The 137,390-nt window shown below is 42.6% G+C and overlaps 14 protein-coding genes across 21 annotated transcripts; 5 read left to right on the plus strand and 9 right to left on the minus strand.

The window, feature by feature from the left end:
* The first annotated feature begins 2,997 nt into the window (after nt 1-2,997).
* On the plus strand, nt 2,998-9,269 carry csgalnact2 (chondroitin sulfate N-acetylgalactosaminyltransferase 2). Of its 2 annotated transcripts, none has more exons than XM_068726238.1 (8): nt 2,998-3,101; nt 4,979-5,821; nt 5,913-6,129; nt 6,288-6,389; nt 6,470-6,648; nt 6,744-6,838; nt 7,385-7,466; nt 7,548-9,269. In XM_068726238.1, the coding sequence occupies exons 2-8, from the start codon at nt 5,170-5,172 to the stop codon at nt 7,838-7,840; spliced, it is 1,620 nt and encodes a 539-aa protein (XP_068582339.1). In that variant the 5' UTR covers nt 2,998-3,101; nt 4,979-5,169; the 3' UTR covers nt 7,841-9,269. The 2 variants fall into 2 exon arrangements, with proteins under 2 accessions (XP_068582339.1, XP_068582346.1); XM_068726245.1 differs by lacking the exon at nt 2,998-3,101 and adding an exon at nt 4,182-4,792.
* On the minus strand, nt 8,332-16,859 carry sec23ip (SEC23 interacting protein). Its single transcript, XM_068726225.1, has 18 exons — nt 16,550-16,859; nt 15,332-15,840; nt 14,963-15,170; nt 14,641-14,834; nt 14,417-14,506; nt 14,222-14,342; nt 13,696-13,785; nt 13,472-13,613; nt 12,663-12,871; nt 12,468-12,565; nt 12,195-12,353; nt 11,849-11,944; nt 11,591-11,758; nt 11,350-11,505; nt 10,874-10,976; nt 10,569-10,751; nt 10,323-10,485; nt 8,332-9,669 (listed from the first exon to the last, which is right to left on the minus strand). Exons 1-18 carry the CDS (start codon nt 16,680-16,682, stop codon nt 9,585-9,587), a joined length of 2,907 nt encoding a protein of 968 aa, XP_068582326.1. The 5' UTR covers nt 16,683-16,859; the 3' UTR covers nt 8,332-9,584.
* A 310-nt stretch (nt 16,860-17,169) lies between these two features.
* Nucleotides 17,170-24,003, plus strand: mcmbp (minichromosome maintenance complex binding protein). The gene is made up of 16 exons (XM_068726249.1): nt 17,170-17,342; nt 18,288-18,379; nt 18,494-18,634; nt 18,771-18,812; nt 18,902-18,991; nt 19,134-19,263; nt 19,676-19,821; nt 19,971-20,068; nt 20,148-20,320; nt 21,394-21,517; nt 21,624-21,741; nt 21,850-22,015; nt 22,160-22,293; nt 23,033-23,197; nt 23,431-23,519; nt 23,801-24,003. Exons 1-16 carry the CDS (start codon nt 17,282-17,284, stop codon nt 23,925-23,927), a joined length of 1,896 nt encoding a protein of 631 aa, XP_068582350.1. The 5' UTR covers nt 17,170-17,281; the 3' UTR covers nt 23,928-24,003.
* Nucleotides 24,004-24,341: 338 nt separating this feature from the next.
* On the minus strand, nt 24,342-36,407 carry inpp5f (inositol polyphosphate-5-phosphatase F). Of its 2 annotated transcripts, none has more exons than XM_068726257.1 (20): nt 36,001-36,407; nt 34,362-34,442; nt 33,734-33,870; nt 32,973-33,101; nt 32,631-32,798; nt 32,461-32,517; nt 32,024-32,222; nt 31,617-31,796; nt 31,162-31,229; nt 30,865-30,989; nt 30,680-30,757; nt 30,333-30,453; nt 29,835-29,963; nt 29,448-29,565; nt 29,168-29,366; nt 29,010-29,081; nt 28,855-28,928; nt 28,548-28,676; nt 28,359-28,446; nt 24,342-28,190 (listed from the first exon to the last, which is right to left on the minus strand). In XM_068726257.1, the coding sequence occupies exons 1-20, from the start codon at nt 36,095-36,097 to the stop codon at nt 27,029-27,031; spliced, it is 3,411 nt and encodes a 1,136-aa protein (XP_068582358.1). In that variant the 5' UTR covers nt 36,098-36,407; the 3' UTR covers nt 24,342-27,028. The 2 variants fall into 2 exon arrangements, with proteins under 2 accessions (XP_068582358.1, XP_068582351.1); XM_068726250.1 differs by having other exon boundaries at nt 32,631-32,816.
* An 883-nt stretch (nt 36,408-37,290) lies between these two features.
* Nucleotides 37,291-42,197, minus strand: bag3 (BCL2 associated athanogene 3). The gene is made up of 4 exons (XM_068726269.1): nt 41,889-42,197; nt 39,847-40,182; nt 39,396-39,746; nt 37,291-39,280 (listed from the first exon to the last, which is right to left on the minus strand). Exons 1-4 carry the CDS (start codon nt 42,090-42,092, stop codon nt 38,375-38,377), a joined length of 1,797 nt encoding a protein of 598 aa, XP_068582370.1. The 5' UTR covers nt 42,093-42,197; the 3' UTR covers nt 37,291-38,374.
* A 1,639-nt stretch (nt 42,198-43,836) lies between these two features.
* Nucleotides 43,837-51,958, plus strand: tial1 (TIA1 cytotoxic granule-associated RNA binding protein-like 1). 4 transcript variants are annotated; one of them, XM_068726279.1, is made up of 12 exons: nt 43,837-44,000; nt 44,437-44,533; nt 44,786-44,884; nt 45,031-45,085; nt 45,192-45,279; nt 47,011-47,086; nt 47,338-47,446; nt 48,097-48,192; nt 48,292-48,376; nt 48,601-48,724; nt 49,116-49,321; nt 49,433-51,958. In XM_068726279.1, the coding sequence occupies exons 1-12, from the start codon at nt 43,972-43,974 to the stop codon at nt 49,554-49,556; spliced, it is 1,188 nt and encodes a 395-aa protein (XP_068582380.1). In that variant the 5' UTR covers nt 43,837-43,971; the 3' UTR covers nt 49,557-51,958. The 4 variants fall into 4 exon arrangements, with proteins under 4 accessions (XP_068582380.1, XP_068582406.1, XP_068582397.1 ...); XM_068726296.1 differs by lacking the exons at nt 43,837-44,000; nt 44,437-44,533; nt 44,786-44,884; nt 45,031-45,085; nt 45,192-45,279 and adding exons at nt 46,280-46,300; nt 46,519-46,593; XM_068726287.1 differs by lacking the exons at nt 43,837-44,000; nt 44,437-44,533; nt 44,786-44,884; nt 45,031-45,085; nt 45,192-45,279 and adding an exon at nt 46,286-46,593.
* A 281-nt stretch (nt 51,959-52,239) lies between these two features.
* pkd2l1 (polycystic kidney disease 2-like 1) lies at nt 52,240-57,940 on the minus strand. The gene is made up of 15 exons (XM_068718131.1): nt 57,670-57,940; nt 57,064-57,177; nt 56,134-56,261; nt 55,780-56,033; nt 55,466-55,690; nt 55,152-55,380; nt 54,896-55,066; nt 54,629-54,810; nt 54,413-54,533; nt 54,225-54,323; nt 54,016-54,137; nt 53,689-53,806; nt 53,456-53,586; nt 53,209-53,350; nt 52,240-52,991 (listed from the first exon to the last, which is right to left on the minus strand). The coding sequence occupies exons 1-15, from the start codon at nt 57,938-57,940 to the stop codon at nt 52,872-52,874; spliced, it is 2,427 nt and encodes an 808-aa protein (XP_068574232.1). The 3' UTR covers nt 52,240-52,871.
* Nucleotides 57,941-60,341: 2,401 nt separating this feature from the next.
* On the minus strand, nt 60,342-60,773 carry atoh7 (atonal bHLH transcription factor 7). Its single transcript, XM_068718139.1, has one exon. The coding sequence runs from the start codon at nt 60,771-60,773 to the stop codon at nt 60,342-60,344; it is 432 nt and encodes a 143-aa protein (XP_068574240.1).
* Nucleotides 60,774-64,629: 3,856 nt separating this feature from the next.
* Nucleotides 64,630-81,338, minus strand: mypn (myopalladin). Of its 3 annotated transcripts, XM_068726318.1 has the most exons (20): nt 81,240-81,338; nt 78,761-79,840; nt 74,822-74,997; nt 74,674-74,725; nt 74,131-74,569; nt 73,959-74,033; nt 73,737-73,878; nt 72,352-72,468; nt 71,504-72,263; nt 69,807-70,898; nt 69,594-69,726; nt 68,946-69,023; nt 67,609-67,830; nt 67,365-67,514; nt 67,201-67,280; nt 66,851-66,977; nt 66,562-66,769; nt 66,277-66,442; nt 66,025-66,158; nt 64,630-65,933 (listed from the first exon to the last, which is right to left on the minus strand). In XM_068726318.1, the coding sequence occupies exons 2-20, from the start codon at nt 79,837-79,839 to the stop codon at nt 65,755-65,757; spliced, it is 5,409 nt and encodes a 1,802-aa protein (XP_068582419.1). In that variant the 5' UTR covers nt 79,840; nt 81,240-81,338; the 3' UTR covers nt 64,630-65,754. The 3 variants fall into 3 exon arrangements, with proteins under 3 accessions (XP_068582419.1, XP_068582427.1, XP_068582435.1); XM_068726326.1 differs by lacking the exon at nt 68,946-69,023; XM_068726334.1 differs by lacking the exons at nt 71,504-72,263; nt 72,352-72,468; nt 73,737-73,878; ... (4 more) ...; nt 78,761-79,840; nt 81,240-81,338 and adding an exon at nt 71,328-71,379.
* Nucleotides 81,339-81,671: 333 nt separating this feature from the next.
* Nucleotides 81,672-85,394, minus strand: cacul1 (CDK2 associated cullin domain 1). Its single transcript, XM_068726347.1, has 8 exons — nt 84,960-85,394; nt 84,649-84,775; nt 84,378-84,480; nt 84,202-84,297; nt 83,960-84,062; nt 83,697-83,786; nt 83,381-83,519; nt 81,672-83,269 (listed from the first exon to the last, which is right to left on the minus strand). The coding sequence occupies exons 1-8, from the start codon at nt 85,294-85,296 to the stop codon at nt 83,230-83,232; spliced, it is 1,035 nt and encodes a 344-aa protein (XP_068582448.1). The 5' UTR covers nt 85,297-85,394; the 3' UTR covers nt 81,672-83,229.
* A 604-nt stretch (nt 85,395-85,998) lies between these two features.
* On the minus strand, nt 85,999-92,011 carry sirt1 (sirtuin 1). The gene is made up of 9 exons (XM_068726361.1): nt 91,635-92,011; nt 91,013-91,135; nt 90,626-90,861; nt 90,351-90,503; nt 89,884-90,031; nt 89,717-89,796; nt 88,351-88,534; nt 87,696-88,217; nt 85,999-87,480 (listed from the first exon to the last, which is right to left on the minus strand). Exons 1-9 carry the CDS (start codon nt 91,978-91,980, stop codon nt 87,161-87,163), a joined length of 2,112 nt encoding a protein of 703 aa, XP_068582462.1. The 5' UTR covers nt 91,981-92,011; the 3' UTR covers nt 85,999-87,160.
* Nucleotides 92,012-92,527: 516 nt separating this feature from the next.
* dnajc12 (DnaJ (Hsp40) homolog, subfamily C, member 12) lies at nt 92,528-95,266 on the plus strand. Its single transcript, XM_068726373.1, has 5 exons — nt 92,528-92,866; nt 93,610-93,688; nt 93,946-94,085; nt 94,204-94,348; nt 94,828-95,266. Exons 1-5 carry the CDS (start codon nt 92,789-92,791, stop codon nt 94,908-94,910), a joined length of 525 nt encoding a protein of 174 aa, XP_068582474.1. The 5' UTR covers nt 92,528-92,788; the 3' UTR covers nt 94,911-95,266.
* Nucleotides 95,267-99,898: 4,632 nt separating this feature from the next.
* Nucleotides 99,899-107,032, plus strand: polr1b (RNA polymerase I subunit B). The gene is made up of 15 exons (XM_068726385.1): nt 99,899-100,108; nt 100,584-100,754; nt 100,861-101,007; nt 101,103-101,235; nt 101,347-101,483; nt 101,653-101,876; nt 101,980-102,151; nt 102,241-102,412; nt 103,557-103,838; nt 103,973-104,106; nt 104,199-104,369; nt 104,512-104,668; nt 104,810-105,006; nt 105,165-105,415; nt 105,575-107,032. Exons 1-15 carry the CDS (start codon nt 99,932-99,934, stop codon nt 106,455-106,457), a joined length of 3,408 nt encoding a protein of 1,135 aa, XP_068582486.1. The 5' UTR covers nt 99,899-99,931; the 3' UTR covers nt 106,458-107,032.
* Nucleotides 107,033-107,485: 453 nt separating this feature from the next.
* Nucleotides 107,486-109,641, minus strand: nanp (N-acetylneuraminic acid phosphatase). Its single transcript, XM_068718146.1, has 2 exons — nt 109,508-109,641; nt 107,486-108,449 (listed from the first exon to the last, which is right to left on the minus strand). The coding sequence occupies exons 1-2, from the start codon at nt 109,595-109,597 to the stop codon at nt 107,808-107,810; spliced, it is 732 nt and encodes a 243-aa protein (XP_068574247.1). The 5' UTR covers nt 109,598-109,641; the 3' UTR covers nt 107,486-107,807.
* Nucleotides 109,642-137,390: the final 27,749 nt, after the last annotated feature.

Below are 137,390 nucleotides of genomic sequence, written 5' to 3' on the forward strand. Positions count from 1 at the left end.
GTGGAAGATTTCTTTTTGGCATGATAACTGTCACACAAACAAACACCAGCATTGCTAGCAAACGTCTGTACACTTGGCACATTTGTTTGGGGCAAATGAACAAATTATTCAGCGATCAAATCCGCTGAATGATGCAAAGCGAAAACTAGAGTTTATTGTGAGAAGGAGGTGGTTTATAATGATGTTGTTATAGTTTGCCTACAGAGGAAATCAACGCCACCTGTGGATGAGCACTTAGCGAAACCACAAGCATACAGGCTCTCAAACAACATCAGGAGGAAAGAAAAAGATTGTGGTGGAGGGCAGGAGGGTCCATGGGGCCCAGCAATGCGGTCTAGGTCTCCAGCAGCGTGGTGTTGGTGTTGACTGCCAGTGGGGACTGGGAGAGCAGCGACGGGAAGCTCTGCTCCTGGCTGTGGGAGGAGCCGATGCAGCTGGGAGCAGAGCTCTCGACCTCACGCCGGAGTGACTGCAGGTCGATGGCAGCAGCGAAGTCGGATCTGAGTCCATCTGCAGCCCGCTGGTCGTTGCCGGAGGCCCCGCTGGATTCTGAGCTGAAGGAGTTTCTGGTGAACCTGCATGATTTCATCTGATTTCACACTGGGAATCAGACCGGGTGGCACCCGATGACGAGCATTAAGAATAACTGCATAGAAATATACAATCTTGTCGCTGATTGTCTTGTTTTCTTATTTAGGTCATAGAGAATCATCAGTAGTAAATTGAGACTGTTCCATAACCAGTTAAAAGTTCATCACAGTAACTTAAATGCAACTCAACATTCTGACAACTTTATTTACTTTGTTTCTTGTGCGGTTGCAGGTGGATTGGTGGTTACATGGTTTGTGAGAACTATGGAAAAGTCTTCAGGTTTGTCCAGATATATGCAAGATATATCTTGCATATCTTGGTCATTTTATTCTTGAACATTATGCAATTTGTTGCTTTCAAATGTCATGCATATTTATGTTATGTAAGATTTTTAATTTAAGACTTTTAATTTAAATTTTCAGTTGTGTTGTTAATGTTAATGAAGGTGCTTTCATTTGTCACACTTTTTTAGATATGCGGCCTCAATGGATGACATCTGTGAAGAAGAGGAACGTCATGCCGACCATCTGAGAGAACATTCTCTCTGTGCAGAAGCTCTGAGGCAGGATGTTGTTTGTCATCACCAGCTGCATTTTGTTCAATGTTGTTGAATATTGAAAGCGTACAAAATATTTAATTTTCAGTGGCCTCTTTAGCTTTGTTATGGCATTAAGGCATCATTCAATCATTCAGTGTGATTTAATATTATATCTCTGATGAAATATTGTCTTAATACTTTGATTATTATTTCAGTAAGTATATTACTCCATAAAACTATCATAGTATATTACTATGTAATGACATAAAAATGTTATGACATAATGTTTTAGTTTTGTTTTTTTACTGTGATAATGTCACTTATCTGCTTTGCTTATATTGTTGCTTTTACTGTTTTATAAAGTGCTTTTGAGTACCTTTTAAAGCTCTATACAAATAAAATGTAATATTATTATTGTAAAAAAAGTCTACAAAAATGTCATAGAAAAAAGTCTATTGTATGCCATAAAAATGTAATAGTATAGCATGTCAGACTAAGTCATCAAAAAGCAGTTTTGAGGCATGTCGAACAGTCAGAAAAAAGTCATAATATAGCATGTTGAAAAAAGTCATAAATGAGTCACACTGTAGAATGACGAAAAAAAATCATAAAGAAGTCATAGTATTACATGTTATAAAAAAGTCATAGTATAGCATCAGGAATGTAAACAGCAGCAAAACATGTATTCTCTGGGCAGATAATATGGCCAACACCATAACATCAGGATCACATTGTCCATCAACTTTGACTGTGTTTGAGCACCGAGCGTCATGGTTGAACACAGAGTCCAGCTCCTCTCGTCCCACTGGAGTCCTGCGCTCTGTCCTGGTCAGCCTGTCAGGTCAGCTTGATCTGTGATGCGACGATGGAGACAGGTCTCTGTCAAGAAGTTGGACACAACAGTCACCCAGTCGTTGCTGGGTTCGCCTAAAATACACACAATCTGATGATATAATGATATAAAAAAATATATCAACACAATCATGTTTGAAGCCTGTTGATTATTATCTGTTTCCCTCTTGCCCCCCCCCCCCCCCCCCCCCACACACACACACACACACACACTCTCTTTTTGTATCCTCCAGATGTAGATGAGCCTGTGTGCTTGTGGCTTTTGCCAAGTGTTTATCCACAGCTGGCATTGATTTTTTCGGCCAACAACAGAAGGGAAAGTATGACACAAGCGATGTAAAATGCCATGTCAATAATGTCACAATAATCTTTGATGTTCGTCTCACATCCTCCGAGTGAATTTGACCACTTTGTATATTTGCCCCAAACAGCAGAAAGAGAATAAGTTAACTGTAGCTTCTGAAAAAGGCAGGATTGGACATTTATTAAAGATATGTGACAGACTGGTCATCCGTGGTGTCTCAGTGATTTCCACATAATGTGTGCTGGGATAGGCTCCAGACTGTCATTGTTAATGGGAATTAATGAAGGCAATGACTAAAAATAGAACCTAATGGGAACTTTTCCTGGTTTACTCTATGCACCATAATGATAACAGATGTCATGTTTGCATATTAAACAAGTAATCTGTCTCCACTTAAGTTGTAATTCAATTCAGAGTTGTCAGTGAGTGTAACATCACAGATAAGAGGTTTGTTTTAACAGTTTGCTCAGAGAAATACAAAAAGACATTAACTAATATCTATAAGAAATATGTTATTTCTGTTCACGGTGTATGTGTTGATAAAAAGAAGTGTCATAAAATGTAATTATTTAATATTCTATAATGACTTTACGGATAACAAAAACGTTTTTATTATGAACAAGGAGCTTCAGCGTGTGAGATGACGACACTCGTTAGCAAAGCTCCCATTGGTTGGTTGTTGACCGGAAGTAGACTACGGTCCACTCTCTTCTCTCGGCTCCGTGGCATTTTGCAGGACAGACTGTCTGCTGCTGCTGCTTTTACACTAAACTCACAGCTGTAAGCACAGGCAGGAATGGACAAAGACGGAATTATGTGAGTAGTTGTTTGAACACTATTATAACTGCTTAGCAGGCTCGCTAACAGATATAAAATAACCCAAAAGCGAAGTGAAAGCTCCGAACATCGCTAAGCTAGCTACATAACCGTGTCAATATCCGGTTTGTATTTTCAAAGTAAGTTTCTAGATTGACAGAAGGTGCAGAAATGTGGTCAAAGACTTCTGTGCTGAGTAGCTACCACACGACTTTGTATCCCAAAATATGCATGACATAGATTGAATGCAAATGTAAATCATAATTCACTGTAAAGTTGTACTTTACTTTTTTTCCCCCATTAAAACGCCGACCAAATCAGATATTCAATGACATGCTGAGAAACATCCGATCGAATGTCTTGTTTTTAACACAACTCACTTTTGCCTTCAAATTCACTAGAATTTACAAAACCCTGTTAATGTATGGATGTGTAGTCTTTATGAGTTAATTAATTAAGACATGTGATGTATTCATACCAAGACAATGATATAAATGTCAAACCTGTACTTTAGGTTTCAGCCAATCCTGTGTTGCATTTATCTCGTATTCTGGTCCCTGGCAGCTAGAAAGAAGACAAAGCTCATTTATAGGACACAGTGGTCTATAAAGCATAGACTAATATGTCAAAGTAATGACCAGCAGGAGTTTAATGTGTTTTTTCTTCTTCTTGCATGTGAGAAGGGTGTGTCTTGAAAAAGTTCCTTGTGACATTGAAACACTGACTCTTTTTAATAAAACTATGCAGATGAATCTCACTGACATTATTAAACAGAAATGTTCCAAACTTTCAGTGGGAACAGCACATTTTGCGAGCTTTACACTCCATGAGCTTAGTGTCCGTCTCTGTTTGCAAGACTGCACTTTGGGGCAAACGTCTTGCAAAATACAACTTCTTTTTTGGAGTTGTGGAGGAGCTCTGTTAAGATCCTGCATTTAAAAATACCCAACAAGCAGTTCTCAGTGTAGAGTTTGTGTTATTGTTTCCTCTTTTCTGACCGGTTGAAACCTTGAGACTTCGCCTGATCAGCAGAAGGGCCCCTCTGTGGGTATTCAGAACCCTGCTGGTTTTCATTATAACCGTCTCAAGCCTTGATTTACACCTTTGAGGCCAGGTGAAGACTGTGACTGTCAGGGTGAATAAAATAAAAACAGCATTACTTTGTGTGCTGAGGGCTTGAGCTGTAGGTGTGACCTTCAAGAAACAATGGTGCGTGGTATGTGGTGGAGGAGATGTGGTTTTAAAGCCTCCATAAGGCTAAATACTGAGGACTTAGAGATGCTGGCCTTGTATGAGATCACTTTAGCATATCAGTCACTCAATAATCAGGAAAACGTCTTCCAATACTGGGGTTGTTTTATATATCTTGTCCCTCATTGTATGTGGGTATATGGCTGTTCTGCAGAGTGTCATGCTGTTATTTTGAAAGTAAGCCGCTCAACCGGAAGTTACTATTGAGTCGCTTGCTGTGGAGCTCGCCCACCAGTTTTCCTCTGTGCTGTTGTTTAGCTTACACAGCTAGTCGCCGTGTGTTAGCTTTCCAGGTGAAGCTCGTTTCTTCCTGTCCCCGGTTGATCAGGTTGAAATTAAATCTGTAGAATGTAAAATATTGATAACATTTGGACACGTAGTGAACACGTTGCTACAGAAACATGTTTTATTCATTACCTGAATGACATTTTCACTGGCAGGTTGGTCAATTACACAATGTTTGTATTATTAAATGTTATTGTCTGATTATCTGGTAATAATCCACAACGTTTTAATCCGAACTAGTTCTCTAAAAGTCTTCACAAATGGCTCCCTCCCTGTGTAGTAAAATATTTGTTGTCTTATTGTTGATTTCTGTGATATTTTTTTTAATTTTTTGTACCTAGGTGATCATCGCATGGATTTACCCAGGACAAATGTATGAAGACAGTTATAGGTTGGAGCCAAGAAACAAGACCGTCACAGTAAAATGACACTTCCAAACCTCTGAGATGATGTGCAGACGCACATTGTAAGTAATGTGATCAGAGGGGAAAGGGAATGCAGACTTGCCAGCTATAGCTTGTATGCAAGCGTGATGCCCAGGCGGGGGTTGACGCTCCAGGGCCGGGTCCGCTGGCTCTTTCTGGGCCTCTTCCTGCTGCTGGTGCTGCTGCTGTTCGCATACCTGCTGGAGTGCACCCCTCCAGCGGACGTCAGCCTGGCCCTGCCCGGCCTAGCAGGGGAGACCTACGGGAAGGACTACTACCAGGCCCTGATGCAGGAACAGGAGGAGCGCCACCTAAGCCGCGCCACCAGTCTCAAGCGCCAGATCGCCCAGCTCAAGCAGGAGCTGCAGGAGATGGGTGAGAAGCTCAAGCTCCTGCAGGACAAGAAGGAGCCGCCCGGGGTGCAGGGCCTGGCCGAGACTAAAGACCAAGAGCCGGGAGATCTGCTGGAGTACCTGCATTCTCAGATCGACAAGGCTGAGGTGAACACAGGCGCACGCCTCCCCAGCGAGTACGCCCTGGTGCCCTTTGAGAGTTTCACTACGTCCAAGGTGTACCAGCTGGAGATGGGGCTGACGCGGCACCCAGAGGAGAAACCTGTGCGCAAAGACCGCAGGGACGAGCTGGTGGAGGTCATGGAGGCGGCGCTGGACATCATCAACAACCCCGACGAGGAGGACGGTGTAGAGGAAGACATGCCGATGCAGAGACAAACCTACACAGAGGGTCACTTTACCGAAGGTAAGGTCCACACCGCCGGTCTACGGACGAATACGTGATCACTGTAACTGATGCGTTTTCTCAGAGAGCCATTGTTTTTCATATTTCACAGGACTGTACAGGACAGAGCGAGACAAAGGGACTCTTTACGAGCTCTTCTTTGCCAAAGAGGATTCCAGCAGCTTCCGCCATGTCACACTCTTCAGGCCTTTTGGTCCCTTAATGAAAGTCAGGAGCACATCTGTAGAAACATCAGGAATGATTATTAACATCATTGTGCCGCTGGCAGGCAGAGTAGAAACGTTCTCACAGTTCTTACACAACTTCAGGTGAGAATGAAGCAGAACCTGTCCCCGTCTGTTCGACATGACCCAGCATGTTCTCTTCAAATGTGTTTTCCGGAGTTTCCGGATTTAGCCATTGTTTTTCAATAAGATACAACCTTTGTGTTCCTGTAATTCATTTCAAAATGCCCATGTGTTTTTAGGGAGGTGTGCATACAGCAGGACAGACGAGTACATCTCACAGTGGTTTATTTTGGGCCGGAAGGCCTGCCGGAGGTGAAGTCGTTTTTGGAAAAAATGTCGAGGTTTGTCCTTTCACTGAGAAAGAGCTTTTCGGATGTTTGTGGTACTCGTGTGCTGATAATGTGTTGTGTGTCGTTTTCAGGGAGGAGAGCTTCTCCAACTACACTCTGATCCCAGTGGACGAGGAGTTTTCACGAGGCCGTGGTCTGGACATCGGAGCCCACGCCTGGAAGAAAGGCGACGTCTTAATGTTCTTCTGTGATGTTGACATCCACTTTACACTTGAGTTCCTGAACACCTGTCGCCTCCACGCTGCTCCCAGTAGGTTTTTAACACATTATTGTTTATATTCATTGTTTTAATAGTCCTTTTGTTTACAGGTAGACTTTTACTAAATTGTTCTCAACTGTTTGTAGATAAGAAAGTCTTCTATCCGGTGGTGTTCAGTCTGTACAATCCTGCCATAGTCTACGGGAATTTGGAGCTGGCTCCACCGACTGAACTCCAGCTGGTAAGGACGTCACATTTCTCTCTTAATGATATTTGTACAAAGATTATTTAAATCTGTGTTCTTTAAAGATCCCCATCACACATGTTTTAAGACATTCTGTCTGCTTGGAATGGTAATTTGCATCCGATGTGGATCTGATTTTCCACCAAAAGATTCCAGCTACCGTGTTAAACGTTCTTACTACTACAACTACTTCTTTTCCCACATTTAAAACTGCAATATCTATCAGTTTACAAATTTCTGGAGGTTTAAGTTTCCACGTCACACTTTGTGTAAGTTGCGTACTGGACCGTGATTGGCTTCCAAACTGGTTGTGATGTCATAAAATCATCTTGTAGGTTGACGTTTCAAACTCAGATTTAAGGTGATCACAGAGGAATGTGAAAACAGCCCTCTAGTGTTGAACTCTGCACAGTGAAGCTCAAACATCCGAATGAAGTAAACAATAAGGAAGTGGAAAAGGACTAACTAAAGTGTTTACATAAAGTTCAACCAAATATGTGGTGTTCCCTCATTTATTCTAAGTACGAATCTCTTTCCATATAGATCCACAAAAAAGATGCTGGATTCTGGAGAGATTTTGGCTTCGGAATGACGTGTCAGTATCGCTCAGATTTCCTAAATATTGGTAAGAAATGACGCAATTAATAATGAACTAAGTTTACTCATAAACAACTGATAACGCTGACTTCAAATTGTACTCCTCCAGGTGGGTTTGACCTGGAAGTCAAAGGCTGGGGTGTGGAAGACGTCCACTTGTACAGGAAGTATCTCCGGAGCGACCTCATAGTGATTCGGACGCCGGTTTCCGGTCTTTTCCACCTGTGGCACGAGAAGCAGTGTGCCGACGAGCTGACGCCGGAGCAGTACCGCATGTGCATCCAGTCCAAAGCCATGAACGAGGCCTCCCACTCGCACCTGGGCATGCTGGTGTTCCGGGACGAGATCGAGGCTCACCTACGCAAGCAGGCCTTCAAGACCCAGACCAAAACGGAGGACTGAACCAAGCCTCTTCATTCCCATCAGCATTCCAGCATTAGGACTGCGAGGCGCCGGCAATACTAATCGCACTACAGCCAAGACCTGTTTACGTGGATCCTTCTGCATTTCACCGCACAGCTGTAGACAAATGAATGTACAAAGACAGACATGAATCAATGTGAAGCCTAACAACACGGTACGACGGCGTTATCACACACAGGTACACAATCGGCTAATATTGAACTTGCTGGATGAGAACGAACGGGGATTTTTATGCCGTTATGATCTTGGGAAACAATTTCTCGTTAAGCCATCTTACCTGCTTCAAATGCAGCGCCTGATTTTCCACCAGTTTCTTCATCTTCTGCTTAACCACCTTTGACTGCTGAATGTGACCTCAGCCAGTAGATTTCAGCCCCCCCCCCCCCCCCCAAAAAAAATTAATATCAAACATGATCAAATACAACCAGCTGCTGATGTGTAGTGGAAGAAAGAACGCAGTTACAAAAAGGTAATAAGTCCAGCTTTACAACTATTTATTTACCGTTGACAAAAGGAAGAAGAAGTTGCACTTTGTTGAAATGGAGGTTAAAAAAACACAAGTTGACCCCACAGCCAGAACATTTCTGCAAGTTGAGCATCAAAGCAAATTACAGTCTTTGCTGTTCCAGTTATTGGCAGTTGTGTATATTCGTTCTGTTCTGTTAATATATTTATAGGTTGTTTCAGGCTGGAGATGTGTTAAAAAAAAAAAAAAAGGGAAATTATTTTGTGTGTTTTATGTGAGTCACTATCTTCCTTTGCTGAAGGCGGCTTCCAAGCGACCGGTTTAACAGAGAAGCATGATTTACTAGATGAAGAGCCAGGAGCAGAGAGGAGCTTATAGCATGCAGCGCTACGATATCAGGTCTGTGTGGACCAGTATTATTGTCTGAATAACATTAACATTCGTCCTTTATGCCCAGTGAGTGACTCACAACGTTATGATTCCTAATACTGGACTGAGTTTGAATGTTACGGCTTCCCTTGTAAATACTTTTCTAATATTTTTGTTCTTCTCGTAAACTTCTACCTGCTTAAAATGACATGAAATGTTGTTCCATCTCATAATGAGGACATTTGCAGCTGAACAGTTCAGTCTGAGGTTAGAGAGGCGTGAAGTTAATGAGAGCAGCTGTCAGAACCCGACGTAGAGCAGGCAGGAAGCGCTTTATTTTCCTCACAATGAAAGCAGCTTATTCTTGCATCTCTTCCTGTATTCTTTTTTTTAATTCATGTTTTGCTAATATTACAGCTTTTTGTAGATATACGTTGCCCTCGCCCCGCAGGAGGAATGTTACACGTCTTCCTCTCAGCAGTACACAACAATTTGAACACAGAACCTGTGCAAGGAGTTGATTTATTTTGAAAATGTTGGCCATTAAATAAAACGTACAGAAGGCTGCTTTAACTGCTGATGAGTCAGTCATTTCTGCTGTTTGCATTTGCTTTGACGATACATATCGAGTACACTTGATCAGTTCTATAATTTAAACTATAAAATGTAATATCAAACATGCCTGTGTCTTTAAATCTACAAGCTCATTTGTTTCTTAATTTAAGACAAATGGCATAATACAATTTGTATTATTCATCTGTATACAATAAACTACATGAATAGAAAATAAAAGAAAAAAAAAGGTAGAAAATTAAAATCTAGGTAAACTTGACATGAAATCAACCGAATGGGAAAGTTTCAGACAGGCTTCTCTTCATCTCCGGGACTTCATTGTATTAGTGTGCTGTCTGGATGGATCCCAATGGTCTTGTAGATCTCTTTGAGAAGAAGCAGAGCTGTGTCTTCAGATTGCCTAAAAACAACAGGAGAGTTAATGTAAAGGATTTACCTTCAGCTGCTGACAGCTCACTCATAGCTACAGGCCGGGAGGACGCGTCACAGTAGGAAGAGCGCAGCTGTTCCTAATGACATTAAGGCTGGATCAGTTCTACACGCGTGTGTCGGCACGCACAACACCAGGACCCAGAAACCAGAGCAGCTAAATAGAACTCAGCCGTCATTCATTTGATTATTCAAACCGGTGTTAAAAGGTCAACATGTTTGCTGTTAAAGGCCTTTTAATATGAAAAACACCACACTCAGCGTTTTTAAATTCTTTTTTTTTTTACAGCTGGTCCAATCGGAACTTGAAAGAAGTAGTTATTTTTCTTGAAGTTATGCAGATACAGCAAGGAACTGCTTTATAATCGAGACTTAACTGTAAAAAAAAGAAATTGTAAAAAGTGAAAAAAAGTCAATCCAACCAAAAGCTGGAACACTTACATTCTTGGTATTTTTGTTTAATAAAGTATTTACCGATTCATTTACAATTTAAATTTCAAAATAAAAGCGGACACTAATCGTTTCACCTTTTGTTACCATTGCTCGTTGGTGGACGGCCTGAATTTGAAACGTTATAGTTAACATGTGACCATGCAGCCTGAATGAAATGGAGGTTCTATGTACCAGTAGCAGAGATGACTCTGGAGGGCAAACAGGTACTCGTTGAAACTCTCGATGGGCTTCTCCTGCAGCACGTAGTCGATGCGATTCCCTCCATTCAGCATCCCGACCTTCACCTGAGGCTCCTCCTCTTTTATTGGCTCCGGGCTCTCTGGGATCTTATGATCTGCGAGTGACCAGGACGGAGTCATAAATATCTCCCGATACAGTAATAGCTCGATTGAAGAGCCACAAGTGAGAGAAACTCACCCTCCCGCGCCTGCTTCTCCTCTTCTTCGATCTGATTGGCCACCATGGCCAGCTCGGCCTGAAGCTGGGCAGACGAGGTGTGAGCGCGAGCGAAGTCGTTGAGCGTCTGCCAGGCGCTCCTGAGGGAGCTGATGAAACCGTGCTTCAGGTCAGAGCCCATCCTGGTGAGACTCTCCTTCAGCTCTGAGACACAAAGAGATTCATCACTAACTCCATCCGCGGGGAGAAGAAGACCGCCGCAGTGGTCTGGATGTAAGGGCGACGCAAGCAGAAATGTACGGAAACACGATGGGTGAGTGTCGTACCGAGATGAAGCCTCTTCCTTCCTTTGTGGTGTGGGATCAGAACAGGCTTGAAGTCCATGTCCGGTAGTATCATGGGCTCAATCCTGTATGCCACCGGGTCCAACTGAAGGGAAATGAGTCATTGATGAAGCCGTCAGATTGTAACGCATAAAAGGGACTCCACTTCACTGCTTTCATCGCAATTTGATTTATACTTTTAGCCTCTTAGTTTGTACTTTCATTCAGAGGAACTAATATGTAGGGTTAAGGGGACATTACTATGTTTCTGTGACTTTAAAGGCAACACTCTGAAGTAAAAAAGGCTAATTTTAAGAATTACAGCTGATGCCTTTGCACACTACAATAATATGTAGAGACTTGCAGTTCAAAACAAGAGAAACTAAAACTCTAAAACTAACTAAAAGTTAACTTTTGAGCATCTGTAGCTTATTCAGCAGTAATTCCTTCAGGATGCACAGGATAGACCAGCTGCATACCGGATGGTAAATATTGAAGAAGCCCTTGCAGGTGGGCAGCTGGTACGTCTCTTCGATCTTCTCCAGTCCTCGGACTGTCAGAAACATGCCGATTGGAGAACCCAAGGCGAAGAAATTAATCGGCTCAAAGTCCAGAGCGTGGTAAACCACCGACACCTGCAGAGCAAATGTCATTAAATGTTAAGAAAAATTCAGAATCAGCTTGAACACGATCGGTTGTTGCGTTTAAAGTCACATTTACCTGCCCAGTGCCAACTTCAAAGTAGTTGTAGTCGACGTGGATGGAGTTGCCCACCGGAAGCTTCTTCACAGAGGGATCGGGAAGAGCTTCAGCTGCTGGCGGGGGCGCCGCGACCTGACTGACCTCTTTGAGCTCCGCCTTCTTCTCCCGGGCGGCTTGACGTGCAGCCTGCAAAAAACCGAGACAGAGACACCAGCAGTGTGTTAACCGTCACCGTCTGTTTGCAAGCCTCACAGGCGCTCGAGAGACTTCACGCACCTGCTTGTTCACTCGTTCTTTGACAAACTTGGCGATCTTCTTCCTGGGACCCAGTGGGATCCCCATCTCTTTCAGGTCCTCGATTGTGCACATGAGCTGAAAGAAGCGGGACGAAAGTGAAACAGCCACAAACATCTTACAAAGAAGATCAAAAGCTGAGCTGCTATCAAACTACCTCCCACATTGCAGTACTTAATTACAACATTTAAAATGTTCCTCCATGACGTCAATCACGGCTTATTATTCATAATGTTGGCCTTTTTTGTAAACCACAAACCCCCTTGACTTACCAATGTAAGGAAACACGTTTGACTTTATGACAAGCAAAGGAGGCTTTTATTCTTACAAAAGATTCAACGTCAATCTTCTCCTCATCGAAGGTGTTCTTGTACTCGGACAAGCCCAGGTGTTCCAGCATGGCAGAGAGATCCTCAAACTCCTCCCCCTCTTCTTTGGGCTCCTCTTCCACAGCTGGAGGCGTGGCGGCATTATTGCCCTGTGTCACCTGATGGGAGAGGCAGAATTTACAGTCATGCACTGCAACATTATTCTTAATAGCAAAATCAGATGTTTGATAGATGACATGTTTCTGTTTATGTTCCATTAAGTGGTGTGTGACCTGTTTGGTGTCTCCATTAGCAGTGGGTATGATTGGCAGGGCCAGTGCAGAAGAGCCATTCTTCTGATTTGACAACAGGTCAAAGAGAATCAAGGAGCCTGCGAGTACAAAGGAGAAGAAAACAATCCAGGTGAACCACAGAAGAAGAAAACCAAAGCCAGTGGTGTAGAAGCTGAGAATCAACTGGTTTAGTACCCAAGCTGTGTCCGGCCACTGATGTGCTTCCTCTGTAGTCTGGGTTCCTCTTCATGAACAGGGCGTAAAGTCTGTTAATCTCTTGGGCAACTGTGTCCATGATGGTCTGGCAGTAAGTGGGACTGTTGTAGAAGAGCACGTCTAACAAAGTCTCATTGGTAAAGTGACGTAAGCGTCCAGTGCTGGGCAACGTAATCTTCTTTATCCTCCTGCAAAGAGAAGTAAGAGATGTGGCCACAGTTGATTAGGAAATAAAACACCATATATACATATACACACACACATATACATATATATACACACACACACACACACACACACACACACACACACACACACACACAGTAGTATATTTACGAGTCAAACCACATACACTGTCCTGCTGCTGAGTCACAAAAACACCAAATAGTTATGAATCCGCAGCTGAAAATAGTCCCCAACAAAAGCATTATTTCCTCTTGTTTAAGTAACAACTACAATGGCCAGCTGTTTCTAGGAAATTACTGAGCATCTTTAAAAAAAAAATCTGAATCTATATATTTGGTACCTGTTGTGTAATAGAAATGCCCTTTGGCTGAGTGCCACAGACAGAGTATTGAGAGACAGACAATGGCATTGTTGGGTTTGGTCTTTTCATTTGCTGTCAATAAAAAAATGACCTTCTGTACATTGAATGGAAAACTGACTTTGAATGCATCCACGGATCCACTGTCATTTACACATACATCATTAGGGAGCATTAACTTCTAAAGTTTGCGTTGATCATCATCAAAAGCTTCCACAGTCGGTGTCCACCTGCCTCTCCTCACCTGTCCACCCCAGTGGCATCTCCATGCAGCGCCGTGTGCCACTGGACGGGGAGGAACTCCACCCTGCTGATGGCGTGCTCATCCAGCGGCTTCTGGAAGTGACTGTGCAGCAGCTTCAGCGACACGCTGCGGAAGTCGTCCACTGAAAGCACAGGGGTTACTTCAGTACCGCTTACTTCAGGTACACCGATTCTGGCGAACGGCACGATTTGTTTGGCACTCACCGCACTCGACCATGCTCCGAAACCTAAGGTCACACACAGGACCGATTCCATGAACCATGAACACGAGATGATCCACCGTCGAGAGCTCACCTGAAACAGATGCAGAGGATGGACGTTTCATCCACACGATCGCTCATCGCCCTGTTAACGTCTCGACGCGCACCTACAATCTGAACTGTGCTAAATTATAATTAAGCTGCAATACTTTACCAGCTAGATATCAAAATGCACCTCGCAGTTAAATCGGACTTAACTGTTCCTCATAAAACAGACTGATGTCTGGCACTTCCTCTAATGTCTTTTGAGATGCCTCATCTCACTTTATGATGTCCTGACAATTTATTTTTCTATGAATACTTTTAGAAAGGCTTTCTTGTTGGATCAATGAGCTTAGAGTTTATTAGCATTTACATGAGGAGTCTAACACATAGCACACGCTGGGTTTTATGTTGTTGTTGTTGTTGTTTTTCAAATAAGTGCCTTCGCTTCACATTAAATGAACTGGGGCACAGAGGAACTTGACTACCATCTGGTACTTCATCATGGTCATCATCAATCCCTCTCTTCACCACTCTGGGCCTGGTCTGCCCGTCCTGAGTTGTGCCCCACTCATCTGGCATGGAGGAGGGCTGAAACTGCACAATCACCTACGGAGGCCAACAGAACTCATTAGGTCAAAGTAACAGGATGAATCATTTACTCTCATCAGACTGTGGTTTACCTTTGGATTGTGCATGACAATGGTCTCTCCTGATGGGAACTCCAGTCTACGGTGCCACTGGTTGGTAGACACGGCTTTCTTATATTCTGCCTGAAGTTAAAGACATACTGTTTAAGCATATAAAGTGACTTATAACACAAAAAATTGCACATTAGAGTTGATGAAAAGGAGATATATAGCATATATAATAACCGTTTCTGGTCAAATGTAGCAGTGAGACGAACCTCCAGCTTGTCACTAAACTCCTCAGAGTACGGAATGAAGCGACTATCCGTCTCCCCTTTGTAGAACCAGCTGCAGCGCCGGACCTCCGTGGGCTCCTCTTCCCAGTACACCGCAGTCCGCATGCGGTCGTAGAGCTGCACGTCGTAACGACCTCCATCCGTACGTCTGATCACATTTTCTGGGTCCGGTTGAACTGGAAGAACAAAAAGGCCCACAAACGCGTCAGAGCATCTCACAGTTTCATCGCTCTGTGACAACACCCACACTGCCACGGTGACATGTTGAGTTTTCTCTGGAGGAGAACATGCACGGACCACACACCTGAGTTATACGTCTCCTCTAGCTGAAGCGAGTCAATGATACTGAAGGGAAGCCAGACACTCTTTGACTCCACTTGCTTGCAGTAGAACCAGTGAGGCTGAACAGCCTCATAGACATTGTAGTTATATGGCATCATGGGACCAGCAGGGACTATCGCTCCGGCAGTGGTGGCTGTGGGCGGAGGCGCTTGATACTGTGTGGGAGGAGGCTGAAGAGAGAAGGGGGAAAAAAGAATCCTGATTATGAATTCCTCTTCACTAATGATGACGGCATATGAGGCATATAGCTGGTTCTCTGTTATTAGTGATTTCAATGACCGGACAAACAAATCTGACAGTCACTGATTATCATATATATTTATATATACACCTTTGTGAATGTGGGTCCTGACAGCGGGAATGTCTGTGGCGGAGAGCTGAGAGCGTACGGGTTCTGCTGAGGCGTGTGTGTTGGTGGCAGGACCTCTGGAGCAGGAATATACGGACTGGCTCGGCTGCTGGTGGGGGTGTGCCGGTACGGGTTATGACTCTGTGGCTGCATCTGTGGAGGCGGTGGGGTCATTGCGGCGGGGGGAGGAGTGTGACGCCCCATAGGGCTCTGGTAAACCGCATTGCCGAACGCTGGAGGTGCAGGATGGTTCATTTGGGAGCCTGGCGGGGGTGGCGGAGCCACGCCGACACTGCTGGGAACAGGCGGCGGGCCCGTTGATGTCGGGGCCGCAGACAGGGCCGGCGGCGGGCATGGCGACTGACCGATGGCTGCGAAAGGGTCACTGCTGGTTACGGGGCTGGAGAAGTAGTTGAACGTAGAGGGGGCCGGCCCATTCCCAGAGGTCTGACCTAGAAAGCTGTCTTCTTCTCCAACGTCAGTGGAATCAACTAATAAATCAAAGCAGGAATTTAAACAGTGACCACATTTATTTGTCCATAAATCACCTGATATGTTTAAACACAACAGAGGAATGTGCAAGAGTCCAAGGGGACATCTTCAAATGTCATGTTTTGTCCCACAAAACTCCAAAGACATTCTATTTACAGTGATATAAAAGCATATCACAGATTTACATAATTTATGGATTATCAGCATTGCTGACCATTTCTGTCAAAAAAGTTGATTAATCAATCAACCATTTCATCTCTATATAATAGTACATCAGTACATTTACAATAAACAGCTGCCACTGAGGATGTTGTGAATGTGAAAACATGTTATATACAACACAGACTACAGGTAAATTCAGCTAATTTGGCAGTAGTGTTTTTAAGAAGGACTTTAGTTTGTCAGCTGAAGCAGAAAGAAGGAAGTGGCAAATTTAAAGACAAGTTTTGATGACTTAAAAGTGGCTGTTAATCCTCCTCATGTAGCACCAGACAGGGTACAGTGTGTACAATATACATCACTGTCAACTCGGCTCACTTCTCTGACAGACGACCGTCCGCTCAGACACGCTGTTTCTATCCGTTTCTCTCACTTTTACACTGAGTGACAGCTGACAGTAGAGCAGGAACCGGGGTTAGCTAGCTAGCTTAGCCTGCTAACGACACCGCTAGTGTTTAGGACGTTTCCTCGGTCGGTATTTCATCTCACCTCCTGACAACACCGCAGGACCAGTGGCGTGACTCACTGGCATGAACGGCAGATTGAAGTTAAACTCCGGAGCAGCGCTGAACAGTAAATTTGCACTGGTGTTGGCAACATTGTTATTCTTTCTATCTGCCATTTTCCCCTATAATCACACGTAGCCGCTGACGTTACTGCCGCAGCCCGGCGGTGAACGCTCGGTTCTCCAAACGGTGGTTTCGCTGCCCTCACCGATTTCACCGACCTCTAAAGCGTTAATAGTGTTTCAACATAATACAGGACGGCTAAACATATGTTCTATAGGTCTGCTAAATCCACGTAGGTCGTCTGACCGTTGTTCGTTGGTTGTAGGAAAAACTAACACTTCCTCTCACTACTGCCGCCTACAGGTCAAACCGTTCAAATACAGCGAGCACTGTCACTTTGTATCATTGTAATGGGCTAAAATAATCAATGCTATTTTTAATTAAGAATATTATAATAAACGAGTATACGGAATACATGAGTGGTCTCCTCACTATACCACCAACCTAAACTCAAAACACCCCGCCCGCTTACAGCTCCGAGCTCCGGTTGGTCCCCGTGTTCCAAACAAACGAACTACGCTCTTCGACTGGTGACGCAAATTTCCCGCCCTCACTTCTGCCATCCTGTGTGCGGGAAAGTAACCAAATAAGTGTTTTGACGGATATTTTATTTTGTTATATTTTATATTCTCCAGACGCTAGTCAGTGCCTAATGATGCCTTCCACACAGGACTGGATCAACGACCCTCTCGGTGTTGTTGAAGGGATGTTCGGTAAGAGACGCACCGGAACTTCACTCCTTTGACAGCGAACCTTAACTCGTGAACCTCGCGAGTTAGCTGTATGGCTACGGACCATGCTAGCGACCATGCTCCTCACATGTAGACCTTAGGAAATAGAAAATAATTGAATAACATGCGGGTTGAAACCGCCAACGCTGGTGTGCTGCAGCTTGTTCCGGCACCGTCACATGATGAAGTGCTGTGTGTGCAGTTTTGATCTGAAGACCTCTGTGCACACATCCACATTAACAGTCCACGACACGATGCATTCACGGGTCTTTAAAGTGTCTTTAAGTCGTTTAAAACGTTCTTAACGTCTCTGAATGCTCTGAATTGGTTTTGGATATAGATGCTATTGTATTTTTTGTCCTAATAACGGCTTCAGAAGTTGTGAAATATAGTGTTATTTCTTTGTCAAGATATGAATGATGTTCTGTTCAGCTCCTCTTATCCACCAGTAAAAAGAACCTGACGCTATTTCAAAAATACATAGTCAGAAAGCAAGTACTTTATCACTTGTAAATAAAGTGGACAATATTGATATGTATTTTTATACTAGTCAAACCGAAATCTATTCATAATAATATATATTTTTTTACATTATAGTTACATTTGGTTAATGATTTGACAGTCATGGGCAGAAAAATTACAAAAATGCCAATTTCACAGAAAAAGCTATTTTGAGTAAATATCTCATTGTTCTTCACACCACCACGGTTAGCACTGGTTTTTGTTTGTTTGTTCATCCCTTCCTTACATTATAATATTTTATATAAAGTAAGCAAGCTGAATGAAAACTAATCACCGGTATTCTCAAAGCCGAGGTTTTCTGTCACTATACAGGGCCAAATTATTTTAAATGAATAAACTTATTTAAACTATTTCAATGTTGCCTTAAATGAAAAATAACATTTTGCTCTCGTTGATTATTTTTAGCCGCTTCCCAGAACAATCCAAACTCTGGATGGGAGGCGAAAGCGGTTGAATTCTTTAAAGATCATCTGAAAGAGAAGGACGCTCACGCCTGGGTAATGCAGCTCTCCGATGTAACGTCCACAGAGATGCAGGAGACGCCTGTACACGTCAATGTCACCGCCCCGTTTCAGCGCTCCTAAATGACAACCACCTTCGTTTTGGTGCAGGTCCCGTCTTTAAACGATGTCCCTCTTCACTACCTGAAGCCAAACAGCCTGGTGAAGTTCCGCTGCTTGATCCAAGACATGTTCGATCCGGAGTTCTACATGGGAGTGTATGAGGCTGTCGATCCATCTACAAAGGCTAAAGTAAGCGCTTCACATACACATACATGAACAGCCCTCTCATGTGTGTGTCCCATGCATGTTTTTGGTTTTTTTTGCATTCATAATGCATGAGACGTCATCACAGTATCATCTTATTTTACTGTGTGACTGCTCCCAGGTGTTGCGATGTGGGAAGTACAAAGATGTGACGGAATGCGGGGTAAGTACCGCTCTGCTAAACCACTCAAGAGATCCATAAATCCCTCACTTCAGCTTTACTCACACATGTGACACGTGTTTGTCTCCCAGGTGGATTTCGACTCCAGGAACACCGTGACGGCGGAGAGACAGACTTTCTACTGCGTGCCGATCCCCGGAGAAAGTCCCTGGGTGAAAGAGATATCCTGATATAGTCCAGATTGTGTGTGTGAGATGCTCCTCGGACAGGATTTCTTTGTCACGTGTTCTTCGCTGCACCCGACTCGTGTCGGATGTATTTTTTATAATAGTGCGCCCCTAGTTTTCCTTAATTCTGTCGCACAGCTATGCCGGCTCCAGCCAAGCGAGAGTGGTTCCCTCCACCTCGTACGCACCGACGAGACAGAAGCGCAGCTACGAGGAAGACGACGACATGGACACTCAACCGCAGAAGCAGAGGGAGCCGCATGCTGGTATGAGCTGCTGTTTAAAGGGAACATGGAGCAGAATGCAAAACAGAAGCGTCGTCCATTCAGCGTTTTACTGCTGTCAAGGTGTTTTAATAGACACAAGTCTTGTAGTTAAGTTTTGTTCCCATGGAGATACAAATTCACCTCGGGAGATAAAGGTAGTGTTTTACTGCATTTTGATTATGTAGTTCCTTATATGTGCTCCTCTCTCTATCTGCTTGTATAACCCACAGGTGAATGCAATGTTCTGTTAAAGTTGCCACTAGGCACTCTGGGAAATGTAGGAAACTGCTAATTGCAGCACGTGTAGCGAGCTGGTACACCAGAGATGACTTCTTAGATTATTTAACAATAAAAGTATAAAGATTGAGGATGTTTTGCCATAAATGCAGACTGCTCCCTGCTCTCGCTGCAGGTCCTCAAAGTCCATCAGAACAACACGGCAATGGTGACTGTAAGCGGCGGGAGACGGAAGCTCCTTCCAGCCAGACGGCATCTGCCTCCCATCTGGACCTCAACTTCCCCCTGCCAGGAGAGAAAGGCCCCTCCTGCCTCCTCAAGGTGTGTTTAGTCTCCTCCCGGCTCATTTTCGTTGCCTGGTCAGCGATGCATCTCTCTGCTCTAAGAGGTGATTTGTGAGACGATACCGCTGTTACCGGCAGACTGTCCCAAGTAGAGAACGGTGGCTAAATTGTGCGTGTTGCTGGCAGGTGTATGAGGACTGGGACGGCTTCAAAGTGAACGACACAGTGGAGGTCTTCGGGATCCTCTCCGTCAGCCCTGCTCTCAGCGCGCTGGCCGACGAGAAGTAAGACACGGCGTTTAGTTTGATTTCCCTCCTGGCGTCGATGTGCTTTCGTGGCTCACTCTTGGCGTGTCCACTACAGGGACGCCTCCTCGTCCCTCCTGGACCCCGCGGACAGCATGGAGACGGCGGAGGAGCAGAGGGTGCACAGCCCGCCGGCCTCGCTCGTCCCTCGCCTCCACATGCTCTACGCCAAGCCACTGCCACACAACAACCCCCTGCTGCCAGCCGCCGCCTTGGAGGACAACAGTGCCTGTAAGGACCAACAGTAGCCCCCCCCCCCCCCCCCCCCCCCCCGTGTTCGTATGACTGTAAATGCCAGTAATCATTAATATTTCAACCTCAGTTTTTGAATACCAGGCTATTGCACCACATCCGCGCTGATGTTTCCATGATAAGAAGCTGAACGGAGGCAACATTTTTACACTGATGTAAATGAGTCTAGCTGCAAGTCATCTGATTTGCATACTGATGGTGGGTTGTTTTGACACATGGTGCCCTGCACTTTTGCAAATGCAGCGTGTATTCATCCCCCAAGAGGAAGCCCGCGTGAGTAAACATCGGTGAAATGGCCCGATGTCGTCAGCTCAGCAAACAGATCAATGTTTAATTGTCATAAAAAAAACAACGTGGGCGTTTTTTTGGTAAAACATTAAAACACCTTTTGACTAGAATATTGCTGTAAACACAAGAGAGAATATAACAGGCGTACATAATGAGTAATATCAGAGGATTATCAGTGGTGCCGCTGCAAAACCTCGACACAGTCTTCTTGTAAACATGGACAAACACAACGGGCTGAAATGGGCTGCGCATCCTTTAGAAAACATTCCCTACTGCTGTATCTTTCTTGAGCTTACACAATATGAAAGTGTAATATCAATCCAGCAGCACTGGTGCTCAGTTATAATTCTATTCACTCTGCCTTGCTGACACTGGGTCGATGTTACGAAACGTACTATGATGATGTACAGGCTTCGTCAGCTTTTTACAAAGACAAGTCAAGTCGAATGACTACTCCGTCAAGGTAAAAATGTATCAATAATTTAAAAAATCTATTTTAAAATGTGTCAAGCAAAAACATTGTTAAATGTGAGAATTTGCCTCATTCATCAATTAGTCAGATGCAACAAGGAGGACAAACCAGACACTGGCTCGATAAACTATATGTTTTTGCGTCGGCCGCCGTAGTTCTTCACTCTTGGCGCGCGGCAGAAGTTTCAGTTGGTGGCAATCTGCTCCCTCACCACTAGATGCCGCCAGATCCCCCACACGAGACCTGCAGTAGCCATCGGGACTTGTTTTAACTCTTTGTCCTTCCTCCTCAGTTTTATCTTCGACCCTGAGCGAGATGGCCGCTGTCAGGGCAGAGCTGCTCTCATACTTCACTCACATCCTTCTGGGCGACGCCCTGGCTGCTGAATACCTCATTCTGCATCTCATTTCTAACGTGTACGTTAAGTTAAATCTGTTGTGTTGAAGCGGGAACCTTCCGGTCTTTTTGTTGCTTCATGCTAAAGCCATTTTATTTCACGATGCGGTTCATTTTCTCTCGCAGGTACACCAGACGGGACGTCCTCCCACTGGGCAAGTTCACCTTAAACCTGAGTGGCTGTCCTACTGTCTCCTCGTACACCGAACGCTTCTACCAGATCATCCAGCAGCTCGTGCCGTCTGTGAGGGAACATTCTCACTTCCAGCTACTGCAAATACTAGGTTCATTTATCTGTTTATTTTCGTTTTCAATGAACGTCCACTAAAGGCCCCCTTCTCTTCCCCTGCAGTCGTTCTATCTGGGCATGACCCTCCAGAATATGAACCAGATGCGGTTAGTGCCAAAAAAAGACTATGTGGCCAACCGGCTAGTGAGTGGGGCCCTGCAGCTGGCCAGAAACACTTCCCTCTTCCTGGACGAATCCCAGCTGGAGCAGGGACAGCTGGATACAACAGGTGAGGCTTCTAGAGGCCACGAGGGGGCGACACTGAGAGGACAAGTTTAATGCCCTACCTGCAGGCTCCACACGCTGTCGGTAGGATTCGATTGAGCTAACGCTAAACGGGCCGGATCTTCTTCTGTGTGTTTTTGTTGTGTAGGTGTGCGCAACGTCACGGCCCTGGGGAACCTGATCTCGTGGCAGAAGGTTGATTATGACTTTAACTACCACCAGATGGAATTCCCCTGCAATATTAACGTGCTCATCGCGTCAGAGGGCCGCTCGCTGCTGCCGGTGAGGACAAAGAGGGATGAGGCGTGCAACTGTAGGACAAAAAACTCACCCCTACCCACCACTGATTTCCCCCCACCCCTAACCCGCCCTCCCCCGCCACGGCCCGGGGAGGGCTTAGGTTTCTTTCAGCCTCTCATGAGACGAGCCACATCTGACGCTGGAGGTCGTTTCCAGCCGGCGTCACGCTGTCATCTCAGCTGCCATTGGTCGGCTGCAGCAACCCCTCCAGCCAGCGGCTTTAGCTCGGGTCTCACTTTGTTGCGAACAGCCCGAGGAATGTGCCGCGTGCTATTCCTGTGCGTTGGTCTAATGGGTTGTCATGGTGGCAGCTGTGTGCCAAAGGAACAATCCTGGGAGAGGCGTCAGGCTCGGCCATCTATTAGTCCCGCAGTGAAGGGCAGCGCACTGTAAACCACTCCCAGGGCTGATTAGAAGTCAGCAGTGCACGGCCGTGTTTACATTGAATAGCTATTGGCTGATGATCAGCTTGACTGTCCAGCTGCTCGAGTGCTTCACGGTCAGCCCGCCACGGCTTTGCTCCTGTCTGGCGGGCTTTGAAGTTTTGACAGCATGCCAGACTAGGCGTGCACGCAGCAGGCAGAGCTGACTTTTGCATAGCAACACCTATGGGGAAAAACAAAACAAATTAAAAAAAAAAAGTAAAGATGCATTTAGCGTTTGTTTGTGCAACGTTCTTCCCTGGCACAGTGTCAATATTTCTTTGTCCGTTACTCCACAGTCAGACTGCCGGATACACCTACAGTCTCAGGTTGCCCCGGCCGACACGGAGGAGTATCTCAGCAGCATCCGAATGCATCCGCAGGCGTCCCAGCTGAACAAGTTCAGAATGTACCTGAGCGTGGCTCGGCTGCTGGACTACAGCATCTCTGATGAAGTGACTAAGGTGAGACGTGCTGTCGTCTTCAGCCTGAGTCGAGTTACACAAAACAGTGACATGAACCCTGGGGGACAGAAAAGTAGTATTCATAAAATGTAATCAGTGGAACTTGGATCTAGTTGCTTGCAGCTTATTTGTTCCTCTATGTACCTACCAGGCGTGTGTGTTTATAATGAGCAGTCTGTTATCATCTGTCTGCATTAGAGCGTCCTCTAACAGCTTGTTTCTGATGTCCTCAGTCGGTTGAGGATGACTTTGTGGATATGAGGAAGGACGACCCCCAGAGCATTTCTGCTGAGGACCTCCACAGGATGCTCGTTGTGGCGAGGTGGGCTGTGACTACAATTATATAAGCTACTTACTTTATTTTATCTAGTGAGAGCAGCAGCCTGTAAAGTCCTCTTTAAAAGTGTTAAAGAAACATAACAAGCCGTTATGACCAACAATGGAAATGCCAGATATGACATAAGCAGTGACAAGGGGCTTATGCGACCAAAATAAAATAGTTGTTTAATACTTTGAATCACTGTTGGTCTGAAGGAAGGGCTGGGAAACTGAAATGTTATTGCCGTATTTGGAGTATTAATTAGCGTGTGTGACTGTCTGCAGGTTGCTGTCTCTGAGCCTGGGACAGACCTCTCTGTCCAGAGACTGCTGGCTCAGAGCCAAACACACCGAGCTGCTGCGGAGGAGCCGGATGGAGCAGCACAAGTGCGTCAACGGCAACGAGCCGTGATCAGAGCAAACAAGAGGGCTTTTGTTTTTGCTACCTAAAAAAAAAAATTTGTAATAAAGATGTTTTTCATGTGTCATATAGTTTCGTGTTCAACTTCTTTCCAGAACTAAGTTGCAGACATGATTTGAATATATTTTAACTTACTGGGTTGTAGTTTGTACTTTAATTTTGCCTTAATGTCCCAGCTTGCTGCAAGGTCCATGTCATTATTTCTCATAATTAATTTCTTTAGTTTGTGTATATACAGTTGCTAGAAAGAGCAAACTGACATGATGGCATAGATACTTACTGTTAATGGATTTGACATTAAACCTCATGCAACAAACTTACACCCATATTTATTATTTTTATTCCAATGAATGTTACGAGACAAAGTGTACAGTGCACTTCAAGTAAAAACACACCTGAAGAGGATAAGAATAAATAGGATACTTTAATATACAATACAATCTCAGTACACCGTGGAAAACAATGACAACAGTCAGTTGGTAAAGAGGAAAGATGACCACAAACATTCAAACGGAATGGTGCTAATGGTAGAAAAATGTGCATAAACAGTGCAAATCAAATGCTTTAAGACCTCGAGTCACATGACAGTTTGTCATGGTCTGGGGTCCTAATAGGACGGGAGGACAACCACAGACAAGAGGAGGAGGTGGTTGCAAAAGCACTTGGTGTAAAAACAAAAAGGAAATGGAGGAAAATCTCACCCAGCAAATACAGGATCAAATAGAACTGCCAGCTTCTGCATATCAAAGACACAAACACTGTAGCATTGTGGTCTATATTAGGAATGTTGAGGATTACGGTTCCTTTCAGCAAGTTTGGGACATAATGTGTCCCCGCTCTGCTTGAGAACTGCTCCAGTGTTTGCAATCCTGCAGGAAGTTTAAAAAAAACAACCAAAAAAAAACAACCCTTTTAACCTCAGCATTAAAACTTTGCATTACAGCTATTACCTTAAAGCTTTGGCAGCACCACACACACTATCTATCAGCAGGTTCAATAATAACTATGATGTAGCACCCACAAAGCAGCCAAGGCTACAATCTCACTGAACACAATTATAGTCCGATAAAACACACAAGTGTCCCACTTCTTATGTGCTGGTGAGCAAGCTGGATGCAGAAAACAGGCAACTATATAAACGCAAAATACGAAATGTGTAACCGTCTATCTTGGGATATTTCAGCTCAAAGCAAACCAGATAATTATTATTCATCATAAATAGACAGATATACAAAGCAGTGTGACGTGATGAGACAACCTTGGTTCATTATACTTTCTTCTGGAGGACATTTTCACTGAGACAACAACTGTAAAGTGTAATGGGTGACTAATGAGGCAAAACCTCATTTTTTTGAGGTTAACAGAAAAATGTATTAAATAGAACTATGTTTACGGCTTCATAGCACATAAATATAAGTAGGGCTCTGAGGCGAGCGCTCCTAAATACCAGCAGCAGGGATGTGCTAATGCACACATACTGTACAGTACATATATATATACACACACACACACCCAACACGCTGTTTCCATCTCCAAAAGCTGCTCATTTCCATGAAATATCCCAAGATAAAGCTCGATGACAGACAGTAAACCTGGACATGATCTGTTATACAGTACACCAAATGTAACGTGTAAATGATGGACTTAAAAAAGGTAGATTTCGCCATAAATACCTGATATACATAATCCCGCTTCCATTCCCTGTTAAGGCAAATATGCTTTCAGTTTGGGGGAGTGCATAAAGCGTCAGTGTGTCTAATCATTGGATAGGCGCAATTGCATATATACCTACTATATGCTACTCTCCTGTCTTTGTCAAACATGCAACGCCGATGCACAACGCTGGCCGAGGACTCGCTTCAAACAAACCCTCAGAGTTTAAGAAGTAAAACCATCAGTTCTATCAAAAACAACTCCAACCAGCGGTTCTCTGGTTCTTCGCGGTTAGCCATGACAGGGCGTTCTTTTCAAAATATAATGCTCATACCTCTCTGACCTTATTAAGATGCCACCCTACCATCAGTTAAAAAAAAGCTTACGGGAAGGCTCTACTCAAGGGACAGATAAAAACGTACGATACTCACTGTACATATCAACAACCGGGATACTCTTACTAAGGTCTTGTGTTGTCATTATTTCTATAAACGGCATATCTTCTAAGTTACACTGGACAACATTGATATCACATAGGATAACTACTGACAGTATGTCGCCTGGCTAGTTGCTGACAGCTATACAAAGGGTAATAGTTAAAGCTATTTGGTCAGATTCTACAACAACTGTTACAAATCGAGGGCTATTACGAGGCCTATATCACAAACGCCAATAAGTGACCTGCACCAACAGGACGACGTACAGTACATGATAAAGTCATCTTGGTCTTTCAACGTACAGCTAATTTTTACCTGCCTTGTCAAAACTCGAGTTACCGTTAACCTCACATGCAAGCACTGCGGGTATAAGAACCTGTCGGACGAAGGAGAGTGACATGTTTACATGCACAAAATACAAGTACATGGGTTTAAAACACCGTAAAAACCTAAATATGCTCTTTCGTCTTATTATTTGTCTCTTAAGTTAACCGTAATGAAAATATCCTTGAAATTTGATAAGAAAACTGAAGTTATAGAAGAATTTTCTTCAACAAAAAAAAGGTAGCGATATTTCTGAAGCGATTTAGGATTTGGATGTACATAAATTTATTTCAATCAAATATTCTACCGTCTAAAATTGGACATTGGGAATTCTCAGAATCGGTTTGAACGGCTGACATTGTGCGAGGCACAAAGGGATACGAGCTAAACTTCCCTCAGATCAAAGCAACTGGACAAGACAATCAGTGCTCTCTTCAGAGTGAGGGAATCCATAATTATGTGCACATAAACATGGCCACTGTCATGTTGGGCTTAAGTATACGTTTCTATGTTCTGTACAAGAGCCACCATTAACATGGGCAGCTTTAACTAAAGGGCAACTTTAAGAGCGCATTTCTTGGCCGGGCAGTGACGCAATGTGCAAGCTTTTTGCTACTGCTACCATACAGGAAGTTTCTACACGGCGTACGACTACAAAGTCCTGCTACAAGGAAAGCACTAGATCTGGATGATCCTGGTCTGGCACTGAGTAAACATTGCCTTTAGCTCGTTCTCTTGGGCTTCGTTGACAGAATCCGGCTCTGGGCTCTTCTGTACCTTTGCCACGGCGAAGTTGATGCCCTGCGTGAGTCCCGCCTGGGTGAGGCTGGCCACCTGGACCATGGAGCTCTTGATCTTGGCGAAGGGGGACACCACTCGGCTGCCGTTGCTGTCGGCAGGTGAAGGACCCAGGCTGCCCTCCATCTGTGAACCCAGACTCCTCTGAGAGCCTCCTGAGGCTGCAGAGCTGGGCTTCTGGACGGAGAGGAGGTTGGAACTGGAGGCGGTGGAGTCGACGTCTAGCTGGGAGGGCCTGGGGAGCTGGGGCTCCTCCGGTTCCTGCTGCGGCTCGGAGCGCGGCCGCTTGTCCGAGTCTGCTGGGGTCTTGTTCTGCACAGGCACCGCAGGGTTGAGTCGGGGGGCAGCGGCTGGTGGCTGCTCTCCAAACACCTCAACGGGTTTGGTCTGTGCGTCCTGGATAAACTGGTGGCAGTAGGCATCGATGGGAGTACCAAAGTCGATCAGAATGGCTTCTTCGGCCACCGAGGCGGACCCTGGGGACGTGTCATCACTGACTTGAGAGAAGCTTTCCTGCTTCCCGTCGCAGCCGGTGACTCGGATGACAGAGGGGATATTTAGCTCCACGCTGCCGATAGACTGGGAGCGACTGCCCAGTCGTGGGTTTGATGCTACAATGCCGCAGCTGGGCAGCACATAGTCCACGTTTTCTAAAGAACCAGAACACGGGTGCTCCGGGTCAGAATTATAGGAGTCAGAGTCGTCTGAGATTTCAGAGTGGCCGTCTCCGATATCTTTTAGGGCTCCTGTGCCAGGGTTGTTATCCGATGTCTCCAAGCTACTATCAGACTTCCACAGGTTGACATGCATAGTTGGCTTCAGGAAATTGACTTTGACATCAGGCTTAGAGAAGGTGCCCAGCCTCCCGAGGGGCTTGAAGGGGCCAATGTTTACGTTTGTCTTGGTCTGTTTCACTTTCTGGTTGAGAGAGGAGAACTTGTTGAGGAGGAAACTTTTGCCCTGAGCTAGACCAGAGCTACCCTGGACCTCAGCAGGTTTGTTCTGGATGCCCATTATATCCTCATGAGGTTTACTCTGCCGCCTGTGACACAAACAACATTAAGTACCTGAATCACAGCTCTCATCATTGGTCAGAAGTTAAAATTGTGCTATGATGGCTGCAAATGTTCTTTACATCTAAATCTTTTTTTTTTTTTAGTTAAAAAGAGACTAAAGCTAATGATCTTAATGATGACGGATTAGTACTCACCTATCCAGCCTCTTTTCTACCACAAGCAGGTCCAACCCTGTGGCCTGTTTAGTTATGCGAAGCATCTCAGCTATGCATTGTAATGTGTCTGAAATACATCAGAATGTTAGTCAACCAGTAAATGCAGTTCACGTTCCAAAAACGTTTCCTTTTTCTGCCGTTTAAAGAATTTTAAAAATGACTTCCTACCTTTTCCATCGTCCTCAGGATTCCGCGTCGCTGCTCTTAGTGTGTGAAAGTATCCGCTCGTCTCTTCACTCTTGTAATGCAAACGCATACAGCAGAACTTCGGCTTCCCAAACAGAGTAGGCTCTGGACCTGCGAAAGAAAACGAAACTTCCATTTTTAGTGATGTGCTTTCCCTGCATGAATCATAAACGGCCGGAGACATTGCTAAAAGGTTACTGAGAAACTGTTAAGCACACTTTTAGGAAGTGTTGGGTGACTCAGTGAGTGTTCAAGAACCCTCACTTCTCCTTTGAGTCGAACTTCTTACCAATTTCGATCTTTTCCAAACCCTCTAAATTGAGACGCTGGTATTGGTCGACTTTATCTGCTTCTTCGTCGTAGCTACAAGAAAATAAATGCAAACATAAGTGAATCTATACCAACAATTTCTAAAAGAACAATGTTGGTGAAAGTCAGACTTACTAAGCAATGTAATAGGCTTTGTCAGACAGAAGCAGCAGCACATCCACATCTTTGTTGTTCGCATCAACGAGGCTGGTGGGAAATGAGAAAACGGTGTCATGGAAACTACTGAAAACATAGTAGAAATAGTGCAAAAGACATGTCAGGTAGCCACTAACCTCATGTCACAGTTGATGAGGGCCCAACCTCCATGAAACTTCTCATCGTCAGGCAGCAAAAGCTGCATGTAGGTCTGCAGCAGGAGGCTGACCTGCTCCTGCGCTCCCCTCTGGCTCTCCTTCTCTTTCTCTTCATGCTCCTTCTCCTTACTGAAGATGGAGTACAGGTCCTCCGTCACTGGCAGGCCCATCATTAGGTCTGCAGGGAGAGGATTGGGAGGAGTCGATCAATGGGTACGATTACTTATACAGCTATAAAAACGTGTGTGTTTTTCCATACCAATGACAGCTTGTCTGTAAGCGTCTCTGAAGCGGTTCAGATAGTAGCGGTTGGCTGAGTTCACACCATCCTTCATCACGCCAGCCAGTTTCCTCTCCCCTGTCCTGGTGAAATCTCCCTAAAACAGAACAAACGGTGTCTGTTAAATATATCTTTTGACTTATCTTTGACTTGTGATTTCAGTCAATTTCTATGTCCAAAAAGGCTCAGTTCATATTTGTCATTCTGATGCGTTTGATCTACTGAAATAGTCCATTCTCTGTTGATTCATGAGTCCTACTCAATAAATTAGACTATCCACTTAACAGCTGACTGTGTCAAAAGAAGATACTTGTTTAAGCAACACTTAGTCAGATGTGAATGTGTGTGCAAAGGCAGTGATGTTACCTTGAGCGCTGCTGTGCCTGCGTACTGCCTGCTGATGGTGTCTCCGTTGTTGGCCCACATGATCTGATAAATCTTGTAGCATTTGAGAGGCAGAGGCTGTTCTGGAGGCATCACACCCAGTTTCTTCAGCTGCAGAAAGACAAGAGACATTTTTGTCCATGGGGTCTGCCGTTTAAACTGTGAGTGCACATGATGATGATGATGATGATGATGATGATGATGATGATGATGATGATGATGATGATGATGGTTTACTCTGCATCAGTGGGAAAGGTCAGCCTTTATTTCTTTGCACATTTATTTAGTTCTGCTATCTTTATTTTTTGTGAAGCACTTTTGTAATCCAAGCTTTAGAGAGTCATATAAAATATGTCACGGGTGATGTTGATATTATATTAATACAGGCATTATTTAAAAAAAAATATGACTTCTTTTAAAAATACATAACAGCAAAGCTGACATTTCTTTGTGTCAGTGCAGACAGGGATCAGATCTCACCTGTTGTTCCATCACTGCCCGAGCAATAGCAGCCTGGACCACGTTGGTCCTGTCGAGACAGTCCATACAGTTGACCCTGAAGATGCCCTCCTGCTTGCAGATGACTCCGGCCTGATCCACCCTGACAGAGGAAGATGCGTAGATAACAGGATGCATTCATGGAATTACAATCTTTAACCCAATAACAAAGTGGATCTGTAACATGCACTATAGCCTGGTGGTTCTTTGTTTTCTAACTAAACAAATCATATTTGATGAAGATAAGCAATGGACGATGTTATCAGCATTTCTCTGGAAAAAAAAAAAAAAAAAAAAAAAAAATCACAAAATTCTGACATGCCACTTACCAGGCCCACTTCATGTCAGTGATGATATCAGAGATCGCATCTGTGAGTACTTGCACATTCTCAAACTTCATACCGCGGCTGAGAAACAGGATATAAGAAGCATAAAGGGGAAGTACACGCAACGTGGTGAGAAAAAGGAAGACTCCATTCATAAGTTACACTGCTGAGAAAAGGGTTTCTCTTACCAGTGCTCATGAAAGTCAAAGGAAACGTATGTGAGGTTTGGGTTGTTGTAAAGCAGGACTTGCTTCAGATATGCGTCGCCGATTATCTTCTCCCGTCCGGCTTGATCCACCAAGTTGATGATGACCTGAAGAAGACACATGGTAGTTTGTTAGTACACTATTTGCATCCACAGGTGACAGAATAACCAAATTTGTGATGAATAAATACACAAAATAATCCTTATACAAGACTGATGCATAGTCAATAACTATGCTAAGCAGATACCCAAACATACACATACGGCATAGCGCACCCACCTGCGTCTTGTAGAGTTTAAGCTGTTCTTCAAAGTGATCAGAAAAGTAAGACATGGTCTCCTTCTCTCCTGAAACAGACACATATGCATACACATGATTTTTATATAATTATTCACAAATAATGATAACTTGGAGACAGGTGTGCCGTTTCCTTAAGAAAGTTTTGAATTCACCTGAAGTTACAGCAAATTCCCCCGTATCCATATCTACAAGTCCTCCAAATCCCAGTTAAAAAATAATTTTACAGACAAGTGGAGCAAGGACCAATGACTGACAAGATAATTATATTTGGTTGATTTGATCTGCTTTGTTTCAGACAGATGTGTGAAACCCAAAGAGAACACTGGTACTGAATATAATATTGTTAACTACAAAACGAAATAAACTGGAAGTGCACTTCACTCAAACAAACCCTCTCTATTGGACTGTATGCAAGGTAACGTAGTTCTGCTGACCTTTCTCTAAGCGTGGCCGGGGGTTGTAGCGGTACCCCGCCTGGCTCCAGAAGACGGGCACGGAGCCACGCGTCTGTACAAAGGACAGAGTGTGACTGTGCACGTGGATCAACTGCTCCGTCTCCACATAGTTAGCCACACGGCCATCGGTGTCCACTCCTCTGCGTTTGTACCGCATCCCTTTGGGCAAGGAGAAAGCATCCACTCTATTCAGATTATTTATATCACAGATCGTGCTTCAATGGACGACAACAAAAAAAGAATTGTTTGCCGAGTTACTCAAAGCCTTTTGTGGAAGAAACCCTGTGATGCGGGAACAATCAGTACTAATTACACAACATAACAGGCATATCTGAGCTCTGGCATGACCTTCCTCTGGGCCGAGCTGACAGTAACCGCAGCTTTACCTGCGCGGTGGCGGCTACGTCTGGAGATGAGGGCCACGGTGAAGCGGGGATGGATGTCATCCACACAGGTGACCTCCTGTGGTGGGGTCTCAGGGCTGCTCCTGTCCTCATCGGGTGTCTCGTTGTAGTTCACCACCAGCTCCTCCACCTGCACAAAGCCCTGGATGATTGGGATCACCCACAAGTCCACCTCTGGCACCTGGAGCATTCATAAAGATAAAAATAACGTTAAAGATTAAAATGGGGTTTGTCAGGTTGATAATTGAGCACTTTGCATCCACAAAGTAGATAACCTTGTATAATGCAGAGCAGTTAGCCGCTCTACTCACTGAGTATTTTCATACTCTTCTGATAAAGCTCTGGTTATTATCCGTACATACAACAGGGCCAGCTGAGAGAAACAAACCATCATGGTGCCTGTATGGAAGAGCTTTTACCTGAAGGTCAATGATGTCTTGGATCATATGTTTATTCCAAAAGAAACGGTCATCCACCTTCAACAAAGAATAACAATTACTGTCATTTCAGATGCAAGTGTTTTTGCTTTACACTGCAAACATGTAGAACAAATAGGGCAACGAGCAAAGCGTTGTGTTTCTCTCCACACCTGTTTCCATAGGGGTAAGCTGGACTTCTCAGAGTCTCCCTGACGCTGCACACTGTTTGTCAGGTCATAGGTCATGCTGTAGTAGAAGGAATCCGAGTCCATGAATATCTTGTACAGCTCGTCCAGCAGCCGTCTCTCCAGACGCTCCTTCTCTTTATTTTCCTTGACCTGGAAGGCAGGGGAATACTGGATTGGGCGTGTGGATAGAAAAGAGCGATAAGTTGAAAAAGCAAACAAAGTCAAAATCCTATGAGAGATTTCAAAGCGCGAAAGAAAAGAAAAGCAGCATGCCTGCTTGAGGATGACAGAATACATATTAATACAGTTACAACAACAAAATACCTTTTTCTTGATGGGCACAGCCACATTAGACTTGATCTGGCTGAAGGTTTTCATCAAGAACTTTGACTCATCCGGAGACGGGGCCAGTTTCTCTGGTTTATCGATTCCAAAGTGATGCTTCTTGCAAAGCTGAAAAAGAAGATTTGGTATCAAATTTAATTTTCTCACATTTCTCAAATGTTTATTACTACCCACTACAAACAGCCAAAACAAAAAAAACATGACACTATGTAGTTCTCATTTGTCCAACCTACGGTTGTAAACAGTCAAACAGGTACATTGATCTAAAGGATTTCTAGGCACAACAGGGGTGGACTGATCATCCTGCAGTGCAATGATGATGTGTAGGGGAACTAAGAGCCTAACCAGGAACGATCCTCCTCCTCCTCCGTAGTTACTCACTTGAAAATAGTCTGTCTCACCATCCATGAAGCTCCCCTGAAAGACTAAAACCTTAGTAATATTCAACTGCCTTTGCGATCTATTACAGTGAAATCATATATCATTTTCACTCTAAATGTGTGAGTTATTATTATTTTTTTTAAATAAAAGAATCTACATCAGCAACTCATTTGGCATCACGGTCAGCCTGTCAGAGATGAATCATACGCTGATGCACACAGGTTATTCTTGGATACATTTAAATATAATAATTAAATACAATGTAGTATTGTGACAAGCCCAAGTCAATGGGATGAATGCATGATTAACAAGTACATGAACACGGCTCCTCTAACTCATTACAGCATTAGTGTACACACCTCCAGCTCAAGCTCCTGAGGCTCTTCGTCAGACAGAGGAATGACGGCTATCTTGGTGATCTTGTAGACTTTGTGGTCGCCTGGTAAAGTGCCCACCAGTGCTTTCTGTCGGATTAATACGAGGCCCAGAGGAAGGTCTGCCAGGAGGAGAAAGAAGAAGGGGGAGTTGCATCATGGGTGCAGAATTTTTCACATTCTAAGAGGTGTGAAGAAAGCAGCTGCACCCTGGAAATTAACCGCAGATATTTATTAGACATCTGGTCACAAAATGCCTAAACCATGTTAATCTAAGTGAATTAATAGAATAATAGAATTGTTTATGTGTTTTCTTGTGAAAGGTACAAGGTTGGATTGCAAAATTCGTATCGTGAGGCACCAACAAAATCAGATTTATCATCGATGGAATCATCACCATCAGTTCACTCGTCTTCGTACCGAGACAAATTCCAAAGCGCTTTAACACATTTTCTCACACCTTTCCTTGTGAGTAGGAAACATGCTATGCACTGGATGATTTAGTTACTCAAGCATCCACTGCACACAGATGGGAAATACTGGTAAGAATGTGTGCGCCCCGTGCAAACGCAATACACAGCTAAGAGGTAAATGTTCATCATTCTCTACTCACCTGTGTGAAGCTGTATCTTTCCAATGACACCTTCTACCAGACCCAAACACACCGGATTCCAAGCCAACAGCAGGTCTGTCGCTGAAACAGAAATATGAAGAGAAAATGTCACATATGCAAGCACAGGGCCATGTAGGGCGCTCTGTTAATTGAGGTTATTTCATGAAAAGGTTTGAGCATGTACACTTTTTCCATCAGACACAGCTAAATATTCACTCTAAGACCGAGTTAACCAAACAGAAAGTACCTCAACAACAGTTGTGGTTGGGTGTGTTCCTGTTAACACCAACAGCTGTTTAAAAAATACCCACTAAAACACGCTTAACCATTGTGTGCTAACATTTTCAAACACCAGGCCAAGTTTGAAGTCAGTTAAGGCAACGCACAAACTCAGTGACTAATAGAAAAACTGGAATGCTTAGCATTGGTGACGGATTAAAACATCATAATGGAGAAAATGGGAAAAGTGTGAGGGGTGTGGCTAAGGTTGGGGAAGATCAACTGAAAGCAGCCTCAGACAATGGCTCTTCCTGTTCTACCAGTCGGAACATTTTATGTACAGGGGAACCGGCCGAGAGGGCCCACAGGGAAAATGTTGCGGGAAAAAAGAATACAAAACACAGAAATGATTTAGAAACAAAACAATACCACATCTCCACTCAGAGCGCGTAATACCACCGAACTACTTCACTTGAGAGTGGAGTGGAAACCCAGTGAGCAGTGGAAACCCTTTTTCCAATTAAATAATGAAACAGTGGTGCAACTAAAAACCCTGTTCAGGATGGCTGCACAGCCATACAGCTTCAACACGCGCTGCCTTCTGGTGACTCTGAGGGAACTTCTCTTTCAGTTCAGCACTTCTCTCCCTTCAGCTGGTGTAATTCCCACAGCCCCACTGCACTTCATTCAAGACTAAATCATGGCCGATTCTTTGTCCCAGCTATGAGCCACAGCACTGGAGTTCTGCAATGGGACTAAAAGGTGTGATGCCAGGAGCTGCTTTACACACTCCAGTAACACCATCGTGCCTGTACCTGCAGTCATTGCACTACGTAGTACGTCAGAATGGTGTCATGGATTTCTATGAATTCACCATATTAGAATAGTACATCTGTTAAACTAGCATTTCATATGAAATATACAAACAATATATATATTTTTTAACCTCCTTACAATCCTGTACTAGGTGTATTTGGTTCAAAGAAGAACGAAAGAGTGAAGTTCACCCTTCAGTGTGTAACATAAGGAGCAAAGCAAGAAGTTTGGAGTCTGTTTGGGGTGTTGGCACTGGCCGGGGATGAAAGCTATAGACGATGATTTCAAGACTTAATGGCGCATCCGACAATTTCCATCTTACCATTAACACAGTCAATTTGTTTTGTTTGACGCAGCTGGATAATTTAGAGCGGTTACATTAACGCTTATTTAAAAGATTAACGAGTGACAATTACGAGTGGGAGATTAGACTAAACTGCTGTGTTATAACGTTACATGGTGACAAAGCCATCAGAAGAAGAATGTTTGTCAACTCCACACAGGCCATGAAATGCAAAGCTTTAATATTACACTAAAAATGTAAGAGTGAAGCGTTAGTTTCAGGTAAATGGCTGCAGTAGAGAAAGCTGTCATCCGTACGCACCAGGTCTGACGGTCATGGTCCCGTCTCCTCGGCTGCACCACAGAGCACGGTCCCCCCTCTGAAGAATGTAGTCGTCTTTGGCTTGGAACAGCTCCATGTTGTCCCTTTACGTGACACTGGGGCGGTTAACTAGCTGGCTCAGCAGCCAAGTACAGGTATTTATACCCGTCCACGTCTCGGAGGTGAACTGTCGCTAGCCAGAGAGCGACTGGCTAGCCACGGTTAGCTCGTTCCTCACAGGCTCGTGAGCTACAGCAGCTAGCTCCCTCGCGCGCTAGCAGCAGCTAGATGCGTGTCGGATTTGTTTATTCCGTTTCTACGCATACTGGTAATCCAATTCCTTTTTCCACTGGAGAAGCAGCCCTTCATACAGTCATGCTGGACAGAGACACATCAATGAGTGAGCTGTCCCGGCAGCTGCTGCGTGAATTTCAAGACGTAGCCGACAGTTTCCTGCTCTAAACAATAACACGTGACCTGTTCCGTAACAAGTACGGTGCATAAAACTGTTATCATTTAGTAAATACATTATTAAGAGTAATCATGAATTATATGGTTAATTATTTATATTATGTAATTATATGTTGTTAACTAGAATCCCCTATTCGGATGAAAGTGAAAATTAAGAATGCGTGGCTTTATTTTATTGGCTTTTAACAGCCATTATATTGCCTTTATTTGTCTTTTTTTTATTAAATAATGTGATACTTACTATATATGTCGGAGAAAGCTAAACATAGTTACATCACTACTTGTTTAGTGACAGCAAGGCTAATGCCAGTTGAATCTTGGGGAATTTAGGGGATTATATGTAAAACATTCATCAAAGAAAAGTAATTAAATCCCTATTCTGATGTTACAGTTTAAGGTCATTTGTATATAAAAAAGCGCAAAAACACACCACTTTAAGTGTCCCCATCCATCAAGCAGTAAGGGGGGGAATTGTTCCCAGTCACGACTCAATGGGGCTCTGAGGGAGAAGACAAGGAGCAGCTGACCTGATCAGACTGAGACGTAGCTGTTAAACTGACCAAAGAAAACTAAACCAGACTTAAGTCAGCTGAATACTGTCGGGGACACATCTTCAAATCCTCAAATCAATTCTCAGACTGACCCGGTCTGTGGGAACACAAATATTAGTCAGAAATCCATGTCAAATACATTTTATTTTCAAACATACCAATGTGATTGCTTTCAACAATGCATCAGTCTGCTACTCATAAACTGTGATCAACACTACACCACAATCCATAGCTTGTAAAGGTGTGTTAGGCAGTGACCCCCCCCCCCCCCCCCCCCCCCCCACAGATGGCTTATGGTTGTATTATAGTGACAAATTACTACACAAACAATTAGCATAACCTTCAAAATAATTTCAAACCGTTTGAAATGACAGATTTCTTTGCGCTTCATCTCTTTAAGAATTGGCCAACTTCTCACAGTTGGCATTTTTAAGGCTTTTAGGCCATTTTTTGGGGTTAGCGTCATTACAGATGGTGGCTGTGGTAGTTATACATTCTGACAACCTGACAACACCAAGTGCTGATTGTCTGACACGTCAAGTAAGATACACATCGCACCTCCTTTTGTCATTACACATTCATAAATGTACCAAAATACTATATGATATAAATACTGATATAGTGTTTGAAATAACAAGTAAACCAATGCACATACAAACACATCAATCAAAACCTGTGTAACCTATATATTTCAAATGAAGTGCTGCTGATGTTTCAGCGTAATACATTTCAATGTTGGCAAAGTGCAAAGACGGCAAAATCAGTAATGCACCAAAAAGCAGCGTCTAACAAACATATTCACTGTGTTCTGTGACAAAGCAGCTCCAACATGGCCGTGTGGCTATAAAGGGGGACATGCTTTTCTGTTGACTGAGTTTTTGCAGTGAGTTCTGCTTTAAAGCCCCAGTGTTTGCACTTGTGTACTGACTGATTTGTTGACCGGATTAAGGGAAGCTCCATACAATATTTGATCAAGACAAAAGGCAACCACACATAACGTTTCTTAAGAAAATACCTCTCCTTTTCTTCCCATTTATTTAATAAAGGCCTCTTATTCAAACTTCAATTTGACTAGAAATTGTTGACAACACCTTGATCATGACAGCTGTCTTATTATGAAGACATTGGCACAACATAGAAGGCAACAACATTGGCTTGAAAAACATGATCGCACTGAGCTACCATCAAGTATGTGCTGAATGGCAATAAATACCAACACTGTTAATCGATGCATGCAACTTCCACAAATGCTGTAGATAGAGGAGGAGGAGAGTTCGCCGGGTCGGGCTCGTTCACTATCAAATATAAAGCAGGTTATCCTTCTCCCCTCTTGATTATGAAGTGTGAAGTCATTAGGATATCTCCTTTGCCAGCTCAACATTTTCCTTGGTGATCATTCTGGGCTCTCCTTTCTGTGTCAGGTTGTCTCCCTCCATCGCCGTCTCGCTCGCAGGCCTGGCTGGCTGCTCCTCCATTTGCTCCAGTTCGTCCAGGATGTTCTGAACACGACGGACTCCGTCCCGTCTCGACTGCCGTACGTCTACACGACCCTCCGGGTCGACCGAGTCCAGTGCTAGGAGCTCTTTGGTCAGCATCTCCTCCAGTAGCATGTATCTCTTATCATTCTTCTTCCCATCAAAGCCTCTCACCTCCTGCTCCAGCTTAGCAACCCGTCCGACTATCTGCTGTACCTTAGCCAAGCCCGGGTGGACTGGGCTCTGGGCGGCCTGCTCAGCCTCAACCTTTACAGGTGGGACCTCTGGGGGAACAGCTGTCGTGTCCTGGGGCTCGGGTTTTGGAGGTATTTGAACTGTGATATCCGCAGTATGTTGTTGTGGTTGTTCTGGTTTCTGGGGCTGCTGGAACTGTTGCTGCGACTGCATTAACTGTTCAGGATGCTGAGGCTGTGGAGATGTCTGAGGTGGTGCGTGCTGAACCTGTTGTGGCTGCTGAAACTGTTGCGGCTGCTGAAACTGTTGAGGTTGCTGATACTGTTGTGGTTGCTGAAACTGTTGTGGTTGCTGAAACTGTTGTGGTTGGTGAAACTGTTGTGGCTGCTGAAACTGTTGAGGTTGCGGGAACTGTTGTGGTTGCTGATGTGGAGGCTGTTGGAACTGTTGAGGTTGTTGAGGTTTTTGGACGTCAGCCTCCGTGTGCAGCGGCTGGGGGAGCTGCGTGTTCTCGGGTTTCTGCTGAGTGCCTTGTTGTTCCTGCTCCATTTTCTGGGGCGGGTCTCTCGTGAGGACATGCTGCTGTGCCTTGGAAGTTACAAAGCAGTCGTCACAATCTAGGTCAACACATGCTGACAAGAAGATCAAACATATTTTTGAACATAAAGGAAAAATCCAAGTGAAAACACACAAAAATATGTACCTGCGGTCTTTCTCCCAGCACCTGCGTTACAATAGGTGACTGGCTTCTAATATGAGGCTGGAGGTGAATAGAAGTAGCATCGCGATGCTGGGGAATCAGTACCGGAGAGGCTCTTTCCCGGGGAGGCTGCATCGCTGCAGAGTAGCCGGGCCATTCGTCGGTCTGAAGGCGATAGAAGGGCTGCTGGTGCTCCGTGTAGGGGACGCGCTGAGAGTAGACGGAGGGATTCAGCTGAGCCTGCGCTTGTGTTTGGCCTCCTCCACCCTCATGGATCACCGGGATGGGGATGTAACCTGCTTGAAGACCAGTGCTGCTGGGCCGTGGGGGTTGGTGATGCGGGGCAGTGTAAACCTTGAAAATGCAGAAAATTGAAACAGCAAAAATCAGGCATTTGGTCATTTATTTTGCATACAGATGACACGGTCTTGCAGCATGCAAGCTCAAATCCAACCTCTGCTGTTTGTAAAACAGGCGAGCTGGCCTTTCCAGGCTCCACGGAGCAGCTATCTACAGGTCCATGTAAAGGGGATCTGGGCCTGCAGTGGAGCCCCGGCGTCGGGGAAGGTGTCCGCCCGTCCGACCGGATATTCTGTGCAGTGTTTGGCTGGATGTAGGAATAACACGGATGCTGTTGCTGCCTCAGTTCTGCGCCGTCATGGAAGACGGGGATAGGAACGTATCCTGGGCGCAGAATGGGGTGCTTCATCTCTCTCACAAAGGTTTTCTGTAGCTCCTGAGGACTTGGTTCTGGTGGTATGTTGGGTCCATTTGCTGACACTTCTCTGACCTGAAACACGGCCAACAGTATATAATTTAAAATGATATTACTTCTATTATATGATCCAGCAAAAGAAAACAAGTAAATATAACACTCTAGAATACCTCTAGAACATTTTAGGCACCACTTTGTTTTTTTGTTTTTTATTAAACAATTTAAATTATGATTCCCCAGGCCTAAAAAATGATCAATTATGACCAAATATCAAATATTTTGACAGTTGAACATGTCATAACAGCCTATTACAGACATATTAGTACATACAACTGAATGTTTTTAATACATGGAGGTATTTTTATTAGGAAAGCTCTCTCAGACCTGAGATAACTGCAAAGGTCAAAGGTTAAAATGTGACACAGGGGGATGCCAAATGTATCACCTCTATTGCGTATTTGATAAATGAAATGAACGTCTGATTAACGTGGACTAACGCTCATTTCCACTCAGACGATTGCTGTGTTTGTTTGTGAAATTTAGCTCCACGACAAGACGGGAATCATTCACCTATTAAACTATCATGTTATGGCTAAACATCATTAGGCCACATGGAATGTCTTCCTTGCGTCAGTCTCATTTGACCACTGACATAAAGTATAAATAACACCGGAATACATTTGTATGCATACCAAACTTATATTGACACTGAGTGTAAGGGGACTTACTATCGCAGGAATATATTCGCTGGAATTAAAAATAGCATAATACCTCCCTAAATACAACAATGGCACTATCAACAGGCTGCTGGGCGTCAGACACTGAGACTCATCGGGAATAACGTACATTTATTAGCCAAAGTAGAAAAGGTATTTTTATTGTTCTATTAGTGTACTAAGTGACTAGACACCTGCAAATGACAGCTGTGGAGCAACAAGTCTTCTGGTAATTCAGCACTCTGAGAAGAGACCAAAGCCCTTCTCCCTCCAGCCACAGAACAAAAACTGCATTTATATGTAAACCAGTGTCATCTTCGCTCTCAGACAAAAGTTATTAGGTAGCTGTGAACGACCCTTTGCCCTTCTGCCATTTCTCTATGGGACACTTGCACACTGCCAGCACCATTGCACCCATTTTATCCCCGACAGCTGTGTCTTTCTAGCAGATTCTTCGGGACACTAACTTTGGACAACACCGTCTGTCTCTGAGACGAGAGATTACCAACTGGCAGCCTGTCAGGTTATAACTTCAGCCCACGGGGGTCTTCTCTGCAGACCTGCGTGATTTCCCCACATGTATTAAATACAGCTGAGCATGATAAGCAGCGCCTCGATCATACGGTTACACTCTACAGGCCAAAGTGAACTAGCCTCAATCCTTGTAAGGGAAAAAGTTTAATACGAGCTGGACGTCGCGGTGTTTTCCACCGTGAAATACATGTTCTTAATGAGCTGATCATAGGTAGCCTTCACACGCTGCATGGTGAGTCATCGAGTAATAATAGTGTTAGATCATGACTCGGGAACATAACGGGGTTGATCACCCGTTATAATAGGCTTATGAGCTGTCTGTGAGGGGGAGGCGACGGTCCTAACGAGGCCTACAGTCAACAAGATTAATAACGGTGATGTAGCGCAACGCGTTCCTTTAACGGCGCACCGAACCAAAACACGCACTGTAACCGACGTAGCTCGACGTGGAAAAAAAGTAACCGTTAAGGAGTTGTACGGCCGTTAGCCGTTAAACACTGACGAGCCAACTTTATCCCGCTCCTCTTTTACCTTTTTCGCGTCGTGTCGCGGGTCATTCCAGGTTGTCGTGCGGTTGTTGTGATCCACGAAGAAGGGCCATCCGGTCTGAGGGTCAATTTTGACCTCCCAGCCGAGGGGAAGAGGGTCGTGGTCGTTGTTGGCCGTTGTCGGTATCGGTGTCGGTGACTGCGTCTTCATGCCGTTCATGTTGCTGGCTGTCGAGTACTGAAACATGTTATACGGGCGACGGACGCTTTAAAGATTCCTTGAAGTGACGTGGAAAAGTGGGCTGGAAGTTTCTCGAAATAGCCGGGTTAATGTTGGAGGCGGACAGCGCTGGAGACTGTGGCATGGGTTCCCAAACCTGTTATGTCGCAGACACACCCCCCCCCCCAACATAGACACAAAGTACACCTCTGATCTGCATTACATTTATTTCTCCCAGGGAGCCGCACTGAGGAGGATTTTCGCTGCAGCCGTGGAGAAAGTGCTCGCTCCACTCATGACGGTCATTTTCTCTGCTGCTGACGGGGAAATATCTTCTCCCTAATATTCCCGGGACCTCTGGAGCCCCTCTTTGGAGAACGATTTTCTGTGTTTTGCAGACGTGGGAATCCCAAAGCTTTTTTTGTTCATAACGAAATGGGTTCCCCGAATAGATGTATTCAGACTCCCACATGATAAATCCTTTCCAAGGAGACTCAGTCTGTATTTGCAAGAATCTGGTTCACAATTAAGCCCACGTAACTGTGGTGGTGTGCCGCAGCGTGGGCACATGCAGTGACACCTCTAATGACAGCCCTTCCTTAATCACAGGACTATCTCCAATTCAGTTCATGGGGAATACCAGAAAATGTCATGGACTTGAAAATAGAGAGGAGATTTACAACAAATATACAATAGGAATAATGAAGGTGTTTTTTATAGGTTATAATGCGATAAATCACAAATGATTGATTCTTTATTCAGCGATGATGTTGATGTTTCCAGAATATTAGCATGCTATGACCTAGGGCCTAATATCTGACTTATGCAAACCTATCAACCCGTCCTGCCTTGGCCCATCTCTGAGATCTGAGAGTCAGGTGCTGGTTAAGTTGCTTTTATTGAGTAAAGACCTCAGTGTTGCTCTACACAAACTGGAACCACAAGCAAAAACTCTGGATTTTGATGGATTTTTTTTCTAATTCAACGAAACAGGAGAAATATTTCTGGTTGGCCTTTAAATAAAATCACTTCGAAATAAAAAAAAACACCTGTCAAAAAAAACTAATTAAAAGAGTGTGAAAGTTCTTGTCTCTGGCGCCCCCCAGTGGTAGTATTGACGTACACTGTGGCAATACAGGTTTCCTCACATAACGTTACTCCCAGAGGTATCACAATAATGTATTCAACAGTCTCATGATTCAGCGGCATTTTTTCACATATACTTTTAAATACTATGTGTATTGAATACTTACAAATGTATCTCTAAATTAGTCAGTACTCAACGCATTTAAATACACATTTTGTTCAGTCAGAATTACACTGCTATGAGACAGAATGAGTCATTTAAAAAAGTGTTCTGCTCACGCTGGCCCCTGAGCTGATCATAGACTGCATATAGGCTCACGTCGAGAAAGTTCGACGTGTTTCGACGTGGTTCGAGACACCGCCATGATCCGCCGAACACCGGTGAGTAATACAAGCTCACCCTTGCGTTCTACTTCAAAATAAAAGTCTCTTGAGCTAATTACTTCCGTTGCCTTATATGATAAATTAAGTGCTAAATGCGTTCGCTGTTTTGGCTTTTGTAGTTATTAATTAACTAATCACACCCAGGAACAAAAGCTATATTTAAGAAATTCATTATTTGCAATGTTGAAACCTGGTTGAAACTGTAAAAATGGTGGCTATTCGTTACCTCACTCTGACCTCGGCTCGCCTGGGCGCTTCTTTTCACACCACCCACGCACGCACCCACGCACGCACGCTAGCTCGCTCTCTGGACTCCCAGTGTGACGTATACCCTGGCGCCCGGTTAGCTAGCTTCTGAGCTAGTTAGCTAGTTGTTGTAACTAGTTAATAAACAGGGTTCACCGGAATCAGTAAACGTTAGCTGTCGGCTTCGGTCATGGACGACGAAAGCTACCCCAAGACCCTGTAAGTAATGCTAGGTCTCCAACTGTAGTGTTAGTTAGGTATTCTTAGCTTCGCTAACGTCGGGACCCAGTGGCTAACCTAGCTAACGTTACACAACCCGGGCGAATACCGCCATACAACACAATGTTATGTTTCACTAGCGTCAGGTTATTAAACATACGGTTAAAGAGAAACGCGTTTGAAGAGGTAAACGGTGGCAACTGTCTCGTGCGCCGTAACAAACGTCGGGCTAGCTTGAATGTCAGGCGAGCTAACGTTAACGTTGATACAAAATAACGTCACTTAAGTAACTCATCGACTAACCATGCTAATACCCTAAATTAGCTGTATATGGGTCAGTTTGTCAGATTAAGTAATATTATCACAGTCTGTACCACCTCGTCGTTAAATTACAGATTAACAGCTTTCACTGAATTATCCCCTCTTCTCCCTGCAGCTACGTGGGAAACCTCTCCCGGGATGTAACAGAGATCCTGATTCTGCAACTCTTCACCCAGATTGGGCCTTGCAAAAGTTGTAAAATGATCACAGAGGTAAGCAGCCAAGACTGTTGATTTAATCTTTTACGTCTTCTCCTTTTCTTTTCCTGTCCCCTGTATTCACATACATGGAGGGAGACCATTCCCAATTTATTATCCATTAGATAATAAATTGGAATAATATATCCACTGTTGACGACAAAGGAACTAGACACATTTTAGCTGCAGTTACATCACATTTGTCCACCAAAATAGTGGAGTGGAACCCACCTGATGAACGTTTGTGTTTGACCTTGTCCCATGCAGCATACGAGCAATGACCCGTATTGCTTCGTGGAGTTCTTTGAACACAGAGATGCTGCTGCAGCTCTTGCAGCCATGAACGGGAGGAAGATATTAGGAAAGGTAGGACAATGAGTCTGGTCCAAAATTATAAGCTAGGCAGCTTAACTGCTTGAATTCCCTTGTGATCCTTGTTCCTTGTGTAGAAAATGTCCACTTCTCAGATTCTCTGTCATTATTTTTGAAGGTTCTCTGTAACATTCTTTCAGGAGGTCAAAGTAAACTGGGCCACCACTCCAAGTAGCCAGAAGAAAGACACGTCCAGTGAGTGTTCACCTATTGATTCTTATAAGCTGCTGACATCTAAGTTCACCAGAGAATAGTAAATGGTTTCTTCCCTCTGTTTGTTTTCACGTTTGTCTCGTTCTAGATCACTTCCATGTTTTTGTGGGAGATTTGAGCCCTGAGATCACCACCGAGGATGTCAAGGCCGCATTCGCACCTTTTGGGAAAATCTCGTAAGTCTTCACTTAGAAGGATAATTATTTTTATGTGCAGTACAACACATTTGAATGCTACAATGTAAGCATATTGATTTATCTACATTTTGGGAATATTAAGTAACGTCTTAGTAATGTTATGTAAACGTATGCTCTGAAACAACTGTCTATGACCATGTTTACATGCATACACTATGGGGTGACTTAACTGTAAATGTAATGATGTTGTGATTTCAAACACTGGTCCACAAGGGATGACACCCTGACGACTTTTGTACCTTCTCAACAGTCTACGAGCCACGTCTGATCTCACATGAATTATTTAGTTTTGGGATTTAAAAAAAGCAATGGTTTGATATGAGACACTGGGTCACCCTGGTGTCCCGGGGGTTGTGGGTTGTGGGGTTGTCTGACCATGAACTGCAACGTCCCCTTGTTCCTGCATGTTGTCCAGCTTCCCCTCTCTCTCTCCAAGTATATTTAAAAGAGATTAACACAAAGTGAAAACCCAAGTTATTTTTTGTGAGATGCAATGTTTACAAGTCAACCGAGATGGTGAATGTTCACGAGAACCAATCCAGTTTTGCTTCATCTTGATGTATTTTTTTTTGTCAAATGTATATTCAGTAGTGACATTACATCCATACAAGAAGTACTCTTTCACATGAAAGTAAATATCTGAATGGACTGCACCTTTTACCAACATAACGTATCTTTTTAACAGATTTTAACAGTCTCATTTAAGTTTCCAACACAATACCTGTAAGTTGTTAAGAGCTTTGTTCCAGTTACTTACATGTAGTCTGTGTGTTTTGTATTTTTATGACTGAAGTGTCAACTTTTAGCCTACTCTTTTTTTGCATATTTAGGGTGTGGTAAGTAAATATAATGTAAGCTGTGTGTGTATAAACCTGAACAGCTTTTAGTTGTGGGTCTCAGTGAAGTAATAGCACTTTGGTTATTTTACAGAAATGCTCATAGGATTGGACAGGAGCTTGAAGGCTAACAGCAAGGAACTGTGCACTCTGGAGACTCAGATGTAGTTTTTTTTCTCTATTTATTCCATTCTTTCCATATGTCTTTATTTGTAGATGCTATGTATTAACATGATCTAGCTTAGATTAACAAATTCCAGCACTCAATGTATTCCTCTAAATCTATGTTTGAATTGTCTCATTTTGATTTGCATAGTGTTGTTTGTAGTGCAATGATCCTCTTCCAAAATTTCTGAAAATGTCAATTTCTCAAAATTTGCAGCTCCCCAAACTCCATACTCCATAGTGGTGGTAAAGAATTGACACGGGAAAAAAAAGAAATCTGTTAACAGGCCATGTATGCCGTTTAATTCCTTTTTTCTCTTTTTTATATTTTCTATATATTTCTATTTGTAGCGAGAGCACCAACAGCAGATTTTAAGAATGCATGGTAATCCCTTTAATCTGTTCCTTTTTATGAATTTAAATCAGGAAGTGGTGCTCTAGTGGCAAGGCTCCATTAATTCATCTGAAATGATTTAAAAACAGTACTGTAGGCTGCATGTTTTTGTACTTGTTTTTTTTTTTTTTTTGTCTCTCTCAAGTGTTGCTTTGAAGTTATTTAACAAGTCAGTGCTCAGCACGAGGTCATGATAGCTAATGTACATTAATTTAGGACAGAGTAGAGTAGTTCAGTTTGTTTTGCGTGGTTCCTTTTAGTTTGAAACGTTCAAACTGAAAAGTGCACTGAAGTTGTTTTCACGTTTCCCTCCAGGGACGCCCGTGTTGTGAAGGACATGACGACAGGCAAATCAAAGGGGTATGGATTTGTGTCCTTCTACAACAAACTGGTAAGGCTCCAGTGCAAGAACACAGACTGAAGGTTATTTCTATTTTCTGTTTATTATCCTACTTTAATACATTCACAGTCAATGCAATATATTTAATCATAGTTGACAACACCATCAATCATCTTAACATTACATAGTTCTACTAATAATACAAACAGTAATGTATATTTTGAGCACCGAGTATAGTCGCCAGTAAACTTTACAGATTCATCAGATTCAGAGGGTTAACTGTCTTTGATTTGGATTTGCAGGATGCAGAGAATTCCATCATTAACATGGGGGGACAGTGGCTTGGAGGACGTCAGATCAGGACCAACTGGGCAACACGTAAACCACCAGCTCCGAAGAGTGTCCAGGACAGTAAGTGTTAAAGATCCTGCACACCCACGCCAGGGAGGTCACTGACGAGGCGAGTCCATTTCACCTGGCAGGTTTCGGTGTGACCGCACCATCAGGACTGTTAGATTGACTTCCTCCTCCCTCCTTACACCTTTATCCTTCTTATTGGTGCATCTGAAGCCCGGCATGGTTCTGAGGTCTAATCAGCCCGGATAAGTTCAAACACGCGTGTCGGTGTGCAGGACCTCAGTGCCTAGTTCTCACTGCAGGACTTCCACCCTGATCGTCAGCGATCTGAACCTGACTTAAAGACCGTACCTTACCATACTTTATTTTATCACATTGGATTTATTGACAACAAATACAGGAGTGTAGGTAATTGTATCATATAGATCATACATTACAGCTGTAACTTGTTTTTTCTTTTTTCATTTAAGTTTTTATTCCTCCAAACACTCCAATATCAAACACAGATACAAAAGCTAGGCCTGTCAGACCGCAAAAAAAATAAGACAAATAACCGTGAAAATAATAAACAAAACCGCAGAATGAATTAAATAAAATAGAAAATAGATAAATAAAATAATAATAACATAAAATACAATAAATGATTCAGGCACACACTTTGTGTAAGAACATCCCTTGACGAATGTTGCTTGTTTTTATTTCAGATGGCTCAAAGCAGCTGAGGTTCGATGACGTCCTGACTCAGTCCAGTCCTCAGAACTGCACTGTGTACTGTGGAGGGATCCAGTCAGGACTATCAGGCAAGTGTCATGCTCTCTGAAGAGGCATCTTACTGCTTACTGCACACTCCAATATCCTAAAAACTAACCCCTAACCTCTTTTCTGTTTGATTCTTTTAGAACACCTGATGCGCCAGACCTTCTCACCTTTTGGTCAAATAATGGAAATCCGAGTTTTCCCAGAGAAAGGATACTCTTTCATCAGGTAACGCCTCAGTGCGTTGCAGCATCTGGCCGCTAGATGTCAACACAAGCACACTGCGTGACTCACTGACAGCTAGTACTTGAGTCAGTGTCAGTGGCCTTTTATGTTCTGTTTGTCTTCACCTCAAAACAGTTAGCCTGAAGGTTTTTTGTTGTTGTGTATTTTCACTTCTGCTTGATAACTTTGACTGCTAAGCTGCTGTTTTCCTTTTTTTTTTTCTCAAGGTTTTCCTCCCACGACAGCGCTGCCCATGCCATTGTTTCAGTAAACGGCACAGCCATTGAAGGACACCTAGTGAAGTGCTTCTGGGGCAAAGAATCTCCTGACGTAGCAAAAAATCCACAGCAGGTAGGGAGAATGTCACTGATAATGAATATTTGATAAGATTTAGAAAACAATATGTATTTTTATGGGCATTTGTATAACTTTAGCAGAGGAAAATGACAGGAAATGAGGTGAGTGATGGGAAGAATGACAGGACTAGTGATAGGGACAATGCAGTCGGAGGCACACTGAAACTGATCTAACTGATCAATGCAATTTTAGGAGTCTTTCTGTTTAGCCTATTTATAATAACTATGAAACGAAAATAGAAACCTTATTAGAAATCCAAAGATATGTTTTCAGAGTGAAACCATCGATTAAAAGGCCTTTTACTTGCAGTATTTGCTCCTGATTGAACATAGACCTATTGGGACACTTCAGACATGTATTCACTTCCTCTCTGTTTGTCACTAAGGTTGAGTTCGGTCAGTGGGGGCAGTGGAATCAGGTCTATGGGAATCAGCAGCAGCAGCAGCAGCAGCAGCAGCAGCAGCAGCAGCAGCAACAACAGCAGCAGCAGCAGCAGCAGCAGCAGTATGGGCAGTATGTGACGAATGGGTGGCAAGTTCCCTCCTACAGCATGTACGGCCAGACGTGGAACCAGCAAGGATTTGGAGTAGAGTAAGTTAAATGAATCTTTCCCTTTTTAACCTGAGAAATATGCATTATTTATCAATCTTCATATGCAGTGACCACGGTCATGCTAACGGGGTATTTGTGGCGTCTCTGCAGGCAGTCCCAGTCACCAGCCTGGGTGGAAGGCTTTGGATCTCAGTCAGGCCAGGCTGCAGCCGCACCCGGTCAGGTCATGTCCAACCTGGCCAACTTTAGCATGGCTGGCTACCAAACGCAGTGAGCCGGCCCAAACCCAAGTGTAGTACCAAGAGGATTTTGTCAACCCTTTTAGACCACACAGCACTCTCTCATCTGGGCAGATGCTGTGTTCGAAGAAGGGCAGGGGCCATATTCACAAAGCCTTTGTAGCTAATAGTCGCCCCATAACAACCAGTTTCACACGTATGTTTAAAACGTCCATTTCACTCGGAACTTAAGAAATAGTTAATATGATCATAATTCATAGTTCTGTGATGGATAAGTGCTCTTGGGCTTCTGAAATAAAGCCAAACCAACTGTCTTTGTCTAAGTAGATGTTAAAGGACACACCAACCCTTTGAATGTCTGGCCCTGTGAGACCTTACCCAGTGTGTAACAAAGGATTTTGTAGCATCACAACGAGACCGAGACCATTTGATGCCTCTTATCACACACTGAATAAGTTAACCAATGGGCCAAAGCATCAAAAAGTAAGTGTAGTCCTTCAAAACGTAATTGTTGCCGTCCCATATTCAGACTTTGAGCAAAGATGTATCTGAAAGACATGACGTGTTCTCATAGAACATAACCGCCACAGTATTTTTGATGAGTTAAAAGCACAGTTACTACAAGCCATCATATCACTGGAACAAGGATTCAAATCATGGAAACCTCAAACATTAATATTGAATTATCATACTTAAGCAATATCCACTTTCAATATGCCAATATGTTTTTTAAAAAAATATATTTCAGTGTTTGTTACAGACTTGTCAAAATGTTAATTTACTTGTCATACTTTCACTGCATTTTATACCACAGAATACAGTCTTCATGCATTGATTACGTTCATTTTTGTGACAAAGGTTGGTTTGTAAAGAGGCATCGAGTTGTACGATCGTCATGAATTTATGCTACAAACTGCTCTAAAAAAAATGTAAAAGTTGCCAAAAGAATGACCCAACCTGCTAAACGTTGGTCTGGGCTTAGCTTCAGCTCATAGCTAGAAATTCATTCCTATTCTGATCTATCAATGATAAAAGCTTTGTGAATAGAGGCCCTGGAACAATAGTTTACCTTTCAGTATATGTGAAGAAAGTATTTGTATAAACAACTGTGGCTTTAAAGGAGATTTAAGCCGGACCTGGTATCTCTTGGGTACATTTTGTGTACAAAGAAAATTGTCACCTACACAGATCTAAAAGCAAAAAAAAAAAAAATGTTTTTTTTCTTCAGTTTTTGTATCGGAGTGATCAGCATGTTATTTGCAGACTTTTGATGGATTTTAGTTTACACCTTAATGTAGCATAGCTTTGACTAATTTATAATCCTGTATCTCAAAGTAAAGGCTACAGCCCGTATAGAGAAAACATTGTAAAAAGCTTAACCCCAAATCTTTGTAAAGTTAACCGACTCTGTGTGCTGATTCTGGGGGCTGGTTTCCTGGAAAGATATTGAATCTTAAATATTTTCTTCCCTCCTTTCGATAACTCATTTAATTTATGGTCATTTATAGGCTTTTTACAAGGAACATTCAACTTAATTTAGCACCTAAACCAGCCCCTAATGGTTTTTGCATTACATTTTTCATAATTCTTTAGTCACTTACTTGTGCAAAGACGAGTTCTTACTGATTTTTTTTTTTATTTTACAAAAGCAGAAGCTTTCCTAAATATATCAATGCTTTGTCAGGGCAGCAGGAACTTTTTGCCCCTTTATTGCATTTTGAAATTTCTCAGTATTTGCAGAATATTTCCATATATTCCGGGTAAAGTGTTTTTAACAAATCAGCGGCAAATTGTGACGAGGATTTCTCAAAAGATGTCCTGCCATGTGGATTTCATTTGCGTATGTGCCATTCTGTACAGTGCATCACACTCCTTGTAAGCTCACTCTCCTCTTCGTGTTGACACAGCCGACAAACTCGATCATGTTTTTGTTTATTAAACCCGGGGGATGTTTGTGTAACTGAACAGGGTCACGTTGGCCAAGAGTGTAAATATCAACCGTAATCACGAATCCTCATGACACTTTAGAGATAATGTACATACTGTCGGTAGAAATTCCATCATTAAGTTTCAGCAATATGATTGATGAATAAGCCTTAATTGATGTATGAGTAAATTCAAACTTGGTATTATTCACAGAGGCTCTGTTACAAACCGAAATTCTTTTTTCCATTGTGGATTTTCCCGTTTTTACATTTGTGTGCCATTTTCAGAGAGTAGCAGTAAGCGGGTGATGTTTCAGCTTGAACTGCACGCTTATGACATGTAATACATTTGTTGCTTAAAATATTGAATGTAATGGAAATTTGCTTTTATGACAATAATACATATAAGTTGAACAATATAAATGATGTTTAATAATAAAGGATGAAATACATTTTCCATTAAAGCGGGAAAACTCAATAAGTGACTTCAAATAAAGAAACGTTTGAACTTGGTCGTTCAGTACATTTATTAGACACTAATAGATTGTGTTTTACACAGAGAACAATTATTAAATGGCCGTTCTGAAATTTGTACCATCTGAATGTATCTTCTATACATTTATATTCTATCTATATATATATATATATATATATATATATATATATATATATATATATATATATATATATATATATATATATATATATATGCTCCAAATGTCCCAGATTCGATTATTTTGCATTTAATGGAAATATGTTTTTTTTTTCATGTTTGCTTTGTTACATATTTTGGCAACTCAGGAGATGGACAAAGGTGGGGAATAATTATGAAACAATGTCTTCCATATGAACATAATTAGGGAATTATTTTGTAGATACATCTCACTGTGCAAACAAGTCAAGGGGCGCTTTGAGCAACCGTGATAGAACTTGAACATTCATAAACATTAAATGACTAAAGCATCGCTTAGTCAGATATTAGGTGGCTAACATGCCGCATAATATTGGATTATATTGCATAAATATTTTCTTCTAACCTACTCTTGAAATGTATGTATATTACACAACACTACTAATATGTAGATTTATATTCAGGTCTCATCTACAACGTATATTGTAGCCTTCTACATATCTGAGCTTAACTTGAACCAGATTTATATATTAACTCTAGTGCGGTCACCTAGTAAGCAAAGAATTTCAAAAATGTTTTTATACAGTATTTACATATTTCCATGAAATGAATGGCTGTAATTTAAGAGCAGTTGAAGCAAAGCACTGCCATGTCACGCTGTCGGGAGTTTATTGTCGATCTGAAGAATCCAGACTTTTAACATGGGAAAGTAGTGAAGAACAAATTGTTGGCGTGTGACCTGCTCATCCTAAAGTGTCCGCTGACATCCACAGAACCCGTGATTCTGAGGTGAATCACATGTGGCAATCGTATGTGGTGCTGGTGCTAACTGCTGGTCTCCTAGAGGACATCTCAGCCTTCGTCCCTCTGTCCACGCAAACCAGGACGCTCCCATCTGAGGCAGTATCATCACTCTGGATAGGGGTAATCAAAAAGTCAACATTTTGTATTCATAGGAATTAAGAAAACTATTCTGTTATATGATTTTACAGCCTCTTTGGCATCAACAACACAGTTGTTCCATAGCTTCAATAAACCTTTCAGTATACTAAATAATATTTGAAAAAAAAAATTAAGTATTTGATGCGTACTACAGGGTTTATGGAAATCTTAATCTAGTTCCATACTCACATTGTTATTGGTCACAGTGAGTTTCCTTGCCGTTTCGTTCCCTTTAGCTTTCTCTTGTAATCCCAGTTTCTCCATAATTAACTCAATCCTGGATGTGATGCCTGCCACGGAGCTTTCAAGCTGGAGAACCTGTCTGGCCAGTCTTCCATGTTGAAAAAAACGTAATTCAGTTTTTAGTCCATTGTAATGAAATCAAGTTCTCCTATTTGAGGACAATTCATAGGTTAAATGTGAAAACTATTCCCACCTTTGAAACTGTTCCCGATCCACAAACGTATGACTGGAGTGGTTCTGCTCATTGGACGTTATAGGAGGCTTCTCCAATAAATCTTTCCCATAATGCATTCCAAGATTGTTGAGTTCAGCGCAAAGAGCATCCTTATGAAAAAAAAGGGGGAACACCATTGTGAATTCAATGTCTTTTATTGCTTGTCGAGCTAAATAAGAAACAAGCCAAACTCTATAGACGATCACACAAACCCTTTTTTCCTCCAGCTCGATTTTCATCTTCTCTTGTTCGTCTTCGTCTAGAATTTGGTTCCCATCATGGTCAAACCGTGAAAAGGCTGCAGAAATTTCATGATCAGCATGTCCCATCCTATGACATCATCAGAGCGGTGAGGGTTACTTACATTTGATACTTAAGTTTGAATATGCTCCAGTTAAGTACATTTTATTTACATAGCCCAACATCACAAATTTGCCTCAAGGGTCTTAACAATCTGTACCGCATACAACACCCTTTGTCCAATGACGGACAGGAGAACAATAATAAACTGAGATTCTTTTTGATATTTTCTCACTTACTCTTTCAGAGTTTCTCTGAAGTCCTTAAATTCAATTTCTCCAGATCCAGAACGCAGCGCCTTCTGAACATCTGATATTTTCTCCTTTTTAAGTTTCAACTTCGTAAATGTCTTCATATAGCTCTGAATTAAAAGAGAATTCCATTTTGTTTGTAACTCTTGAAAAACTTTATCCAAAGATATATCTATTTTTTACATGAATCTGATTACCTGTTTGATGATGTCAGTAATCTGTAGCTCATCTTTTTGGCACGAGAGCTCCTCCTTAACTTCAGAGTATGTGTCATTTATGATTGCCAGAAACATGTTCTGAGGGACAGATACATAAAGAGGTAATGAGAACGCCCATCTTTATCCTTTTAAAATCAAACGTCTTGTGTTTAGCTTCTGATGCATACCAGTAAAACAAAGAAAACAAAGAACACATAGGTAACAAAGTAGATCGGCCCAAGAACTCTGTTAGCACGGTCAATGGCATCGTAATCAAAGTCTCCGAGAATAATCCTGAACTGTGTGAAGCTGCAGAAAGAAAAAACAAAAAGGATTGATTTATTCATGCTCAATCATCCGATTCAAATATTTTGTGCCAAGAGGCTGTTGTGGACACTTCTTACATGCACTTGACGAAGGTGCTGAAAGATTCAACCTCTGTCCCGAAGAGCAAATATCCAAGCTGAGCGTAGGCGAAGAACACTATGAAGAACATTATGGCGAAGCCCAGGATATCTTTAGCACATCGACCCAGTGTGGAGGACAGCTGAGTCATGGTCTTGTTAAAACTGATGTACTTGAAAACCTAAAGAAAACACTCGATCTAAGGGATGACGCCTGAGCCAGATCATTTCTTAAGTACTGTGTTTGAGTGAAAGATGTTACTTTACCTTGATCCACGCAAAGAACAAGTTCACTGCATTCATGTTGTTGTACTGTGTTTGCCAGAAGGCCAGAAATTCAAAATCAGCATAGATACCAGGTTGTTCCAGCAGTTTGCCAAGCAATTTGTCCACTTTGACAGTTCGGAAAATATTGAAGACAATGGCAACGATGGCAAGCTGGGAAAGAGAATAGTTATACTTCTTTGATGCGAAGCAAAATCAAAGAACATGTTTGAATCAGAGGAGAATTACATTTTCTTACCATTATGACAACAATATCCAGTATGTTCCAGATGCTTTTGAAATAGGAGAGCTTGTGTATTCGCAGCTCAAGAATCTCCTCCACAACATAGTAGAGGATGAATAAACAGAAAACCATCTCGCAGCCGAGGATGAAGTAATCCCAGTTGGTGATGTAGCGAATCAGTTTGACGGTTCTTATCTGGTAGGAAGGGATTGCTCCACCAGTCGCTGGGAATTCAACCACCAACCTGAAAGAGCGGATAAAACTTTAGTCGATCAATGCAATGGTATCAATCAATGGGTAAAGTTGCTATTGTCAGTTGTGCTCTTTACCTGATGACACAGAACATGTTGATGTTTGCGTTGTAAGTGGAGAAGTCGAGGAAGGCTGCTCTGGTTCCTCGGTCGAGCCACAGGTTGTCCACCAGTTCCTCCAGTATGATGACGCTTTCCTCTTTGGTTCGACTCAGGTCTCGGTAGTATCCTGCTCCGCTGTATGTGGTCAGCAAGCCCCAGTGAGAGGAACCTTTGACTTCTTTCTCTGTGTGGTAGGTCCAGCTGCAGAGGAACAAGACAACTTTGCTGTAGTTCTCCAATCTAACTGCATAACCAAAGTAACCCTGTAAGGAAAACAGAGAGCGACTTACGCGGTGCCATTGATGAGACCGAAGCTCAGGTCGTCCTCTTTCTTGTCGTTGTAAACATCGAAGCATCCCGTGATCTCGTCTTCGAAGTCCTTGTGGACCTTGCAGGAGTTGTTCATGATCTTGATCTGCCTCATTCTGGGCACTCCCAACAGCATGTTCTCATAGTAGATGAAGGACTGGTCTCCTCTGTCTAGGGACTGGTTGTTGTACCATTTAGTCCAGTAGAGGCCGTCCAGCAATGGGCCCTGAGCATACTGTTCATGTAACGAGAGAGGATGCAGTTTCATATTCTCGTTTCTCAGGGAATTCTCATTGTTGTAAACATGGAGCAAATGAATATGGAGGAAAACTCACAGTCCAGAAGTCGCCCATGGTGCCAATGGACTGAAACTTCACCCCACTATTACCGCCTGTATTCACAAACAGGTCCGTCATGGCTTTAGTGTAGTAATAGGTGCTCGAGCTGGTCATACCGTATGTCACTGAAAGACAATGTCATCACATTGTTAACTGACAATCATTGGTTCCTATCTGGCTTTGCTCAGGCTCAGCTGTAAATGTTGCTCTATTCAACAGTTGGAGATAAGACAACTCAGAAGCAGACACGCAAGGCCTCATTGAAGACTTCTTTGTTTGGCTGTGTTTATGTCACTGCAGTCAAATGGATCAAGATCAGAGGCCAGCATTTGTTTGAAGAGGGAGCACGCTGACCTGACGCAAATAGCCTCTTCAAACAATGTAAATCTAACCCAGACAAAGCAACAATGGACAGGGCCAAATGCTCTTATCGCAAAAAGGCAAGGGAGCAGTACCCAAGTCCCTTTCACTCCTAATGCTCAGCTGGACAATGGCTTTCTGGCAGAGGGATGGGGAAGGCATTTGTGGTTGGCATTAAAGCAGGGGGAGGCTTTTGATGGTAAATCAACAGTCCAAAATGCCCTATTCACCATCACCCTGCCAAAAGGTGGGCACTTCAACAGGGGATCAACATTGCTAATAAGGTAAAACAATACAGGAACACAAAACAAAATATCTAATTCAGTCCAATGAAAATATACCGTGATGCATTTATTGTGTAATACAACTTTTAAATTCTCTTTAAGCCCTCTGTCACATTATGCACCATTAATGTGTGAAAGACATTTTGGACAACAGTATTTGGAAGTAATTTTCATGCTTGCATGTCAATTCAACAAGTGTATTCATACATACAAATTCTGGGAAAGTAGTGCCAGGAATAGACATTTATTTTGGATATTCCATACAGGATAGTAGAATACTTACAGAGGCATATATCCACCAGGAACACCAGATAGACCAGTAACTCACGTAGAGTGGTTCGGACAAACAATTCTCTGTTGTTTGAGGTGTTTTCAGTCAGAGTTGTGCCCCAGAAGCCTACAGACAAATTACAGTCATTATGATGTTAAATTATTTATAGAGTGGAGTGGTTTAAAAGACCAGGCAGACGGTGTATCAACTTTGATCCTGGTTTTGAAATAAAGCAGCTGATGTTCCATTAAAGACCCAAATTATGATGGTTCACAGAAGTTTTATGTAAAAAAACCTGAGTCTCATCAGTTAATTGTATAGGCCCAAATAGAATCAGAACCAAAGAAAGACGTAAGATGAGATGTTTTTGTCAAGATCTTGGCTAGGTGTTATCTAGACTTATTAAACTAGCTGTAGAGATGTCAAATGGTAAATGGACTGCATTTATGTAGCTCTTTTCTAGTCTACAGACCACTCAAAGTGCTTTACAACACATTCCAGTGTCTTGCTGAAGGACAATTGAAGGAAGCAGGAGTTGAAAATGACAAGACAACTGCTCTACCTCTACCTTATAGAAGACGTACTGTTGTAAACTGCTGAATGGGTTCCACTTCCTACCTTTGATGAAAGAGCAGCAGCCTCGTTTCTTCACCGGGATTTGGTCAGTGGATGGTGGTTCGTCCAGGAATGGACTGGGGGTGTCCAGTTTGTACATGCTGTCCATGGAGCCCTGGAAGAGGGGCTGAGACTTGTAGATGGTGCTGACCTCTCGGGGCAGGGGCGGAGGGGAGCCACAGTAGCCCTGGTTCACCCAGGCGCCGTTGCCCATTCTGTCCAACTCCACCTGCCCGGTCAGGTGGCTGTCGGCCCGGTTGTTCAGGCACTTCATGCTGTTAGACACCTGTGCGTCTCTGTGTGGACTGCTGGTGTGTAGATCAGAGAGGAAAGTGAGGCAGAGCAGGGCGGGCAGCTTCTAAGCACCTGCTGGAGAGATGTTTATAAAGACTGGATGACATAAGCTTGGCTGAGGGAGGAGCTGGTACTCTGTTGGAGCTTTTGATACCCAGTTAAAACACATTGAGGTAATAAAATGGTGGGTGTTGTGCTAACGCAGCATTGACGAACTTGTGTCCTGTTTTGCATGGTTACATCGCATTGATTTGGTCTGTGATAAATAACAATTTTTCAATGCATTAGGTAGCATGAAACTAAATAACCAGAAAACAACATGAAATAACAACCCTGCTTCAACCTTGTAGTGGAGAGCTGAACTTCATCCCATATTTCTGTAACACCGCCACTTATTAATATGCTGGAAATGTCTTCATCAACATCCAGCCGTGTTGGAAGACTGAATAATTCAGCAGCTAAAAGATAATTTAATCTGTTTTGCCCTCTCAATTACTTCCATGCTGAGCACATTGTTGTCACTATTGATTAACAACTCATCCAATAACGTGCTCCGATTGAGGAAATCAATTAATTGCACGTCGATTACATTTCTGTCACCAACTGTTGGTGACAAATTAATGAGGAGCGTAATTGCAGTGTCACTGATGGTCTCCTCCTCATTACTATTACGCACTTTTGACTCCGCCATCTATTCATTTCAACACGCCAACTGTCAGAAAGCATTTATTAAGTATGCAAACATTCGCCGTGGCATATGAATCACTATGACCATCTGGATCAAGCGTTTGGCACCTCGTCTATTGGCCAAGACTCCTCTGGCGGCCCAACAAGCCCCCCTGCAACACTTACCACACGTGTATTTACAGGAAGTGTTGTTGGCAGATACCAAAAACAATTAGTTAAGCAGATAAACTAATGAATACTGTGATATCCATCCATGTTTGTGTGTGTGTTTGTGTATTTTGTGCAGCTAGAGGCTTTAATTAAACCAAACAGACTGGAATGTGAGATGATTTCAAAACAACGCAATTACAAGTATTACAACCCAAATCAACGACAGGCTAATAAGATGCGTGCAGTGTATTAGCAGTTGGACAATGCATTTAATACACTGTTGGAGATGTCTAATACTTAATTCAGATAGAGTTTGGGTCCCGCTGTGGGCGTTCATGCTTCAGCGGTTGTGAACAGAGCGATTACACACAGCCATTACCACACAATAGAGTTTAATTTCTGCTCCCTCTCTGAAGCCGTGGCAGGATCTGGCACACAGGCTTCCTTAATTTGCTGTGGCTTGTGCCACCATTCAAACTTTTTCAAATCTGTAACAATCACTTTTCAGGGGCCAGTGATTGCCATTTAAATCTGTAGCTGTGTGGCTCCATCAACGGACAGTTGGCATCCTGGTGTATCTCTACTTACATTAGGCTGTGCTGTAGCAGAATTAAATAAAGAATCTTGAATACTTTAAAACTCCAAAAACAGGTTATTTTTTTATAGAGAACATTCATGAAAAGAATAGTGATTTTACTTGCCCCCCCCCCCAACATGAGTCTATTTTAAATGTTTATATTTTGGTTCCCCATTGACGTAAAACAGTCTTATCTCAGAGCGCAGGAGCTCAGGACAAAAGGAGGATTTATTCCCCAGTGTGCAGAGCAAGGCAGTGCAGCAGACATGAGCTGTCATTTCTCCTACTGAGCACTTGACACTCACAAAACAAAGGATGTGCTTTTCGTTCTTCCCCTTGACTACCCTTCTTTTATTAGTTTCAAGTTGTATTACCACACAAAGGAGACAAAGTGAGATCATGAGGGTTTAAATGCCAGAACTTTCTGATATGATATGTTTTTATTGAAATGAAAAAAAGAACAAGAGAAATGATTTTTCATACAAAATAGTTTATTTTTTTGATCAAATACTATAATTCAACAAAATAGAGGTCTGCGTGTGAAAAATAACATCTATTTTTCATCTCTACAAACGTACTTACACTTCGACAAAAATTGTTACATATTGACTTTAACTATGCAACTAAGACCACAAAGATTTTCTCAGAATCCATTTCACATTGCACAACATTTTAGGGCCATATCAAAATAACTTTTGATTTAAAATACACCAAATAATACACCATTGCCTGTATCTTCAGTACAATCTAGTGGTCATCACAATGACACTACATTTTTGTCATTGCTATACTTTGAACAAAAAAAATGCTCAACATTACTGGGTGTCCTTGCAAAAAATTGAAAAATAATGAAGAAGAAAAATAATGCAATACAAATGTATTTACTTTCTCCTGGATTAGAGGAGAAATATTCACATTGTCACTCACATCCAACAACATGACTGATTATCTGCCACATGGCAGCAGTTTATGCGTGGACCTGGTGGCCATCGAACGGATATGAGAACGACGAGTGGATGTAGTCCTGATCAGTGGGAGAGTCGTACCTCATGAGGCAGGGGTAGTTTTCAGGCTGCACGCAGTCAAACTGCAGGTCCAGCCACTGCCTGTGAGGAGCGTTGTGTCTCCTGGCGTCTGTCAGGATCCGGTTGAGGGCCATGATGTAGCTGAGGGCCATCTGCAGGGTTTCATACTTGGACAGTATTTTGTCCTGGCCCCACTGGGGGACCACTTTACGTAAGCAGTCAAAGGCTGTGTTCAGACCCTGCATCCTCTTCCTCTCTCTGGCATTGGCAGCATTCCGTCGTCTCGTGACGGTCTCATATTTCTCTGGGCTCTTGGAGTCTGGTTCCGAGGACTCGGATCCAGAGTCGGTGCAGCTGGGTCGCCGGGACTTCATGATGTTGGGTTGAACAATCAAACCGCGGTATGTCCTCTGGTCAGAAAAATCAGCGACGAGTTTCGGCCTCAGGGTTCCTCAGAGGTCTCCGTGGTGTTATCGCCTGGCTGATGTCCAAGATGTATTGTCCTTTGTGTCAGATATTTGAAACTCCAGATAGTGGACAGCCTGAAGAGTCCAAGGTGTCTGTGATCCCGGAGACAGTGAGGGAGCAGCTTTTATAAGATGGAGCAGATGAACAGGTGGCAGCAGGTGGAGTCCCTGAACCCCACCCCCACCACCCATCCTCAATATTGCATATAGAGAAACACACCCATGCAGACTCATAAACACCCACACCCACTCTTAACACACATACACACACACACACACACACACACACACACACACACACACACACACTCACACAAACAAAACCTTAATGAAATTCCAATTATCTTGGGCTGGGCTATCTGGCCGTGGCTTCACTCAGAGCCATGTGTCACAAACACTAAAAGTCTACCATCTGGAAGCACAACTCACCACAGCTGATAGTGCAGACAAACGTTTAAGAGATCGTGGATATTTCCTGAGTCAATAGAAACCTAGCAATTAACATTTAAGTTCTGAACTCTTAATTGAGATATGAATTAAACAACATTTTGACAAATTTTTGATTTGTTATTACTGTCAGGTATTAGCAAATATATTAAACTACACAAATGTTTCTATGATGCCAATAAAAGCACCAGTGTCATTTTTATCTAACTACTATTCACTGTACTTCAATTTTACTTTTACATATATGCGTAAGTGAGTATCTCACGTCGTTGTATAATTAAGTTTTCTATTTCTTAATGGATCAATATTTTACAAGTTCAAATATTTTCTGATTCTAAAATTTAAGATTTTTGTTTGGAAATTGTTATAACTTTGTTACTAAACCATTGTTATATTTTGCTGCCATGTATCTTTATTTACAAGACTAGATATGAAATCTTTGGAGGCATTTTATAAGCCGCCAAGAAGTGCCCTCTCACTTCTCATGTGACTGGTCTGCATGTGATAATAACCATAATCTGAGATTAGCCTGAGGCAACAGAAGTGGAAGTGTGGCCCATAACCTGAGGGATTTTAACAGCACATCGGGGGATTATGACTCCTAAACAATATGGACCAAGATGGTGTACAGATTACTGCGCCATCTGAGCTTTGGAGAGCACTTTGTGAACATGTGAAATAGCTGAAAGTTCTTCTACTTTATATATTATAAAGTACATCAGTCAGAACGTGTGTTTATCAGCGCTGTGGGCCTAATGAATCACAGTATGTGGGATGCATTAATGTTCCTTTTGTACTTGGGACCACATGTGAAATAAATAATTGATCTGTGTGGTGGTCCGAGAAAAATGAGACGGACAGAATAATTTGCCTGTCTGTCCTTCCCATCTGCCAACATTGAATCGTGTAATTCAAGAGTATGGATCTGAATATCTTCCTCTGTTCCACACACACACAAACACACTGTTGACTGTCAGCATACACAGCCACACAAAAAACAACTTTAATCAGACTTTAATCTTTACTCTACTTTAAATACTCACCGATCTCTCAGTTGCGCTTTAAATCGCATTAAATTGTGTGTTTGCCTGAGGAAAGATGCATAGATTGAGCAAATTGTGAAGATTTCTTTACATATATAGTAATGACCTAACAATATACAAATTAGTTCAGATTAGTTCAATCTTCATTCATTTACACATTAATGCATCAATATTAGTAATATGTGACAATTTTGCACTGTAAAAAGGAGACATTCTGCATGACTACTTTTGATACCTAAATATATTTTGTAATACTTCTGTACTTGTAATTTAAGTAACATCTGAAAGCAGGACTTTTACGTAAGTAAAGGATCTGAACTCTGCTTTATTTTCTGGTGCCATCCTTTGTGGGCTCCTGTCACTGTGCTGAACTCAAAGCTTGGGTGTAGAGGCAGGTTATAAATGATTAATCACTGTCGGAGGCCTAGAATAATGCTCGTCTCTGGTATTGGGTCATGGACACAAGCTGATGCTGTCTGGTCATTTTGGGATGGACTGGTTAGCTGTGCAATTAGGCATATAATCCCATCTACCAGTTGGTTCATTGATTACAGATTGATGTAGTTTGCCAGCTGCTGCTTGTCTTGTCTGAGGGCCTCGTCTCAGACGTGGCCCGGCCCTTCCGTGTCTTCCACCCTTTTTTTTTTTTAACAACCGCTCACATGATTGGCTTGTCTGAGCACTGATGGCTGAGCCATGCTCTCTGTCAAAAGCCATATGTCACAACTGAGGAGTGACCCGTCTGCTGTGACAGAAGAATACCCTCGTAAATCCAGCTCTCCTTATGGAGAAACGGAGATTAAGGCACAAAGCGTATGTTTCAGTACAGGAGAAAGTGTAGGAAAGGATTCCCTCTGCATATGTGTGGTTTGACTTGATACATCTCATTATCAGCACAGGATTAGTTTAAAAGAGCAGTGGAAATAAGCTCAAGGTTCATTTGAATGAGCAGAGAGAAACACGTCACAAGTGTGCCACTACTTTTGGTTTCCAATGTGGAAACTTTTATTGCTGGTTCAAAAGATTACTGCTATTATTGTGTCGACACTGCAGTAATCAAGTGAGAACAATTCGAAAATGTAAAACAGTATTTGAAACATCATGGCAAGATTCAGTATTAGCTATGACTAATTAATTAAATAAAAAAATAAAAAAATATTGGATTTTCAAAACCAAACCCCAACTCATTCAAAGCCCACAGATATGTACTCCTTAGCAACACACGCAGCACTCAGTTAACAAGTAGGCCTGGCAGCTGGTCAGATGAGGCTCGGAGTATAATTAGGTCACATAAGGTGAATGTAATTTTATGCCTATTTGAACTCTCTTCCCCTATAATTGGACTGATTAGCAATGCTTAATTGGCTTCAGAGCTTTCCTAATTGTTTTGAATTTGGCATCAGTTTAAGCTAATAGGGCTCCGATTGAAGCATGGTCACAACAAGCTCCCAGTAATGACAGCAAAAATTTAGATTTTAACCCACATTAATGTCAGAGCAAACTATCCATTAAGCCAAGGGCGTAAATTACTGTGGAGGACACAGGGGGAATGTCCGTCCCTACTTTATCAGATGGCAGTATTGGACCCCTTCACTTTGTACAGTCCGAAAAAACTAACGTTATATTAAAAAAAACGGAAGAATTTGCATGCACTAGCACCACGCAGAAACAGCACAGGCTCAAGCTCTCAGTCCCCTTCCAGCTCCACGTCCCGTCCCCTCTCATGCTGTCATTCAAACCGATTCAAACAACCAACAGCTCAGGAGGAACCCTCCCATGCTACAGAAGACGCAGGACGTAAGACATCTTTTTCTCAGTGATGTCTCAGATATTAGTTTAGCTAACGTGAAGTTATACATATTCATAGTGGGATCATGTTGGAATATCACTTACTAAATGTCTTCAAGTTAGCTAGCCACAGATAGTTGCATAGCTGAACGGTGTTATTTTTTACATGTTATTTCAAACAAGCACAGCCAGTCCACCACTGTGCCTGTTCACTCAACACATTGATGAAAGTTTATTTTTATTTTTTGGAAATCCTTTATTGTGTGTGTAACTCAGCTGGAAGAGTTCTTGGTAATAGCAAAAAGGTACGTGTCTGTGACATAACACCTCCTCCCCCATCTTTGAAATCAAAATTCTGTCCCTGCATTAACCTCTATGTAAAAAGGGAAGAAATGAGACAACTTCACCTGCTCAAATTTCAGGTGCTTTCTAAGCAGCATGCAGAATTATACCCACCCGTTCCAGCAAAGTAAACATATCACTCATTTGAATAAATATAACTTTATTCTGAGAGGGACAAAACTATTTTACAAAGTGCAACTTTACATCAGTTGAGTATGTGCTTTTCTTCAATATATTTTTTAACCGACTTTGATAGAAGTTCAATTATAACCTCAGTGTGACTTGTTGGCGTCATTTCAAAGCAAAGCCAACAGTCTGTCTTACCACAAAACAAGAGCTTTTAGTCTCACCTGACTCATTCCTCTGGTAATGCATCTCCAACTGTAGATACGATCGAGATAAATCGTTGTCCATATAAAGAAAAAAATGAATTAAATCACCTGAAGGCAAAACATACTTGAAGAAATATTTTGTGTTTCAACTAGTAACCATGAATGAGAGCCACCTGACAGCATATTATTACTATTACTATGACAGCAGACACAGTGTGTATACAATATTGCATCATCATTAACCATTGGCATGCATGCACATGAAAAAAAAAACATGGTGCAAAAATATGAACCAGTGATGAACATCAAGAAATGATCTAGGTAAATGTAGAAAGAATCCCACCTTGCTGGAGCCATTTAAATAAACTGCTCTAAATGGCACATTCAAATGTCTATTTATATACTCTAAACTACCTGTGATTAAATAAGTTTATATTTATAGAAATTTCATATAAACTTTAAAAGAAACTATTACTACCAGTTCAGGTTTATATTATTTGCAATACAAATAAGCAGTGCTTGTACTACTTTGAGAATAGAACTAACAATTAAGTACAGCTGTTCACCAACATTCAGCAACACCCTCACTATTGTAGCTAAATATGATGTACAAAACAAACGTGAGTCATTCAAACCTGTCAGAGAAACACTATTCAACCCCACTGTAGGCTCATGAGCTAAGACTTTGCAAATCTGTTTTTCTGTATGTGAAACACATCTTTCATATGACTTGAGTAAATAGGAATGGTGACAAACCCACTATCAGTGCTGATAGCTTTAACACAGTAATTCATTGCCATTCTACTCTGAGTGTATCACTTCAAAATGCATCACACAAATCACATGGCAATCTGCCCGTCATTCTCCTTTTAGCCCTCCGCGGTTTTCGACCCCAGCGTGTGCTGGGAGAACTCTGAGGGTCGCCATGCTGCAGTGTCACAGCTCCTCACTCTCCAGCATGGCCTCAGGAGGGAAGCTGGAGAACAGGATGGGGTTGGTGTCTGACGTAGGGAAAGTCGACTTGATGTCGAGGCCCTGGCCCGTCAGAGCTGCGTAGCGGCTGCCCGTACGCGGAGCCTTTTTCATGGGTGCAGGGATGCTCTGATGCCACTGAGCTAAAGGCGCAGCAGATAGCTAGTATTACTACCAAAATGAGGCACATTTCTTAATAAAGCTGATAGTTACACAGCTGTGCAGAATATTCACCGTAGATATCAAGCCTGCAGGTGCAGGATACAATTCCAGCCTCGTTTTTTGCCGACACTGTGTACCAGCCAGCATCGTCTTTTGTTGTTGGCTGGATGAGGAGACACACATATCCGGTTGCATCCTGGGTCATGCTGAAATAAACAGATCATGGAGAATTCATTCTAGTTCCAATAGAGATCTTTGAAACCATTAAGTTGCAATACACGGTACTAAAACAGCTACACAGAGAGGCTCAGAAAACCTACTGACCTGATTCTGTCCTTAGTTTTAGGAATGGTGTCATTGTCCTTCTTCCAGAAGATGACGGGAGGAGGCATGCCCATCACCCGGCACTCCAACCTGACTGGGGTCCCATTAGGAATACCCATGTTCTGCAGCTTCTCCACAAACTGGGGAGGGTGCTTCATCTCTTTCTCTGAAGTGGACATGACTTAGATTACAGGGATTTCCAAACAGGGCATGGGACATCACACTATTCAACTGACTTGTGTATGAGCAATTCATTCCTTTTCATTGAGCGCATCCAGTCCTTACCCACAACTTTGAGCTCGAGACTAAAAGAGCTCTGCCCTGCTTTGTTGCTGGCGATGCACGTGTATGTGCCGGCGTCATTCTGTGTCAGGGGATCAATGACCAGAGAATGGATGCCATTCTCCCGCACCAACATCTTGTGGTAAAGGTCTGGATAGATTGGCCTCCCGTTGACCAACCACATGAGCTCTGGGTTGGGGAGGCCGCTCACCTGTAGGACAAAAAAACGTGGAAAGTAAAATAATGCAAAAATTCAATATTTTTGTAGTACGCACCAGGACCGGCTGCCTACCTTACAGTCTAGTCTACATAGTCTTCCTTCATGAGCCAGCATGTCCCCTGGAGGCTGGTGGAAGTGAGGCCGAAAAAATTGCTCCTGGGTTTGCTCACCTTCCACTTCCTGTATGCGGGCTCGCACCCTGAAAAACGCAAACAGAGCATGTTGTGGGGCATGAATACACGCTTTGACGTTAACCCACGTTGGTCTTTATCGTGATGTATGTTAGCACTTCATTTTAGATACACACAATCACAAAATATCACTATTGTCAGGGAGGAAAGTCAATAATTGTCTGGTCCCTCATGCTGCAGAGGGCTTCTTCTTACCTCTGCAGACCACACTGCACACTCAGTCCTGCTCACCTCTGAGAGTGAATAGGCGTCAGTTGGTTTCGGGGAGGTCCCGTTTGGACTATCAAATGACCCGAGCAGCTTATTCGTCCCTGATGGTCATTAAATATCAAATATCAGATTTTGCAGCTGGTGAGAAGGCGTTGACAGTATGAACAGGAAGTGTGAGGTATCACCTGTGGATTAGCTGCCATGATGGTGTAGTTGCCGTCGTCGTCATTGGTCGTGGACTCTATATGTAGAGCGCAGGTCCCATCCCCCTCTCTTATCTTCTTGTAATGGGTTTTCTTTCTCAAGATCTGCTTGCCATCCTTGAACCAGTAAACCTGATGAGAGACACACATGTCAAGGATACATTTGAGGGATTAAAAGGGACAAGAGCATGCTGTCATTCGTGCAGCACAGTTTTTGACCTCTCACCTTTGGAAAAGGGATTCCCACTACTTTACATGAAAAAGTGACAGGCACGCCTTCCATGGCTCTGAAGTTCTTCAGTTTCTTGTCAAATATGGGCGCGATGCATCTTCCTGTAGGGACGTCATCGTGCTGCACCTCATCGTCCGACTCCTCCACCGGCGTCCGCTCCAAGCGGAATTCGATCTCGCTCATTAGTCTCTGCTCGAAATTGGACACTTTGTACGCCTGGAAAAGTAAATCCACCACATAAAAGTAATTGCAACAGTCAACGTTTGCATTACATCTGTCTCGGACATGGAAGCTTTACACACTGCAACAAATGCTCTTGGAGAGGTATGCAACAATCAGGAACATGAGATAGCGTGCATCTATTAACATGTAGCATCCGTGGTATTAAAAGTAACAATATATAACTCAAATCTCTAAACAAAAACGTATTCTTGTCACTTTAAGCCTATTGATGATTATCATGCAGTGGCATGGCATCTGTCTGGCGGTATCATTCCTGGTTGGTAAAACAAAATAGGGCTGAAGGTTAAACAGAGTACAGAGGAAGATGAACTCGAGAGGTGAACTGCAGAGTTGAAAGACAAAACTAGCAGGAGATCGTTAAAGAGTGTAAAATGAAAGGGCAATATGCAGGTTTGTGAGTCAAGGTTGGTTTTTGTTTTAAAAAAGTGAACTATGTCATGTTGGCCTTTTGGTAAAATCTGAAATGCAAACAGAGGAAAGGGGCTGCACGCTTCAGTGGGGAAAATGTAAAATGAGTTAACTGAAAACTGGAGAATACAGCACTACACAACAGTAGAGTCCTTCCATTTCATTGGCTTAATGAATGCAGGCAGTGTTGGGGAAGCTTCTTTGAAAGCAAAGCTTTGCAAGCTACCACTACACAAAGGTGAAAGGTCAAGTGTGTGTTGGTGGAAAGAAAAAGGGTCAGGACAGATCAAAGGGTTTTTAGTTACACTAGAGAAGCAATTGTTCAATAAAGCAAAAGAAATCATGAATTTCCTCTCATGAAAGCAAACATCTCTACAGTTGATATCTCCAAAACTAGGCAACTCACACCAAAACAATCTAAGTTGATAAATAGCACTACAGTTGAGAGGGAAAATATGTATTTTTGATTTTGGGGTGAACTGTCCCTTTAAACTACTACGTAGTTCATCACTCCCCAACACTGAATGCAAGTTATATATTAGTACAGAAGCTGGAATGCTTGATTAGAGATATTAACCATGATATTTAGACAATGACGTTTCTTAATCTCGGTCTGAGACATTTTAATAACCCATACAGCCTCGAGCAAACCAGTGCTTGGGACGGGAAGATCCTTGTACCTCATCATAGTTAATGACAGTAGCAGGAATGTTTGGTCCAAGGGGTCTGCTCGCTGTTTTCCCCTCATTACTCAGCTTCTATGAGAGGATAGGGATGGATGAAGACACACATACTCTACACACAAACATATAGGCCTACTGATGGAATAACACACAAGCTAATTGTTAATAGCGTGCGTACGTTGTTACGCTACGTGGACACACAACAATGAATAACTGGGGAGGGAATGATGGCTGATGCTCTGTTGAATTGAAGCGAGTTCCTCATTGCCTCTGAGTCAATGTGAGCGATTTTATGTCCCTTTATCATTTTACATTTTAAGATATCTGTCTTTTATTATCTTTTTAAATATGAATCTCAAAATGAATTCAGAAGTAGAAACCTGGAGACAAGTGAGAATACAGCACAGTCATTGGTTAATATACAGTAACTACGTAACTTCATTCCTAAAAGCTTAAAAAAGTTGTTGTCAACAAACATTTATAAACATTTATGAGCAAGAGCTGAAATCCACTTTCTATTTAAAGATAGTTCGAAGAAAATATTATATTATGCATTATTATATGCATTCACCTCCAGATCACTGTCATTGAAGCAGTCAAAAAAGGAGAAATCAAAATCAAGCAGAGCTGGAGACTACTTAGTACCTGTTGATGTACGAAATGTGGAGTATCGTCTTTAAATCGAAGCCTTTTCTCAATATCTTGGAGAAGAATTTCTTTGCTTTCGTGGATGTCTTCAATCGACGGGAGGCGCATCTTTGGTACGGTCTTTTTTAGCCTGAGAAGACAGAAGGAAAAAGTTTATTCTAGCATATTCACCAATCTCATGAGCATCGTAGGCTGTCAGAGAGGGCGTACCCTAAAGGAGCTCCCTTGGGCAGGCCCATTGAGTTGGTGGGCTGACTCGGGGTCAGGGACGGCAGGACGGAGCTCAGGAACGCCACTGGGTTTTGAATGGGGCTTGGGGTGGAGCTGCTGGACGTGGGAGAGGAGGCCTGGGGAGGCGACTGGGCTCTCATGGCGAACAGGCTGTTTAGGAATGCCGCCGACACCGGTAAGGGTGAGGACACGAGGGAGGGAGGGCTGGTGGGAGACTTGAGCACCCTCGTGGGGAAGATCCTGGGTGGCGGGGAGAATGGTGGGAGTGTAGGGGAACTGGCTGCAGAGGAGTTGAGCTCAGCGGCCAGCTCTTGGAGCAGAGGGACCGGTGATTCTGTCGGAGAAGGACTCCTGACTGGTGAGAAGGCCTGAGCAGCTATGAACTCTTTTGGCCGGGTGTAGTTGAAGGTGTGGGAGGTGGCGGTGAGGTTCATGAGGGAGGCGTGGGTGCTTCTCAGTAGCGGAGCAGGAGATGTGATCTGCTGTAAGGCTGAGGCTGGGCCTGTAAGGGCTGTACTAAGCTTTGGTGCAGGAGGAGGGTAAAATTGGGGCGTAGGTGCAGTTCTGGCAAGAGCTGCAGGGGAGAGGTTGAGGTGGGAGGCATGGATGGTGTTCATCTGGGTTACAGGAGCTATACTGAAAGGGGGGGCTGTTTTCAGCTGTGGGGCAGGTGGAGGAGAGGTCACCAGGGACGATGTCTTTAGCTGAGGAATTGAAGGAGAGAAGCTCAAAGCAGAAGTGTTGAGAAAAGGTGAAAAGGTGGTGTTGAGTGCTGGAGCAGAGCTCAGAGAGGGAGGAGGGGGAGCGGTGGTCAGCGGAGGTGCAGAGTGGGGCGTCTGCTGCGGGGGCGACGTGGTGTTGAGGATGGGCTGGAAAGGTGGCGGATGGGGTTCACTCTGCATTCTGGGGGACCACAGCGGACCTTCACTGGAGCTTCGGATCTCGGGCTGGATCTGGATCTGTAATTGGCTGTGGGACTGAGGCTGGGTGGGGGTTTGGGTCTCAGGTTCTGTCTCCTGCTGCTGCTCCATGAGGACCTGGTTGTGCAGCAGCTGGAGCTGGACTGGGTCCCTGTTGATCAAAGCAAAACTAAAATAAAAAGAACTACCAAAAAATGACACTATACATGGTGAAAATGAGAGCGGCTCAGTGCACTGCTCTCATAAATTAAGTCCGCGCTGTAAACCCCAGCAGGAACGAGCCAAAGTCAGCATGAAGAATACTCTGCCCTTGTATGGGCTACCAACAAGTAGTCTACAAACAAAACACCGTCCAAGCTCTTTCAGCTTTCAGCTTCCATTCTAAACAGAAGGCTCTCTTTGTTTTTTTTATCAAATTGCTACAATGTTTTAAAAATGAAACAATACAGAACAAATTGTCATACTTATCTTTGTGTTTTAAGCAAAATCAGCAGTAAACAGCTCATCAAAGCATAAAAGATTTCAATTATAGCATTATCAGAAATATTAGATGAACATAAATACATAGAGGTGCACTCACAAATAGAAAATGCCATCCTTTGTTTTAGAAAGCTGGAAAGTCCACATTTGAAGTCTGCATGCATTCAATTGTGAATTGCAACTGACTACAGCTGCTAGTTAAGCTAGAGGAGGAGGAACCTCCCACCGAAATGAGACCCATGTGCTTATACTTGTTTTTTTATTTGCTCTACTCACAGTTTGGGTTTAGCCAGCACTGGTGGTGGTTCTTTGTTGACTGACATGGAGTCATCGTCAAACTGACTGGATGAGTCACTCTGTTCATCCTCCTCATCCTCAGGCAGTCTGAAGTGCACACGCAGGCCGACTCTGGGGCCGGTGCGTGAGTCTTTGTGGTTCGTCTGGACGCCTGTCTTTAGGCAGGAGTTCGGAGGGGGATCAGGGAGGGGCACCACAATGAGGCTCCCATTCTGATGGTTTGGGGTCCCCTTGAGTTTGGGGCTCGTGTCAGGCGATGTCACCGAAGGTGGGGACACTTCCTGCTCAGCTGAAGTCTCAACTGCAAATTGAGAAGTGAAGGGTTTTGGGTATGAGAGCACCTGTGGTTCTGGACGTGGTCCACTGGGCCCAGGAGGGTTCTGGTGGAGAAAGGGAGGATCTAGGTTTGGGGTGCTGGTGCTGCGAGAGCTGAGGCAGGAGCCGCTGTTCAGGCTGGAGGGTTCCAGACTGTGTAGACTGGTGCGGAAGGGGTCTGGACGCAACATGCTGGAGCCATGGGGGTCAAGGCGGAGGGTGCTGGTGCTCAAGGGGTCCAGACGTAAGGTGCTAGAGACGAGCGGGTCTAGGCGAATGGTGCTGGAGTGGGGCTTGATGCTGTTGGTCACAGTAACCTCTGGTTGAGGGATTACAGTGGGAGCTGATGAAGGTTCTTGAATTTGATTGGTCTTCACCGTCAAACTGCTAAAAGGCCTCACATGGTTGCTGTTGCTGCCATTGCCTGATGAGAATCAGACAGATACATATCAGTATTTTCAATGCTCTTTCATAAGAATACATGATAGCTATAAGTGAAACAGGAGGGTTACCTTTGACCCTTAGAGTCGCAGCGCTGGACACGGTTCCATAGTTGTTGCTTGCTGTGCAAGTAAACATCCCTGAATCTTCAGGAAAGACCTCAGCAATGACCAGAGTGCATATTCCCTCTTGAAGTAAAAAATAAAAAAAGAAGTGATACTCACATTATCAAGTTGTTGTGGTATAACTGCATTATATTAACTTCTCAACTAGAGAGTCTTGATAGACTGAGGAAAGATACAGGACTTGTGTTTCAGATGCCCAGCAGTGATGTTTCTCTGTGTCACTGGGGCTGAGAGTCTATCTGCAGCTAAAGCAGGTTGAAGTGGTTTGACACAGGATGAGAGACTACCTTATATGGTCCAGGGGGGAAAATCAGCCCTGGCTTATGTACAGAAGAACAGCAGCAGCCTTCGCCACGGACTATAAACACTTGAGCAGATTAATATGTACACACTGCAGCATCTTATACAGATAGGCTGCTGCTGTGGTGCAGTCAACAGTTCAATTTAATATGTACCTGATTCAGCTGGAGATCTGGGCTCTGAAACGGAAACAAGCACCAACATCTCTATGAAACTGTGATAAACGTTATGGTTTAAGAATATGTAGCACTTCTCTGAGAGTCATTATTATCACTGATCACATTCCACAATCAGTTGATGCAAGATGACCCTTTATTTGTAATTATTTTAAAATTTTCTCTGAGAAATTCATTTAGTATATTTATGCTGCTGAATTTCACGCTTTAACACTGTATTATGAGATGTTACCATTTACAGTATTTACACAAGATTTCTGCATGTAAACACATTTGTAACCTGAAAATATTTTACAGCAATATCAATATTTTTCAGCGTTTTAGGCTCATTAATAATATTCCCCGGTCCGCATTGGACAGGAATACTTTTTTTTACGATAAAGAACTTTATTTTAATGTCTCACGGCAATATGGATATTCAATGGACATACAGTACACTAACAGCCTTTTAAAGCAAAGTGTAATTATTAAAAATTATTTTTATTAAATAATTAACATTATCAAAATGTGTGGAGGGGGTTTGAACTAAAAGTAATTTCTTTCACTAAATCAGGCAATTTGGAGATTTATGTTTTTATTGTAGCATCACTGTTTTTTATTTTTTGTCTGCATGCCAAGGTTTTTAAGAAACACAAAACTGAGATTACAGAAATATATTAAATTAAATTAAAAAGTTTGAGATGTAATTAAGTCTTTAAATCGTAATTATAAAATTTTTCGAATAACTCCTATTCTTTATGTAACAAGGCATGTCAAATCTGGCACACAATCCGCAGACACAGCACTCTTAAAGATAATTAAATCACATTTGCAAATCTAATAATATGGCAGTAGTGGGGCAGCAGAGGAGCTTACTTTTCTGCAGGATCCTGAAGTCAGGAGAGTCCTCTATGGTTTTTCCCTCTCTGTGCCAGTCCACTCGAGGTGACGGTACCCCTTTCACACGGCACTCTAGCACCACCAGCTGGCCTTCTGACGCAAGGAGGTCCTGCAGGCTCTGGTGGGACAAGACAGTGTGAATGTTTCCTCAAAAAAAGGCGTAAAAGTAGCGGTATAAATTCTGTTGAGAATGACTACCTTTGTGAATACAGGGGCAGCCATGATGGGTTGGCCGTTCAACCCTTGTGGGTAGTTGTGGTTGGAGGTTTGACTCTGAAGATAAAAAAACACACAGAGGACGTGTTAATTAAAATGTACAAAAACAGTCATTGGAGAACAATTATTGTTGGAATTGTTTCAGCTCCTCTACCTCAGGTTGGGTTGTTTGTGTTGGAGCAGATAGAACAGGCAGCACGGACGAGGCCGCTGCGTTCAAAGGCAGTGATGCAGCTATCGATGCAGCTGTCTGCAATGGCAGTGGTGTTGCTGTGACAGATGTTGACACCTCCTGGGCTTCTGAAAGTTCTGTATCACCAGGGGGCAAAGTAGGAAACACCTGCACTGTGGCCTCCTCCTGAGCAGAGAGTGCTGTGGATGCCACAGATGTTTTAGAGGACTCTGGGACTGGAAGAACGGTGGCCGATGTCCATACTGTTAGAAGAGGTTCTGGGATTATTTGGTTAGTTGTTGGAGAGGCGATCTGCTCATCTGGCTCCTCAGTGGCTGCTGCAGGTTGGGATGACGGAGAGTCTTCCCCTTCTGCAGAGAGAGTTTGTCTCGATGGTGGAGGTGAAGATGTCTTCTGCAGCCTTTGAGAATCGCAGAGGGAGGAAAGGAACAGTCTCATTTAGGGAAGATCCACATTAGTTATGTTTTATCAGAGGGTCTCAATGACAATGTGGTAAAAACTCACTGGGCTACATGTTCAAAGTGCTGTTCCCCCTCAGAGTCCGTAGAGGAGGCACCTGTTGGTTTGAACAAACAAGCGCACACAACTCTGTCACTGACAGTGTTTAACCGAACCGTAAAAGCGTCTGTAACAAAAGAACCATAAGAATCACCTTCGACATAGATCTCCGCTGACGTTGAGTCGGTGCCATAGAAATTTGATGCAAAGCAAGAGTAACGTCCGGTGTCTTCCTCGAAGGCCTCTGTGATGATCAGAGAGTGCAGCTCGCCGGCGGTGATGGTCTGAATGTCAGGGCTGTTCTCCAGCTCCTTGCCCTCACAAAACCATCTGTAATTAAGCATACACACCCAAACTGCTCAGTGCAATTCCACATTTCTTCCACTTCCACATTTATATTATAGGATTTTCTGTTATTTTTAAAAGCATGTATGTTGGAGACAATCCTCTTTTGTGTAAATTGCACCCTACGGTTAGCTTTAAAGGTACACTATGGAGTTTTTATGAGTGCGTCTCTCTTTTGTTCGTATTGTACATGAGCAGTGCAGAGGAAGACTGCTATAGGTAAACATGGATGTAAACAATGCCTGATTTGAAGTATAAAATAATTCGGCTTTGCAAATGTTTTATGAGGATGGAATTGCATTCAACACGTTCGTTAGACCTCGAGGTTACACACAGCGTGTTTGGATGAGAAACACTGAATTTATCTGCTTTATATGCTTTAATCAATATTATGCACATTCAATTACTTTAAATAGATAATATCCACTTCTGACCAACATGTATGGAGTGGTGCTGAGTATGACAACGAGACAAGCGTGGTGAGCCTCAGTGCAGTTGGTGGGTAGTGTATGTTTAAATTGAAATTGTTATTGCCATGTTCCCACTGTACGTACAATCTATACTGTAACTTTACTTGAGCTGTTTTCAGAAAGCACTCCACTTTTTTTCCATTTCAGTGATATTGTTATATGAACTAACTATTGATTCAGTTGGACATTCCTACTCTTGCTTTTTTATTTAAAACCATATCTTTTCACAGTTCTCTTTTTCCTTCTATTAACATTCTGACACCATTTCTTTGAGACCAGCACCATGTGATGTCTTTCCCAGTTCCCTAATAGTGCCCCTGGCTTTGTGCCACCCAGCAGAGTTATGCAGACCAAGAGAAAAATGTTTTGATGAGCAAGCCCTATCCCTTTCCCTGTAAGACAAGAAGCATAGCCAGAGTACCAGTTTAGAAGCTGCTCCAATGAACTGTTGATGTTATGAAGATGAGAGTTTAATGAAAAGTGTGGGCACCTAATAGTCAAATCTGGTGTTTTCTTAATTTTTTTTCTGTTGTCTTTATCGATGTGGACAAAGACGAGGGATGACATGCAACAAAGGTCTCTGGTTGGACACAAACCAGGTTATATCAGGTCAGCGTCCTATGGCCAATAATCAGTGTTGTAATCTATAATTTCATGCTGTCAAATCATGAATACATGGGCAGAAATCATGTTAAAATGGGATTTATGACAAGAAAATCATTCTACCTGGCTAACATTACATACCAGGCATTAGTCCTTTTAAGTAGCATCCAGTACATTGGAGTTGCAGTTGGTAACAGTCTATTTATTCATTGTAAAACTATAATAGTAGACCTAGAATATCCTCTGTCCTGACCAGCAACATAATGCAGCAGCCTCTACGTCAAAGCCCATCTATTTCGAGCAGAAGAGCTCTCGGTGCTTTATAAAATCCAGCCAATAAACATACAGGAATGAGGTGATGTGTGACTCGCTGGAAACACGTCATCATGTAATCATAAATCATATCCAGGGCTTTCACCGGGATCATGGATCACATGCAGTACATGAAACACTTTTTTCAAATAACTACGCAGGCAATTACACAATTATGCCAGACGCTCAGGGGTGGGCTGTCAATGTTCTGCCTGTGGCGAGCCATGTCATTTCTAATGAGTAAGGGTCTAAATTGAACGCGTGAGTAGTGGAGAGGCACAGACCCCGCTCGCTGCACCTGTCAGGGCTATTTTCCCTCTGGACTTCAGAACCAGGGAGGAGATTCCCCGTTGGAGCCTGGGAGCTCTGACTGGCTGACCCAATCACATATGCATAATGCTAAACATAGACTCAGTACACACACAATGCTATATACCCTGACACACCAGAGACAGAACACCACTGCAAACGGATGGGAAATACGAACCTGACAACTCTATTTTGACTCATTTGAGTCATAGTTACTAACCCAGTAGCTGCAGGGGGCAGGAGGAACAACATCACACAAGGGTTAATGAACAGAGCTTTATCTTAATAGAATATGTCAAATAAAAGCCAAGCTTGAACACCATGCTGAGGACGTAACCTTTTTTTAAGAGTAGAAACCCCTGAAACAGAACTCAAATCCTCAGACTTGTACGTTTGTCAGACACTGAGACCAAAAACAAACCATATAAAGATGTGGTGAAGCAATAACAGTGTAAATCATCTTACCAAACTCCTCATGCTTCTGTCAAGAGCTCAGACGGTTCCATTATCAGACGCGACTACAGCTCACAGTGCCAGTCCAGTCTAAAAATGGCAGAGAGCTACATTCTCCCCGGACACGTATATGTTGGTGGCTCAACAATGTTCAGTAGGACAAACAAGCCTGTTGCCTCTATATCGTAAAAAACCTCAGCTTCAGTTCAGCTGAAGGCTTTGTTTTCCTGGGAGTGCAGGTCCAGCCAAGGTTTCTTGTTAGTCTTCAAAATGTGCTCTGCTTTACTCTGATACCAACTGAATACAATGAGAGCTGTAAATTTCTCTCCCACTTCGGCCCATTTTAAATGTAGATGTTCTTAATTAGAGTGAGGCCCTCATTAGAATCTGATGGTTTTCTTCTTAAGAACGACAGAGAGACAAATGTGATTCCCCTTTGTCCCAGACATTACCCTGATCACCAGCGAACACACACACACACACACACGCACACGCACACGCACACGCACACACACACACACACACACACACACACACACACACACACACACAAACACACACCATTCAGAATCAGCTGTTGGCTATCATCACACGTCACTTCTGTCTGCTTCTCCCCCGAGAAAGAAACATCATTCATCTCAGCTCACACGTCTAATAATTATTCAACATTATTAAGGACACAATTATTAAGGACACAGACTCCATCTTTAACACAATGTAGACACTAGAGTCTGACTGATACCCATATAGATATTTGAGAGTTAAAAACTCTGATAGCAATAAATTGGCCAATAGATATTTTTTATTATAATTTCCTAATTCTTAAAAAAGAAAGAAAAACTGACCACTTGATTTGATTATTAAACAATATAGACCAAGATATATCCTGAGTGGGACATATTACAGTTAAACGATTTACTCATCAGTGACGGCAATCGAGTAGCAATACTGCGTATAAGTATAGATGGAGTTTATGGAAGTACTCCATTACAAGTTAAAGTCCTGCGTTGAAAATATTACTTAACTAAAAGTATGTAAGTATTATTAGCCAAATGAACTTTAAGTATCACCCTGTGAGCGTTATATTATTATTTATTATTAGATTGGATTACTTTTATTGATGCATTAATGTATTTAATGTTTACTGTTGAAGTTATGTCTAGTTAATTCACTTTTTATAAACCTACTGCTGGGCAGTTACATCTATGAATAAGCATGATATAGTTTTGTAAGCAAAAAGTGAATCACTAAAGTAACTAAAGCCATAAATGCAGTGGATTAAAAAGTGCATTATTTCTACAACAAAGCATATAAAGGAAATATTTTTGGCAAAATACAAATCCCCCAAATTTCTACTAAAGTACAGTACTTGAGTAAATGACTGAGTAAAACTAATATCGTGACACCTCACCCTAAACTCTTGTAACATCTCCTCCAGACAAAACGTTTTGTTTAAAAGGGTCCAGATCCTCCAGTACACTGCAAAACCTCCACTGACACTTTTCAGTGAGACTAATTTTGAAAAAGCATGGAAGCAGAAAGTCTTACTGTATCTTCTTAAAACAGAGAAATAAACCAATATCAGCAATTGTTTGCCTTACCGGACTTCAGGCACAGGGAGTCCTCTAACAATGCAGTCCAATTGGACCTTGCTGCCCTCGGGAACTTCCCTGCTTTTCAGTTTCTGGATGAAGAAAGGAGGCTCACATGGTGGCTCCGCTGGGTATGGACTTTCTGTCAGGGCACAGTTTTCAGCCTCCTGCTCCACCTCCTGGGAAACATGGTCGTACTGTGGCTCCTCAGTAATCCTCCTGTCCTGAAAGTCCACATGCCCAATCCCAGAGTCCAGCTGGGCCTCTGGTTGGTGGCTAACAGCGGGGCTGGGTCTCTCCTTCTCCACCTCCACGGGCATGACAGAGCGCTCCCTGTTGTCTGGGCCGAGGGGATAAACTGTCTCATCGTTCTGGCTCTTGTTCTGGTTCCTACTCCTGTGGGATTTGCACGATCTCGGTCGTACCCGTTTGGAGCTGTTGGCCTTGAAGAGCGAGGAGAGCTCCTCAATGAAGTCCGCCGCCTTGTTGAGGAACTCCTTCTTGGACTGGGTCTCCGGACCATACGGGGCGTTCCTCCCCGCACTGTCAAACTCGTTGAATCCCTCACCGGTGTCCCTCGTGTTCCTGATCATGTTTTCCTGCCGTGCGGACGCTTTGTGCATCTTTCTGTCTGATGTGAATGTTGTGTGTGTTGCTGGCAGTTCTTTGAGTTCAAAGGCTGGCTTGGTGAAGGGCACAGCGGAGGGGGCAGGAGAGGGGCTCGCAACAGATGGGGGTTCAGAGGAAGAGGCTGAGGAGATGTTGGAGGGGGTTAACGGCGGGACAGAGGGCTTGACCTCCGCCCTCTCCTCCCGAAGCTCATGTCCGATGGCCTGGCGGGCCAGGTTCACGCTCTTATCCAGCTCCTCTTGGCTGAGGAAGGCCGAGAGGTCAGGGAATTGGGGATCATTGTGGCCCACAGAATCCTCGGCCTTGCCTTTGAGTGACGCGTAGATCTGAAGGCGCGAGGAGGAAGCGTCCGAGCGGCTCATCTCGCTGTGGCGCTGCTGGGCTCTGGCCTCCGCCAGGTAGCTCTCTCTTAAGAGCTGAGACAGCGACGGTGGCTGGTCAACGTTGTTCTCCTGCATGCTTTGGAAATAATGAAAAGATATTCAGTAACATTCCACACACAAATCAATTCCCAATTTATGTGGAAAAATACTAAATACTACTTTTTCAACACATTAGTGAAAAATAAAGTTAATTGACTGTTCACCATGATGGATGGATGTCTGCAAGTTCATTTTGAGACTGCACTGAAACTGACTGAAACTATCAATCAAGCGAAAATGCACAAATCCCACCTTCTTAAATGTGCAGCTTTTCTTTATTTGCTTTATTAGGATACTACAATCGTTGGGGTTAGGACTGTTTATCAGACCATAAAGCAAACAAGCAAGACGTCCACTTGGGCTCTTCACTATGTTCTCTTATGTTATAGAACAACCCATTTATCAGTTGATTGAGAGACTAATTTGCAGACTAATTGTAAGTGGAAGCCCTAATGAGCAGTAATGTAAAGTATACGCAAGTTGCAGTCAATAGGATGAAATGTGCAGTCTTTTAATTTACCAACGTGTCTAACAGACCTTTACTGACTACAGCAACTAGAGGAGGACATCAACTAAATAATGATAAATAATATATCTGATATATATATATAGTAAAGAGCTAATATGACCTGATATGTACCAAAGATATGATAACAGACATTAATATTCATATTTGACTGCAGTTAAAAGCGGGGGATATGTGGTAAAAATAGTTTTTTTATTTTAGCCTAATTTCAGCCTTCCTCTGGGCTCGACAGGGTATCAGGTTTATGCACTGAAACCAGAACTGGAGGGATACAGACAGGCTTCCACCTCAGGCCAACACTTGTGTGACGTTTAGTCTTTGCACAACTCTTTGACACTAGGCATGAGCAAGTTATTGAATACAGACACGAGATAGGGTACACATATGCTACTGACACTCAAATCAGCGCAATTAGGAGAGGCAGCGATGCCCTTCCAACGGACCTGAAGCTGCAGCTGTTGTGTACATTAATCCTTTGCAAACAGGCTCCAAGCCCACCGAGTCCTATCTAATAATAGCGAGGGGTCAGTTTACACGAAGAAAATCAACACACACAAAAAACAGTACCCCTGCACCCCGTGAGCCCTTGTTACCGTGATTTTGATCAGCCACAACAATCACTGATCAAATGACACAAACGGAACCATAATGATCATAAATGGGACACTGCTGAGCGAGCTGACACACCGTCACAGCCCACGCAGATAAAACGGGGCCCCTGGCCAAACACAGCAACACACATCCAGGCAGGTTAAGATAATCCAAATTAACGTTCAAACAGAAATAGGCTCGAGCCCGTCTGAGACGCAATGACAGAGATGTCCTGAGTCTAAACACGGCATACGAGGCTGATGCCAGAGGACAGACCACAGCACACTGAACAATTAAATTAGGGGGTGGTGTGTTTTACCTTCAGAATGAACCCAGCTGGCCCCTGTGAAGGACTGGTAAATCCTCAGAGTGCACCTGTGATTCCGGTCTTCTGGGGAAATCTTGGACACAGGCAGCTGCCCAGCCTTCCCGAGTTCACCTTGGAGTTTACGGGAAAGTATGGAGCTGAGCAGCTAGGGTAACCTGTCACCAGTACAAGTAGCAACATTTGTCAGTGCAGTAGTCGCAGGTTATTTTGGGGAGGCCTGGCCCATGTGTCTGGGTGGCGTCCCAGCTCATTGGCCAAAGGGGGGGACATGCTGTAAAGGGATTCCTCCTCCAGTGGTCCGTCACAGACCTCCATCCTACAGGATTAGAAGCCCCTTGTTGAGCCTGCCAGGCATTAATGCAGCAGAGTCACAAGAACAGACCTTTTTTTTTTTTAAAAAGGCACCAATGTTGCGTAAAGAAATGCATTTGAGCCAAGTGGAAGTTTATTCACAGTTGTTCAGTTGGACATTTGTTGCAGCATGTTAGAGAGAAAGTGAGCAAGTAACACAGTACATCAATAACAACAACGTTTGGCATCTGCAACCAGTCGGACTTTCTTCTGCCGTTTATCAAAATGCCTTCTTATTTAGAAGAACATTTGTTAAGACCAAGATTTAAAATACTGAACAGTGAGAAACAAAACCACCTCTGTGTACCCATGATTAATGAAATTAGTTTATTTGAAAGACAATGAGAACCATTTCCAAAAATCCACAGACGGAAACGAAAAGCAAGCCTGAGCGTCTATTTACACTTAAAACAGTGTAAGACCTTTGTATCAAATACTTCTATTCAAGTGAATCATTTAACAAAAATGCATCCGTGACAAAAGCTGGTTTACACTGACCACTATGCAAAGACCAAAAAACTATCTACATCATGAACAAGGCTATACATGTGAGGAACACTTAATGCACAAGCACGCCAGACTCGGGCCAAACAATATTTGCATATCATTAATTCTGTAAACTCCATGCATCCGAGCATCATTTGATATATTTACAGTTTAGGGACGATTTAGGAAAGTTGTCAAACAAACTGAAGTAAAACTTTTAAATTGTCAAACACCACGCTGTGGTTGTTAAAGCTGTCTGGCAAACAGTGTAATGTCCTACATGGCAATCCCTGCCAATCCTACATGCAAGGCTAAAACAGACAAGTGATATCTAAATCTAAAATTTGATTCAAGTCAAAGAAACAAAACAGGTCAACTAAAGTCAGCTCAAAACTTGCTAGCTTAAAAAAAAAAAAAAAAAAAAAAAAATGTAATGGCTCAATGGCTCAGACGGTATGCAACATTAAACAATGCCAGCATGAATCCAATGCATTATATATATTGAAGAAATTGCAAATCCTCTTTGGCATAACAGGAAAATACAATCCGGTTTACCAACACAGTAAAGGCAACATGAAGAAGAGAATCACAGCTGAGGTGGATGACTTGGTTCCTCATGTTCTCGGGTCTCTTCCCACTCATTTGAGTCGAGTGAAGCCACTGGCTTACAGACACAGCGGGTGAAAACTGAGGGAGTTGTAGTATTATCACATGGACAGTATTATTAGCAGCAATAGAAAGTCTTGATTAGCCCAGTATATCAAAAAGACACTTCCATGTTAAAGGTTAGGAATGAAATACCCATCATCGGCGTATCCATCGGTAGGATATCCGATCGGAAGGCACCATGAAGGCACTCTTCAAATGAGAAGAACATGAAGACACCCATCTCAGAGGAGCAGCACCACCATGGAAGTCTGTGTGCTTTTTGTTTTTGTTTCAGTGCAGTAAGATTAAGCTTCTGCTATACAACTCAACATCATGTTCTCTTTGTTTTTGTTTTTTGTTCACAGTGTTTTGTAACCTGGAGTCGAGAGATGAAACTGACACATTGTCAACATTGTAGCTAGTCCAGTGAGCCAACTCGTGATAAAGATGTAGGAGGCACAGTAATAGTTCTGCAACGGATCTGGAGACTCTGCCATCAGGAGTCATCGCTGGCCCTTTTGCGAGACTGGTCACCTCTGGAAGACAAAAACACATCGCATCAGTGGTTTAAAGTGAAGGCCTTGATCTAAAGCCGTGTCTGTATTCAGACTGTGACCGTGGGAGACTAATGCTTCGGGAAAACAGACCGAGGAAACCCGTTCATGGAGAGCTCCAGCTGTAACTTCTGGTCATGAGCGGCGTAGTCGGGCAGCAGAGACTCCACAGCAGGAGGGTTTATTTGGGGAATAAACCCAGAGAAGAGAGCCGGGGCCAACTGGGCCCAGTCTGAAAGAGGAAGAAAAATAAAAAATAAAAAATGAAACAGAGGGACATGTGGAGGAAATAAACCTATATGTCGGTTTTGTTTGTAGACAAAAAGATGACATTAGCTTGCAGCAGAGACGCACTTAAGTGACATTAAAACGGACAATACGATCCTCGGTGACGATGACCATGGCTCACCTGGTCGGAGGCTGTGGAGGCCTTTCACCACACTGGCCATTGTAGATGGCTGCACTTGAAACGGCATGGAATGTGCCTTGAGGAGGAGAGCTGAAACGAGAGAAGAAGCGAGGGAAGGAATGAAGTCTTCTGCAGGCATCGTTCCACAATCCTGAACCAAACATCCAGTGCTTGATTTGCACATGATTTAAACAACTTAGATGATAAGATTAGTTCACATGTCATGAAAGCCATCAGGGCTTCAAATGAAGCAACACACTCACGCATCAGTGTGTTCACGTGTATTTCTGCGACGTGATCGGCAAACAGCTTCATCAGGTCTTCTCTTAGGTCTCGGTTCAGCTTGGACTCGATGTAGAACTTGTTCTGAAAACGATGAACATGAAAAACGATTGAGAGGAAGAGTGGTGCCGTAGCGCAGGGGTAAACAGGGGTTAATAGTCCGAGGTCTATGTCGTCTTTAGAACAGATGTGTGACGGAAAAAAAAAAAAAAAAGATGCCTACCAAGTACATAAATACAGGAACGATACACTGAAGAGAAGCCGTGTATTGCGTCAGCGCAACGTTGAAGTTCTCAATGAAGTCCTCAGGTGGGCTGGCCTGGAAAAACAACAACGAAAGTTTTCGTCAACATCTTAGTTTCTGCATGCAATACGTCCCTTGTATTTGGATTCTCTTACTTGTAGATGAGTGGAAACCTGTTGTAGATGATTTGTTATTTTCAATGTCAAATCATTGTAGAGCAGCTCAGAGTGCTGCTGGCAAACACACTTGTAGACGTAACTAGGAAACAAAACAAAAAGGAGAAACTAAGACCGGTAAAACAAACCCAGCATTTCAAGATTAACTCAAATTACCAGTGATGCTCGTGGCCACTTTATGGGGTAAAGTAGAGGCAACAGAAATCACATACTGTAGGAAAAATCTTGCCACGCTCAGGTGTGTGTTTACCTGTATATCTGTGCATAAGAAACAGAGATGTGGTCTGTGGGGTTCTGGATCAGCAGACGGTCAATTGCCTTCTCCAGGTTTGGCCAGTGGTTTTTGCGGTAGTCTTCTACAGCCATTGCATTAAGAACTGAGTGGAAGGAGGAGAAGCTGGTCAGGTTTGAAATGACCTGTTATATCAGGGCAAAGGATTCTGGTCGAAGCCACCAGGCCTAACAGACCAGGACCATCAGTCTGCACGTTAGTACCAAAGTGCAGCGGGCCGGGCTGCTGAGTGACCACAGGAGACCAGGCCCTGCTTTATGTGTACTTACGGAACTTGGAAGTAGAATCAAGGCTGAATTTTCCCTCAACAGCGGCTGGCGGAGCCGTGCAGTCAGTCTCGCTGACTTCGCTGCTTTCACTGCCTGAATCCGAGTCCATGAACTTTGACCCGGTGGTGCCGGACCACAGTTTCCCTCGTCGGGTCCCAGGTTCTCCTCCCGGCACCGGCAGACAGGCGGACTGCGGGACCGTCGTTACATCCGAGAGCTGGCTGCTCAGATACGTGCGGACTTTACTACTGCTGCTGCTGCTGCTGCTGCTGCTCGCACAATAGTTGTGGTTGTGATCGTCTTTTATGTCCAAACTGTCATCTTCCATGGCCTCCATCTACACCCGCGGTCCTGTGTGCTATATTAACATTTTAACATTTAAGATAACAATTAAGGATAAAGACAAAAACTGTCAGGCGTCTTTGGCGGTGTCCATCTCGGTTTAGCTGGTAACAGCATTTTTACGACACGTCGTAACACCGAACAGCTGGGTGAAAGGAAACCGGGAAATGTAGTTCCAAAGACTTAAATTAGAATAAAGTTCTCAAGCTGTGTTTATGGTAGCGCAAGTCTACTGGACCGTGCACACGGGCTAAATATAAATGCACCGACCGTCAACATATTGACGACTAGCCAGATATTACAGCGAAATTACAGGTTGAAATGACACCTCATATTACCATACCACGCATGCGCACAATAGGGGCGTTTAACAATGGTATTCCACTAACTATCATGTTTAACCTCCCCGACGTTATCGACGCCCTAGTGAAGTTAAAACCTTGAATGTCGCACTGTATTGCTGTTATGGACACATTCCCTGGAATATAACAATGTTGAAATGTAACTCAGTCGTTGTCTCTCTTAAACCTTCGACTCCACACGCTTAGAAAGCCACACTAAGTGAAAGGAGGAACTGTGAGGGTGAACTCACAGACGCTAGGTGGCGCACTTTTCTCGCCTCGCTCCTTCACGTTGAAGATGTTGATGTGAATTGATTGGAGTCTGTTGCGCATGAAATAATAGAAAGAAATTGTCGTTTTTCAGTTTTTTTACTGAGAACCCAAAAAGAGATAACCATTATAAAGATGTAAAAAAAATCATATTTCCTTATACCGTAAACAAAACCTTGTAGATGGTATGTTAATTATGTTGGTGTAGTTTACCTTCATCCAATACATTGGCTCAAATATGTCCATCCACCAACACTTCATCTTTACAGGCAGTAGGCTCCTCTGTGTAATGAAGGTCTTAACTTTATAATTATGAAAAGTGACATGGGCAATAAAACCACTTTTATGAGAAGGGTGAAAAAGTGCAATTTTTCAACGCAAACTCATTGAATATATTCCTACGGTTTAATAATACAACTTAGAACTTTGTACAGATAGAAACTAGCATCTACTCTTGGATGAGTATGTCTCACATCAGAGTATAAAAATAAGAGGCTTGACCGTAAAAAGTAGCTGCCACATGTCGGAAGGAACACCGTTTCAATAGTTATATATTTAACATACAAAGCTTATGACAACGTAGGAACATGGTGATAAAGCGTTCTTTGGTCTAAAATGAAAAAGTACTGTTCTGAATTCTAGCCTTTACCCTTAATGAAAGGGCAGCGCTGAACTTTTATATTGCAAGTTGGACAATGTGTTCAAGTAAACCATCTAAAGATTTATGTATGCGTCTGAAACTCATAGTACCCCTTATTAAGCAGGCGTAAATATATATTTACACGTTTTCCAATTGGAACATGAAGCAACTCTAAAACACATCATTAGACCACAGCTGAGTTCACACCATGGACTGAGACATTCAAAGTCTGCAATTTAGGAATTAAAGCTTAATCTAGTGTTGCATTATCGGCACGCTGCAGTGGACGTCTCGGAAGAATTTCTCAAAAATGTGAATGAAAATGAGATGAGCACATGAAAAGAGACCTGAACCAAAAACAAAGACTACTGCATTCTATTCAGTAAGTAGTACACAGCGTGATGTTCCAGACACAATGCTCGTGACCAAACACAGAGGAAAAACTTGCCGTTGTCAACGAAGTTGTCAAGCAATTTCAACTTTATGAAAAATAATAGTACGGTTGATGAGTCAAAAATATACGAAACATATATATATGTATATATATATATATATATATATATAAAAAAAAGGACAATTAGTGCTTTGTCGACTGGGTATGTTTACATTTAAAGGTGTGTGGTGCTTTGCGTCTTTTCAGAAGTACTGTCTGTCTGCACACTTGACGCCGCCTCATTGGCTAAAGCGCGTTGCAATGCGTCTCTGAGACAAGTCTCTCCCTCCGCTGCTAGAGTGTCGGCGTCTTCCGGCTCGCTGTCGTCGTCGTCGTCTTCTTCTTCTTCTTCTTCTTCTTCAACCCCATCTGCACTGCATTCGGACTCGTCACTGTCGCTCCCACAGGAGCTCGACGTCTCGTCTTCAGAGTCGGAGTAAACCTCAGCCCCGTGGAAGATATAGTGATTTGGTGCTTGGAACAGGTACTGGCCTGCTGTGGGAAACGATACAAAACTATTTACAAGAGCTGAAATCAACATCTGGGGAAGACTTAAAAGAATTTATAATTATTTTGGATTGACATGTATTTTGCGGCTTTTAACTCACCGCTGTCTCACTTTCAAATACATTAAAATATAGTAATGTATAAAAATAAAACACATTAATTATAGTAAAGAGTGTTTCGCTCCACCATAGTCTAAAGCTTACTCTCGAGGCGTTTGCTGATTGGACTTCTGTTGATTCGACTCATCCAGCATCGTCTACGAAATTCAAGGTTGGAGGTCTTTACTTCAGCGGCCTCCTCTTTTGGCGCGTCCTCTGCTGGTAACTCGGAAGGCTCGGCCGTCTCTTCGCTGGGACACTGAGCATTCGGACAAGGCTCTGGAGGTGGCACATCGTTACCGGTAGTGTCTGTGTCATTCGGACTTCCCGTCTCCTCTGATGGCTTCGTTACAGAGTCTGTACTGTGCTGCTTCTGCTCCTCCTGAGCGGCATCGACGGCAGCAGGCAAGGCGTCGCTCGATGGCTGTTCTGGTAGCCGAGGGGGCTTCTCCGTGGTCTCAGTGAGTCTTACAATGTTGTAGCAGAGCTGCTCAAAGTCTCCGCCCAACCGATGACAGAGCTCGTTGACAATGACGTCACAGTCGCCGAGCAGCTCCACGTCAAAGTTGAGGTGAGGCAGCTGCTCCCTATTGATCAGGACCTGAGGCACTTCATGTGGAATGGAGTCTGAATGCGATGAAGAGGGAAAAAAAGGGTTATGTATTGTATGTTTGGGTTAAACGCACGCACAATAGAAACACATTGGCTACTGCGTACAATTTACAGAAAACATATATAGCCATTCATCTGACAAACGTACTTGGGATGAGGGCAACTGGTCGGACTTTAAGTGAAGAGCCGATGACGATCAAGAGGTCCACCTCGTCCTTATCCTGTTTCATGGCTCTGTGGAACATTTCTGGAAGATTCTCTCCGAAGAAGACGATGTCAGGTTTCATGATGGCCAGGGGAATATCTGGACAACGTCGACAACGAGGGACAACCTACAGAATGATGTCACGTTGTTAGCATTATTATAACAACACATTGTTAAGGAGTACCATGCCAATTTTCATCTTGCGTCGCCTCAACTTTTTCCAGTCTCAATACCAACACGGTACCTGGGCTTTGGGTATCAGACGGTGTTTGATTAACAGGCTGCATGCCTCACTGTGTGGAAGTGACTGGGATCAGTATTTTATAACTAAGGCAATATCATCAATCTGATATCTCCCCGATATAAAAGTGTAGTTATTTTCTAATTTGATGAACTTTAACAAACAAGCCTTATTTGCTGTATGTTAATGAGAATGGACAGACTAGTTGAGACACCTGTTCACTGTAACTAAGACAACACCACCACTACAGAAATGGTCTGTAGAGTTGATTTTACTGATTGATGCTTTCACTGCAGTATGTGTCGACAATACTGATGACAATAATATAGATTTACAATATGTTGTAGTTACGCGAGTAACAAAGCACTATAAACACAATTCATGTTTAGTACATTAATTATGTACGTTAACATGTCTGCACACGTAAACATACACAATTTACGTTTACATTCACTTCCACTATTTGGACGTGATTCCAAATAGTGTTTTTGTTTTATGATTAACATACAGCTTAATGAGCACCAATTTTCTTTTTCTCCCAATTAAAAGTCTTACATTTTGCATGTCCAACTTGTATCTTGACACGTTCTTTTTTCTCTCTTTTTTTTTCAAAGACCCTTTGGACCGCAGAGAATTGCAGATGGAGCTCAGAACATTAACAATTTACTACTTTCAAGCCAATAATGCAACGCAACGCAGCAATTAATGATTGTTATTGGTTACACCTGTTCGACGAGTCAAAATGTTTGCGGTGAAAAGGATCAATTCATCTTTAGTTTCACTCCAAATTGCTCCTCCTGGTTTGCTCCACTCCTGGAATGGTTCCGCTCCGGCTTTGGCTCTAGTTCTGACACCAAGTGTACAAGATACTCTTACACTGAAAATGTATTCACGTCAGCTTCCTTGGGTCCTGCAAGAGTCTACACTGGAAGATGCTTGTTTTATGCAATGACCATGAAATAATGGATTTTCATTGCTGCATGTTTTGCTTAATATGTAGTGTATCTAATAGTGTCCAGCAGTGCATGTGGATGTGTTATCTTGGAACAGTTAGTAAGGAATAAATACCTGGTTAAAGATGTCTTCCCTTATAGCTTCACAACCCATTTGGTGTTTACAGACGAGACAGGAAGCAGTTGCAAACGACCCTGAAATAAAAGCTAAAGTTGACTTTCACAATTCTCATGGGCAGAAATGTATAAAAAAAAAATCAATCTATAAGCTGCATCACTCACCATGACACTGGATAATCCGCTTAACTCCAGACACTTGTTCTAATGTATCAATGTTTTGTGTGTAATTGCGCAGCAGCTTCCCCTGTTTGTCCAGCATAGATATGAATTTGTGACAGGGTGAAGGCTGGAACTGGCCCGGGTAGATCTCCTGTAACAAAGAGGATGAATTCAACTCTTGAGGACCGAGTCCAAGGCTTGCTATGATCGTGAGTCCCCCCCCCACACTGGCTTCTCTGCAAAACTTGAACTTCTTTTAAATCTTTGTTGTCCCACAAGCTGGATCTTTTACCTACAAATGCACCGCAATAGCCTGAGGACAAGTCCAACCTCATGACTGCAGGTGACCGAGTTTAATGAAGCCTTGAATACGTCTCTGCAGAGAATGTTTCAGAACGTCTAAAACAAGTCGTGAATCCAAATTGTTTATTTTTATCTAATTTGATTTGAAGTGGACACAACGAACAAACCTTAGCAAACTTGAAAAAGGGCCTCGGGTCCCGTCTGAAGTATTCAATGTCGAACATAGCTTGAGGGTCTGGAAGATCAGGAAAATCTACAGCAAGCCGTGCATAAATTCCATCTCTGGAGCGAAAATCTGGTATTCCACACGAAACGGACACCTAGAACAAAAATACAAAATACAAGCATGCTGACTTCATAGCATTATCATTGGTCCTCTGTACTCACTCAGACACATAGTAATTCAAACAGTACCACTGTTAATATGACTGTAAATGCATACCCCAGCACCAGTCAGCACTAGGATCCTTTTACTTTCATGGAGTAGCCTGACCACATCTTCTAAGGTGTTAATATCCTTCCGCTTCTTTCTTTTCGGAGGTTCTGAGATGTTGATGATAATCTGCCACAATGTCATGTCGTCTAAATCTGGAGGGAGGACCGTCTCGGGCAGCAGATCTCTCAGAATGGTCCTCGGGTCTGTGTCTCTGATGTGTTGCTGGATGAAACTGTAGGAGCCTGGCCGGGAACACAACAACTCAGTATGACGTTGATACTACAATGTATATATACTGAGCCACTGCATGCATGCATTAGAAGTTAAAGCAGTTTCAGGCAAAGTTTTTTTTTTTTTTTGTCAAATGCTACTCAAATTCTCCTAACCAGTTACCTATTTGCGGTCGAGGTGCCCAGTCACTGGAGCTCGCGTGCGACGACCTGTCGTCGTCCTCGTTGATGTGGTCTGGTGTGACAGCCAGACCGTTGGAGGGAAGATCGTCACGTCCGAGGAAATCTGAGTGCAGAGAAGTTCGTCAAATGACTAAAAAACCCAGAGATAAGAGGCGCCTATCTCTCATTATCACAATGCTCATTTACAATCATTAACCATGATAACAGCCTCGTTATGGGACAGAGATGTAACGTCACCCGGCTAAAGAATGCTAAGTGTCAATCAAAAGTTTAGTGAAGGAAATAAAAACAGCGTCGTGAAATCTCCACATGACGCGTAACGGACAGTTTTCTCTTTCCTTTTTTAGCGTCAACTACGGAAAAGTTAAAGTTCCAGTCTTGAGAAGTAAAGTTAACTTCCTCCTCTCTTAAGTTCAACGCCCACACGTCTTCACTGCGTTTGACGTTACCTAGAATGTCACGTTAACAAACGTTAATTAACGTGAATGTTATATTCCGTTTCGAACTCGCCGGTTTAACTGCTAGTTGGTAAAACAAGCATTGTCCCACAATAAGTCGCGTAAATACGTGAAGCTTTGATAAACGTCCGTCTCTTCACATACCAGCGCTCTCCTCGGTCGTCCCGAGTACCGCGCTGTCGTCTAGCTTCACGACTGGTTTGTGCGGCTCGGGGACCAGCAGTCCCAGTCCATTGTTGTCTCCGCCTAGCGCCGCTGGGGCCTGCTCCACCGCCATCGCCGGCTTCGCTTCCTTCTCCGCTGTTTGCGTACAATTCATCGCCGCCTCCCGGCTCTCTTTGGCCCCAGAGACACACGAGGATAGGTCTTCTTGAGCGACTTTGAATGCGTATTTCTTTACCGGACTGATTTTCGACCTTTTTGCGGCAGGTTCTTCCATATCGGATGCGCCTGAAAAGGCCATTCCGAGACTAGTCTCTCCGTCCGCCATCTTCAGCCCGCAGAGCCGCTGAGCAGATCCTTCCTCCCGGACAGCTGTCTCATTTGCATTGCGCACGTGACTTATTCTCCACCAGTCGACACGGTCGGAACGTCCCCCTTTTACGTCGATGACGTAAAACCATAACAAAATATTGCTGCCTTCAAACACTGTCAGAGTAATTGTGAAGTACTCATGACCGCACGAAGTTGTGAATAAAACATAGACGTCAAACTAATAATAAGGTGTTTAAGGTATTTAAATGATAGCATAGGAGCTTTGTCAATAAAAATATTTTATAGCTTTCGTAATACATGAATATGTTTATATTTTAATAACAAACTCAATGCCTCCTGCACACTCTTCCATTTAATTTGGCCACATACTTTATACCACATAAGTAGCCCAGTCCTCAAAAACATGATTTTATGACAGCGTTGATTATAATGTTTTCTAATTTTGAAGGCTGCTTTTGCCTTAATTCCACGCCTCCATGAATTGTCTAAATTTCGAGCTGAGTGTGGCGCTGTAGCTTAGACACCTGAATGCAACATGCGTCATATGGTGAAAACGGACCGTTGCATTTTCTCCACAACTCAGGAGAGAGCTCCCTCGACAACCATTAGGCAGTTTCTCATTGCTTAATAAAAGCTAGCTGGTAAAATAAAAAAAAGATAAACTTTGAAAATATTTTTAGTGAGTGAACCACAGCTGCAGCAAGGCTATCAGAAAGCCTTGAACCGAACATCTGTGAACCAGGACAGCAGGTATTCAAGCAGCTCCGTGACAAGAGACCATACACATTTCATTACAGATTGTTATGGAGACTATTTGGAACAGCAAACCAGAGGACCTGGAGGATTACTACGGGTTGTTAGGGTGTGATGAGTTGTCGTCGGTAAGTTCTTGCCAGTGGGGTTAAGGATCAGCCTATTTATTGGGTGAAATAGGGGTTGTTTGCATCTACAAACCAAAACATCAGGTCACTGATTGAAGAATTCAGAAGTTAAAGATAACGCAGAATGCTGGATGTACGCAACATATCAGCCACCTGTAACCCTAAAGAGTGTTGAATTATGTATGCTCCAGAGGTTAGTCTGATCCAACAGAGACCTGTTGAAGCTTCAGTAAATAGATGTCAGAGGAACTAGTCGTGCGTCATAAAGTGCCTGTGTCGTATTTTTTTTTTATTTTTTTACAGTATTTAGTCCTTAATAATTAATTCTTCAACACGGGAACATGATGGAAACATCAGAATTACCAGTCTTGTAGCCTCACTATAATGGCAACATCACGTTACATTAATAATATTTACCTTGCCTGCAGCACTAAGAGCAGTGGTTGCGTCATAGGAGGAATACGCTAATGCATCTGGACGTCTCTAGATAAAAGATCAGCACAGATCAATATGATTTTCAAAGTAACATAAAAAAAATAACATTTTCAGAAAATCTGTGTCTATATTGCCCTGACATGTATTGATTTTGTTTTGTGGCCTCTCAGATATGTGCGTACATTCTAATGAGTTTACCACAGTGAGTGATGTCCCCTGAAAACCAAATAAGTGACTGATTACTGAATTTCAAATATTTAGATTGGCAAAAGCTCGTTTTATTTTTAATGTAACCTCTTTCCTTGCAGCCTGAACAGATTCTCAATGAATACAAGATTCGAGCCTTGGCATGTCATCCTGACAAACACCTAAACAATCCCGGAGCAGGTAAATATGTGAACCATTGCTGTGACACGTTTAGATTTAAAAGGAATTTTCAGATGCAGACAAATAAGAGAACTACATATATTTTTAATGATTACTTATTCCAAAAAATGGTTAATGCATCTTTCTGATGTCTTGACTTCAAAGCAAATTATGTTAATGTAGAGCTGCTACTGCATGCAAACAAGAGGGCATTTATTTCTCCTAATTTGGTATGCATAATGATCCATCTTAGACCCTGATATTTTCTTTTCTGACAGTGGCAGATTTCCAGAAGCTGCAGGAAGCCAAAGAGGTTTTATGCAATGAAACCAAAAGAAAAAACTATGACCTTTGGAGAAGAAGTGGAGTTACCATCTCTTTTCATGATTGGCAAGCCTTGAATGACTCTGTTAAAACTGTATGTAATGTCTTGACTTTGGTACGGATTGAAAAAAAAATAATATATATATATATACATATTGTGTAATCTGTTTGACTTAGAAAGCCTGCTGATGTATGTGGTCATCTGTTTTCAGTCAATGCACTGGGCTGTGAGAAATAAGAAGGAACCAATGTTGGAGGCCTCAAATGCAGGAATCCCCGTCACTTCCCAAGCAGAGGACCTTCATTCTGACCAAGAAGCTCAGAGGATCCCTCCATATGATGCCATGCCCTCTGCAAGTAAGTGAATCACTAAATACTCTCAAAAGGAATGGAAAGTATTTATTTGCTACTAAAGCGTGGAAGTGGCCAACAAGCGCATAGAAATCCTGGTCAACAGTCCGTCTTGCATCCTTATTTTTTTTTAAGCTTTTGTAGCAGTTATCAACCAACCAAGGAACAAAAAGGAATTTGTAATACACAGAATATACAAATAAACAAAAAAAAACAAAAAGGACAACAAAGTAGAACAGGGGTGGTCATAAATGTGCAAAGTTAGAAGTCAGTTGTAACCTCAGTGACAAGCAGGATAATGTTTTTCACGAGTATATCGCTATTGTTCTTCTTTATGAAATAAAACAATTATATAATGTGTTACTGTGTGACACAGGTCCAAACTGTTTCTATCCCATTCATTATTTACCATGTACCACCCAGGAGTATGTATTGACAGTATTAAGCCCTATACGACTAACTGACTTTTCTCATCAATGCTTTAGGTGATTACTGCCATCGACGTTTCCGTTGGGCGGCTGACTCCCCATCTAGTCTGCTGCAGAAGTTTAGAAATTATGAAATATAAACAAACTGTTTGATTTAGTTGAAATGTTTGTTTTGTGTCTCGTTGTCCTTAGTCAGTTTGGGTCCTATTAATTGTATTCATTTTTGTGAATATGGTCTGGCTGTAACTCACTAACCTGAGTGTCTGTTGTCAAACAAAAATCTGCATATGACATTATATTAATCATTTATTTTACTCATTTGTTAATTATGACACACACACACACACACACACACACACACACACACACACACACACACACACACACACACACACACACACACACACACACACACACACAACTCTGTTATGTGAATTTTTGTGTTGCTTTCAAGTCCATAATTTTGGGAACATAAAACAGAAGCATCTCATGTCCATTATTTTGCTTATCTAATTTTGTGGGGGGAATGAGGGAACCAAAAAAACGCCACCTGGGGAATTACACCCAGGAAATACAAGCTTAATAACCATAAGATATTGTTATTTTAGAATTGTTAGTTACTGAAATTAGACAGACGTGTTTCGTAAAAATTAAAGAACGGTTTTATCTAAAGAATCAAGAAAATAAGCAAATTGGCTGCAGATCGACGGGAGCTGCTGGGGAGGAAAGAACATTAATGGACAAATGAAAATCACTGAAACCAAAAAGGGTTAAAACGGCCCAAGACTAAAAACACCATTCTATAATGTCCTATCCAACATAAACTAGGCAAAAAAAGACCTCAGGTGTAACACAGCAATCCCCCCCAACAGAAATGGTGCAGTCCACACTCTTATTCTTATTTAAGTGTTTGTACATGCATGCATGCATTAGGTGTAGGGACCTCACCACGGGTGCCTAGCCACCCAACAATGGCCCTCCACTTAACCTAAAGAAAAAGGGAACCAATAACAAAATGAATCAAGACAAATAGACAAACAAACCCAGTTGGTTGAACAATGTAAATCAATCAAAACGGAGCAGCAGGTGAACCTACAAATGAAAACGGGGATTAACAAGGCTCACCATGCTGCAAAATAATACAAATGAAGGTTGTGACTATACTTACCAACTCATATAGGTACTAATGTATGAAGTCACTCAGACAGCAGGACAATGATGACGTTTCTAAAAACAATTTCCAGCCAACATGTAAGTCCAGAGTTAATAAATGTGGCTGTATTTCATAATGGTTGGCATAAGTGATCACATTACATACATACCTGTAATACGAAAACCACTGCAAGCCACCACAGTGACAGTGACAGGGGCCGTAAAGGAATGACACCACGCCAACAGGTGCCTTTTCTATAGCACTGATTAGGGAATTGTTTGGGGGAGGAGCCATGCCCGAAGGCTGCCTTCACAAACTTATACCCTATGCTTCATTCTCTGCGGAGCATTCCCCACTACATAATGTAAATGGTCTTAAAGGTACGAAGGTTGGCTCAATGTTACTCGGTCTATATCATAAGTCATCCATGTCTTTAAATATCAACTACAAGATGAGATAAGACAAGGACCGGATCAAAACCGTAAACAACAATGAGGGCAAATAGAAGAAAATATGTTTAAAAAGATGATATACTGAGAAAAAAAAGTAGATTAGATTTGGATATTGATCAAGGACAATTGATGGGGTTTCTCACCTAACCTATAGTTTATCTGCATTTAAAAGGTTAAAATAATACCAGTTCAGCTGTTACACAGCAGTCAGTACCTGCAGTAAAAACCCCACAAGCGATGTCCTTAAAGTATTAAAGGTAAATGTATAAATTATGCAGAGAGACTTCTACCCACACCTTATAATATATTATAATTATTATTATATTATAGTTTGATAAATACAAATATATGTTGTTTTATTGAGGAATCTAAATGAATTCAAATTTTAAAGACCTTCGAACCATCTGTTGTTGAGTGACATGCCACCCACTCCTTCCTTGATTTTATCCCTGTTGAGGCACTTCACACCTCATCATATAGCTCGTGGTTGCGGGTGAAATACCCCACTTTACATCTGACAACAGTCAGCCAGGGTTGAAAACACCTGTGTGCTGGTGCAAAGCCACCTGTCAAGTTACCGACAAAAAGCACACAGTATGTATCTATAAAGAAGTGTAAAGTAGAATGTATATTTATATATATATTTCAGTAAAGTAGCCTACAAATAGGACACGTTATAGAATACATGTGCTCAGTAACTTCCCCCCACTGATCTACAGCGTTCACTTTAACATATGACACACTGTGCTTCTATCTAGCGGTCACTAAAGTAAATGCTGCCTCTCAGTTGGCTGAACTTTAGGAAACTGTTAAAATACTACAGGGTTTCAGTGTTTCTGCCGCTAGATGCCGTTGTGCTTATTGATGACGTTGCATTTGTACAAGATAAGAACCCGATGGATGTCTCTGATCCTCGCCGGGTGCGGTGGCGCGCGCCTGTAATCCAAGTTACCGGGAGGCTGAGGCTGGCGGATCGTTTGAGCTCAGGAGCTCTGAGCTGCAGCGGACTATGTCGATCGGGTGTCCGCACTAAGTTCGGTATCGATATGGTGCTCCTGGGGGAGCCCGGGACCACCAGGTCGTCTAAGGAGGGGTGCACCGACCCAGGTCGGAGACGGAGCAGGTCAAAGCCCCCGTGCCGCTCAGTAGTGGGATCGCGCCTGTGAATAGACGCTGTAGTGCAGCCTGAGTAACACAGCGGGACCCAGTCTTTTTACTGCTGATACTACAACAACAACAACAACAACGTGTTTACATGTTACAGCAGCTTCATCACTGCTTCTTTATATTCTAGTTCCCATGAAAACGTTCAGAAACCAGTTGTGTTTGTTTGTCCTACAGCGCCTCCACCTGGAGGAGAGGAGCAATGAGCATCAATCACAGAAGTCAGTGCAGCACCACAGATACAGCAAAGTAACGGGGCGCTTTATAACGTCCAATGAACTTGATGGAGAAGTGAATAGTCACAAACAAACACTTTTGTTTTAGTTTTTCTGTTCAAATAATGAAATATCTCCATAATAACTCTTCAAGTTATAACAATCTGGATCACAAACATCTCAAAATGTGATTTTCTATCTTGTTGTAAGTTTGTTGTTTTCATTGAGTGATTATTATATCAGCCTAAAATATGAACAGTAGTTGTGAAACAATACAGAGAGCTCATGGTTCAGTAGCACAAGACGTGGTTTACAGTTTGAAGTGACTGAAGCTCAGAGAGATGGAGTCACAGAGCAGGTCACACTGTCAACACATGTGGATATTATGGGATTAATCCCAGTGAATAATAACATATGATTAATTGATTTCTGTGATGTATTGCAGAGCCCTGATGTAGCTGAAATGATTGTACAAATGAATCTTCTTACAAACTGATTTTAGATTCATAGAGTAGAACGAGGAGTTTTTCTAACACTATGGTATTACAGAGCATCTTCAGTTCACGGTGTAAAGGATGGCATGAAATCCATGCAAACAAAATGTGGACCTTTTAGGAGTTGCATTACAATTTATTGTGCGGCAACCTATTTATTGTAACACCAACAGTGAGTGTGTAGAATTATATATCATCATATTAGGTAACTTTGCCTGGGTATAGAAAACTGGATCACGCTGTGTTCATACTTCAAAATGTGTTTGAAGCATTCACGCGGCGTGATCCAGTTGTTTTTCTTCCCAGGTAAAGGCTTTGATGACGTTATGATTGTTTGTGTAACCAAATAAAAGCCGACGTATGAAGAGTCAACATGCCTGTTGGAGAATGTTGTCCTCCTGTTGCCCATATTTGTTTCAAATTCAAGTCCTCAGTCAAGATACCTTTGATGATATACATTTTTTTCTTCTTCAATTATTTGAAATACATTAGGGTAATTACAGAGGCCTAGATACACAAATCGGCCATACTTGTCAATTCAATTAAACAGGGAAGTCACAAACCTTTCACATTAAGGGATATATGTTTATAGTGCACCTGCACTCACTTGCTGCTACACTATGAATCTTTTTTTTCTGTGAATAATGAACTCAAAAGGTCATGTTTGACATGAGGTACATCAAGTTAAATTGCACATTTTGGGTAAAGTTCAAATTATAGGGGACCATAGGGACAGAAATACATTATATACCCGTATTGCAATTGCTGCAATTCTAAATAATCACCAGTAGAGGACGACAAACGTTAACAATTGTTTTGTTTGTTTTTTTACCCTCTTTTTTAAAGCAACTACTGAGCCTTTTTTAAAAGAATGAAACTATATATTTGTGTTTTTAAAGATATTTATTTTACTAGAAGCTGACAGATGAAGGTGTTGATAAGTAGAATAAAAATGATCCACATCACAGGACATGTTATAAGGTCTGCATGTTCACAATAAAACCCTCACAAGTAAGAGAGGAAGCAGCAGCAGTTTATCACAACATGTAAGAAACAAGCAGAACATCAATGTGTTTGTGGAACAGATGTCAGGTAACGTTAGTGATGTCAAACAGAGTTTGATCAGAAGAACAGGGTCATCAATGAAAAATAATCACTTAGACCATTGTTTAGCTGATTTTAAGGATTAGGGAACTTTTTGTAGAGTCTGTGATGATTGGCTTTGAGATACACATCGAAGTAGTTCTTGTTTACGTTGTGTTACTCCCTTATCTCACGGAAGTCGGACCATTACACCGGAGAGCAGCCCTTCAGAGGGTGAACGAGTGTCATAAAGCTGTTCATAGAACAGTTTACTGTTAAAGACTGCACCCCTTCTCAACAGAAGAGTCTAAGGGATTTAGGTAACAACTAATAAGTCTGTCAGTGTATATTGATTTGTTTCATACATAGTTAATATTTGAACTTGAAAAGTTGGGCCCCGAGATCAAAAAGGTTAAGAACCCCTGTATTATAGCACTTCAATTGAAAGAGATAATTTACACCACAAGATGGCAGTATTCTAACAAAAAAAATCGACACCGTCAGTGAAGAAGAAAAAGACTTCCGGTGCCAGACGGATGTACTTCCTGTGTCTCCATGCACATGTGGTAAACAAGCGAATGCATCACCGGGTGGGCAAGCATGGACTCCTCACTAAAGTGGGATAATCTGCCCAAAGCTCCGAGTCTAAAGAATCTGACAGAGAGCAGATTTGGCGTCCTGAATGAGTCTCAACACGCCGCCGTTCAGGACTTGACGAAAGCTCACATCGAGTCGTTTGACCAGGCTGTCACCGACGGGCTCAGCCGCGTTGTGCAGGTCAGTTCAACTTTCTTTGAACAAAGTTAGCAACCACATGTCAACTATGTATTTAAGAAATACTCCAAGTATGTGTTAAATGAACACCAAATGAAGCGGAAAACGATTTATTGAACTATAACGGCCTGTTTTTAAAGTTAACGTCAAATGATGTTTCGAGTAGTTCTATAATTGTGACTACTGTTTGAGAAGCTTACGATATAAAAACAATTCTCAAAAACCTTTTCAACTTGTATACACTTTTAATATAATATGAAAGCTAGAGTAATAAGTAGGTGTCGTCCCCCCCCCCCCCCCCCCCCCCACACACACACACACACACACACACACACACACACACACACACACACACACACACACACACACTCTGTCTGTTTCAGTACCCTCTGTGTTCACGTTTAAGTTAGTTCTCAAGTTTCTGTCAATTTCTCGCCTGCAAAGTTTGCAATATGTTTTGTTTGTGGTGTAACAACAGGCCATCCCTCCCTTGGAGTTCACAGTGAACAAAGATGACAGGTTCAGCCTCGCGTTCGTCGAGGCCACAGTCTACAACCCGGTGGTCACCAAAGGGAGCATCTGCAGGGAGCTGAAGGTGTTTCCTGCAGAGTGCAGGGGGAGAAAATGTACATACAAAGGGAAGATGGTGGTGAGTCTGAGAACAAGGAATGGCTCAACGAAAAGGACTGGACATTCCAAACTGTGAGTGACATGATTATAATACTTTTTATTTGGTGTGTTTTGTGTCATCTCAGGCAGATGTCAGCTGGTCAATCAACGGAGTCCCCAAAGGCATCATAAAACAGTCCATGGGTCAGGTGCCCATCATGGTGAAGTCCAAGTTGTGTAACCTGCATGGCATGTCCCCCAAAGAGCTTGTAGAACACCATGAAGAGGCAGAGGTAAGACACGCATTTTAAACATTTGCAAGATTAACATAAATTGCATTGCATCTATCTAATTAGATACATATTCCCTATTTTTTAATCGTTAACAGGAAATGGGAGGCTATTTCATTGTGAATGGAAATGAGAAGGTTATCCGTATGTTGATCATGCCAAGGAGGAACTATCCCATTGCCATTTCGAGGCCAAAGTGGAAGAGCAGGGGCCAGGGATACACTCAGCATGGTAAATCTAATCTTTAAAACCTGTGCATAAGCAGTGTAATAATAGTCCAGGCTCAACAATCACAGCTGCGTATCTGTTCAAATGGATGTCACCAGAAATGCTTTCTCACAGGTATTTCCATGCGCTGCGTAAAGGAAGAGCACACAGCCGTTAACATGAATCTACATTATTTGGATAACGGGACTGTGATGCTGAACTTCATCTACCACAAAGAGCTGTTCTTCCTCCCACTCGGCTTTGCGCTTAAGGTAGTAATCGGGGTCGCCGTGTTTAGGGAGTGAATAAGTCTGCAGCATTTATTATTTAGTGAAAAGAGATGTTTTCATAACAATATCTTAGAAAAATATAATTAAATATAAGGTATGAGCTCTTAGGTTGCCGTATGATGTGTTAATACAGTTCTGTGCTATCCTCCAGGCCCTGGTGGACTTCACAGATTTTCAAATCTATCAGGAACTGATCAAGGGCCGCGAGGAAAAGTCCTTCTATAAAAGCTGTGTGTCCGAGATGCTGCGCGTTGTCATGGAGGAGGGCTGCACCACCCGCAGCAAGGTGCTGAATTACCTCGGAGAGCGCTTCAGGGTTAAGATGAGCCTTCCTGAGTGGTACACCAACGAGCAGTGCGCCAACTTCCTGCTAGAGTACGTATTCGTTTTTAGTCTTCGTCGACACACCTTACAAACACAACAGTGTCATGTTTTTGTGGTACATTTAGTAAAAGTAACTGTATTCTGTTTTGACCAGTGAGTGCATCTGTATCCACTTGAAGTCAGACACGGAGAAGTTCTACCTACTGTGTCTGATGACCAGGAAACTTTTCACGTACGCCAAGCAGGAGTGTATGGAGGAAAACCCCGACAGCATCATGTGTCAGGAAGTGCTCACTCCTGGTCAACTCTATCTCATGTTTATGAAGGTATGGGATGGGTGTTTCCTTTACTGGCCTCTGGCGATGACCTCAGCAAATGAGTGAAGGATTTAATCCCCCGCAAACGTTCCCAACAGGAGAGAATGTCGGCCTGGTTGCTGTCTGTGAAGCTGTCCTTTGACAAGAGAGGCAGCAGACTGAAAGGAGGATGGAGCCCTGAGAACGTGATGAAGATGTTCAACATGAGCATGGATCTCACCAAACCCTTTGAATATCTGCTGGCCACAGGGAACCTCACCTCCAAGACAGGTACGGCCGTATGACCAAAAATGTGTATTACGGTATTTTGTAAGATTCTGGCGGTTTCACGGTACATCGCGGTATTTTTTTTCCCTGCGTTAACGCATTAATTAATGCCGAAAATTATTTTATTGCGCGTTTAATTATTAAGCTGACATTTTTAACACAAGAACCTGCCGGCCAACTGGCCAGTGAGCGGTGAACAGCTGTTTGTGTGGGGTGTCTTCCGTCACTTCCTATTTCCTTCACCTACATTCCCCTGGGTCCTAAGTCCCTCCATGTACAGCTTCTTATCACCCTCTATGTACCAACGTACATTTATAACAAATACCACACATATTACACGGTAATCAGCGTTGCATATGTGTCTAACCAAAATACCCCAAAAAAGCAAAAGTCTCTTTGTTCCTCCTGCTCTTTTCTGTTCTTAATGTAGCGACGGCTCCTCTCCCAGCTGTTAGCAGACTTGTACTACCGGGCTAGCTAGCGAGCTGTACCCAGAGTGCCGTTCGGTGGTGTAATTTTCTAAATGTACAATTATTAGTGTTACAAATTGTTTATGTGTGACAAACCGTTGTGTGCCGTGGTGTTGCCCTGTTAAAGAGAGTTAGTTGTGGGTTATTCATTGTTGTGTTATAACTATGATTACGGGTCCCTCTCAATACAGTTAAGACAACTAGCTCCGACCGTAGCGCTCGTCTCGGCGAACAATATATTTTGCTGCCTGTTGAAGAGCGACAGCAGTTGTTTCGGCTATGCATGGCGGTATATGAAAAATTAATATCATACGGGAAATTAGAACCGGTTTAACAGCTCTACGTATGAGCCATAGACTGTAGATAAGAGGTGGACCTAATCACTGTGACGTCAGCCATTTGTGTGTGGACTGCCTTTTTGAAGCCCAGAGTTCGGCATTTTGGTTTTTGTCTGTCACCATCTCGACCAAAATGTGACTTCTATACAATCAGACTTCTTTTTTACAACCAGACCATTCGCCCCTTGCTGGCCAGTAGTGAGAATGCAAGTTTAAGGCACTTATGCATCGGCTTCACTTTTAAGAACCGGAGATTGCCGCCTGGTATGAGTACATGTTCTGGTTTTAAAAATGTAGTTCATCTGTGAAATAAAACACGGTTTCCCCCTCTGTGCACAGGCCTTGGCATGCTGCAGAACACAGGCCTGTGTGTTGTAGCCGACAAGCTCAACTTCATCCGCTACCTGTCCCACTTCCGCTGTGTGCACAGAGGTGCGGCGTTCGCCAAGATGAGGACCACTTCTGTTCGTAAGCTGCTGCCCGAGTCCTGGGGCTTCCTGTGTCCCGTCCACACTCCAGATGGAGAGCCGTGTGGACTCATGAACCACATGACGGCCATCTGTGAGATTGTGGCATCGACTTTGTCCACCGCATCCCTGCCTGCTCTGCTCTGTTCCCTCGGTGAGTCAGCTGTTCTGCTAAATTAAGGCCCCGATGCACAATTACTTGATGTATGAAATTAGAGTATGTCCTTTTAAAACTTTGTCTGCCGCACATTTTAAAGCACAAAATCGTTTCTGTCTCTTGCGCCTAAGGTGTCACTCCAGTGGATGGATCTCCTGGCCGAGCGTTTTCCGACTGCTACCCCGTGATCCTGGACGGGGCTGTTGTGGGCTGGGTGGAGACTGAATTAGCCCAAGTTGTGGTCGACTCCCTGCGTAGGTTCAAGGTATGCCATCTGTGTGACGTGTACAAGTTCAACAGTCCGTACCACCCGCACTGTGTGTGCAGAGCGCCGATATTTAACACGAATCCCCTCAGGTGCTGAAAGAGAAGAGGATCCCTCCCTGGACCGAGATTGTTCTGGTTCCTAAAACGGGCAAGGCCAGCTTGTACCCAGGCCTGTTCCTCTTCACAACACCCTGCCGTATGGTGCGGCCCGTACGCAACCTAGCTCTTGGCAAGCAAGAGTTGATTGGCACCTTTGAACAAGTATGTGTAAACTGTGATTCATAAAGATGCTGCGGTAGATGTATTACCGTAATACCTGAAGCACACAACTGTAAAGGGGGATTTGTTTTGCATATTGGCCGCTGAAACTTTTATTTAATCATCTTTTTCTGTCTTGTGCCAGCTGTACATCAATGTGGGCATCATGGAGGACGAGATCGAGCCTGGAGTGACCACGCATCAGGAGCTCTTCCCTCACAGTATGCTCAGCGTGGTGGCCAGCTTCATCCCCTATTCGGACCACAACCAGAGTCCTAGGAACATGTACCAGTGTCAGATGGGTAAGTTGTGAGACCACCGTTGGAGGCTCCAAGCACCCACACAAGCTGTATATAGGCTGATGAGATTCAAATGTATCAATCCTTTCATTACCATTTTTGAAGCAGTGTGTCCATCAGAGTTTAATCATCTTCTCTTTTCAGGTAAGCAGACTATGGGCTTCCCCCTGCACTCATTCATGGACCGCTCGGATAACAAGCTGTACCGGCTCCAGACCCCACAGAGCCCACTGGTCAGGCCCTGCATGTACGACCACTACAACCTGGACAACTACCCCAGCGGCACCAACGCCATCGTGGCCGTTATATCCTACACAGGCTACGACATGGAAGATGCCATGGTCAGTAAAACGCAGTAGTTACTGTAATTGTTATGCCTCTGCGCTGGCGACAGGCGCAGCCAGAGGAATAATATTTGCAAGTTCTATGTCTCATGTCTGTCTGGTCCATTCTAGTTCCTGATAGAAATGGAATGAAATCCATAATTTGATCTTATTAGATTGTGAACAAGTCATCATGGGAGAGAGGCTTTGCCCATGGAAGTATCTACAAGACTGAGCTGGTGGACCTGGCAGACAAAGTGAGGGGAGATGACAGCGTCGTGTTTGGGACCAAGCCAGGTGACCCTAAAGTACAGGAGAAACTGGACGCTGATGGACTTCCATTCATCGGATCGACCCTTCAGTATGGAGACCCCTTCTACAGCTACATCAACCTCAACACGGGCCAGGGCACTGTCCACTTCTACAAGTAAGTGTTGTGTTGTCATTTTTTTTCATCTTCTAAACATCTAAAAACCAAATTCTTCAATAGGAACACTACTTAAATTATTTTTTATTATTTTGCAGCTTAACTTTTCAAATTACAAACCACAATGTGAATGTGTTTTTCTGTATTCTTTTTTTCTAGGAGCCAAGAGGCCTGCGTTGTGGACAATGTAAAGATCTGCAGCAACGACACTGGCTCAGGCCGCTTTAAACGCGTCTGCATCACCATGCGAGTGCCGCGAAACCCCACCATCGGAGACAAGTTCGCCAGTCGCCACGGTCAGAAGGGCATCCTGAGTCGCCTGTGGCCGGCCGAGGACATGCCCTTCACAGAGAGCGGCATGGCCCCCGACATCCTGTTCAACCCCCACGGCTTCCCCTCCCGCATGACCATCGGGATGCTGATCGAGAGCATGGCCGGCAAGTCCGGCGCCCTGCACGGCCTGAGCCACGACGCCACCCCCTTCACCTTCTCAGAGGAGAGCTCCGCGCTCGAGTACTTCGGCAAAATGCTCCGGGCGGGTGGCTACAACTACTACGGCACGGAGCGGCTCTACAGCGGAGTGAGCGGCCAGGAGCTGGAGGCCGACATCTTCATCGGGGTCGTCTACTACCAGCGGCTGCGTCACATGGTCTCCGACAAGTTCCAGGTGAGAACCACCGGAGCAAGAGACAAGGTGACCAACCAGCCAGTGGGGGGGAGGAACATTCAGGGAGGCATCCGTTTCGGGGAGATGGAGCGAGACGCCCTGCTGGCCCACGGCGCGTCTTACCTGCTTCACGATCGCCTCTTCAACTGCTCGGACCGATCGGTGACTCAGGTGTGCGTCGACTGCGGCAGCCTGCTGTCCCCCCTGTTGGAGAAACCGCCGCCCTACTGGTCGGCCCTGCGCCACCGTGAAACCGTCTGCTCACTGTGCGGCAAAAGTGACTCCATTGACTCGGTGTCCGTCCCTTACGTCTTCCGCTACTTTGTGGCCGAACTGGCGGCAATGAACATCAAAGTCAAATTAGATGTGAAGTGAATTTTTGCAGCACAATCGGACCAGTAAAGATGCATGCCTTAAATGGGACAAATCAAGAGTCACCGCTGTTAATGCTAATGAAAAGGTACAGGGTGTAGCATTTGGGGGGGGGAATATTGACAGAAATTGAATATAATATTAGTAGGTATGTTTTATTTAAAGTATAGTCACCCGAGATAAAGAATCGTGTTTTCGTTACCTTAGAATGAGCCGTTTGTATTGACAGAGCCGGCTGCCACGTTTCTACAGTAGCCCAGAACAGATGAACCAAAAACTGGCTCTTGATGGACGTTTCAGTTGGCTGCAATCTGCAACCTCGCCGCTAGATGTCGCCAAATCCTACACACTGCACCTTTTTTAAAACGGGTTGCCACAGAAAGAATAAAACAAACTGTAGAGCCATGATGTGTCACAATAACCTGGTTCCTTTAGAAGTGTATCTCCAATGTCAAAAGTGTGTTATTAGCAGCATATGATGAGTGAATGTGATGACATCTGTTATTGGATGTAAAAATAACCCAGAGATCTTTTTGTACAGTCACATTGAGCGTGGAATAAAAATATTTTAGAATGAATTCAGATCTTTTAGTTAAGTCAAACTACCAACTCCACTATATTAAAAGTCCCACTTTACAATCGTATCCTAGTATTATCAGCAAAAATGTACTTAAAAGTGCTCATTCTGCAAGAAAATGGTCCATGTGACAATATATACAAGATAAGACTGAAGCATAAGAATTATGGAGCTGGATTGTCGGGAGCTAGTTTGAACTTCTTTGTATATTTCAAAAGGTTGGTAACCACTAGTTTAATCTTTAACAATTAAATTAATTGATTCATTCTCTTGTATTTGATGTCTTTTTATATAATCCGAAAAGTAACTGGGCAGGGCAATAATCAAATATGATAATTTCTCATCTTTCAATGGAATCACCTGATGAAATCTTATCGAGACATTGTGACACAATTACGTCCTTAATAATATAACAAGCACATACAATTAACACAGGAGTAAGAGAAGAACATGGTTATTTAAAATGGATTGATTTATTGAATTACCAGAAAACATGCTATATTGTGATATATATACATATATACATACATACATACATACATACATACATACAGTTGATTCGCCCTAACAGTAACTATAGCTGACAGACAAATGATTCTGAAATGTAGTGGAGTAGAATAGAAATACTCTAGTGCAATTATGAGATACTTCTGCAAATGTTAAGATGTCAGGAAATTGATCATCTTTTAATATTTCCATGTTTACAAATTCCCACTTGAAGGAGACAGTCCTCCCCATTCTCTTGCTTCACACATAGTTTGAATCCCCACTTGTCCTTATTTCAGCTGTTCCAGAATATGCGGCAGGTCCAGCACAGTGGGGATAGTGTAGCCTGGTGTCACTGAACCATCGGGCAGAGCACCTCCTGCACTGCTGATCCAAACCGTAGCCCGTAGATTGGCATCAAAGCCCCCCTGAATATCGGTGTCCAGAGAGTCCCCCACTATAATACAGTCCTGGGCCTCCACCTCCAGCATGTCGAAACACACCGTGAAGATGGAGAGGCACGGTTTCTGCTCCGCGTGTTCTCCCCCGACCACGATGGCGTCGAAGAACTCCTCGCACCTGGCTGCCTTCACTTTCTCTCTCTGAGTCTGAGCCTCCCCGTTGGTCAGCAGCAGCAGCTTGTATCTGCTGCGCAGTTGTCTCAGGAGGTCGCCTATTTCAGTGGACAGACTGAGAACCTCCAGGCGACTATTTTTCCACAGGTAGTAGCACTGAGCTGCCAGCGAGGGCGGCGAACAGCTGCCCACGGCCTCCTGGATGCTCTCCTCCCAGTGACCCACGCGGACGTCGTCGATGGATCTGCCGGCGGAGGGGTCGAAGCGCTCCTGGAAAAGCTTCTGCTTGAACTTGTCACAAATACTGCCGACGGTGTTGTCGTCGAGGGCCAGTGTCGTCTTCAAAAGTTCACTGGTCTGTAAGATTGGAACGGATGACCATTTCAAAGTTAAAGCACGCATATCTGATTCAACAATAAACCACAAGAGGTCAGGGGTTGTTTTAGAAGTTTAGGCTACAGTGCCAAACAACAGTCAGTGGTGGAAGAAGCCAGTCGGAGGCACCGCTGAGGACACTCAGCAACCTGTTCTGTGAATATAAATACTTTTCTTTTTGTCTAAATCAGTAGCTGATGTCAGACACTTATAAAGACAATGGTGATATATCTAATTAAAGACTAAAATGAACATGCTATACTATAATTCAGCTTATTTCACATCTATGCCTGTGTTTTGCAATAAAAAATTAGACATTTTCTTCACTTTTTAAGACTCGTTGCTGAGAAAGATTAAATATAACCAGAAGGCTGCTGATTAGTAATTTTTCTAACCAAACCTGGCAAACGGTACTTGTCCCACTTAAGTAAAAGTACAAATACTACAGTGTAAGTTGCTCCACCCTGACAGGTGCAAATAAAACTAACGTGTGTGTGTGTGTGTGTGTGTGTGTGTGTGTGTGTGTGTGAGCGATACAATGGACATCTTAACACATCAACACTTTGAGATGCACATAAATAATAAGGTGAAGTCTACATAACTAGCAATACAACAAAGTAACAAAATGCTACATTACAAGTAAAGAAGTTAAATTAGAAAAAAACAACGTAGTATGCGTTGTAATACACTGAACATCATATTTTTGAATTATTAACTGATGCATAAACACATACATTACTCTTGGGCAGTTTAACCTGTAACAATATACATGTTATAAACATTAGATATGTTTTGTACTTTATGTACAATTTTAATCTTCAAAGTAACTATGGCTATCCGATTAATGTAGTGGGTGTCAAACGTACAACATGTGTCTCTGTAGAAATGTACAAGTCACCAGTAGTCCACGTCCTGTTCACTGGGTTCATTGAGCACTTCCTGTAAACAGTCTATGGTCGAACACTTACCGTTCGGCTGACGTTACACACATGTTTGTAGCTACCTTTAAATGCTACACGAAGAATATCAGACTGTATCACCTTTGTTATCGCTATTCCACCTGCCCGACTTGTTTCAATGAGCGTGTTGTCCAAGTCGAACAATATCGCCTTCACAGCTTCACCGTCCATGGCCAGAGCGCACTGTTCATTCACACCAAAACACCGTGTTGCACCTCACGCGCGACCCGAGGTCGATGCGGAAGTAGCCTACTGCCGGGTAAGTTGCATGATTGGAGTTGTAGTTTTGATAAATGCGCAGCGCTTTCGAGTTTCTTCCCCGAGAGGACGCCACTAAATCAAAAATATGAACTGTGTTTTTTTTGTTTTTTTTTGCCAGCAGTTCACAATATTGTCAATGAGCTCTCCAGACACTTCAATCAGTGATTTCAGCAGCTCCACTTGCATGACTTACATTGCATGACCATATAAATGTGTGTGCCATTTAAAGGAAATGTGGTCAACAGAGCCGCTTGTACATTAGCAATAGTATAGATGTAGAAATATTTCCAAAACTTCCCCAAGTTCTGATTTGTTGCTAGAGTCACTATGAGCATGCTTTATTTAGTTGTATCACAGAGGCTTTATTCAAATAAATCAATATGAGACTACAATAAAACAAATTTAAATGCTAAAATTATTAAGGACTACAGGCACATGGCCCACTAAAACACACCATACAAATAAATATAAAATGAAATACAAATAATTATATTTAAGGCCTTAAATATTTTAAATTAAGTTAGCATTTTGCTTTTCACCATTGTTAGCGTTCAAGAAACCACACGCCATCTTCCATTATGGCCAAGTTTTCCATTTGTGACTGAACTGTAACCGGAGCTTGCTTATACTAAACTTCAAAATTATTTATAGACTGCAATAATCCAAATGAAAGTAAAACAATCAGTGTCATCACGTCTAATTAAATGCCCTCTAGTCTACGTGACACTTGACCACGCATATTGCCAATTTAAACACATTCCGTGAGACACACTGTTTCAAAATCAAAACATATCTCAATTGTTATGCAACCTGTCCTTTTACTCCTCTCTCAACTGGCAATGTGCCAGAGGTTCACACGCAACAGTGTGCAGGCCTGTTTCACTACCAACCCCAATCACAAATCACAATAATCATTTCTCACATTACCTGACAGCATTCTGATTGCAGCTCATGTGCTTGTGTCTTTAAGAAAAACCCTGGCCTAATTATTTCAATTACCTCGGACAAAAAAAAATGACAAAGATAAACTATAAATCAAAAAAATGATGTGAGAAGCGTAACCTGCTATTATCTGTGAGAACAAACAATGCCTACCGCTTGCATGCGAAGGAGTAACACGCTTGTTTAAATGACAGACGTGCAGCAAATGGGCTTAAACCTTTTATCACCCTTAACCTTAAAAAGGGAAGAGAAACATAAACAGTGGATGCGTGAAGAGGGAACTTAAGTGTAAAGATGGAATTTCCCTTTTGATGTAGGGGGGGGGAAAGAAAGCAAATTACTTCCCTAACAGGCTGCTTGTGACTCTTCCAAGAACGTACAGGCATCTGAGGGACTGGTGAGACCTGGTGTCTTTGTCTGCACGACACCATTCCGCTTTTATCTGTGTGGGTGGCAGTGACTGCACATAGTCACACGCTATATCTCTCAACTGGGCACCAATCCCCTGCAAAGGCCGGTCATTCAGGGTGTCATTCTGCCAAACACCTGATAGCCTCTCCAGAGCAGGAAGATAGCACTTGAGTATATTTGATCCCCCTCGTTTTTCGCCTATTATATTCTTGTGACCCTCCCTTGTTGTTGTTTTTAAAAATAATTGGGGCGTTCATCTGGGCTAGCGGTGTTTCTGATCTATGGGTGCCTCTGTGGGTGTGTGTTTGTGATCGTACAGGGACCAGGTTTAAACCTCTTTCATAACTAATCCTGGCTCGGGTCTGGATAGGACAAGTGTAAGCCAGGGGGACAGGTGAGACTTTGGGTCATCAGAGGAAGGAGCTTATTACTTGGGATTCAAAGGTCGTTAGCTGCTCCTGGGTTTTTAATCAATCTGACGAGAATGAAGCCCTGAATTGTATTGGTGTTCCCTGAGCCCTGTATGTGACACCAGACATGCATAATAGAAAGTGTGCAGGTCACCTACAAATCAAGACATGAGTATTTCCTCACACAGATATAGTTCATCTGTGAAACCTTTGACCAAGTGACACCAAATTCATTATCTCACATCATTAAGACGTCAGATCTGAAAGATTTGGATCGAACATGCCTTACATTGCTGCTGAAGACAGAAGGGAGAGCGATAATAACTGGAAGTCAGCCGTCCTTTCTTTGTCAAGGTGCTGCCATCAAGCCCTAACCTCTGATATAGAAACCAACTTCGACCAAACACACACACACATAGATGCGAGATTTTATCGAGGCCAGGGGAATGTATGAACTACAGTCTAAATGTGCCTGATGGCACTTGTCATGGTAACAAGGGGAGTCTGCAACAAACCAAAACAACACGATCCGGGGCAGGATGGTGCCTCTTCAGGAGGTTATGCATAAGGCTCTCCATGATCAAGGAGCGATATGCTTTTCCACTTAGTTCATGTAAATTGTGAGTTCGAGGCCTCCAGCAGCCTCCCATATTGACACTGTCAATTGAGTCAAAATTAGTATTTTGCTTCAATCAATTGTGTCAATGGTGGCCACTCTTTGAGGCCGGAAAAATTGAAATCAATGTGTTTACGTGTAATATGCCTCCAAGCACTAGCTTGTGTTTTTGTTCGAGGCCTAGGCTGGCCTCAGCCTATTTAAGTTCACGCCAGTGATCGCAGGTGTTGCTGATTGGGGAAAGAGGCAAACAGTTTTTGACCGCGCCCGGACAAAACATTGTGTGGCGATATTTGTTGTAACTTTGCGATCAAACTTATTGGAAGTGACGGACACTGTCGTGCACCAGTGACAAATTAAACTCCATGATATAAAGTATTGGTAACTTTGTGTATCGTTTCTCTAAGCACATGTTTAAACAATAGTTCATTGGGAGTCATCGGATACGCGTCGCTTCATTGGGGAACTCAGAGACCGTTGTTGGACACCGGGTACGTTAAGGTGTACACGGCTGACAGCTACTGGGGTGTTACGGGACATCAAGCATTAGATATCGGGATGTTAGACCATCCATGCCGGCCAACGTTTGGGGTATGTTCAGCGCTGGATGGCCATTGTTAATTTGTGTGTTTATAAGAGGTGTAAATCCAATGCATTGGTCGCAGCCATTCACCATCTGTGTGCGTTTTGTTCCACTAATGTAAAGACTGACTTACTGTGAACACGGAAGAGGAAAAACGCACAACCTAACGACTCGCTTACCCAACTTGATGGGATGGTGAAAGAATAAGGCACTGTAAAAAAATCTGTTAAATTAACACCTAAAGCATTGATGGAATTAGACAATTGAAATAGACTAAATGAAACAAACTGTCTAAGCTAAGAGAAACTATTGTTGATTCGATGAGTGATGAAGGTATGTAAATCAGGGGAATGGTACATTTTGCAAGTTTAAGGTTCTGTGTAATGAAGCAAAACAAGTTCATGTGACTCTATTGGGGTTGTTACCTAAAGGTGAAGCCGAAAAACATGAAGTGTGGTACAAAGCAAAACATTTTGAATGTCATTGATTTTATTGTTGATGTGAATAAATAAGTAGCTGTCTAAAACTCAAATTGCCCTGCTGCTGATGACAGTCACGAGGATAAGGAGGAGGCTTGTGTTGAACCTCATGACAGCATATCAAATGTTATATCTGATCATATGATATCAAACATCTTCAGGAAACTGTCAAGTCACTAAAGCTCCAAACGTAATAAATCCTCTACTTCGTCTGCATGCATTAAAGCAGAAGTGGACATGGCTCGTGCTGCCGCTGTAATCAAGAAAACGCGCTTTGGAGGAACAGGCAGATCTTTTAAGGAGGGGGAAAAGGAGCAGCTTGAGTTGGACACTGAAATAGCAGCCTCCACTGCAAGGCTAGCAGTACTACAGGCCCGTGGCGGCAGCGGTGTTTCAGATGGACAATCCGAGTCTTTTGTGAGGAAAGAGGCCATTAGCAGCACATGCCTCTTCATTTGATCACCGCAACTTCAAGGATGCATCTCATAATTACTAAACAAGATGATGCCAAATCTTAACAAGATATTCAAACATCACATAAGTCAACTCCTCTGGAGCAGCAAACAAAGCCAGACATCATTCAAAGCTCTCTACCTCCTCAAAGCAATCATCTAACACCAGAAGAGCTCTACAGTTTTCTGAGCACATGTCGAAACAACGCAGATAAATTAGCAGTCGGTAGCTAAAGTATAGGACTTATTGTCACAACAGTGGACAAATATTTTTGTATAAGCCAAAGTGTGGCTCTACGCTTGGTGATCCTCATGAAAGGACAGGACTTCCCATAGTCTGGCAGGCCTCCCGTAGCCCCCCTCTGTGTGCCGATACACCCGAGTTCTCCTGACCAGCGTCTGAACCAGCGCAGCAGGGAGGAAGACAAACTGTGCGTGGTCATTGAAGTATAGCCCTGAGAGCCCGGACCCTGGAAGATCAGCCTATCTCAATTCAGTCCTGGCTGGGACACAGCAAAGTCAATTACCAGAGGGGACTTCACAATTGGAGACTTCAGACTTGATTTTTTTTATTCGGACAATTTTATAAAAACTATAGATTTTTTGTCAATTGGAGATCATTCTACAAATAACCCGGTGAGCCAATAAACAAACTGATTTCTAAAGAAAAGAGAGATGTTATCACATACACTATTGATTGGCACTCTTGAATGATGAGTACCTTCATTGTAACTCCAGTTTCTGTCTCAGCAGGAACTAAGTCACGTAAAGAAACCAACATGTAAAAAATCTAATTTCTGTCAAGTCACAACAACCTTAACAGTTCTCTGGAACTGCACTGTTGGCATGTCACTGACACTAGAAGTAAGACACAACCGATCACAATCTGGCAGAGTGATGTCTGTTAAAGATACAATGAATTACTATATAAAATACAACATCCATGGCAACTTATCTAACTTACCTTATTGCTATCAATATAAGGTTAGGTAATTTAAGGGGCAGTTAAAGCATAACTTTTTACCCTTTTTAAAAATGTATATCTTGATACAGTTTAGGATGACAGAGTGGGATGACTCAGAGTTACTCACTCCATTCTGTAAAATAAATTAAGAAACTAGGAAAGTCAGCACTACAGACTAGATAGATAGATAGATAGATAGTAACTTTATTGATCCCGCGAGGGGAAATTATTTTGTTACAAGCAGCAATAGGTTACAGAGCAGCAATAGGTCACAGGTAAAAAAATCTTAATATTATATAAAAAGAAAAATACAAGAAAGATACACATGTCACAATATATACAGTTATAATATAGTAAAGATGTTATATAAAAAATGCACACTATATACACAGTGAATAGAACAGAATAATATTAAATCAACTAAATAAACAGTAGTGCAGAGGTTTAACGATTTGATTTGGCCCGAGGTGATTTATTGTACAGTCTTATAGCAGTAGGCAGGAATGTTCTCCTGTACCTGTCCTTGTGACAGCGGAGCTGGATCATTCTGTTGGAGAAAGTGCTCCGCTGTCCCTGCAGTAGGTGGTGGAGAGGGTGGTCCTGGTTATCCAATATGGATGATAGTTTCTTCATTGTCCTCCTCTCCACCACCTGTTCCAGACTGTCCAGTTTACAGCCGATGATGGAGCCGGCCTTCTTAACCAAGAGCCGGCCTTCTTAACCAATATAATAGAATGTATATGACTTTCTTTTTGAGCTGACTCATCATCAAGTATTAGTAGCCTGCAGTGTGTGTGTGTGTGTGTGTGTGTGTGTGTGAGAGAGAGAGATGGAGCAATGCTAACCCAGAGCATTTACACTACAGATTCTACATCACGTCACTGTATCCCAAAGGTGCAATTTTCCATCTGACTGGACGAAGGCGGGATGGGACAGGCTGAGACAGATGAATGGACAAGGTGCTTTGATGCCTCTCTCTGATACATGCAAAGCAAACCACAACACAGACACGACTTGTTGTTACCAAGGTGATAATAATGTGGACTTTGAAAAGCAATGTAATCTCTTATCAAAAAAACATTATATGTCAGGTTTGGAAACCCAGCATGTTTATATTCATAACAATGGCACTTCACTTCAAGGTTCATATAAAGGAAGGGTTTTATTTCATCAATGCAATGCAAAAAATATTTTTAAAGACTTAAGTTGTTGGAGCATACAGTCGGTTCAACCGAGGCTGGTCAAAAATCACGAGACATCATTTTAATTCAATACCCAAAACACAGTAGACTTTCCATAGTAGTATGTCGAAAAAATTCATGAAAAAGTCATAGTATAGTATGTCGAAAAATATCATATCGAAAGAAATCAAAAAAGGAAAAGTATAGTGTGTTGAAAATATAGTGGTAGTATGCTATGTCAAAAAATGTCATAAAAAAAGTCCCAGTATAGCATGTCAAAAGACGTCTTAGGATATATAGTATGTCGAAAAAAGTCATAGTTGAGTATGTCAAAAAAAGTAATTAAAAAAGTTCTATATGATGTCAAAAATAGTCATAGTATGTTCTGAGAAAAAACTCATACTATAGCATGTTGAACATTTTTTATACTATAGCAAATGATAAAAAAATGATAAAAAATTCATGGTATAGATAGAATGTTGAAAAAACTCATAGTATAGCATGTCAAAAAAGTCCCCCTTGGCAACAGTACAGTCAACACAGCCAGGCATAACAATATGTCGAAAAAGAGTCATCGTATCTCAGAAAAATTCATAACAATTCATGGAAATAACTAAAAATACATGTAAGAAGTCATAGTAGATAAAATACAGTCATAGCACACAGTACAGTCATAAAACATCTGTTGCAGTTTTTCATTTGCAACCAACATTTTTCTCCACAACTAATGACTTTTTTCATTATTTATTAAACTATTTTCTAGAGTAATTGTTTGGTCTACACCATGCTGATTATTATGTCGTCCTTCTCTTTTCTTGTCTCCAGATGAGTTTTCAGGCCGAAACTAAAGATGACCAGTGTTTCTTTACTCACTTCTTCCCCATCTTCTTCTACTTAATGAATGTACTCAGAAGGGTCACAAGGAGGTAATTACTGCTGCATTTCAATTAAAATAAAAAACATTTAGAAAAATCTGTGTTTTTTTTATTTCATAGCCTCCTCCTCCTCCTATCTCTCCAAAACACCGCCAGGAGATGCACATCTTGTGTTCTCTCTTGTCCACCTCCGTGGTGGTGCCATCACATGAATGGGAATTTGAACTTAGCGACCATGCCATGCACACTTTAAACTACCATCTGTTTATTTGACTTCCTCATTTTGGGTGGTTGAAAATCAACTACACCATTTAAGGATAGAACCCACAACTTCCAGTGTTCGGACTAGTTAACCAACACACTGGGCTACCTCACCTTGCACACATAGCTACTGCTTCACAGCATATTCAACTTCTACTCTCCTCTCCTCTCACTGCATACATTTAAAAATAAGTATATAATTATAGTATATAATAAGTATATAATTATAGTACATTAAGTATATAATTATAGTACATTATAGTAATTATTATTATAAAATAATAAAGATCATTTTTTTTAGGAGGTGGTGTGAGTTGAGTGGAAGTGGTATGACCAAGTAGCTCAGGCATGAGATTGTGAGTTTAATTTTCATATGGTGCAGTGATTTCTAAGGTCCGACACTCAAAGAGAAGAAACCAAATACATAACAAAACAGCAGCTAAGTCAGATCAGATAGCTCAAGGTAATAGAAGACTATTCTAATGATCAGAGATTGTTGATTCCATTTTTGTATGGTTTCAACATACTTTACTGCAGTGATTTGTTTAGGGTTTTCACCCACAGTGAAGAATTTGAATATACAATGAAACAAAATTTGACTAGGCCAGACCAGAAAGGTCTGAAGACAGGAGTTATGGGTTCAATCGGTGCAGTGATTTTTGAGTTCTAACACCCACTATGATGGTGGCGTGGTTGCTTAGTTCCCGTCCAGTCACCAGTCTCCAGAGCATCACCATTGTGAGAAAACCAGTCTCCAGAGCATCACCATTGTGAGGACACCAGTCTCCAGAGCATCACCATTGTGAGGACACCAGTCTCCAGAGCATCACCATTGTGAGAAAACCAGTCTCCAGAGCATCACCATTGTTAGGACACCAGTCTCCAGAGCACCACCATTGTTAGGACACCAGTCTCCAGAGCACCACCATTGTGAGGACACCAGTCTCCAGAGCATCACCATTGTGAGGACACCAGTCTCCAGAGCATCACCATTGTGAGGACACCAGTCTCCAGAGCACCACCATTGTGAGGAAACCAGTCTCCAGAGCACCACCATTGTGAGGACACCAGTCTCCAGAGCACCACCATTGTGAGGACACCAGTCTCCAGAGCACCACCATTGTGAGGAAACCAGTCTCCAGAGCACCACCATTGTGAGGACACCAGTCTCCAGAGCACCACCATTGTGAGGAAACCAGTCTCCAGAGCGTCACCATTGTGAGGAAACCAGTCTCCAGAGCACCACCATTGTGAGGAAATCAGTCTCCAGAGCATCACCATTGTTAGGACACCAGTCTCCAGAGCATCACCATTGTGAGGACACCAGTCTCCAGAGCATCACCATTGTTAGGACACCAGTCTCCAGAGCACCACCATTGTGAGGACACCAGTCTCCAGAGCACCACCATTGTGAGGAAACCAGTCTCCAGAGCACCACCATTGTGAGGAAACCAGTCTCCAGAGCACCACCATTGTGAGGAAACCAGTCTCCAGAGCACCACCATTGTGAGGAAACCAGTCTCCAGAGCATCACCATTGTGAGGACACCAGTCTCCAGAGCATGGCTTCTGTGGTGGACAAGAGAGTGTGACACATGCACATGATAGAATGATAGAAGGTTTCACAGGAAACATGTACTATATGATGACATTTTTTGACAATTTGTACTTTTTAATTCGTTATAATAAATTGACTTATTCAAGACTTTGACAATTTTTTTTGGACCCTTGATACTATGACACTTCCATGCATGCAGGTTCCTTTATCTGCCAGGAAGGGCACTATAGAACTATTGACATTTGGTAACTTATTCTTATTTAAAGCACGGCATAATCAGAGCCCTTGATTAAATATAAGTAGGATAATTCAATTGATACAAATATTTTCTAACAGTTCATTTATGAAATAATTCAGACTATGTAGAAATGTTGACACCTCCGGGTTTATTGGTTGTTTATGGTGTGAATTAGAAAAAGTTATCAAAAGGTTATAGTGCTATAGTGCCCTGTCCTGGCTGACATATGAACCTGTCTGGAATTTACAGTACTATACTGGTGTAATCAACACATACACAGCGTCATTTTAGACAATCTGATGATAGCTCATGGAGACATCCAACGTTTTCAATTAGTCTTTAAAAATGTCATATTTCAGGACAAAGCCAAGCAAGCTGTTTCCAGTCTTTAGGCTGATATAAGGTAACCCGCTGCTGGATGTTGCTGCATATTTACCATACATATGTGATGTAAGTGGATTCTAAACGCTGAGCCACTCCTAAAATTGTTATCAATTAGTGTACTAATTATATGGTTATTTAAAGTTCCTGGGTAATTGTACACTATTTGGAATTTATGAACCAACAAAATATAGCATTACCAAAAAAGTTTATAAGAAGGGGAAAAATCTCTTGCTCAATACTATAGAATATTTATGTTTCTTGCACCTTACTGTCCTTGTTTATACTCTGCCATCTGCTCATGGTTTACACTGGATATTCCTGCAGGGTCCTGCTCAAGGATGATGAAACAAACCCAATCAAGTCCCCCTTTTCCTCGCACTCACTGATTGGATCAGGATGTGCAAACGCAGGGAGTGGAGAGAACAGATGGTGTATAGCTGCTTGACTCTGAATGCACCGGGTGCTGACACTTTCCATTTGAAGTTTTTTTTTTTTTCCCCCTTCATCAGGGAGGAGTGTTGATGACATGACATGTCCAGTGTCAATTGCCGACATTTAAAAGATGCTTCCAGATGGAGGGTCTGGTGTTGACGTGGAGGAGACATGACTCCATATGGATTCTGTGTGTCATTCCTGCCCGTCCTTGTTCGCAAGTTCACTGTGAGATCATCCACCCGTCACCTCCGACGCATGACTGGCATTAAGAGTCATGAAGGAGAAAACTGTTTTCACTTTTCTCTACTTCACAGCAGACATTTAAAGAAATACAATGATTGAATCGGATTGGAAAGAGTATCCTCACATTTAGTTGCATAAATCCTCCCAGGTACAACTGGTGATGCAGATGCTCAGTGGTTCCCATGCCGATGCACTTCCTATATCTAATGAGCGCATCAGTTTCTGTTCACGTTGCCAGATATTTGTGATGGTACATGCTACCCATCTAGCTGTCACAGACTGACTGCTAAAGGTGGTTTGATGTTTTTTTTTAAATATACAGAACGTAATTACGTTACACACACACACACACACACACACACACACACACACACACACACACACACACACACACACACACACACACACACACACACACAAACATACACAGCGTGTGATGCTATAAAATGCTATGACGCTATAATATTTCTTTGTTGTACAACATCTGTAAAAGCAATATTCTCCTATAAAAGGCACAGGATCAATGGAGAGATCAGATCCGAATTGCTCCAAGCATCAGAATAAACTTAGAAACTGAGCCCTCTGTCATCGCAAGCCATTGATACAATGTAATCAAATGAATAAAAAGAAAGTAAACCATTATTAGTGTAGTTATTTAGTTTATATCAGACTGATGTAAAAAAAGAAAAAGAGGTTATGGTAATTTGGAGTATGCATGGAGTCGTGTTTCTGATGCATCCCTCGCCTCAGGCAGTTGGAATAGTCTGCAAAGATTTCTTCTCTTAGCAGTGACTATTTGGCTTATGCTATTACATAATTGGATCAAGTGGATTTAGTTTCCAGGGAAATGAAAGCAAGCCTGCTCCAAACTACTCCAACCAGTTACCATGAACACACCACTGCAAACACTGCATAGTTTACACCGAGATCTGTGACTGTGGCATTAAAGTTAACTCTAGAGCACATAAATGGAAGGCAAAGAAACATTCGACTGCAATTTTTTACGGATAGTCTTACATCTAATGACTCAGTGGAACTAATAAGAGGTTCGGGGGTGCTGGTGAATTACATTCCACGCTGAGCATCCTGGAGGTTTTTTTGCAGGCCTCTCAGCTGATAAGGGCTGGTGACAGACAGCCCCCAGGGAGACTGATAGCCAGACCCATCTTTTATCTCACCTGGCTGAGAGGAACGGGACCTCTGACCCGGCCCGCTGAGGCTCAACAGAACCATTGTTGTCAGCATCGCATGGCAGCACCAATGCACAACAAAGGGGCCTTCTCTGTCAAACAGCAACCTCCTCTTCTCATCAGAAACTCTGCGCTCTGAGGACAGGTACACCTGTATCTCCGTATCTAAGGATGTGGGTAGAGGTGCAGTCTTTATCTGCTGGTTTCTGGCTGAGGTAGATCAAATGATCAGCTGAGCTATGGCTCACTGAGTTTGCACATCATAATATGGTAATGATAACAAACTATTACAGCAGGGAGTTCTCGAAGCAGAGTGTGCAACAAGTCTTATAGGAAAGCATGGAGTAGTGAGGGAAGATAAAAATAGGAAATATTAGAAACCACCCCACTACCCCGCTCATATTTCCATGTCTTTCAGCTCTCTGTTTTGGTTTTACAACCTGCAACTTTGCTCTTTTGGTTCAGTCTAAACAATCTCTTCAACCTGTTTCCAGCTGTGACACACAGATGTTTTCAGCAAACGACACTCTTATAAACCCACTGTTTCATAGGCAGACAGACAAATGACAAGTGGATGTAGTCGCTATGGCACAAAATATTTCCTAGAGCAGAAGGTAGATTCCAGATCATAGTTAAAAAGTAAGTTAACGTTGGATTTATATTTGTCTGCTGGCTACAAACTCCAAATGTGCTGAACCGGACTTGCTAGATGTTCAATGGTAGGCAACTCACTTTACAGACAGCTAAGGTGAAACTGGAAGTGAAGTAAGAAAGCCTCCTCTGACATCACTTTCACATTTGTATTAACGCAAATTACTAAAATATAAAACATTACTCCATAGTATGTGTTTCCCCTTGAATTGAGTAAGAGTATGAAAAGATCATCCTGTGGAGTAAACACTGACATAACCAACATCCACACTAGCAAAGACTGTGATCTCTGAGAATCTCTGCCTGTGTTGTTGTGAATGTTGTAACCTGAGGGTACATAAAGTGATTTTGGGACTTAGATAATTTTCCATGACTAAGGAATGGTGAGTAAGCTCGTAATGATGTGTTGGGACTTGGGTTTGTGAGGGCTGGTATGGTGTGCTCGTATACACTAAAGAGGACCCAGACGATGGTTGCATTCCTGGAATGATGTTGATGACTCAAACTGGCTCTCAGGGGGAACAATGTGTTTGTAGCACAGATAATTGTCGGGTTTTATTGCCTAATCCTGCCACTGGATTATCTTTCTCATGACATGTGTTTGTGTGTTATACGTAAATATGTATGTCGTATCAGCCATGGCTTTCTTGCGCCATTACACCTGCAGCCTTATGAATGAAAAGACAGGTCTAACAATATATCCCAGCTTTCTTTCTGACCAATTCCTACACCTATGGACACAGACACACAGACACACACTCCCCTTGTGCGTTTGACTTCAACAGCATTGTAAATTATGTGAAAAGTCAGTAAGAAGTCAGGACAGAAGGGACTTTTTTTTCTCTCATCCTCCCTACATCCGAAACCAGGAAGCTGTAAATGGTTTGATAAAAAGAGACAGACAAAATGGCACCACATTGTTGTTTACTCTACCTGGCCGGACGGTTATTTTCCAACCAAACATCAAAGCCACATAACCGGGACAACTGAGCAAACACAATGGCAGCCACCAGCAAATGCACCGGTGTTAAAAATAGAAGCATGGCAACATCACGTACGGCACGGGTAGACAATCACTTTTTAGGATATGCAGACCGTAACACACATTGAGTTTCATTGCATCACCGTTACCCAGGAGGTTTCTTCTCTCCCTTTCACACCAGGTTCCAGTTGAGGTGCATTGCTTTATTCCCCAGGGTGGGACAGAGATCGCTTTAATACACCTAAATGCTTTTAAAAGCACTCTATTCATGGTGATGACATTGTTGTATGGAGGTAGAGTCACGTCATACTTAAATGTGCTCTATTCAAACTTATTCGTTGTCAAGCTTTGCAATAAAATAATGTACCGCTATAGATCATGTCAAATTTACTTAAGTGTGCTTTTTGAGGATTAATTCTGAATTTATGACCTTTGACCTTTTGTATCTTTTCTCTCAGGTGTTATATTTAATCTGCGGCGGGTGGAAGAAGGAAAGTAGCAGATGCTGACACCAATTAGCAACGAGTAAACAGAGGAAAACAAAGGACTGTCACTAAGATCAGCGGAACGTGTTAAATTCAGCACACACATGTCAACACCAAAAAAGGACTGGCAGGGCTTACGCAACACAATGGGAAGCTCTCAGTGCCACCAACAGTAGTCCGGTAATTACCGAACACTTATTTCAGTTTAGGAGGAGGTCTGCCTCGAGTACGGCTGAAAAGGCCTCGATCAAAGAGGTTACACTTAAGTGGCGGCTCTCAATGAAGCAGCACAAATCTTTAAATTTGGAAATGAAATGAGGACGGATTACGGTTAACAGGGAGGTAAACCCAGCAGGGAAATAACAGAAGTCAACAAATATGTTTCCCATGAAAACTAGTAAATGCAGGTGCTCAGGCACGGTCTCCCAGGGGCATCATCAATTGCGTTCATTTTGGCTGATTCTGCAGCTCACAGTGTTGGATGGATGTGTGGCCTCCATTCAAGAAACCGGTGTTTCACAGGCATACAATTACGGTTTCTATTTATTGGGTTTTTGCCTCTTTGGAGTATGTGTAGTCTGTCCTCTTTGCATGTGGTAAAGAGGAAGTTGTTCATGTATGTTTGCACTCCATTTACCTTCATATTGTCTTTCGATTTCTTGTATTATCGATTTTACTATTGTTTTATTGTTCTGTCTACACTGTTTTTCGTGGAAGTTCCTAATTCAAATCAAGGGTCTATGGATAGAAGATGTATTTTAAAATATCTTATGATTTTGAACTGTAAAACTACAATGGATTTGACTTTTCATTGACAATAACCCAAATCTTTATATAACCTCAAGCAATGTAGTCTTAAAATGATGTATCCTGTCCTAAAAATGACCCGCCTTTGCCAATCCCTTAAAATAACAATGTGCACGAAGACACTACCTGTCATTCATCACAAACGTTGTGCATATCTGGGTTTTCCCTCTTTGCAGTTCAGGAAAAGTGAAGGGAAACAATAACACTTTTTTTGGCAACATAGTTATATTCTTATGTACAATGGGGTGTTCAAGTACAAAATACTAGTAATCCCTCAATTTGAACCACTGCTCCCACCCACAAACAACAGCACTATATAAGAATAAAATAAGAAAATAGATACAAAAGAAAAACATGAAGAACATAAATCAGTCAACACTTATTAACACATGTAGGACAGTATGCTACTCTGTGTGGACAGATTTATCTAAAACATTATTCTAAGATGATTTTTGGCACATTACAAGACATTTCACCAGGAGGAGTGCCTGACAAGTCTGTTTGTTCTCCAAACGCCAAAACACACGCGGGAAGTGATACGGGGAAAGACGCAAAACAGGACTTCTTTCCTTCATAAATGTCTGCAAGAAGTTAGCAATCCAACAGGATCAGCGAAAAACCAAAGATGGATAAGAAAGGAGGATGGGGGAGAGATCAGTTGGGGCTCTGATCTGGTGCTTTTGTTGGGGATCTCCAAAAACTGTTGGCAAGTGGCAAATCAGGGCTAAAATCATGTAGTGTGAATAGCTTAACCATAGTTCATTTATCAAAAACATGATAAAATGCTTGTTCTTTTTCAAAGAGTTGTCTATTTTCGTCCTGTCTTTGCTCTCTATTCTGATACTACTACAATATGACAATAGGACTCATTAACGCCATGGAAAGATTTGCCTTAAGCATATCCCTTTAATACCTAACATGTAAAGGAGGGAGAAAGACAGCTGTCTTTCATATATCAATCAGACAGAACTCCTTGCACACAGCTATTCAGCGCCTAGAGGGCCTTTACAAACAGCTGTTGATAATTTAGTCAAGTTTCAAAATGTTGGGTTTGCCATTCATACTGAGCACATCATCATGTAGCATGAGGTGTGTCTAAACTGTTTCATAAGATCCTCAGTATTGACTATCATGATATAAACGATCCAATGCCTTTGAACCTGCGACACAATTGGCAAAATCTCGACCTAAGTGTCCTGCGAGACCTTTTGAAAAAAGAACAACATGTATGTATGTATTGTCACCCTCACAAGTATGCCAGGAACACTCATCCAGCTCCGTCCCGCTGAGCTGAACTCATCGAGGGCTTTCAGCGCAATCTTGATACCCGCGCAAGCTCACCGTTTATCTGATGCAACAGACTTTAATAGCTACTTCTGAGAGATCCTTCATTAGATATTGCACTGCGCTGCGATTCCCCCCCCTCCCTCGCTCAATCTTTTCGTGAGAAGACGGTGCAACAGAGAGCTGTCAGGGCAGAGCCGCCGCACGTGATGGTTGCGCTGCAACAATAACTCGTCGACAGCTCATCTTACCTCTGAACAACCTCATCTGCTCCTGTCTACTGAGCAGCCAAGGCCAAGTCCTGCTATTCATAAATCACACGGTCGGAAAAGGCAGCTCATAGTATTGACAAAAAAAATTAAAATCAATGCAACATGAATGCATTTTAGTCCTTGATCTTTGAAAAATTCCAAACCCCAAAATGCTTGCGTGCATACATGCATGCCTGCAGAAGTCTGAAGGTTACAGAGCGTTGCGTGCTTTTGCTGCTACGACCTTGTCCATCCAGTTTGGTGTGTTCCATTCAGTCTGGCACACTCACACACACACACTAGCATAACCTGGTAACAAACAGGAATGTAAATGACAAAGAATGTCGATGGCAAGAAGAAAAAAAAAAGACACACAGGGCAGGACACAGAGACTTTTATGAATGGTAAAAGCCTTTCTCGCATGCCATTCATAAATCCAGCTGAATGTACATGTATCATGTGAGCCTGAGCAAACTGCCTGCACAGAGGGGATAACGCACACAACTGCAATGATATGTTAAAATGAGTTAACGCTGATCTTTCCCTCTCTAAAGCTAAAACATGCACATAGCTCACACAGACAATAGGCTGAAGTTGCATTTGCATTTTTTTTTTTTCTTCTTCCTGGAAAAGTTGCAATGAATAAGTGTCCTGTCCATGGGAGCCAATCCAAACACAGAGAGGAAGCGTATGTTCCTCCAGCTTGTAACTGAGGCTGTCAGTGCACATCAAAGCCGTGCTGAGACAGAAGTAATCCAGAGTGACAGGCCAGCCTCTCACCTCTCTGCCAGAGTACCAAAGCCATGACAGCACTTATTTTTCTCTCGACCGTAAGTCGGAGAAACAAAACAAACCAACACGATCCTGGCAGTGCTTTGTACGCATTGTTAGCGCCCTGGCAACCAAGGGTGCCTGCCGTTAACGCTGGCAGTGGGTGTGCAGTGACGAATCATGGGAAGAGATGACTCCAAAAAGATGGAGTGTGTGTTTGAAGTCCTCGGCGAGAGAAGAATCGACAAAAGCTCTCGGCGGATGGACAATGATGCATCAGGGCCGTGAGAGTTGGCGGTCCCTCTGTCGATCCAGACAAGAGGGAAGGACTCGATCCAACCAAATGGAGACATACCAACGCTTGGATCTAATTAAGAGTTCAGTCCGAGTTATTAGAGCATGTCTGTCTTTGTGCCGTCGACCGTTAGACACACCCAAACAGTGACCGAGGTCTGGCAACTACATACGTTTGACCTCAATTAGACCTGTCAACATTTGTATCGTCGGTTCATCAACACCGTAATGACAATCATAGATATATATTCAAAATTAGCCCAAGATGGAGAGAAAATGATTCATATGGATTCTGTCTGAAACAGTTACAGTCACAAAAAACGATACAATTGGGAGACTGTACTGGTAAAGTTAATTCAAAGGAATATTCAGTATTAACTGATTTCTTTGGCCGCTTTGGGGCAGCAAAACAAATACAACATTGATTTCCATCTTATAGTTAAGTTGTTATATATAAACACTTGCCTATTACTAACTAACTAACTAATTAACTAACTATTATCTAGCAGACACAAAGCAATATTAGCATTCATTCTGAATCGTGTTTCTATCTACCTAAAACTCCTTTTAGCTCTGTTTTGGTCTCCACCAGCTCGTGAGAAACAAACATCTGGGTTTCAAGATGCAAAATGTTTCTATGCTCACCAGCTAGTTGCAAAGTTTGTCTGTCTGCTATTAGCAGAGTAGTGCGAGTTCATCAAAGCTTTTTCACTAAACAGAGGTGCCGTTGCTGAAAACAAAGCCGATGAGAGCGTGAGAGTGAACCAAAACAGTGTGCTGAGAGATGCTAAAACGGTTTGTAAGGTCGAGGGGATTATTCTAACTCATTTCCCATTAAATGTACTCAGTTGATCAATTGTTAATAGAAAAAACATATTTATAAGTGCAGCTTTAATGTTAGAATTATGAAATTTCTTTTCTCCAATTAAAATGAGAGACACCTCACAGAGTAGGGAGACTGTAAGGCGACCGTGGCTGCAGAACACCACTACCGGTGATGAAATGGTTCACCGCTCACCCTCCCATGCCCTCAAAATCCCTCACCGCTTTTCAGATTGATTGTCCAAGTGTGCCTGTACCCCCCCGTGTCACCTTTTTCTGCAACATGTTCAGGAGCTGTGACATTCTGACAATGTTGTGGCAACATGATGAGAACGTCATGCTTGAGAGAACTGTCGCCACTGTCTCACAGTCAGTTTGGCGTCTTTGTGTGTGTGTGTGTGTGTGTGTGTGTGTGTGTGTGTGTGTGTGTGTGTGAGAGACGGTTTCCTCCCAACACAACAGGGGACTGTCACGCTTTATGGGTTATTTATTTAGCGGGGGCCCTTTTGTCATATAGGGGCCAAATCGCCACTATTCTATTAACGCATTAACTCCCACAGACATCTGGGGCCTAGAGTCTGAGTTTGAAATCTGCTTTAAACGCAGATGTGCACAAATCAAATTGGAATTTGATCGACCGAAGCTCGAATTATTTAAGTCTCAGATAATGATTCGTAAAGACAAAGAAGAGGTTATAAAAAGCACTTCCGTCATTGATGTTAATAATTAATAGTTGTTTATTCACATTTGATTGGTTTCTTCCGTGACAGTTGGTGCTCGGAAGTCCCAACCTGCATCTAAAGACAACTAGACAAGCACATGTTCAAAAGCTGCACCTTCTACTGTGCTTTTCATTGTACTGCTAGTCATTATATTTCACTGCTTATTAGAGAACGTGTGTCATCCAAAGTAAACATGCATCTGTTTGCGTGACGTCTGTCCCTCTCGATGAGATACAAATAAGGACAACTTTAGAGACACGTTGCTTCACACGGGACTTTTTAACAAACGTACAGCTCACACCCTCTAACCACTGTGAAGGTAATGAATATTAAGAGAGATTTAATACCAAAATCAACACTTATTATACGAGTTTCAGTTTGATCTAACATGTTTTAAGCTATTTAATGATGAATTTAAAGGGCTGATTTTTTGCACCAATATTTAAATCTAAGCATATCTTGTCTGTTTATGAATTAACTGTTTCCCTTGTAGATTTATTAAAATTGAATTGAGTAAATAAAAACAGATTAGAACATGCGTGTGCGTGTGTGTGTGTGTGTGTGTGCGCGCTCACAGTTGTTTTTCAGCTCAGATGATAAGGTATGTTTTGCTGTGTTGCTCTTTCTGTATCCCTCCACCCTTCCTTCTCTCAATAGAATCAGATCCGCTGGGACACTATTTCATTTCTGTACAGGGTTTTGAGTCTTTAGGGGGGAAGTTGGATGTGGGTGGAGAGGAAGTAGTTTGTTTCCACAGGAGCTTATTGCAACTTATCACACACTGGTATTTTTTGCTCTTCGTGGCCTTTTCTTTTAGCACAAAGGACCACCTTTCACTTTCATTCACTTCATTATTTTCATTTCTACAATTTATTCAGATTTGTCTTCCTACAATATTGTATTTTACATTGACTAAAACGTATGAAAGAATACGTAAGATTATGAAAACCTATGAGCATCAGCTCAAATGAAAGCTGGAGGTTGAGATGAACCACATTTAACTTAAAGAAAAAGATGCCTTAACTGAGGTATTTAATTCATATTCCATTCATAATTACGTTTTTAGAATAAATTATAAATATTATGGCATCATTTCTGGTATTCAAAATTGTATGGAAATTTTAAAAAACAACAATTGTTTGAGGATGTTTAGTTGCTTTTCAATGATGGTCTTCAAAGACTTATTTTTACCATTACTGTCCATGATATCATTATGATATATATTTCACTGCATGTAAGGACATACAATGAAAACAATGTGGCTAATAGACTGTGTATATTTTTTGAAATGACAGAGGCTGTGTAATGTCTGCACGATGCCCAGGAGAAAAGCTCACATATTTAAAATCTAAACTATTAAATGAGGTATTATATTGAAAGGGTCTAATAAGGAAACGAGTCAAAGAAAGTTCTCTTGCTGAACAAGCTGATGAGAGTTTAATCTCCTTTTTGTTGTTGTTGAACGTTCAGAATTCTGTGTCTCTGTGTGGACGACTGTTAAAAACAATGGACATCTTAAAAGAATCCTAGGTCATGTAAAAAATATTTGCTACAATTTTGAGTTGGCAATTGTTACTTTATTATTATTAGGGAAAACACTGAGGTATTCCTATTACAATTGTGTACATTGTGTAATAATAGTATATTGTCAAATAAACGTTTAAATGTTTGTATGTGGTTCATTGCACTTTTGCACTAGAGAACAATTAAACCATGCCTCCTCTTATCTTTCTTCAGCCCACAGTCATTCTGAGTCATCAAAGAAATAAAAAGAAATACGAAATGACAAAAATGCGTTTACACAGCATTTACCTGATGCCAGAAAAAACAACAACCTTATTTGACCTCCTCTGCTTCCATATGACTCTATCTGATCAACTATGAATGCTTTAACGACAGCAACCACGGGCCCGAAGGAAATACCAACCCCCCTATGGAACAATAAGCTGAGGACGTACAGTTCAGAGCCAGAGCAGACGATCATATGGGACGATAAGGGAGGGATCTCATGGGGCTTCCTGCTGACATTTTGCCATACGATGCCCTCGGTGAACTGCACACAACCTCATTTTGTAGCTGAAAAGTTACACAATCGTCCGTGATAAAACCTGGATAATGACTGTAAAAGACCAAAGGTTTTGCATGTTTTACCCCGTTGACTATAAATCACATATGCTTTGAATGGCAGATCAACATTTTGCATTTATGTAATACAAATTTGGATGAACATTTCCATTGATTTCAATTCATTTCTAAACAATATGAAAATCCCTTAAAACTTGCTTGAGTAAATTGAGTTAATACACATAAAAGTCCTCATTCATTTACTAGATGTTACGTTATCTGAACTCGGTAATGCTGATAAAGGCAAAGTATATCATTTGTTTTTAAGGAGCTAAAACTCACAAAAAACATGGGAAAGGTCCTTTACAAAAGCAAATGAATGTTTCCTTGATGACCTTACTCACCCATTGTACAGTCACAAACACGTGCTCATGCAACACCCTTCCAAAGAGGCATATGATCTACTTCATGATGACAGCAAGCAGCTCATGCAATCATAAAAATCCGTAAAGTTTCAACCAACGCAGTCAAGCAAACGTTTTCAAACACAGTCTTTGTCAAATTCAGTCTTACTTCCAACAGACATGTGTCCAGTGTTCCAGTATAAATGTCTGTGGAGGTGCGTTAAACCAAAACACCCAGGATGAAGTCGATTCACTGTGCCCGTTTCACCCCCCCCCCCATTGTTTATATCCAGGATGTCTGGTAGAAGAAGAACCTTCAGAAAGAAACCTCAGGTGAGTGTAAGCATGCAGTCAGAGGAATAGCTGAAGATCCCACGAAGCTCTGGAGGCAAGACTGACATCTGAAGAAACAGCTCAGAATAGGGTATGGTAGAAGACCTGCGAGTCGACCCTCTTATTAGACAAAACATTAAAGAGCAAAAAAAAAAAAAAAGAAAGTACAATCATCTCCTTGTAAACAAATGCGCAGCCTGCAACATTCACTTTCTTGGGCACTAGAATCAGATCATCCCACAGTTGTGGCTGGGCATTTTATACACCCTTTGTTTTCACATGACTGGCAAAATAAGTCACAGTTTAATGCTTCAGAGGACTGATGCCGGATTTGTTTGGGGTTTTCCAGCCATGAAGACACAAACATAAGACAACAATTTGTAATGTGATACAAAGACCGAGCGCTTTTGCACAATTGGGACATCCAAGTGCTTTTGTTTTTCATCCATCTCTTTCACATGAAGAGATTCTACTGGAACTACTTATTATCGCCGTTGTCATTGTACTTCCAGAGTCTAACAATGTTAGTTTACCTCTCAAAAGGAATTATTAGCCTGTGTAAACAGCTGCACGATGTCTTTTTCCAAAGCTTTCCAAAGTCTGAGGAGACAACCCTAATGATGTCATCAGGGTTATCTTTGATTTGGCCAGAAAGCTCCAAACAGGCTGGCGTGGAGTTTGAAGGAAAGAAGGGCATTTATGAGGCACGGAAGCCGTAATGAAGAGATGCTACTTTGTTGCATCATGGGAAATGAAGGATCCAGTGTTTTTGGAGCTTGACCCAAACTAGGAACTAAAAGTATGGATATCTTTGATTATGACCTTTATTTTTTTCTTTTCAATTTTGACCCTTTTGAGCTCCCTTAGTTTATGGAAGTACATAATATAACGCTGAAGTTGAACAGCAGTTTTGTTTTATCATTTTTTTCAAAAGTTGGTGTTTATGCAAAAGTTTTAAACTTCAGAGTAAGCCTTTGTTTTTACTGCCTGTTGCAAGATAGACAGGTTGTATAATCTGAGGAGTTTTCCTTCCTGAGGTCATGTTGCCCCTGAGCTCTCTGCTGGGCTAATTACTTCTCCTCACGCCTCCCTACTTTCTATGTCTTCCAACGTTGCTGCTTCGCTTCATGTGGTGGATGGGAGCTCTGCCTGGGACGCGACGCAGCACCTCGCGTGACTTCCCCCTCTGCGGGCCGCGGTCCATCGCGCATGACTGTCCGTCATCATTACTTTCTTGTAAAAACACGGAAGACAGGCCCGGGGAGGGGGTCGCAGAGGAGAGGCCTCGCCTCCCTTTGAGCGCTGCTTCACCTTTGACCTCTCACAGGGGGAGAGAGATAAACACAAGGGGGGAGACATCTAAGCTTCAGTGACTTTTAATGACAGACCTGGTTTGGGTTAGAATAGCAACACTGTCCCCATGCAGAGACCAGATAAGATTAGGGCTCATCAGGCAGGGGAAGGAGAAGCAACGGGCTCTGCTGCTCTGCTTTCTGCTGCATTTGTCTGTATGTGAGGTGTAAATTTGCATTCACAATCACACAGTGTGCACTAACATCAGATGTGAATGCAGCTCGGTTCACAGTTTCTGTGCACACCGCTGCAGCTTTTGCAAGATCTGCAGTTTGGGACTAAACTCACAAAGGGCAAAAATGTGTCTTCACCAATTTTTAAATGCGAGGTCCCGATCACACTTGTCATCGACATTCATTTCCACGTAATCCTCGGTTCATTCCTGTAACACAGCAATCCGCAAAAACAAAACACGTCCGCCTTCATCAAAAGCTCTTCACATTCTATTCACTGGTTATTTTCCATGGGCTTCCTGTCAGTCTCTGCAATTAGGCCAATAAAAACAAAGACTGATGACAACAGTTACAAGGAAAGAAGCAGGCAAGGCTTTTTTTAGTTGGCGTGGATTTGAAGAGCGCAGTCATGCGGCTGAACACGTAATAAGCCTCCCATTCTTTCCAAAAAAGTGCAAACAGTTCAACTGGACTCTACAGACCCCTGAAAAGGTTTTCCTCCAGAAAGACAAAACAAAAATTTGACATGCACGCCGATTCAGAATTCAGGGGGAAAATGCCCTTTTAGTGTGAGAATGGAGGGGAGACGCCTTCACGGGCTGCTGACTACGCTTTGGCAAGGGCCTCTGTAGCACTTGGCCGGACAAAAAAAAAAAAAAAAGACCCTACAGATAAAGGTACCTCAATGTGCAAGGCCATTAGGATCCTCAAAACACTCATTAGCATCATTCCCATGAACTTAAATGGAGGGCTGTTTTTTGTTTTTTTTCAGCGTCGGTAAAGAAAAGAAAAACACAGCATTTGTGGACTTCTGGGAAATATTGGGGCGAGGGTCTGGGGGAGTTGTTGTGGGACAGTTTGACATTTGGAGTCACTGGGGTCATTCAGTCGTAATGAGGCGCTCGCGGTCGGACCAAAGTAAAATGATTTGCCCCGGCGCTCAACTCTCCCTGATTCACCGCCAAGCCAGATGACAGTTCGTTTTGGTGGTAGTCAGACCAATCACACGGCGGCAGGTTGATTCATCTCTAATGGAAAGCAATTAACAAGACGGGGCCATACGGACAATCCTGATGTGTGTGTCTGTGCGTGTCTCTCTGTGTTTCTGAGTGTGTGTGTGTGCGTGCGTGTGTGTGTGTGTGTGTGTGTGTGTGCGCGTGCACTTGTCTATTTGTACATTTCCTGTCTGTTAAATGTTACAGATGGTGGAACTAGACAAACAAAATGAATGTAAACACCTCATGGTAAAGGACTTTATGCTTGAAGCACAGACTGCTACAGTGACTGCCGAGCAGCACCATCTATCAACTCATTATACACAGTACATATAGTGTTCTTTTCACATCCCTTATCCTGAGTCTCTTTTTGTCTGTTTTTTTTGGCTACTTGCGGGCAGCAGAACAAAGAAGAACTTGTGCTGTTAGCTGTCCACGATGGTGGAATGTTCAAGTTAGCACGGTATGCTAGCATATGCTATTTCAGGCAACTTTTGTGTACTTCAAAGCAGTATTATTGTCACCGTATAAAGTCTTTGTGGCAAACATGCTACAGAGCAGTTATGTTGCTCTGTAACCAGCAGTTACAGAGCAACATAAGCATACTTTCCCAGTCGTTTTTCTGGCCATCCAACAAATGTAAGTCCAATTTTCATTCTCCCTTTAGCTCTGGTTTGGTCGTCACCAAATAAAAAAACCCCATCTGGCTGAAGCAGTTAAATGTTCCATTATGTTCACCAGCTACCCGCCAACGTTGTCTTCCTGGCGGTTTGTGCTAGGTAGCGTACAACCTCGGAGCCAACTGGCTATCAGTGTGATTCAGCCTCTGGGGAAATGACCAACATTTTGGGGGTTCTGGCAAATATCTGGGCCATGACTTCCTCTGCGTGCGCCGGTCATTTTTCATGTGGAATGGAGTTGAAGTTGAGACACATTATGCATTTGTACAGGTATCTATTTATAGTGATATAGATAAATAAAACAGTTGATATGAGCAGTGAGACTAAATCATGACGTAGCGGGCTGTAAAACCAAAACAAACACAGATGAAAGATGCAAAGACAATTTATGGGGTTAATATTTGTCAATGTCAAATTATTAATCAGTGAAGCTTTACTTAATTTTGACCAATGTACCTGGAGTTTTATGCAAATATGTCTGTCACACTTATTGCTCTGAAAACTCAAAACAAAGCGTCGACGGACAGACGTTATTAGCTGATAACTCTCCTCGCGTCGGTACCCGTGAGTTAGTTAGTTAGGTAGTATTGTGTTGTGTATTGTATTTTTGTTATATCTACTCAAAATCCTTAGCATGTTAAAAATACTTGCCTATCTTGAAGCAATGGGATATAAATCATTGTTAATTTTAAAACCTGTTACATGATTAGAGAAGGGTCATTGTTCCACTATATAATCATGCACACCCTATAATTCATGTTCGTCTTGCATTGGACTTTAGTGAGTCCATAAATGAAAATTTCATCTGAAATCTCAACCTGTTAAGCTAATTGAGGCTCATTTTTAGTGTTAAATCAAAGGGTATATTTAATTTAAATTAAGTGACATATTTGTATTTTTCAATTTTTGTCTCTAAATTACCTTTTTTATCAGTAGTATTTGTCAAATCCTAAACTTCTCCTAATGCCTTATCAATGCCTTAACTTATGATAGCATATAAATATGATCACATTGTTTAGATGCGTGCATATTTGAAAGAACCTCTCTGGCACGTCAGCGTCTGCCTAGAAAGCTTAAACCAAATCTAAGTGGGTCAGCAGCTCTATTCTGTGCCTAACCGGCAAGCACACGGTGGTAGACCTGTATTTAGTCAAGTTGTCAGTGGCTTTCCCTTCAGTTGTCACCCCTATGATGAAGCACATGTGCGTGACTGCTCGCCACCTTTATAATAGCCTCGGGCTGTCCCCTCTGCTCCTCTGTTTGCCCAGAAGTTCACAGCATTGATTCTAAGAATAAGATAAGCTCCATGAGTGCTGTACAAGGCGTGCAGCTCTTCCGAGGTCCTGTGCATGCTTCCACTAATTACAGGCATAAATCAAAGTAATGGTCCGTTTCATTTATCATTCCTGTTTTGCTGATGACACAACTTCCTGATATGGCTCACTCTGATTTCTTCTGTGTGAAACTATGCTCTGAATGTGAGAAATGCTGTTGGAATCAGACGTGATCACTGCCCTGCCAGGCTGGAACTTTACAATGTAACTGTACCTTTACTGTCTGAGCAAATCATCACCTGCACACACCTTCCTGAGCTCCTCCCTGACTTCCTGGCTCACTCACACGCGATGAGCAATTGAGCTGTCAGTCACGCAGAAACGGAAACTGGTGTCGAAACTGACCTTGCGAGCAGTGAGGAGCGTTGGGGGGGGCGCCCCGGTTGTTTTGCAGCTGAAGTCACATCACAGCGCCTCTGAGGGTGCAAGGCTCAGCATCCAAACACAGACAAATGTTTAAGGCCTATATTTAGAAGTCTTGCAGAAAAACTGAGCTTACTGGTGATTGAGTCTATGCATGAAGCTGCACTGATTTGTCATCATCTCTTTCTATACAGCTCACAAATAGGGGGAAAAAAAGACAAAAAAAGTGAAGAAAAAGAATATTTGAATTTGATTGGATAGAACTCTGTATGATGAGGGCTATAGAGCATGACAGGAATGAGTCATTCATCCATCCATTATCCGTAACCGCTTATCATATTCAGAGTCGTGGGAATGAGTCCTAACTAAAGCATTTTTACACTTCCGGTTACCTTGTTTTTTTGGATGGCTTTTTGGTTAGATGCCTGAAATAAGGTCTGCTGAAGAGATTTTATCATTTTGTTCTAAAATGTAAAATACGTCAGTAAATACCTCTCTCTCTGTCTGTCTCTCTTTCTCTCTTTCTCTCTCTCTCTCTCTCTCTCTCTCTCTCTCTCTCTCTCTCTCTCTTTCTCTTTCTCTCTTTCTCTCTCTCTCTTACTCTCTCTCTTTCTCTCTCTCTCTCTCTCTCTCTCTCTCTCTCTCTTTCTCTTTCTCTCTTTCTCTCTCTCTCTTACTCTCTCTCTCTCTCTCTCTCTCTCTCTCTCTCTCTCTCTCTCTCTCTCTCTCTCTCTCTCTCTCTGTCTTTCTCTCTCTGAATTTTAAAGCTTTAAAGTGTATTTAAAGAGCCGGTTGCTAACAAGTGGCTAAATGAGATTATAAAACGGCATCATGCCGACTAGTCCACCTTACAGCCTTGTTGTGTATACATACAATATATGAGAAGCAGTTTTGAAGCCTTGTGTGCGGCATTTTTTTGACTCTCATATTTGACTCTAAATGGACCATAATTTACTAAAGGTAGGTAATAAAATAAACTAAGGTAATAAATCAAGTGAGAAGTAGAGTCATTTTCTCATAGACTTCTATACAATCAGCCTTTTGCAACCAGAGGAGTCGCCCCCTGCTGGCCATTAGAAAGAATTCAGGGTTAAGGCTCTTCCACATTGGCTTGACATTTCAGACCTGGAGGTTGCCAAATGTGACGCTAACCCAGCAGCACACTTTTTACAGTATCAAGTTTAAAACAGGAAAGTAATGAAAACTAACGAGGAAGTTGTATTATTGTTTTCGAGTCGGTCATTGAATCAGAAAGATAATGTCCCTCTTTTCTGAGACAAAGCAGTATTTCCCCGTCTTGTCTTTTAACAATGCAGCGTATCTACCTGAGCAGTAATACAATAATTAGGGTATTGGGAAATGAATTGACCTGCAGGACATTTTCAGCTGTTGTGGATTAAACTGTGGAGTAATTATCGCCATTCAAGCACAGAGTATGTGGTCTTTGACAAAACGGAGTTAAACCATAGACTTACTGAGAGGCTAATGAAGGTCTTATGACCATGGGATGTTCAGGTTCATAGTTTGACCACTAACCTACTGACCACACACACACACACACACACACACACACACACACACACACACACACACACACACACACAGAGAGAGACAGAGAGACAGTTTGTGTTAAGATAAATCCAAATAAATACAATTTTGTTTGCTGTTTCCCACCAGTCAATGAATTATCACTCAGAGATAATTGTTTCAGTAA

The sequence above is a fragment of the Cebidichthys violaceus genome, unplaced genomic scaffold, assembly GCF_023349555.1.
Source record: "Cebidichthys violaceus isolate CVI_PGR_0920_01 unplaced genomic scaffold, fCebVio1.0.p SCAF_10, whole genome shotgun sequence".
NCBI lineage: Eukaryota > Metazoa > Chordata > Actinopteri > Perciformes > Stichaeidae > Cebidichthys > Cebidichthys violaceus.

What these genes read in the sequence shown, in the direction of transcription:
- csgalnact2 (XM_068726238.1), top strand. Translation starts at nt 5,170, where the DNA reads ATGCCCAGGCGGGGGTTGACGCTCCAGGGCCGGGTCCGCTGGCTCTTT. An exon ending in AGAGGGTCACTTTACCGAAG is followed by an intron (nt 5,822 to 5,912) that starts GTAAGGTCCACA and finishes CATATTTCACAG; the next exon opens with GACTGTACAGGACAGAGCGA. An exon ending in TCGCCTCCACGCTGCTCCCA is followed by an intron (nt 6,649 to 6,743) that starts GTAGGTTTTTAA and finishes AACTGTTTGTAG; the next exon opens with ATAAGAAAGTCTTCTATCCG.
- sec23ip (XM_068726225.1), bottom strand. Translation starts at nt 16,682, where the DNA reads ATGGCAGATAGAAAGAATAACAATGTTGCCAACACCAGTGCAAATTTA. An exon ending in GATGCCACTGGGGTGGACAG is followed by an intron (nt 12,872 to 13,471) that starts GTGAGGAGAGGC and finishes TTCTCTTTGCAG; the next exon opens with GAGGATAAAGAAGATTACGT. An exon ending in TCTTCAATATTTACCATCCG is followed by an intron (nt 10,977 to 11,349) that starts GTATGCAGCTGG and finishes ATTTCCCTTCAG; the next exon opens with TTGGACCCGGTGGCATACAG.
- mcmbp (XM_068726249.1), top strand. Translation starts at nt 17,282, where the DNA reads ATGATGCCTTCCACACAGGACTGGATCAACGACCCTCTCGGTGTTGTT. An exon ending in ATCCATCTACAAAGGCTAAA is followed by an intron (nt 18,635 to 18,770) that starts GTAAGCGCTTCA and finishes GACTGCTCCCAG; the next exon opens with GTGTTGCGATGTGGGAAGTA. An exon ending in CTTGGAGGACAACAGTGCCT is followed by an intron (nt 20,321 to 21,393) that starts GTAAGGACCAAC and finishes CTTCCTCCTCAG; the next exon opens with TTTTATCTTCGACCCTGAGC.
- inpp5f (XM_068726250.1), bottom strand. Translation starts at nt 36,097, where the DNA reads ATGGAGCTGTTCCAAGCCAAAGACGACTACATTCTTCAGAGGGGGGAC. An exon ending in CTGTGCCCATCAAGAAAAAG is followed by an intron (nt 32,817 to 32,972) that starts GTATTTTGTTGT and finishes CGCCCAATCCAG; the next exon opens with TATTCCCCTGCCTTCCAGGT. An exon ending in GTAGAAAAGAGGCTGGATAG is followed by an intron (nt 28,191 to 28,358) that starts GTGAGTACTAAT and finishes TTTGTGTCACAG; the next exon opens with GCGGCAGAGTAAACCTCATG.
- bag3 (XM_068726269.1), bottom strand. Translation starts at nt 42,092, where the DNA reads ATGTTTCAGTACTCGACAGCCAGCAACATGAACGGCATGAAGACGCAG. An exon ending in CGCGACACGACGCGAAAAAG is followed by an intron (nt 40,183 to 41,888) that starts GTAAAAGAGGAG and finishes GCCGTGTTTCAG; the next exon opens with GTCAGAGAAGTGTCAGCAAA. An exon ending in CTGTTTTACAAACAGCAGAG is followed by an intron (nt 39,747 to 39,846) that starts GTTGGATTTGAG and finishes TGCATTTTCAAG; the next exon opens with GTTTACACTGCCCCGCATCA.
- tial1 (XM_068726279.1), top strand. Translation starts at nt 43,972, where the DNA reads ATGGACGACGAAAGCTACCCCAAGACCCT. An exon ending in GAAAGCTACCCCAAGACCCT is followed by an intron (nt 44,001 to 44,436) that starts GTAAGTAATGCT and finishes TTCTCCCTGCAG; the next exon opens with CTACGTGGGAAACCTCTCCC. An exon ending in TCCGAAGAGTGTCCAGGACA is followed by an intron (nt 47,447 to 48,096) that starts GTAAGTGTTAAA and finishes TTTTTATTTCAG; the next exon opens with ATGGCTCAAAGCAGCTGAGG.
- pkd2l1 (XM_068718131.1), bottom strand. Translation starts at nt 57,940, where the DNA reads ATGAAGTGCCTGAACAACCGGGCCGACAGCCACCTGACCGGGCAGGTG. An exon ending in GGTCTCATCAATGGCACCGC is followed by an intron (nt 55,691 to 55,779) that starts GTAAGTCGCTCT and finishes GTTCCTCTGCAG; the next exon opens with CTGGACCTACCACACAGAGA. An exon ending in TGTTCTTTGCGTGGATCAAG is followed by an intron (nt 54,811 to 54,895) that starts GTAAAGTAACAT and finishes TGTTTTCTTTAG; the next exon opens with GTTTTCAAGTACATCAGTTT.
- atoh7 (XM_068718139.1), bottom strand. Translation starts at nt 60,773, where the DNA reads ATGAAGTCCCGGCGACCCAGCTGCACCGACTCTGGATCCGAGTCCTCG.
- mypn (XM_068726318.1), bottom strand. Translation starts at nt 79,839, where the DNA reads ATGCAGGAGAACAACGTTGACCAGCCACCGTCGCTGTCTCAGCTCTTA. An exon ending in TCATGGCAGCTAATCCACAG is followed by an intron (nt 67,281 to 67,364) that starts GTGATACCTCAC and finishes AATGACCATCAG; the next exon opens with GGACGAATAAGCTGCTCGGG. An exon ending in ACGCCTATTCACTCTCAGAG is followed by an intron (nt 66,978 to 67,200) that starts GTGAGCAGGACT and finishes TGCGTTTTTCAG; the next exon opens with GGTGCGAGCCCGCATACAGG.
- cacul1 (XM_068726347.1), bottom strand. Translation starts at nt 85,296, where the DNA reads ATGGAGGCCATGGAAGATGACAGTTTGGACATAAAAGACGATCACAAC. An exon ending in TCTTATGCACAGATATACAG is followed by an intron (nt 84,481 to 84,648) that starts GTAAACACACAC and finishes TTTGTTTCCTAG; the next exon opens with TTACGTCTACAAGTGTGTTT. An exon ending in CCTCCACAGCCTCCGACCAG is followed by an intron (nt 83,520 to 83,696) that starts GTGAGCCATGGT and finishes TTCCTCTTTCAG; the next exon opens with ACTGGGCCCAGTTGGCCCCG.
- sirt1 (XM_068726361.1), bottom strand. Translation starts at nt 91,980, where the DNA reads ATGGCGGACGGAGAGACTAGTCTCGGAATGGCCTTTTCAGGCGCATCC. An exon ending in GACGACCGAGGAGAGCGCTG is followed by an intron (nt 91,136 to 91,634) that starts GTATGTGAAGAG and finishes CTCTGCACTCAG; the next exon opens with ATTTCCTCGGACGTGACGAT. An exon ending in TAGTGCTGACTGGTGCTGGG is followed by an intron (nt 90,504 to 90,625) that starts GTATGCATTTAC and finishes TTTTTGTTCTAG; the next exon opens with GTGTCCGTTTCGTGTGGAAT.
- dnajc12 (XM_068726373.1), top strand. Translation starts at nt 92,789, where the DNA reads ATGGAGACTATTTGGAACAGCAAACCAGAGGACCTGGAGGATTACTAC. An exon ending in GGTGTGATGAGTTGTCGTCG is followed by an intron (nt 92,867 to 93,609) that starts GTAAGTTCTTGC and finishes CTTTCCTTGCAG; the next exon opens with CCTGAACAGATTCTCAATGA. An exon ending in TGAATGACTCTGTTAAAACT is followed by an intron (nt 94,086 to 94,203) that starts GTATGTAATGTC and finishes ATCTGTTTTCAG; the next exon opens with TCAATGCACTGGGCTGTGAG.
- polr1b (XM_068726385.1), top strand. Translation starts at nt 99,932, where the DNA reads ATGGACTCCTCACTAAAGTGGGATAATCTGCCCAAAGCTCCGAGTCTA. An exon ending in CACTCGGCTTTGCGCTTAAG is followed by an intron (nt 101,484 to 101,652) that starts GTAGTAATCGGG and finishes GCTATCCTCCAG; the next exon opens with GCCCTGGTGGACTTCACAGA. An exon ending in TGATTGGCACCTTTGAACAA is followed by an intron (nt 104,370 to 104,511) that starts GTATGTGTAAAC and finishes GTCTTGTGCCAG; the next exon opens with CTGTACATCAATGTGGGCAT.
- nanp (XM_068718146.1), bottom strand. Translation starts at nt 109,597, where the DNA reads ATGGACGGTGAAGCTGTGAAGGCGATATTGTTCGACTTGGACAACACG. An exon ending in GTGGAATAGCGATAACAAAG is followed by an intron (nt 108,450 to 109,507) that starts GTGATACAGTCT and finishes CCAATCTTACAG; the next exon opens with ACCAGTGAACTTTTGAAGAC.